Source organism: Manacus vitellinus, unplaced genomic scaffold, assembly GCF_001715985.3.
Source record: "Manacus vitellinus isolate BGI_N305 unplaced genomic scaffold, ASM171598v3 scaffold_16_pilon, whole genome shotgun sequence".
Taxonomy (NCBI): Eukaryota; Metazoa; Chordata; class Aves; order Passeriformes; family Pipridae; genus Manacus; species Manacus vitellinus.
Window position 1 is genome coordinate 12004359 of NW_021939189.1, and position 124564 is coordinate 12128922.

Here is a 124564-nt window from a genome sequence, read left to right on the forward strand (position 1 = left end):
CTCAGTTGCACAGATAATCTGGAGTGATTAAACTTTTTAGAACAGGTGAAAAGGTGGCAGACAGATATGTATTTATCCTGTCAATAAAAAGTGCTGCAGGCTATCATTGTTCTGTAGCTAATTCATAAACATATTAGTTAGGCTATAGTGTGTGTTGCACAACATAAAATATATCCAGAAAAAAACCAAACAAACAAACATAAAAGCCCTGCAATTGGATTCTTATAGAAAAGAATCACTTACTATTCTTACCAAAAAAAAAAAAAAAAGGGTGGGGGCAGAGAGGCACAGCACACACTTCTTTAGGAACTTACATGCAAATTCATTAATAAATGCTCCTGAGTAGTAAACTCTTGTCTGCCTTGCTCTAGAAGGCAACAAGAATTGGAGGGGAGAAATAAAACAACAACTAAAACCTAAACCTAACAGAAAGTATACACAGAGCTCAAGTTCTAGATTAAAGTTAGGGTTTGGGTTTTGATGGGGTTTTTTTACAGTTTCTGTCTGGTGATCCCAGTGGAGGTACAATCTCCTTTGCTACTTTGTTTCTACTTGTTGCTCCTTCTGCGGCTGAATTGATGAGGAACAAACCCACTATACAGTAACAGCTTGTTTTAATGGGGATTTTCACAGCTCTCTGGAAACATCAGTTCCTGTAACAGATATTCAGTTGGTTTTGAAAGTAAATACTTAATTGTATTTCTTTTAAAAAATGTTTCAGGCATATGGCTCTGGTTGTGACATTGTTATTCTGGCAGATGACTTTGAATGTGTGCAAATTATTCCTGGTGCTAAACATGGAAACATCCAGGTCAGTTGTGTGGAGTGCTCCCAACGACAAGGCAGGGTAAGGATCTTAATAAATCTGTAAAGAATTTTTTAAAAATTGAATAAATTAAATAATTAAACAGCAACATAATACATTAATAGAATTAAAGAGTCAATTTTATGGCAAAGATTACGTTTTACTAATCTGTGACTTTCAGAGTGTGTGTTACTCTATGAATTCTTTCAATTTAATAGTGGGTGGGGCAGGGAAAGGGAAGGGGGTAGAGAAAGCAGAAGTCATCTTGTAACAATGATTTTTACTCCTTTCTGGGACCTGCAGTCACAGGTCTGTATTTAAATATTAAAAATAGAATTACATTTCTTGCTGTTTCTTGTAACTATTATTTAGTGATTTAGTGATACAAGATGGGATCTAGGAACACGCAGAGACACAGACACTAATAATTAATGCATTAGTTAGCTGTGAAGTAGACAGAGCATGAGCAGAAGCAGTGAAGGCATCAGCTTTCCCTTATACATGAACAGCAGTTGCCCTAGAAGAATATTCTCTATCTGATTGACAGTGTTTATGCCGCTGAACAAGATGCTTAGAGTTAAAATCTTAAAGGTGGGCTTATTCAGAAGTATGTATTTCTTAACTGCCTTAAGAAAATATACCTATAACAGTTAATTACATTTGTATTAATTTCACTTTTCTTGAGCATGGCACACAGAAGTAGTACTGGAAATTCTTCAGCTATTTTGGAATACTAAGGAACGCTTATTCTGCTTACCTCCTAATCATTCATTTGGAGTCTTCAACTTCTTTTTTTTTTCCCTCCCCCAGATTGCAGCATCATATGGAAATGCTGTTTGCATTTTTGAACCACTTGGTATAAATTCTCATAAAAGAAATTGTGTAAGTATGTATTTCATAATTGTAATTTGGTCTAGACTCTTAGAAGAAGTAGAAGTCTGGCTTTTATTAAATTATGTTGGCACACCAAAGATAAATGGATAAACAATTTTCCACCATTCCTAATAAAATTGGGTGGGCAGAATCTTCCACTGCATGACTTGGACTGTGGGCTGCACTTCTCCTAAGTTCACAACATCTTGTTTTTGAATCTCATACTGGAATGACATGGTGAGAAGTTGGTAAAACTTAACAAAACTGGATTTAGCACCCTACCACTGATTGTTTTTGCAACAGGCTTAATAGCAATTTCTTAGAGAAAGAAGTGTGTTTTGCTGTTGATATGAGAATTAATCCTTTACTGTTTTTAAACTACAGCAACTGAAGTGTCAGTGGCTTAAAACTGGGCAATTCTTCCTCAGTTCTATGACTTACAACCTGGCATGGGATCCTCAAGGTAATGCACAGCTTGTTCAACATTTTTAGTTAGAACAACTTGGACACAAAATATTTTTATTGTAACAAAGTGAGAGCATGAATATGGAAATATTAGATTACCTGTTTTCAGGCAGTGTTGCATAAAATGTGAGGCTACAGTTAAGATTTGTTAAGATACTGTGCCAAGTGTTTTTTTGAGTCTCTTATGCAAGATCCTGGTTTGGGAATCGCAGTGTTAAATTGCTAACTGACTTAAATTACTAATAATAATCATTTAGACAGAATTCTATCATAATTAAAGTCAGCAGTGTGCCCAGACACAGATCTTTATAAGATGTTTGTGTATTTATTTGAGGTGTGAATAGCTATTTAGCATCTGCAATATTCATTAGTAAATATGATTCTGTGATTCAAAGTCACAAAAAACTCCTTGATGTTCTTTCTTAAAAGGTATTATAAGTTAAAAATGTTTTGATAAAACCAACTGTATAATTTGATTGAATACCCTATCATATTTAAAATGGACTTGATAAAATTTAGTTTTCAATCTGTTTTGAATAATTTACAACAAAATGTGATGATAGGCTTCGTCTTTGCATATCCCTTCATCATCTTGTTTGTTAGCTTTGTTATTTCTCACTTTCAGGTAACAGGCTGCTGACAGCAACTGACTATTTGCAATTGTGGGCCCCTCCATCTAATGACATTCTAGAAGAAGATGAAGATGATGATCCCAACAATCAGATCAAAGATGATAAAGTTCTCCCAGTTCTAAATGACTGGAAATGTGTCTGGCAGTGCAAGTGAGATAATTTTTATTCTAAGACAAATTGCAATTCTACCTCACATATCAGCAATATCTTCTCTCCAAAACTGTATTTTTAAATGTGCTGTTAAATATCATAAAATTCAAAGAATATAAGTCACTCCAAATAAGAAATCCTCACTTTTTCAAGTGATCTATCATGAGATGGTTGAATAAAACCTAATCAAAGGCTTATCCAAACTGTACCACTGAAAATGTATCAGAATCATCTGTTTTCTCATCTGTGAGAGTAATGCTGAATATTGGATGAGACTGAGTAGAGGAGCAGTAACAGGCAGATAAGCTACACTGAGAGAGATAAGAGCTGCTTCCTGAATCTTAGGAGAGGGGGTCCTGAAACTTTCTATTTAGTTCTATTGGAGCTTCATGTTACAGAATTGTTTCCTGATCATCCATTTCCAAATATATGCAGACTTGGGAAGTAGCTGCCTCTGAACCTGTTTTCTGTGTAGTTTTCTGAAGCCATTTCAGATTTTACCCACAAAGCACTGCATAGGGAGCTTTCCTCTTAAAGTCATCTGACCATAACCTGTAATCACAAATAGCATCACATTTATGAGAAAGATATTTACTTTCGTTTCTTCCTACTATTCGTCTTGGTTTCACTGGGCGTAGAGGAGCAGGTGGGACAAACTTCACTTCTAGGATCTCATTAGATCTAACCTAGGCTTGCTGTACCCAGGCTTGCTGTACTTAAAACAATTTATTTTATGAGCTGTTTTTCTGTAAAACTGTGAAAATACTATTTTGTTTCATTATAGCAAATATTTTTATGCTTCTGCTATTTGTAAAGTATGCTTAAAGCAACAACTATAAAATACTAATATATTTCATTTAAATAATGAACAGTAACACTTAATCAACTGAAAACCTATGGAATAATACTCTAGAATAAATAGACCTTACCTAATTTGCTCTTGTGTTCTGTAGGACTGCAACATCAGTACATTTGATGTCATGGTCTCCTGATGGTGAATACTTTGCAACAGCTGGGAAGGTAAGGGTCAAAAAGGATAATTAAATAAGTTTTTGCAATGTTTTGCATTTATTTGACAGAAATAAGTAATATGAATAGTCCTGGACCATACACTCTATTATAGTCTAAGCAAAGGTAAATTATGATCTCATGTGTAATGCTGTGTTTTTGTGGAATTGCATGAATTTCAGAGCAAGAAATTGGATTTAGTTATGTAGTCTTACTGAATATAGTGATACAGACTTGTGTGTGTATATATATACACATATATATTTTTGATAAAGTATACTTAGATGTATTTTTAGATATGCATAAACATATTTTTCTAGTTCTGCTGAAAATAATGAGAATAAATATCAGATCATTATGATAGAACACATACACATTTAAACTAGTATAATATGCAGATGTCTGGATAAATTAGATAAGGTTTTCTATTTAGTGAATTCTGGGTTCAATTGTCAATTCTTAACTTCTATTTCAGTTTGCAATGTTTTTTTGTCAAATCCTTTATTCAAGAAAGGTTTTCAATTAATAATTCTCTTCAATACCACCCTCTCATTCAATGATTCCTGTTGGTTTACAAGTCTGGACAGGTAAGCATATGTTGCTTGCACTTAATCTTAGTTAAACAATGAGATGAATTTTAGTTCTGGGCCAAGTTTTCATGAATGCTACCAGAATGGCAGTTTCCTTATTATTTGAGGTTTTCCTTTTGTAACATTTTGAATTATAGCTAGCTAACCCCGTGGTTCTGTTGCTTTTTCTAGGATGACTGCCTCTTAAAGGTTTGGTATCCTATGACTGGTTGGAAATCATCTCTTCTGCCCCAAGAGAATGAAGAAAAGAGAAGATGCTCAGAGGATGTCCAATTCTCATTTGTTTATTTGGCACATCCTCGAGCAGTGACGGGGTTTTCGTGGCGGAACATTAGCAAGTACATGCCCAGGTTTGAAAGCTTTCTTTTTTTTTAAAAAAAACAAGCAACCTTTGATCAAATTTTTTTTTAATACTCTGATTAACGTTTTGCCATCAAGAACATGACATTTCTCTTCTTATTCTGTCAAGAAACAAGCTTCTGTCAAGCTTCCCATAAGCTTTGGTATTACCTCTTACAGCAGTGATAGTCGTGTTAACATTTAGTTGGGGGAGAAGCAGAAATTGAGATGAAACAATAACTACTCAATACATGTAAACTCCCCTAATTTCTGCTGTGTTCACATAGCTAAATTAATTCCACTGGCAGTAATCTGGATGTGTCTGCCTTAGGGGTTTGGTGTGCAATGTGTTACTCACGTCGTGTCTCGATGGCATCTGTCGGCTGTGGGCAGAGACACTGTTACCAGAAGATACTCTTCTGGGGGAGCAGATCTGTGAAACGAGCACTTCCAGCATTAGCAGCACCGTCTCTCAGTCTGGAAAGCAAAAGGACAAAATACAACAAGCACTAGAGGTACAAGTAAATACTGGATTTGTCGAGTTTTAATTTCAGGATTCTTAAAACTTTAAATACTTAAGGATGTAAAACTCTAAGAATGTGTATTACGTAGTCTTTACGTGCATAATAGAATAGGCTGAATTATTTCGTATCAGTTTTTGAAGTCTGTTACTAAACATTGAAAAAATCTGAGACTGCAACTCTACATTCAAGCTCCATGGTTTTAAAACTCAGTTTACTTTTTCTTTAGCTAACTAACAGTGATGGGAAGAGACAATGATTAATATGGAATAGTAGTGATAGTTTCATTCTGATTGGGTCTGAAGGTCTGTAATTATAAAAACAGTGGAAGGAGTAAATAAACTCTTTGAACTTTTAGTTACCTCGTTTCATAATTGCATTTCAAAAAAATGGTATTATGGGGCTCTAAATTTCGTTTCAGTGGCAGTTTTATCAAGACTATTAAGTTTACAGTAAGAGAAAACCTGTGAATATAAAAACAAGAAAAGAAAAGAAAACAGTCACCCCTTATTTGTAACTATTACAGTCAGACCAAGGTTTTACTTCTTACATGTCATGGTCATCAACAAATAGGAAGATTGGAATCAAGTACACTTTGGGCTGCTGAAACAGTTGTGCTCTCCACGTGCTCTCAGAAATTCTCAGTTGTACAAAAATAATTCATTATAAAATTATATTGTAAAAGTTACTGTTTTTAGATTGTTCTAATCTTATTTATTAATGTTATGCAAAATAGTGGGTATTTTTATGTTGTTGTTGGAGCCGATATTAAAGAAATTTCCTGGAGACTGTTAGAAGAGCTTTGCCTTTAGCCAAAAACAATGTACATTAAGTGTTACTAATCTCTGTTGAAATCTATTTAAAATAATCTTTTTGAACTCACTCATCATTTCTTTCGTAGAAGAAACATAAAAAGCTTTAGCTTTACGTAAGTGTGAATTTTTACCTTACTTTTTTTTTCAGTATTTCTCAGTTTATTTTTTATTACTATAACAGACAATTCACCAGTTGAAAAATATGAGAAAAGGACAAAGGAGATCTTCAGTTCTTGTTACCCACACGGATGTGCTGCCAGATCAGCAGGGGACTCACGAAGTTCAGCGTCACATTTCACACCATGCAAATGCACTGGGTCACTTCCACATAGCAGCAAGCATCAACCCTAACACAGGTGAAATACAACCACTTATTAAACTCTAATATATTTGCACAAAATGAAAAAAATAAAGGGAATTGAAATGCACATTCTTTGCTTTGCCTAACTGAATAAAGAGAATTTGTAGGAAGACTCTTATTTCACAAGTCTGTTACTTGGCATAGAGTTTTGTAAGACAAATGAAGCTGAATTTATTCTGAATACCTTCAGCACTTTTACAAGACAATTAAATTCATTTTTGCATGTCAGAAGGAAAAGAAACCTAAATTTCCAATTTGCTTGGTGTTTGATTCTTGGGTTTTGGGAGCCCATGGTATATGATGAATAGAGTAATTGTATTCTACAGAATATATAGTAGGGTTTTATAGAATATTGCATAATATTTTAAAAAATCTGTACATGAATGACAACACTGCGAAATATGAAACTGAGCAATTAGGCCTGTTGAATATCATTTACCATTCACATAAAAATAAATTTTCATGTAAATTTATTGCCATTAAAATACCTTTACTTTTTTTATTACAATTGCATGTAGAAACTTGATCTGTCACCTGCCTATTCTAATCTTATGGGCACAAATGATGTTATACCGAAAATAAGTTAAATGTGTGTATATATATATATGTATAAAAGATAAGCAGTTTAATATATAGCTTTTTTATTTGTTTTAAAATGTCCACAGATATTCCATCAGTCTTGGCTGGAACAGCTTTTAATATAGATGAAGGAAATGGCTTCGTTGTCCACTGGTTGAATAATAAAGAATTTAGTTTCACATCCTCCATTGAAGTATTTATGCAGCATTTAAGAAAAATTTCTGAACAACAACTAGAACAAGATTTTGATGTTGAAGTTGAAGAGGAAGAAGAAGTGGAAGAAAAAGAAAGAGGTTTACATATGAAATTAGACCATGGTTAGTTCTTATCAGATTGTCCTGCTCACAGGTTAAAAATATATTGTGTTTTGGATGGAAAGTGATGGAAAAATCTTTGCAATGGATAAAATGGCACAATTCTTTTCTGTTGCAGACTTGTCTATAGACAGAGAATCAGAGACAGGAACTGGTACAGGCTCCTCAGAACATGAAGATGGAGAAAGAGAGGGAAGCCCCAAAACCTCCCTGCTGGCAGGGCCACGAATGCCTCTTCCAACGGTTTTGTTAGATCGGAAAATTGATTTGCTCCTGACGGAATGGAACAGGAATCCAGACATGCTTTTTACTATCCATCCTGTTGATGGGACCTTTCTGGTGTGGCATGTGAAATATTTAGATGAATACAATCCAGGCATCTTCCGACAAGTTCAGGTATTATATATTTGAGATGGTTTTATTATTTATGATCTTAATCAACAAACAGTGTGTCCTTTCATACATCAATATGAATTTAATTAAGTACTTCCTGAGTTTGTATATTCTAATTTTTTCCTTTTTTATTTCTTTTTTAGGTTTCATTTTCTTCTAGGATTCCTGTTGCATTTCCCTCAGGAGATGCTAGTTCCCTTAGCAAAAATATTATGATGTATGCTTGCCCTATCTTTGTAAAAGATGCCAGTAGTGCTGCACAACAGAAGACAATGGACTTTCCAGATAATACTCTAGCAAGTAAAAGCTTTTCCCGGGACAGTGCAAATGTGAATATAATTTCTCCCATAGTAATGATGATTTCCAAACATATAGATGGCTCTCTAAATCAGTGGGCAGTTACTTTTGCTGATAAATCAGCCTTCACTACTGTACTCACTGTATCCCATAAATTTAGGTACTGTGGACACCGCTTCCATCTCAATGATCTTGCTTGCCATTCTGTGTTACCTTTGCTGCTCACATCTTCTCACCATAATGCTCTGTTAACTCCTGAGTCAGACAGTTCCTGGGACTCTGACAGGATAACCAGAATGATGGATCCCATCAAACATAAGAAAGGTTCTTCTAAGCAGCAACTTAAAAACGCAGCAACCCGTACATTCCATGACCCAAATGCCATCTACAGTGAGCTGATTCTGTGGCGTGTGGACCCCATAGGGCCTTTATCCTACACTGGAGGAGTGTCTGAATTGGCTCGAATTAACTCTCTCCACACCTCTGCTTTCTCTAATGTAGCCTGGCTTCCAACACTCATTCCCAGCTATTGCCTTGGTGAGTATATGTGGCATGTTTCTGTATAGGGTTAACATTGGCAGTGCTAGAATTAATTTGTTAAAATAAATTACTATTTTATTTGGACTATGTTTATATTAACTTTTCAAAAATTTCCTGGTATTGTGCAAATCAAGCATTTTTATTTAATTTGAGGCTAAGATATGGCAAAACACTTCCTGTGGTCTGAGTGTGTCTGCAGTCACTGTGGATCAGTTACTGACATTCAGTAACTCCTCTCTGTGACTAAGCACTCATTACTCTCGCAAAGAACAAGATGATGCCTTTCCTCAGAGCTTTAGGCAGCTTCCCTGAGTGTTCTCTGCATTGACACAGTATTAAAAATGCAGATGTTCTTTCTGATGGCTTAGGTGTCTGGGTTGCTGACCACATGCAGCTGCAGGAGGCACTGGGTTGAACAGAATTTGTAGTTGGACCATTTGAACATCAGAATTATCAAGAAAGATTTTCAGCCAAAATCTGCATTATCAAATTCTTTTATCATGCCAACTAAAAATTCTGCTTAGAAGATCCTGAAACAGCACTGAAATTCTTCAGACCATCAAGGGTTTACAAAAGCCCAGTTAGAACACAGAATATTTTTAAATAAATAGACTACATTAACTTTACAGAACTGCAAGCAATACTTTTTCAGATGTCCGACAGTACATCTGATGTGTAATGCCTAGGACAATTCTTTACTTTTTGGTTTTAATTTTGGGGCTTTCCATTGCAGTTAGGAAAACTATCTCATTACTCTATTCAGCCACTCACATACTTATTAACTATCACAAAGATGTTGTTATAGTAGTTGTCATCTTTGTAGACAGTACTAAATGCCATTTGCGCTGTGGATGTAATATTACATTTTATACTAATGCCAGGTGATTTTGTTATGCTCAGGCCAGACTTGCCTTTGCAATGATTAAATGGGTGTCAAAGATGATTTACAATCCAAAAATCCTAAATATGCTAAATATGCTTAATAAATGCATAACATATCTCTGATTTAAAATAAATATATTTGGTTTTCTCTGCTTACATAGTAACATTCTGTGCTGTCTGAGTCCCACACAGTGTTCTAAACACAAATAACGAGCTGCTTTCTTCTAGAGGAAAACGTATATCAGAATAGACAATCTCGTGTCAAGCCTGTCGTATTTGCTGTAGTGAAGCAAAAAATACACAATTTTTCATATGTTATTCAGAACTACAAATCTATTTCTCCCTCTACTTTTATATCTGCACTTTTAACTGCAGGGCAGAAGGAAATATTCATAGAGGTTAATTTTATGGAAAGTACCTAGAGACAATAAACAAGGAAAAAAGCAGTGGCTGATGTAACATTTCTGAGCACTTTACCTTTAGAGTCATACTCTGAATTGTCTCTGACAGCCCCTTCCTTTAGGTGTATTACAGACTGGGCATTGCATGTGTGAACAGTAACATATGTGAATTCAGCTTAGGTTATTGAACTTTAATGAGGAGTTTCATTTACATAAATGAGAAGAAATGGAGTTATTTCAAAGTTAAATAATGGTGTTTTAATACCACATTTGCTTAGGTTTTTTGCTTCAGTACTTCATGAAAATTATATCTGAATCATACTCAGATATTGTGGATTGTAATAGATTACCTGATGTCACTGACTGGCACTTTTTTCTTTATGCATATATTGTGTTTTCTGTCAGGTACATATTGCAACTCTGCCAGTGCTTGCTTTGTTGCATCAGATGGCAAAAACCTCAGGCTCTATCAAGCTGTTGTAGATGCACGAAAACTTCTGGATGAATTATCTGACCCTGAATCATCTGTAAGTTTGTGGCAGTTTGAGCCACATTAGAAATCTAAAATCCAAAAATAGCGTGATTTGAAAGTATTAAAATAAAACTAAAGTTAACTTATTTCCCCCGCTCCCTTCCAGTGGTTTGTCTTCAGTTAGCTGTGTGTGATTTTTGTGCCATTCCATGTACAAGATCTTACCTTGCATAGTTGCAGGTTTTGCACTGTGGGTAAACATTAGCAAACAGAAAGGCAACTGTTGCTACTAATAGTGTCTGGATCGAAACAAAATTTCCCAGACAAGTTTTCCCAACCTGTGGCAGGTGGGGAAAGGAAAAATAGAATTTCTCTCTTTGACTTCTCAAAAGAGGAGCCTAGAGCAAGGGGGAAGGTGAAGGACAGATGAGCAAGACAAAAGTGTATCCACCTAAGTTACATCTATATATGAGGAAGGACAGAGATGATGGAATATAAAGAAATTGGCAGCTTATTGCTAAGGGTAATATTAGCTGTTATTTTTTTTCTGTAAGAAGCAATTTTTCATCCTTTTTGTCTTTAATTTCTGTGACTTTAAGCAAAGTAAAGCCTGACCTTACACTGCTATTGTATAAACACATCTTTATCCCTTTTCCCCCGTTTCTCTGTTCTTTTATAAGCCATCCTGCAAGACAGAGCCTGTCAGCATTTAGATCAGTCTGAGAAATTTGTTCTAGGAGCAATGACTATGAACATTCCAGCAAAAATCAATACAGCCTTCAGCTTATATATGAGCTGTACTCATTTATTTTTTCATATGTGGCAACAAAACCTGAAGCTTGAAAAAGAAATGAATCAATATATTTGTTTCTCATTGCACAGATATTTTATACCGTGTTATGAAAGGATAAATCTTTAAGTAAATAACACTTAGCTTCCATAAAAACTGATGTATCATCCCCATGAGGAGCTGCCAACTCACAACAGTGCGAATGTCTAAACATATTATTCTTGAGTGATAAAGTGACAACAGGAAGAAGTCTGTTACAGTTTCTGCCAGCAAGGAAAATTGAAGCATCAGTTTATCATAAGTGACTGCAGTTTTCTTCTGTCCAAAGGAAAAATACACTAATTTTTTCACATTTTCCTCTGTTTCAGAAACTTATTGGGGAGGTGTTTAATATTGTGAGCCAACAATCAACTGCTCGTCCAGGATGTATTATTGAACTCGATGCAATAACTAACAAAGTAAATAAATGGTTAACTCTTTAAGAGTATCACATAAAGGTGTTTAATACCTTTGTTAATTAACCTAATCTGTTGGAAAGAGGTAAAAGAGGTGACATTTCTTTATGGTGATAATGACTGTGTTGAATTTCTGTGAATATTGAGATACTTTGAACATTTTGGTAAGCCAACTTCCTGTTAGCTGCTAAGAGCTCAAAGCTCATTTTTAGAGTTTGACAATATTTTCTAAGCATAATTCTTGATGAAAACAAAACTCAACTAAAGACTGTTTTCCAAGCCATCATAATTTAAAGGAAAATAATTACAATCCCCTCAAACCCAAACAAACAACAACAAAAAAATAACAACATTAAAAAGCCCAAACCTAAAAACTAGATCTAACTATTCCAAAATGTAAGAATGTTAGCCAGGTATGACTTAAGTTTTTTTGTTTGTCTTGTAAGACAAATTTGTATCTATTAACTAATACAGCTGTACTTTTCAAACAGTGAGCAGGTGTAATTAAACCTTGTTGCTACTCAGTTATTTTGATCATACATTTCCAGTGCTGTTTCATGTTAGGAAGCAGCCTGTGAAAACAATGAGTTTTACCATTTCTTAATTACACACCTGTGGGGTTTTGACATGTATATTTTTCTATTGTCAATAAATTTCCATGTCTTTTAAGTACTAATAACATAGGATCTTCAATTTTAAGTTCATATTTACAGAATATTTTCCTAGAATTTTTATAAATGAGTACAGAGAATATTGTCTTCCCTTGTTTCTCTGGAAAAAAGAGGATGTTTTGCAACATGAAAACTTCATCATCACTGTTTTTGGGGAGCATATTTTTCCTTGCCAACAGGGAAGGATTTCAGTGTGAGCAACCTTTTTGTAGGGAGCTAGAGTTACTGCAAAGAAATCTGTTGCTGTCAGAAAGGACAGATGTCAAGATATTTGACAGAAAGAAAATCTGCAATTTGTTCCCTTTTTCAGATTTCCCAAGCAATTCACTGCAGACATGTCTTCCTACTGAAGAGGGATAAAAATCTAAGCGTTTTTGCCACTGTCATTTCTTCAAGGCCAAAGAATAAAAACCAAACCAATACTAATTAATCTGTCAATAACTGTGACAAAAGTATTATTACAAAATTCATCTGGCACGGTACATCTGGGTGGATTTGAATATACAAATAATAGGTTCTAGAATATGCGTAGAATATTCTTAATATAAAATGAAAATGTTTAGTTTTTCTGATGCATTAACATAATTTTCAACATTATAAAAGAAAGTGTTCCTCATTATTAGCTGGATTGCACGAAGGAAATAATTGCATGAGTACAAAATGTTTCTGTACTGTTCTGGAAGCATAACTATTGCTCAATGTTTCAGTGTGGCTCAAACACACAATTGCTTCATGTCTTCCAAGAAGACTTCATTTTGGGATACAAGCCACATAAGGAAGATGTGGAAGGGAAGGAAACTGAGATATTTTTCCAGCCATCACAAGGTATAGCATAAACTATAACTAATACGAATTAAGTAGGTACCAAAAATGTTCTTAAAGAATACTGAAATCTAGCTAGCATGTGCTAATTTACTTTTTAATGAGAATCTGTAGAATTCAGTAAAATGGCTGTTTTGTGTTTTTCATATGAATTACTGTTTACATGGAATTAAACAAAAGCATTCTAATTGAAGAATTTTGAGTTCCAAGAACATTTTAACCTGTATGAAAAAGTACATTTTTCGAAGTGCTGTATGTTTTATACAAAAATAGGAAAAAATAGAACAGAAGCATATTTTCTGCATCAATATGTAGTTCCAGGTCATGATGGGAATATATCTGACTTTCGAGTTAATGCAATAGAAAGTCACTGGGTAATTTGGTTATAGACTTAAAACTTTAAAAGAAAAAGGAAGAAAGCAGGTGGGTGAAAGGAGTCTTTACAATCTGACAAAATAATTCAAACTGACTGGGAAGGCAAATATCTAATAAATTAGATTTGTCACTAATACTCAGATTGTCTGTAAGTCAGTATCTATTTTTGTAATTCTTCTGTGGCCATAAGCAAACAAAATGTCAATTAAAGCATATTACTAATGGTACTGTTTGAGTATTTGGTTTTATAATCAAACAATTTCTTTCAAAGATGAAAACAGGGTTTTTTTATTATTAATAGTTAATAGAGAATCTTTTGTTATGGAAAAATTATTTAGGTTGAATGTAAAATTCATGACAGTGATAATATGTTTAAATTACAGGGTATCGTCCACCACCTTTCTCAGAGAAGTTTTACCTTGTAGTAATTGAAAAAGATAGTAATGGCTGTTCTGTTCTTCAGATGTGGCATCTTCATCTCAAGTCTGTGCAAGCTTGTTTAGGTGAGTGAGTGACTGTAACATTTTTAGAGAGACATTTCTTTCATATTATTTCAAGTAAAACTTAAAGATTGGTGGTTTATTTTAAAACCATTAATCAATGCAGTAGAAGCAATGAGATTTCTTACAAACACTGATTGCATTCTATGCCAATGACAATATATAAATTTTTTGATGGAGTGAGTAATGTACTTAAGCACTGAAATCTTTATTTCAGACTATCAGAATTTCAGAATGTTATGGATATCTTAAAATTATTAGTCACAGCATGCAATAAAACTGACACTGCCTGCACACATCATATAATTTTCTGTGTAACTCAAGCACTGATAAAAACAAATAAATTTGATTAAAGGGTATTCATGTCTTGTCCTTATAAACAATTTTTTTAACATTCTTAGCATTTTTTTTTATACAGCAAAACCAACCGAAACATCTTCATCAGATAATAAGCTTAGTGTACCTGAGCAAAAGACTGTGGATTCTTCTCCAGATGTATCACCTGGCATAAGTCCCATTCCACGATCTTCATCCATTGCTAATCTTCAGACTGCTAGTAAACTCATCCTGAGCTCCAGACTCGTGTACAGCCAACCTCTGGATCTTCCTGTTGGTGTAGAAGTAGTGAGAGCAACTCCTTCAGCAGGTAGCTTTAACATTTTTTTCTATCCAGTTGATCCACTGATTTACCTCCTAGTTTATAGGATTGTATCTCCCCAGCCTGTCACATTCTGAGTTACTGATACAGGAAGTTCAGGACTAAAAATGTGCTTTCAAATCATTGTGCCCATGTCATGTTCTTCTTCAATAACGGTTTCAAGACCCCACAGGAGAGCTATTCTTGAAACTTACTGCTCTAATAGTTAGAAATTTAACTTTTAACCTTAATTTGTTAATAAACAATTTATACCTGCTTGTTCATCTGTCAGCATTACTGTGTTTGGTAGGTAGTGCTTTTTATCACCTGATACACTTACAGCTTCTTCTGTTTGTCTGTCTTTCTGTCTCTCCTGTTGTGTTTTTTTCCCTTTCCCTCTTTTGTTTCATTTTGGTAGGCTATATAAGACTAATCTTAATATCCTTAATCTCATCTGATTAAGGCTTTGTATTCCTTTTGTTGTTCAATTCCAATTTATCATATTTGAATAGTGACCAAAAATGCAGACAATAAGTATTGTTCAAGCTGCAAGACTTAATGTTAACCAGCCTTAATGTTACTTGCCCTTACCCAACTCCAAATTAAAAAACTAATACCAGGTTGTAAGATCTCTTGCAGTAGGTAGACAGTGTTATGTCTGCCTTATTCATGAAGGCATCCTACTATATATTACTAAAAGTAAATGTGTTTGTTCCAACTTCAGGTCACTTGAGTTCTTCATCAATATACCCAGTCTGCCTTGCACCTTATTTGATAGTAACGTCGTGTTCAGACAACAAAGTGCGGTTCTGGAGATGCACTGTAGAGACAGACCTGAACAGCAACAATGAAGAAAAGGAAACATATCACTGGAGAAAATGGCCTTTGATGAATGATGAAGGAGAAGACAACAGCAGCACAGTGAGCTTAGTAGGAAGGCCGGTTGCTGTGAGCTGTTCTTACACGGGACGTCTCGCAGTAGCCTACAAACAGCCCATACAGCATAATGGCTTTGTTTCCAAAGAATTTTCCATGCATGTTTGTATACTTGAATGTGAGTCTACAGGAGGATCAGAATGGGTATTGGAACAGACAATTCATCTGGATGATTTAGTTAAGGTTGGAAGTGTACTTGATTCAAGGATCAGTGTAGATAGTAATTTATTTGTTTACAGTAAATCAGATGCATTTTTGAATAAAGACAGATACCTGGTGCCCAGTATCAAGCATTTGGTGCATTTGGACTGGGTTTCAAAAGAAGATGGTTCACATATACTGACAGTTGGAGTTGGTGCCAACATCTTCATGTATGGAAGACTTTCAGGAATTGTAACAGATCAAACGAGCAGCAAAGAGGGAGTAGCTGTTATTACCTTGCCACTAGGTGGGAGCATAAAACAAGGTGTAAAGTCAAAGTGGGTGTTGCTTAGGTCCATTGATTTGGTATCATCTGTGGATGGCACTCCTTCACTGCCTGTTTCCTTGTCCTGGGTGAGAGATGGCATCCTGGTAGTGGGGATGGACTGTGAAATGCACGTTTATGCCCAGTGGAAACACGCTGTCAAGTTTGGTGATGGAGAAAGTGATGTTTTTACTGCTGAAGACTCAACAACACAAGATCCACTTAAAACAAGCTTGATAATGAAGAAGACCAGTGTAATTGATGGGGCAGGTGTTGTGGATGATGTTTTTGGCACTCCAACAGTAATTCAGGATGGAGGCCTCTTTGAAGCTGCTCATGTTCTTTCACCTACTCTACCCCAGTATCATCCAACCCAGTTATTAGAACTTATGGATCTGGGTAAAGTTCGCCGAGCCAAAGCCATTCTATCCCACTTAGTTAAATGTATTGCGGGAGAAGTTGCAATAGTTAAAGACACAGAAGCTGGAGAAGGGACTGGTACTAAACGCCACCTGTCTCGCACCATCAGCGTCAGTGGCAGTACTGCAAAGGACACCATCACTGCTGGCAAAGATGGCACTCGAGACTACACCGAGATAGACTCGATCCCCCCACTGCCACTGTATGCACTGCTGGCTGCAGATCAGGATGCCACCTATGTGTCTGAAGAAACTTCTAAAATACCTCAGGGCTCTGAAGACCAGGCTAAGAGAAAAACAGAGGATCAGTACTCAGATCTGTTCCAGATTCAACCTGTTACAACCGAAGACTTTATAGATTTTGAGCCTGAGAAGAGGGAGAGTAAATCCAAAGTTATTAATCTGTCACAGTACGGTCCAACTTACTTTGGCCGAGAACACGCGAGTGTCCTTTCAAGCCACCTGATGCACTCCAGTCTGCCAGGCCTCACTCGACTGGAGCAGATGTTCCTTGTAGCTTTGGCAGACACTGTGGCCACAACGAGCACTGAACTAGATGAGAACAGAGATAAAAATTACTCAGGTTAGTAACTGACATTATTGAATTAACATTCTTGTTAATTCAATAAACCTCAGCAAAGGTAAACTTAGTCCTTGGGTCTTTGGGGATAACACACCTGAAATCTAGCATCAGTTATTCAGATTAGATACTGTAAGAAAGAAAATAAAATACGAATCTCTACTTATATTTCATGCATAATAAATAACCTGTGGTTCAGGCTCTTGGCAAGCTTAGAAACATACATTCCTCATACACTGTATATGATAACTTGTATATATGTCTCTTGTAGTTCAAAAGTCAGTATTTTGTATTTCACAGGAAGAGATACCTTAGATGAATGTGGCTTACGATACTTGTTGGCGATGCGCTTGCACACTTGCCTTCTGACATCGCTGCCACCGCTGTACCGAGTTCAACTGCTTCACCAAGGTAATCCTCAGAGAAAGTATTGCTTCCATTTGATCCCCTTGAGCTGACAGGCTCTGGTAATGTTTTATTTATAATATATTTCTATTATCTGCATATTAATTTTCTATTTCGTTAAGGCCATTATCTTGCAAAGGCTTAGTACAGACTTCCCTATGTGCACTGTAAATAGCAAAAAAAGGATAACTCTAGAGCAGATTCTGGCCTGTTCAGTTTGAGGCATAAGTTCTCCAAACAGAGAAAATACGTAATTCAGTGTTTGTGCTGGAGGAATGAACACTTCTTTACATTAGCTTGGCTTTATCTTACCTTAAAGATTGTTTTATCATTTTCATCACTGCCTTTTTTTCCCTTGCTCAATACGAGTAAACGCTGTTGTAAAATACAGGAAAGAAAAGTAGTTACCACCTAAAAAGGAGAGACAAGCATTTCTGGCCCAGAATGGGTCTGCTTCTGTGATAACAGAATGCTTTTCCTTCAGTCTTTCAACATGTAAGTTTAGTACATTTATGAGTGGGGTGCTGGAAGGTTACAAAAGAAGCACTGAGGAGAGGTTATCCCTAACAGGCAAAAAAGATATTTCAGCTGTTCCTTTAACAGCTCTACCTCCTGTTGAGGAAAACAGTCTCTCTCAACTCTACCCAACTCTTGGGCTGGAGATCCCATTTTTCCTCTCTGACATATTCCATTTGCTTATTAACAAGTCAGTCTTCTGAATGTTATTGGTTTGTGTTATTGTTTAGGCCTGTCTACTTGCCATTTTGCATGGGCTTTTCACTCTGAGGCCGAGGAGGAGTTGATCAATATGATTCCTGCTATCCAGAAGGGAGACCCACAGTGGTCTGAATTAAGAGCTATGGGTATTGGTTGGTGGGTCAGGAATATCAACACGCTCCGAAGGTGCATTGAGAAGGTACTTTTTATTGCTCACAATTTATCCTTACATGCTGTTAGTTGTGCCTTCACAGGTGTGCATGGTGAGTTGTGTAAGCAGGTTCCTTTGTACTCCAGCCCAGCAGGAGACTGCATAATTAGTTTTTCTATGCCAGCTGATGTTGGCAGTCCTGCCTTACAAATGTCATTATTCAGTAGTAAGATAAAATTCAACTGATCTTGGGAAAAGCCATTTTTGAAACGCCTAAATTCTCTCCCCCACATATTTTATAGTATGTTAAAGATCATATTAGGTACTCTGTTTCAAGAAAAATCTTGCTTTCAGGTATGAGACAGTCTACAGATTTAAACAGGTAATAATGCTTTCAGTTCAGCAGTAGGTTTTCTATGAGAAATGTATCTATCTAAAAATATTAGTCAATAAAAACCTATATAAAGGATTTTTTTGCAAGTGTATTGTTTATAATGAAGTCCTATAGAACATAAAATAACTGAACTGCAAATAAATACAGATTTTACTCTTCTGAAGAGTTACAAAATTACTGGGTTTTGGCAATATATACCTATATTATGTAAAACCAAAATAACACTAAATCTCATTTGTGTGCAGAGTTTTCTTGTGAGAGGTCTAAAATGGATAAAGTGCAATGTATTTTCGAAATAATAGCTAAAACCACTTCCCACAGCTACCAACAAAGTTGAAATCTCATTAAATAATACAAATTTCAGCTTTCTTATAACTTGATGTTTGATGGATTTGTACAGTTACTACATTTGCTTTGAATTACAGCAAGAAATGCAATCTTTAAAATATCTGTGGAACACTACTTACTACTCTATTAAATTTGCAAGTTCATCTAATGAAAAAAATACATTTTTTTAAGTTACAGGAAATCAAAGAATCCAGGAGCAAAACAATTATCCTAGTACTCCAAATCAAATGCAATTACATCTGATTCCTGTATAAAACCCAAACTGTTCTTTAAGCTAATACTGTTATTAGCTTAAGTATTTTTAAATAATGCCTTGCCAGATGAATTTCACCTAATAGTATTAGTTACTGTAACACTTTTGAAGAAAATATTTTTATTTGCACATTCATATCCCACTATTGCTCTCTGCAATAGTGCTGGTTTTCTGACTCTTAAAAGCATTTACAGTAGAGAGCTCTGTTACATGTGAGTAAAACATTCTCACAGAAGTTACTTTGTTGGTTTGTAGAGATAATGCGGTCACTAAACCATCCTCCCTGTTAAACAGCTAAAGAACACGAGTTATGTAGGTAAAGGCAACCTTTTATATTTCCATTAGTAATAGTAGGCTTTGTTTACTACAGGTTGCAAAAGCTTCATTCCAGAGGAACAATGACGCCTTAGATGCTGCACTTTTTTACCTTGCTATGAAGAAAAAGGCAGTGGTGTGGGGTCTGTTCAGGTGAGTTCTGCTAACTGTAAGTTTGGTAAAATCTTAATGGAACCAGGAATGCAAAGCAGAATTCATTCAAGATTAGAGTTTAATTTCAAGTAATGTTGCTCAAGTGATAGTATGCTAAGGTTATGTAATAAATAGCTGTATACATTGCATTTCTCTATGCAGGTCCCAGCATGATGAAAAGATGACTGCCTTTTTCAGCCACAACTTCAATGAAGATCGATGGCGTAAAGCTGCTTTAAAAAATGCTTTTGCTTTGTTGGGAAAACAACGTTTTGAGCAGTCAGCTGCATTTTTCTTGCTGGCAGGTTCACTAAAAGATGCTATAGAGGTATCTGCTTTTGAGAAATTAAGTTTCAGTTTCTAATTTGACCTATGTAGCTACATCCTTGCACGCTGTTCTCTGATGAAGTTTTCACAAATTGCAGCAGCACAAAATGGGATGGTATGTCCACACAGGAGCCCCTTGTGCCCTGCAGACATACCATTTACCTCCACACTACTGTGAAAAGTGTCATGGAAGCTGATCTGAAGGCCAGAATAATTGTTCAGATACATCAGTGCTCAGTGGAAGCACTCTTGGGAATACTAGTAGTGACCTTTCTGGCAAAACTCAGTTTGATCAACACAGTTAAACTGTGGCAGTGTGTTCAGCCTCCAGCTATTCTGCATGACCTACTGATACTACATTGAGTAGAAAAAGAAGTCAAGCAGCCCAGGGATCCCTTTTCAGTGCAGCTGTGATGTTCTTGTCGCGTGGGAGGTGGGAGCTGTAACCAGGATCATAAGCTAAGCAGTACCTCTCAGGAGAGTATGGCAATTAGAGAATCTTTAGTTATCCTGCCTATTTCTATGCAGTATGTTTGTTTTCACTGGAGAATGTATTTTCCTCTGAGATGTAATTCTGCACACAAGACAGTGTGAAAAATATCTTACCAGTGATGTAATAACATTAAAGTTGGAGGGTACAATTATACTAGTAGATAGAATAAAAATAGACATTTTTACTTCTGCCATATTAATTTTTTACATGCTGATGTACCACTACGCCTATCACAATTCCTGAAATAGGGAAAAGTACACCTCTTTGCAAACAGAAGAAAATATCTTACTTGGATATAGAGTACTTGTCACATTTTTGACCCAAAGATTAATTTATACTTTAAAGAACAGATATGATGAGAAAAAAAAAAATCTGTCTTGTAAACATATATTGCTATTCACTTTATTTTATAAAACAACCTTTTCCTCATAAAACAACTTTTTCCCTACTGCTTATCATAGGTGTGCCTTGAGAAAATGGAAGACATCCAGCTGGCTATGGTCATTGCTCGTCTGTATGAATCAGAGTTTGAAACCTCTGTCACATACACCTCCATCCTTTATGAAAAGATTTTGGGTTGCCAGAAGGATGGAACCGGGTTTAGTTGTACTAAACTGCATCCTGATCCGTTTCTGAGAAGCATTGCATACTGGATAATGAAAGATTACACACGAGCACTGGATACATTATTGGAACAAACACCTAAAGATGATGATGAAAACCCAGGTAAGGAATAACATTAGTGTGTTGGGACAAACTTTTTAAGAGGAGAAGGAGAAATACTAAAGAAAAATATAAAAATCTTTTTCCAATTTTTTTCTGAGGATTCTCTCCAACCCTCTAACACCAGACTTGGTTCCTGGTGTCAGCTAAGCTCGGGAGGGCTGTCTTTGTTTCATACTTCCTTACAATACTTCTCTAGTACTGAATGCTGGCTGGTCTTTATTCCAGTGGACTTAAATTCTCGTTCTTGCTTCTAGGAATTAGCAGTATTCTAGCAGGATTTCCTATCTCATGTCTTCAAGATTAATGTTTAAATGATAGGTTTCATATTTTCTTGGGGAAATCTCTATTTGGCTGATAATCTCAGCTGTGTTTAGGCTTAGTGAATGCAATATAACAGTGAGGCAAATGAGAGAATTTAGTATCTTTCTACTCATTCAGCTCATACCCTTAATCTTTTTGTGGGGAGTAAGTAATTCTTTCATTTTGTTTTGGTAACTAGACCCAAAGCTGTCTATGTTCTTGTGTTTTGGCAAATGTCTAATGCAGGAAATACTGCAAAACAGAATAATACCATTTTAAAGCCATTTTCAAAAGGTGTCTTATCTGTTTAATTCCTTAGTTATCGTCAAATCATGCAACCCTATGGTATTCAGTTTTTACAATTATCTTCGGACCCACCCTTTGCTCATCAGAAGATATTTCAGCTCCCCAGAAGGAACCTTGGCCACCTTAGGTCTAACAACTGAGAAAAGCTTTGTGGATAAAATTAATCTTATAGAAAGAAAATTATTCTTCACTACTGCAAATGCTCATTTCAAAGTGGGCTGCCCTGTGCTAGCTCTTGAAGTTCTTTCCAAAATTCCAAAAGTAAGAAAAAAGTCTACTGTAGATGCAGAAAAAGATTCATCCAGTCCTCCTATACAGGATGGTGTTTCAGATTCCAAAGCCCTACAGGATGGTGCTGGAATTGGTGATATAGACTGGTCAAAGCCCATTTCAACTTCCTTTGCTTTGGATAATACTGCTGAATCTTCAGCACAATTTGACTGGAGTCAACCAGCAGTAAAATTTGATGATGAGCCCCTTACTCTTGATTGGGGTGAAGACAAAAATGGGTCAGATGAAGAGGACAAGGATGTTGGTTTAATGATGAAAAAATCCGATTCTAAGAGTGGAGAAGATGAGAGAACCCCAGACACAAGCATGGCACAAACACCACGTGGGGAGGTTTCTGATGCAGGAGACACTGAGGTTGATGTTATTGCTGAACAATTGAAGTTCAGAGCCTGTTTGAAGATCCTTATGACTGAGCTGAGGACTTTGGCTACAGGTTATGAAGTGGACGGAGGAAAGCTCAGGTTTCAGCTGTACAACTGGCTTGAAAAAGAGATTGCTGCTATGCATGAAATATGCAACCATGATGCAGGGGACAAAGACTATTGTAAAACCTATACCAAAGTAAATGGGGATCTACTTGACCACGAAGATATTATGGATAAGCCAGATATTGGTTCCTATGAACGGCACCAGATAGAGAGACGGAGGTTACAGGCAAAGCGAGAACATGCTGAAAGAAGGAAGTGGTGGCTGCAGAAGAACCAAGCTCTGCTGAGAGTTTTTCTAAGTTACTGTAGTCTTCATGGGGCACAAGGTGGAGGCTTAGCATCTGTAAGAATGGAGCTGAAGTTCTTGCTGCAAGAGTCACAGCAGGTAAAACGAATTCAACTAATTTCTATTCATGAATGTGAACAGTTCCAGACTGTCAGTTATGTCAAATGCCTGAGTTTGTGCCTAGATAGATGCTGCTTGTGTTCTGCAAGCCTAATGATCAAGGTCATTTTAATGTTCTCAGAGAAAGAACTTTGTATCTAAGTATGCTGCTGTTCCACATCCTGATTACTTGGTTCTTAAGAACCTGTTACGTGACACTGAGGATCAGGCTACTTATGATCGTGGAATATAAAAGTTGCTGTTTATATTATAGTTGCAGCATTATATGTGTGCTACAATGGCATAATTTTGGTCACAGTATTCTAGGTACCTATCTAATAAATCAAATTCACACTTACTGAAATACAATAAAATCTCATTCCCTACACCTCTGCAAATCATCCAAGGATGCTACAAGAAATGGGGTTTTAGCTGCAAAGTTCAACAAATAATATAAAGTCAGACAGGGTAGTGCTTTCTTTTACTATATTATGGCATTTTCTACATTTTATTTCATACAAAAAGAGATATTTTATAGCAAATGTTAATGACTAACCTGAGCTACAGCAGATAATCTGATACTGGGCAAGTAATTTAACATGCTCTAATCCTAGATTTCTCGTATTTCAAATAGAAGCAAGAGACAGCTGTTTTGGTGGTACTTGGCTTAGCATTTTAGTATTTTTTAGTACATTTTTAGTACTTTTAAGAATAAATAAAAGTTCTGTTCATTTCCCCTTGAGAAACTCAGATGAGTGCAAATTTGACTTTGTTACTAAACTCAGACCAGTGAGTATCATGTCAACTTATGCTAATGCAAGTACAGTTTTAGTTAATATCCCTTAATAGACAATCTCAACACTTCCTAATGAACTACATGAAAGTACTCTTCCTGCACTTAATCAAAAAGCAAACTTGGCTATCAGGTCTGAACCTTGTTATTATAGTAAATAAGAACTTACTTTTGACAGTAAAATTCCGTCTGTACTGAGTGGACAGCAGTGGAAGAGGACAAATAACCTGGGAAATAGATTTAATGTGTAAAATTATGTAAATAAAAATAAATTATGTAAAGAAAATATGTAAAATTATGTCTATTTATAAACTTGTTTTTCTCAAAGCAATAATTTTAAATACAGTCTTTTGTCTTAAACAGGAAACTACTGTGAAACAACTTCAGTCTCCACTTCCACTCCCCACAACACTGCCCCTGCTTTCTGCAAGCATAGCATCCACAAAAACTGTGATAGCTAATCCTGTGCTGTATTTAAACAACCACATTCATGATATTCTTTACACTATCGTGCAGATGAAATCACCACCACATCCTAATGTTGAAGATGTCAAGGTAATGAAAAGCTTTCAGGAGATGCTGAATGAGTTTTTTTATAAAATGGGGAGTGAGCATGTGAAAAATAAAATGTAGTGTTTATTTTTCAGCACTTACCTTTTTACAATACTGACCTTCTCCTTTAAGTCTGGTGAAGTGAACATGCTGGTTAACTAATTGCTTTCTGACATCTTTTTGGGTCTAGTTAGTTCCCTTTCATCCAAATTCTGGTTTTTCTCAGGAAACTATTCCAAATGTGAATGTTCACTGAAACACAAATTCTTGGCTCTTAAAACAGCATGATCATGGAAGTTAACTAATTATTCTCATTCTGATCGAATCCTGTAGGGAGACTAATGAAAGTAGAGATGAGACTGTAAGTTATATTATAGTATTCTATGAATATAGATACTATAAACCTTACTGTAGTGCAGATTTCCCCAACTGTACGAGGGTTTTTTACAGAACTGTGGTGAAATACTTTATCTAACTGTGTACTTAGGGATGAATAAATTCTATTCAAATTCAGTAAATACAGGAGGGGAAAAAGCCAAAGAGCATGAGACTAGGACACAGTTAATTAACAAGAACCTAAATCATTATTTTGTATATTTAATGAACATGAATACCAATCTAAATTAATTTGACTAAATGAAAGTAAGGAAAAACAGGAAAGTAAATGGGATGTCCCACTGCAAGGCAGTTAAGTTCTAAAACTGTAACCCAAGCTCATTTACATCTCATTTTCTCTCTTACATCTTGACTTCTTCTCCATTCTGCATTATGTTACAGCAAGCATCTTTCTTACTCTAAAAACTCATAAATTCTTAAAAGAGAATTCAGAAAGAAGAGCTGACACTTCCTAACTGCAAGACAGCCATTTAAATAATTCATAGTTTTAATCTAAGACCTAATATTTGATTAAATGGAAAGATAGTAGGAAAGATAGGAACAAACAGAGGGTGAGTTTAAAAAAGTTTACTTTTTTAACAGTTTGACAGTACCATTTTCTTCACACTGTGGATTTCATTGAGCTTTCCAAGAAATCCTTGCATTTCTTCTGTTTAAGAACTGGACTGTTTCTGTTGCATTGTGAGGCAAAAATGGAGTTATTCTTGTTACTCCTGGAGACTTACGGAAATTTATAAGCACATAACTGAGGTAAAAAAGAGATTTTAGATAAAATAATTATATAATGACTACACAAATTTTTGTATTTTATGCATATTGAGCAACTATTACTACATTGAACTGCAATGTTATATAGTACAGCTTCCAGGAACCATTCCATCAAATTCATTATCATAAGAGGACATACTTAATCACTCCTTCAGTGTGCTCATTTACTGCGGCTGTTCTGTATTATAATCAAGTTAATTATCTTGACATAATACTGGAAGGTTGTGACTGCCATCAAATTATCTCGAACAAACAGTTGTGATTTTCTTAGCACTACATTGTAAACTTAAAGTAATGTTCAGTTACTATTTCTTGCACTTGGTTTAAAACTAGGACAGCCCTGCAGAACACATTTCCAATGTTCTTTAAAAAGAATTGTAGTTTGATCACATTTTATATAAAACATGTAGCTTATTGGTTCTTTTTATTTTAGGTGTACACACTTCATTCTTTAGCAGCTTCACTTTCTGCATCCATTTATCAAGCACTATGTGACAGCCACAGCTACAGGTAAAGAGGGAAATTTTCTTACAGTCCTACCTTTGGAGTATACTTTATAAATCCTAAATGGAAATTCTTCCTGCATGTGTCTAAAAAAGGGATTAAATGTTTGCCTGTGGATATACTTACACAGTTTACACACTGCTAGCTTTGATACCCTTGATCAGTTTTACACAAATAACACCAACCATTCAGGTTTTGTCAATAAACAATAGGAAAACCTGATGTCACTGTCACTTGGGACACTCACTTTCTCATCAGAAAAAAATGCATTTGTGTTTAGCAGTCAAGCAGAAGCCAATCAGTTTACTGGGATGGTTTACCAAGGACTGCTTTTGAGTGATCGACGCAGGCTGAGGACAGAAAGTATCGAAGAGCATGCAACTCCAAACTCATCTCCTGCTCAGTGGCCTGGTGAGACAAATATAAGGTTATTTTTAGCACCACTGGACCAGCTCCACATTTCGAAATTACTTCACTGTCCTGTAATATGATGTTTCTGATTTAGTTCTCAAATTGATGACAACCTTTAACTTTTTCACGTATCAAAACTAATTAAAATAAACTTTCTATATGGCAGACATCTTGCTTGAAGAAGAAACTGTGATCTTTAGGATAAAATCAATGATCATTTGTCATTCTAAAATGTTTTCCTCCAGCCTGCCTAACCGTCTAGCAAAGCTATTTGTTAGCTGTCTCTGCAGTACTGTCTTAAATATATGCTGTAGTTGGTATAGCTATCAGAATAGCTAATTCCAATGTATGAGCATAAATTTAGTTTTTTAAGGTGAACTGTAGAAACAGTGCAGGAATTTCATAGGTATGCTGAGCTGCCCATAGTATTGGCAGAGAAGTTCAATGCAGAAGTCCCAGACCCAAGAAGACTTTCTGTCATTTTGATCTTTATTATTTAAAAAAAACTATTAGCATATTATATATTAGTATGTGTGTGTATATATATATGTATATACTAAGTATATTTTAGTATGTTTTGTCTGAATAAAAGCATCATGTATTAGTGGATATCTACCATAAAATGTAGAGGTGAAACACTTCCTTTTTTCCCCCATTTGTCCTCCTACTCATTTAACACAGAATTTTTCCTCTTTTTCTCTTTGCAGGCGTGAGTTCGCTTATCAATCTGTTAAGTTCAGCTCAGGATGAAGATCAACCAAAGCTCAACATCCTCCTTTGTGAAGCTGTGGTAGCTGTCTACCTGAGCCTCCTCATCCACGCCCTTGCAACCAATTCCTGCAACGAGTTGTTCCGACTGGCCGCCCACCCTTTGAACAGTCGCATGTGGGCGGCTGTTTTTGGGGGGGGAGTGAAGCTTCTTGTCAAACCTCGAAGGCAGTCAGAAAATATTCCAGGTACATCCTTCTCTGAAGGTCATACTAATGATTTGCATTTTATACCTTTTAGTAGCCTGGTAGGAAAGGTTTCTTTCCTTTTAAAGACCAAAACCAAGCAAGCAGGATTTAAGAATGTACTGGCAAGAAAACTGTTACATTAACTAAAAAGCAGAAAGAAATATTAGCCTTGCAGTTGTCATTTGTAATGGCACCCAGCACATTTTAAATTTGCCATAAAAACTGCACAGTTGTTATATTACTAATATTACTATTAAATGCTTACTTATAACCTTTTCAGGACATTCAGCCATGATTTTTAGTGAAAAACAGACTATATAAATCAGTGTTAATACCTCTGGGGTTTTGTTTGTGAGATGAGTGTTACTGTTTAATGACTGCAGTAAGTTGGAAACAGTATTTCTGAAACCAGTTTCTATAGCAAGGTAGGATTTCACCTAGCACAAACCACAGAGGAGAAATATCAACTTCATCTGTCAGAAAAACAGGTTATGCATATGTAAGCTCCAGCTAACCCCAGGATTTTTACAAAGACAGATGAGCAAGTCTTAATATACTGCTTGAGGAAAAGCAAAAGTGGAGATTGAATTCAGGCTCTGAAGACAAAGAAAAATACAACCATTTGTCATAGGACTTCGCACTGCAGCAATACTGCAAATCATGTCACATAAACTTTCATATCAACAATAGGCTTTAAAGTTATGCAAAAATTAGACATTCCGTATCCAAGATATAAACCCAAATAGTAATAAAGCATTGCACCATTATAAGTGTGCACAACAGGTTTTTGTCATTCATGGAATAACTTGAACTCATTTAGGGCAGTTATTTTCACAAGGTGTTAATATGAATAAGTTATATAAGTTGTGTTTATTTGAGATGTATTCTGTTTTCCTTTAACCTACAAGCTGCTACAGCTTCTGATGTTTCAGAGGATGGTAATGAAGGTTTGTAAAGACTTGCAGTGTAGATGAGTGTTGGTAGTGACTTTTTGGAAAAAAAAAAGTTTTTAAGTATCTAGTTCCCTTGTAATAAAGTAAGTGTGATCTTCAATGTTGCCTGGCCAATAAGACTTCGAAGAACAAATTCCACAGTAAAATTTTGATAAGTGTTATGGCAGTTTAAGTCATAACACTTTAAAACAGACTTCAGGTATCAAAAAGCCTGTCTCTATTCAAATTTTCTTCTCTATCTTAAGACTTCCTTGGCTTACATTTTGATAACTACTGATAATAGTGCAGCTTACTGTTTAGTGATATTTTATATATTGCTTTCTTTCTCAACAAAATTTCTGAGTTTCTTAATTTCTTTCTTGAGAAATTTTTAGATAAAAGATTTTTTCTTAAAAGGTACATCTCCTGAGAACTTAATCCAGTATATAAATGTAAAATAAAATGTACTTCTCATAAAATGTCCAGTGTCTAAATGCCACAGTATTGAATTTATCGTAAGTGAACTTTTTTATGATCACACTTACTTTATTTAGGCTGCCTTTGATTCTGAGTCAGTAGAAATTAGTACCAATAACAGTGGTGTTAGTTGCTTCAGTTACAAAATACAGCCATTTTAAAGATGCAATATTAATATCAGCTTTTTTAATGACCTGAATTTAGCACCTCCTCTTCCATCCGAAGAAATGGATAAACATCGCCGCCGGTTTAATATGAGAATGCTGGTGCCAGGAAGACCAGTGAAAGATAGCAATGTACCACCTCCTGTACCTGCAGAAAGACCCTCTTACAAAGAAAAGTTTATTCCTCCAGAACTCAGCATGTGGGACTATTTTATGGCAAAGGTAATTTAAAATGGAAAACGAAAGTTACAGTTCGTAGCAGGATATTACTTCCATTAAGTTTTAAAGGATAAAAATAATGTGAAAATTCTGAGTGCTCTTTCTTGTAAGATGCAGAATATTATCTTGTTAATAAAAGATGAAGAGCCTACAAGTCTATTACTTCACCTTCAAAATGTGTCTCTTGTCAATAGTACAGATTAACACTTTTCCCTTTGCTATTTGCTTATAGTATAGGGAAATTTATTTATAGGTTAAATTGCTGTCATTTAAACTCAATGACAGTGATAATTGAAATAAGAGTTGAATATTAAGAAATCAGAAAATAGCTTTCATAGCAGACTTTTACTTTGCATTGCAGCCATTTCTTCCTTTATCAGACAGTGGTGTTATATATGATTCTGATGAAAGCATTCACAGTGATGAGGAGGAGGATGACGCTTTCCTCTCTGATGTACAGATCCAGGAACACACAGATGCCAATTCCTACAGGTTAGCAGAAATTGTCAGTGTTTTAGAACAATTATGTCATGTGCTTATCTTTGCTTCCAAAGCTAAAAAAAAAAAATACAGGTCTTCAGCACCATCCAGTTTTAAGTCAAATAACTTTAGTACTGTGGATAGATTTATCTGTGGCAATGGGATTACCGAAGTGACAGGTTCTCATCACAGTTTCCCATTTACTTGCCAAAAAAAGGGATTGGGAAGTCAAAGCTGTGTGGTTTGCAGTTTTTTGGGGAAGGGAAAACAAATAAGAAACCCCTATCTTCATTTTTAAGACACAAAGAGCATAAGGTACCCCAATGCCAGCTCCAAAACAATGTTTTAGGCTACTGATTCAAGCATGTAGGTTTTGAACGAGGTGTAGATTAAATATAACACATCTACACTGTTACTCTAACCCTGATTGAAGAAAAATATTCTGTAGATAGATCTTAATGTTATTTTAACATAACTAAATCTATTCTTTTTATACAGCTGGGCTCTTTTACATCTGACAATGGTAAAATTAGTTCTGCACAACATTAAGAATTTCTTTCCCATTGCTGGTCTGGAATTCACTGGTATGTTAAATCCTGCTTTACATTTTATTTTTCTGTATATGTGGCTCTGTAAGACTTTGCTTTTTAATTTTAATTTTAAAATTTAAATAACTAAATACCTTATATTTTGCAATAGCCAACACATACATTTCCTTTCAGGTTTATTTTTTTGGATGGCTGTATTATTCTGGGGTTTTTATACACACCATAAGTTAGATTATTTTTTGTCTCTTAAGCCTTAATTGAGTAATATTTCTGTTTAGATCTGCCTGTAACATCACCATTGGGCATTGCTGTAATCAAAAATTTGGAACACTGGGAACAGATTCTTCAAGACAGAATGGACCAATTTGAAGGCCCACCACCAAACTACATCAATACTTACCCCAGTGACCTTGGTGTGGGTGCAGGACCAGCTATTCTTCGCAACAAAGCAATGATTGAACCTGAAAACACACCGTTCAAGTAGGTATTCTTTTCTTAGCAAAGACACCTTCTCTGATCACAGAAATTCTAAAGAGTATTTCCTACTAATGTTAAACATGGCAGCCTGGAGGGCCAACTGTGTCCTGGGGGCCATCAGGCACAGCATCACTGGGTGAGAGAGGGGATTGTCCCACTCTGCTCTGCACTGGGGTGGCCTCACCTGGAATATTGGGGCAGTTTTGGGTGTCACAGTATAGAAAGGATATAAAGCTGTTAGAGAGTGTCCAAAGGAGGGCAACGAGGATGCTGAAGGGCCTTGAGGGGAAGCCATATGAGGAGTGGCTGAGGGCACTTGGTCTCCTCATCCTGGAGAAGAGGAGACTGAGGGGAGACCTCATTGCTGTTACAACTTCCTCATGAGGGGAAGAGGAGGGGCAGGCACTGATTTCTTCTCTGTGGTGACCAGAGGCAGGACCCGACAGAACAGCATGAAGCTGAGTCAGGGAAGGCTTAGGTTGGGTATCAGGAAAAGTTTCTTCACCCAGAGGGTGGTTTGGTGCTGGAACAGGTGCCCCGGGGCAGTGGTCACAGCACCAGACCTGTCTGAGTTCAAGAAGTGTTTGGACAATGCTCTCAGGCACACAGTGTGACTCTTGGGGCTGTCCTGTGCAGGGCCAGGAGTTAGACTTCAATGATCCTGATGGGTCCCTTCCAAGTTAGCATATTCTCTGTTTCTTTCCTCCTTCTGTTTTATCCAGATCAAAGGATTACTCAGCTCTTCCAGCAAAAAGGCTCTGGCATTTTCTTGTGAAGCAAGAACTTCTTCAGGAGACTTTCATAAGATATATATTCACAAAGAAAAGAAAGCAGAGTGAGGTAAACAAAGGATGTAACTTTTTTTTAAAAGAAACTTCAATTATAACTGTTCCTCAGTCTCCCCAGTATTAATTTTATTTTTTCTTTCCATTTTTCGTTAACATTTCAGTTTCCCTTCTTTCATTTAAAAGTGTTTGGATTTTTTTTCAAAATCAACATGACTGCCATGTTGTTGATTGGAATATCAACTGAACAGAATATATTTAGACAAGACATAGCTCACCTTTGTGTATCTGAATACTGTCCTAATAAACAGAACATTTGTGATAATGGTAATAAGCAAATGAATTTGAATATTCATGTAATATTTTTTTGGTGTGTCATACAGAAAAAGAAATTTAAATGCACTATTAATTTGTGTATATGTATATATGCATGAGTAATATATACATATAAGAGTAATATTATATAGTAATATATAATATGGGGCTTTACAAATTGTACCAGTTACAGCTGCTGTAAGTTCTAACTGAAAACTTAAACCAACACATAACTATCACGGGAAATAAGTATATGATGTAGTATCTTTAAGAATTCCTGTAAGTATGGAGTTTGTGTGTGTATTACTCCTCCATTTATTTACTATATCATACATCTTGTGTTCATCTAGGAGGCATTACATTTTAAGTGAGTTTGTTTAGATTCCTGTCTTAGTTTCTGTGCCTTTTATAAAAAGTTAAAAATACATTTGTCATCATTTACTGACAGAGTGGCCTTTAAAATCTAGTTTGGAATGTTTCATTCTTTTTTTATATTTGTTTGTGCATGTGTTTTGTGTTTGTGACTGTGTGATGTTATGTAGTCTGTAGAAGATCGTGTGGAGCAGGTCAAACAAAACTGCGTAGCAGAAGATCACAAAAACAAGGTAGTATCCCTTCTCCCAAACCTCTGGCACATTCTTAAAAGTTCTGTGGAACTGGCTTTCTTTCTCTAATGTGACTAACAGAAGCTGTATGTTCTGTGTAGTCTGTGTGGCAGGCTTTTAATCACTGAACTAACTTCAGATGTCCTGATAATTGGGATGAGTGAACACCTCGTAAATAGTGTTGCACACACAACTTCTGTTTCTTACGCTCAAACACAACTTTTGGCTTCTAGAACACCAAAGAGTATGAGAAGTCTAAAGTTTAGCTTCCGAAACAATGCTGAGGCCACTGAACTTTTCTTGCATGAATTTTGTATAGATTTTTGCACTCTGAATGTACCGCTACAAAATGGATTTTCGTACTAACTGAAGTTGTTTATAAATGTTTTGTAGGTTGAAGCAGATCTTGGCTACCCTGGAGGAAAAGCAAAAATCATTCACAAAGAATCAGATATGATAATGGCATTTGCAGTTAACAAGGTAAGCCTCAAGTACTACAAGAAGTGTAATAAAAAGATCCTAATTATAGTTAGTATAAATTTTGTATTTGTGCTGCATAGGCAAACAGCAATGAAATTGTTTTGGCATCTACACATGATGTTCAGGAACTTGATATTTCAGCTCTACTGGCTGCTCAGTCATTTATATGGATTGGGGAAGAATATGACAGAGAATCTAAAAGGTAAGATTGTTTCTTTGTGGTTATATTAATAAGAGTATTGGTTTACTGTGAGGCTGAATATATAATACCTGTGTAGGCACAAATGGAGCCTACCAAAAAAGTTATTTATTCTTCTTCAGTAAGTTTCAGGTTGCTTTACAAATGGGTGAGGGAATGCAAGAGAATAATTAGTGTCTTTAGGCATGTTTGCACTGCACAGTGAAGTCAAATTCCATGGTGCATAAGCTAATAAAGGAATACCTTAGAAACACTGTAGTTCTTTTGCATCATTTCAGTGTGGAGGGTAGTTGTGGTAGTTGATGCTGGCTGTATAATACAACAGCCTGGATTACTGTCTGCTCCATTACTGTGCTGAGATCTGTGAGCACTCCTCTGTACCACATTCCCTTGCACACTGCACACACAGGTCAGGAATAGCACAACAATATTCTTCACAAGAGAGCTTATATCTTTATATTAGGATCATCTCTTGAGATTAAAAATGAATAGCTTTGGAGCATTTGGAAGGAATTTGTACTATATAAGTGGAGGAATTATCAATTTATAGTCTTATTATAATCACTTCCTCTACCCACTGCCCTTAGGCTCTTGACAAATAAGCAAAGAGCATTAGAAGCAAAGAAACATTTGTTTAAAGCAGAGCATTGCTGTTCTTTCACAGTTCTGATGACATTGACTTCCGTGGTTCCACCACAACACTCACTCAGTCAACTGCCCCATCGTTTGGAGTGAGTCAGATACAACCATCTCCATCTATGCCATGGTTGGGCACTGGTCAAACCAGCACTGGAGCTGGTGTGGTAGGTACTTTTCTGTGCATGCAACTCAGGAGAGCATCACTTTTTTTGTGTGCTGTTTAGTAGAGAGACCTAGCGTGTATTAGTCATCTTACTGTTAATTTAACGTTGGCATAAAAGGCCAATGGTGACCAATAACTGGCCAAAAATAAGGCCAAACTAAGCATTTTCTTGTATACTGTGGCACAGAATTATTGTGATACAGAAAACAATGATACATCATTTTTTTTTCTTATGGGAGCTTTGATGTAGGACCACACAAATAACGTTAGTTTAACTTTTTTTAGCTGGGGGACACTCACCATGTAGTAGTATAAACAAAACTGAAGAGTGCATTTGTGTCTTTTTCCAAAATTATTCTGATTTTCCTTTGTTTTATATTAAGCTTATTAAAAGAAATCTGAATAACGTCAAGAGAATGGCTTCACATCCAGTCCACCAGTATTGTAAGTGAATCACGCTTACTAGTATGGAATAAACAACTTTCTACAAAATACTGTAGTATTAATAAACATCTTTCATCTTAGACCTTACAGGAGCACAGGATGGCAGTGTCCGAATGTTCGAATGGACAAGACCACAGCAGCTGGTTTGCTTCCGACAGGCTGGGAATGCCAGGGTTACCAGGATGTATTTCAATTCCCAGGGCAATAAGGTAAGTACAATATTTAGGGGTTTTGGGGGGATGTTGGGTTTTTATTCATAAGGCAACATTTGATTGTGCTGTGACCTCTAAATCAGTTGTAACTGGTGGCATGCAGAACTGTTATGGTGTCCTCCAGTGAGGGCATGAGCAGTATCATTCATTTTGTCTGCATGTGGGAGCTTTGTAACAAACACTGACCCTTGTTCTCCTTTCTCTTCTGTCACTTCACACTGCTATCCCATATCCCATTTGCTGCATTTTCACACTATTTATTCTCTCTGTTCTGAAATCTGTGTTCCCATGTGGTAACCTTTTTAAATTAAATATTTAAAAAAACTATTGGGCATCCTTATTTTCCAGAAGCACACTTGTATCAGTAATAGAATTGTGGAATTGTTAAGGTTGGAAAAGACCTCAAAGATTGTCAAGTTGCATAAAATGTAATTTAAACTGATTTTAAAATTGTGTTTTGAGATATTACAGTCTTACCATCACATGGGAATCAATCTTAAGTCAGAAATTCAGATGTACTAGTTGTCGCCATGCTTCACACAAAGGTCACTCAGGTGGGACTCATGAAATCCAACTAAAAGGAGAAAATATAAAAAATAATTCTAAATATTTCTAAAATTATTGTGTAAAATACAGAATATGCTGTATGGGATATACAGTATTAATATAACTCTGTCATTTTACCATTCATGATAGAGCCCAGTCCTTCCACAATTGTCCTCATCATGCTTTTATGATATGTCATGCATTTTCCTTTTCTAAGCATTTTCAAGTAGAGTCATGGAGTAATGATGCCTCTGTAAACCTTAGCATTTAACATTAGGATTTGAAAGGTAAGCTTCCATGCTTACAAAGCCTCCATTTCCGAAAAAGAGTTGGGTATGCAGGAGAGCATCAATCCTTAAATAATCATTAAACAATCAGCACTGAACTCACTTGGCTTCTACACTATTTTTTTGTACCTGACCATCACTGTTGTTGATGTTCCATTTACAGGTGAAGGTTTGGTGGTTTAGGTGGTTTTTTTCCTGAAGTTGGCAGTTTACTATTATTAATTATTATGAAGTAAACATCCAGTAACCAGTACATTATGATAATAAATGCAGTTCATTCCTTGCAGTGTGGTGTTGCTGATGGTGAAGGTTTTCTAAGTATTTGGCAAGTAAACCAAACCACCTCAAATCCTAAGCCCTATCTGGTAAGTAAACAGAATTAATTTTTTTCTTATTACAGAGGAAAGGGAAGTCTCTGAGACTTCAGACGGGCTCAGAGCATATGACTTTACTGAGACATTTTTTATTTTGCTGCTTTTTACTTGGCATACTTTGTCAAAACAACTGTAGAGTGCCTGTAGTACATCTTTGGAAAACTAATTGCACAATAACTGTAAGCTGCAGTGTAATTACAAATACTACTTCAGCATTACACTTGATTAAATTAAAAATCAGAGCTACAGGTAATGACTTTACAACCCCAAAACTTAGTGGAAATACACTCTTCAATTCTTTTCACTACTTCTTAACCGTCCATGAAAACCATGCTTAATTTGAAATTCAGGCTATTGTCATACACTATATTGTGGATTTGCTAAAGGTCACTAATTTTAGTATCTTTTTATTTTATACTGGATTTTTCATCCATTGTTCCATTCTCTGAGGTTTCAAACTGTCAGTTTTGAGCTTTGTGTAAAAGACTGCTTGTGTTTTGCTATCACTGACATCAGAGTCACAGTAGTAACTTTTGATGCAGACAACAACTGGTAAGATTGTGCCTTTTTTGTTTGTTTTGTTTTTTAACAGAGTTGGCAGTGCCACAGTAAAACCACAAGTGACTTTGCATTTATAACCTCTTCAAGCCTAGTTGCTACATCGGGACAATCCAATGATAACAGGTGTGTTTAAAGAAACAATGAGGAATTTCATCAAAACTACCTGTGCATCTCCATTACCGTGGTAGCTCTTGGGCATTCATGTGACTGATATTCTAAGGCTCAGTGTTCTAAGCTTTGTTACAGCTTGAACTTGCTAGATGATTTCTTTGAACATCATTCTTTCAGTTACTTGCTTCCCAAAATTAATTTTTGTGAGGAGGGGTCAATAGTTAACCAGTTTTTTCAAGTTGTATTCCAAATGCAGTGTGATGTGATGCCGTTGCTGGAGGGAGAAATATATTCAGCAAAGAGGACAATTCTTTTTGTCCAAAAAGAAAAACTTCTGTAATGTCTTGGTACAACCTGGGGTTGGTACACATCTTAAAGGTAGAACATATAGTTCCACTAAAAAGCATAAAAGAGCAGAGAAAGGAATTAAAAGTTCTTAGTTCTTTGCATATGTTCTACAATGACTGCAGAGTGTCAAGAGCTGCTTGTTCAGTTTTACTTTCTAGACTGACATAAAATGTGAACCTTTTCTGAGTCATGTCACTCCACGAATCACTTAGTAACAGGCCATAATGACTTTCTTTTCTCACCCTCAGAAATGTGTGCCTCTGGGACACTTTGGTTTCATCTGGTAACAGTCTTATCCATGGTAAGTACTGCAGTGAAAATTAAACCTCTGCTTCTTACTGACTAAGGAAATACAGTTTGTGAAAGTATTTAGTGCAAAGGAAAAAACCTTTACTGGGGAACAGGTCTAAGTATGTATTGCATAGGGAAGCATGAACCAGAACTGGTACTATACATTCTCTAGCATGATGTTAATCTCCTCTATATAAAAAAGTCGTAGGTCATAGAATCATGCAAAGGTTTGGCTTGGAAAGGACCTTAAAAATCATCCCTTTCCAACCCCCCCTACCATGAGCAGGGACACTTTCCACTAGACCAGGTTACTAAGCACCCAATCCATCCTGGCCTTGAACACTTCCAGAGATGGGAGAGTCCATAAGGTCATCCATAAAACTCCTTTTATGACAGTATTAATAAAGTCTAAAATATCTCGGTACAGTCCTGAAAACAAAACCTAACAGCAGACTAATTAAGGTTACATTATCAAACTCTTATGCTTTCACTTAAACTGGCACTTAATTAATATATCTCAAATTATAAGTTCAGCTGTGTATCTGTATTCTAAAATAAATTAGACTGCATATCATATTTTCTTGTGCATTAGATCTAGATAGCTCTTACATCAGCTGATAAGGCAGTACCTATATGAAGGAATGTATCTGTAAAATTAAAAAATATTCAGATAATAATTTATAGAAGAAATGCTTCTTAAGTGTGAAAGCTACTTACAGTTTCAAGTCTATTAAATTCTGACATCCTTCTTCTTCAGCCTTCACTTGTCATGACCACGGTGCCACAGTACTTCAGTATGCACCCAAGCATCAACTGCTAATTTCTGGAGGTAGGAAGGGATATATCTGCATCTTTGACATCAGGCAGAGGCAAATCCTTTTTACCTTCCAAGCCCACGAGTCAGCTGTTAAGGCCCTTGCCCTGGATCCTTCTGAGGACTATTTTGTCACAGGCTCAGCAGAAGGCAACATGAAGGTAAGGGATTGGAGAAGCTGGGTTCTATAGGAGAGGGTTGAGCTGAAGTAGTGTATATGTTGATCAGCATGTTGCAAATAGCCAGATAAATGCAGTAACAGAACAAAAACAAACCCAAAAAACCCAAAGCTACACTTGATATACAGGATGCTTACCTTACATTTATAATATAAACTTAAATATACTAGTAGCCTTCTAAAGCAAGTAGCTTTTGTCCTCCTCTAAATATTAGTCTTTTTAAAGTTGTGAGACTTTAATTTTAAGTGGATAAACAAAGTGCATGGTTCTGAAATCTTAGGTTTGTTTTTCCCTCTCTCTTAAAAATGTTCTGGTTTTGCCTTTGGACAATTCTTTGTAACACAGGGGGCGCTCAGCAGCTTCAACATTGTGTAAAGTTTTTGTAACACCAAGTTGTATTTTTTCTCTTGATGCCCCAGACAACTACTAAGATGTCAGAGTAGTAAGAAACAAACATCAACATCAAAACAAAAAAACCAAACCAGAAATACAGTCCCTGTTTTAAAGGGCTCTTTTCATGAATACTAAAGGAAGGAAATACAAGAACATGATAAAGAGAAGGAGAAAAAGATTTCTTTCCTTTTAGCTGGGCTGCAAAGTGTTTAGTAGGTGCTTTCTGTGCCTCTGCACAGATTGTGGCCTGGCCTTGATGAGGGCTCCTGCTGCTTAGGATACAACACACAGCCATGCTTCCTATGACTCTGCATGCTTAATAATTGTGAAGCTTACTCCCTGCAGCATTCCTTAGCAGGAAAGCACTTCCAGCAGCTGGAAAGCTGTCCATAGACATCTTGGATGAAAATGCAACCTTATTTCTGCAGCTTTCATGGGGGGAAGCTGGGAGTAGGACTCTGATCAGGTGCCACAGGGCAGCTTCACCCTGCCCAGTGACCAGCTGGTCCATGCTAAGGTAGCCTTACACTGCATCAAGAGCCTCCCAAGAGTCTTGGACGTGTAGTGATTGTTGCTACTAGACAACAATAAATATCCTTTATCTTTGCTGAATAGCATTTAGAACAACCAGGAATCTGAAACATTAGGGGGGAAAAATACAAATCCTTGAATTTTCATCTCCTTTTGTCATTCTTTTGATACAGGTGTGGAGACTGACTGGCTACAATTTAATTCACTCATTTAAAAATGAACACGCAAAGCAGTCCCTTTTCAGAAACATTGGTGCTGGTGTCACCCAGATTGAAACTGTGCAAGGCAACCGAATCTTCTCCTGTGGAGCAGATGGCACTCTGAAAATGAGGGTTCTTCCCAATGCTTTCAATGTACCTTCAGGCATTTTTGACATTCTGTAGCGTTATGTGAGCTAATCCTGGTTTTATATAATGTCCCTTTAAGTAGCTAAAAACACAGTGATATGCACTGTGGAAAGAAAACGTGTTTCCTTTCAAAGCAGTTACTGCAGCATTAAGTATTGTGGGGGAAAAGATATTTAAAAAAAACCCCAAACAACAAAAAAACCCAAGAAAACCAACGCTTTTACAATGGGTATATTTTGAATATGCCCATAAGGATCTGTGGGGTGGAAATGCATGTACTATATTGTGAAAGCAAAGAATTCAACTCAGTGCAGTTGGACAGAGAGGGGTTATACTTCAGTAACCCACAAGCTGCATTTAGTAAGTGTCTTGCAAAGATTCTGACAGTTGTCAGTCACTTAACAAGCACTGTGGCTCTACAAGTCAGTGAGCATTTCTGACATGATTCTGATTACTTTTATTCCAGTTTTTCTCACTAATTGAAGCATGTGTACAACTTCTCATTGTAAAATAGTTTAGTTTTAATTAAGGGTACTCAGTGTATTTGATTTTCGCCAGAAAGTGTAATGGATGCAAATGCCGTGGAACATGTGCAATCAAGGACGTACTGTGAGAGATGTATCATTTTATGCTGAGATTTTTTTTTTCCAGTTAGTATTATTGCACAGTTGATACTGTAACTTGCACATCAGCATATTTTTAAGTGCGATGGTTTTTAATTTTGCACACTATTTTCCTTTCTTTCTGAGAGCTATGTTTTCTATTGGACACCTGCCTTTACTTTAGGAATGTATTGTAAGCACTAAATGTTTGTAGTGAAGACATCCATCATTCTAGTCAGCTTTTAGTTTTTGAAGTCATTTGTCCAGAAAATACTTCATTAAATGAAGCTGTTAAGAGAATACCAATGGAACATATAATGCCACATTTCAGATGAATGTCAGGCTTTACGTGGCCAGCTAGTAAATAGTGGATAAAACTGGTAATTAAATTATTACCAGAGTATATTGTATAAACTATGCAGAGTTCAATATTGTTTGCTTGTAATATAACTAGCTACTGTTGTCAGATGTATTTTTCTGTTGTAAACAAAACCCATGTTCTTCAATGACTGGAACGGATGTCTGCGTATTTAAATGTTAACAAACTGTCTTATTCCTCCAATGAAAATTTTGATGTCTGTGCTGTATTGTAAGATATTCTAGAATAAAAAGCACCTTTCTCCAAAGGTGATTTTAAATTGCAGCCTATGAAGTATGAGAATTATGAGAAGAAAGAAGAGTAAGTGTCATTGTTTAGTTTTGCCTTTGTAAGTTAAATAAATTACTTTTATTTCATGGAACAGCCCATTCCAGAACTCTTGCTTATATTTAAACAGATTTATCTAAATCTCCAGTAGATTGACTGGATGCTGCCTAAGCTAGCTTTACCTTGACCTCAAACTGTACTGAGCTAAAAACTATTTTATTTTCAGCTGTTCTAGAAAAGCATAAGGTTAACGGGATTTAGTTCCATAGCTGCAAGAAGCACAGGCTGGTCCTGTCACTGAGAAAAGAGGCAGAATTTTCTGGCCTTCCTCCTCCAAGAGGTTGATCAACAACGTCATGCAGAAGTTCACCATGTTTTAAGATAGGCACACTATCTAGAACTGTGTTTGCCCAAGTATATTGCTGACTTTTAGAGGAGGGGTTAGCCAAAAAAGCTTACTTTATTAGTACCACAACTCAGTTTTTAAAACAACACCACGAACAAACATAAACATGAAAAAACTACCAAAAAAACCCACACCCCACAGAAGTCAAAAGCAGCCCATAGAACTGTAGCTCTGGAGTGTGAAGTGTCACATTCTTTATACAGGTATAAACAGAACTGTTAATCTATGAGTTTTTGTGCATATACTAGTTTAAAGTATTAATTATGATTTTTTGTTTTGTCTGCATCTCTCTCTTCTTTGTCTGCAAGGCCTTAGTGAAAACAGCAGGTATGCTGAGAAGAGACCCAACCATCACCGTATCACACACTGAAGTTTAGCTACAACAGAGGAATTTTTTCAGCTAGACAAGGTTCTGCAGGCACAGACATTCCCAAATTCATTAATCCCTTTGACAGTGCCTGGATGTCACACAGGTATTAAACACTTCAGTGCAGTTCAGGATTTAAATGACACTTTGCTTCTAAATATTTGGATGAGCTCCATGAACTTCAGCAATATGCACAGACAGCTTAGAAATTCAAGTAGGGGTTTTCCCAAGAGCACGATTTTGAATATAGATACACAAAACAACAGTAGAGATTTATGTCCCAATGTTGAATTTAGAAACCTGAAATACCAGAACAAAATTAAAAAGTTCCTATTATTTCTCAGCTCTAGCTCTCAAAAATTTCAGTGTGAATATGTAGTCTCTGACTTAAGATTAACAACAAATTAAGCCATTAAGCAGTATGATGAATACATGTATTCCTGCTTAAGCTACTTTATTTTTCTAAGAATAGCAGCAAAAACATATACCCTTCATTTTATGATTTCATTTGTATGGATGAATATGGGGACATTTTATTTTAGAAATATACCTTACTATAATTAAATACAATTATAAACAAGTTATAATGGTATAGTTTACATGACAGTGAGGGGCAAGGAAGAGGCTGCAGCAACATTCAAAATGCAAACACTGTTAAAAATGAAAATTTAATCATAAATGTTACACCTTCTCTTCAATTTTAAACCTTGGTACTTTTCTGCCAATTCTTCATTAATGAAACAAAATGTATATTCAGTACTTCATGTCATTATTCCTATTTTCCTTGTACTTTGGCTGGATTTTGCTTTTGATTATTAACAGTTGATTGAGCTCATCAAAGGGGAAGCTTTTCAGCTTTTTTTCTATTTAAATAACTCTTTCCATCCCCCTCATTTTTAACAGCTGTAAGCCTCTGTTCAGAAAAAAATCTTCACTGAGAATCCATGGAAATTAAATGAAAGTGACAAAGGTATTTGTACACAAAAGTTCATTATTTAGATATTTATACTAGACCATAATCACTGACTAGAAAATGATTGCAGAGAAGATGATCACAACTGAAAGTTATAAATAGTCTCTGCTGAGCACATGACCATGGAATAATCGATGTACATTAGATACAATTATCAGCTGAATAACAGGGAGAAACAAAAGCAAGTCTGTGCTAACTCTTTGCCAGCTGCAATAGTGAACAGCTATTTTTTAAAAAGATGAGGATGGCCTGTGTAACTGAAGTGTGTTTTATACAAAGGCACCTGATCTCACTTTTAGACACACTCACAAACCACCATCAGTAAACAGAAAATGATGCCAAGTGAAGAGACCCACATGTGTATGTCACAGAGCTTTAAATAGATTATTTAGACAAGCATGGCTCCCATACATGGCATGTTAAAATATTTTCATCTCCCAAAATGTACAGGGTACACCATTAAGCTCCCGTTCTCCCACGTGTACAAATTCTTGTCTCGTAGGCTGTACGAAAGCATAGCAAGAACAGACTGTGAAGACCGTAATTCAAACCTTGCATCAACCTGCTTCCCTTGCAGTAAATCAAAAGCAAAACTTACTGTCATGTCCTTAGTGTCAGTAACATAAATAATGCCACATGCTATGAATGCATTACCAGCCTTGGACTTTGGATACGTGGTGTTGATGTGCTGAATGACTGAAAACGTTTCTTCATCAATATGTGCTACCATTATGTTTTCATCAGTGCTCGAGGCATAGATAATCCAGAGCCCCTTCTCATCCACTGCTATGTTGAAATACGTCTTGGAGTTCGAGAAGAGGTAGTTGCGCCCGTGGTGTAGGGCATTCTCAATGAGCAGAGTGCCCAGCGATGCTCTGTCGAGCCCAAATCTGCAATGAGATACAGTGAGGACTCAGTGCACTGGGTTAAAGTTCATTGCCATGCACACGGGTTGGCTGAAGCAATTCCAAGTGCGTTACTACTGATAGAAGCGTTGTTGAAAGCACTTGAGTTCAAGGACCATTCTGATGTCTTTTAAGATCAAGTTCTCAAAGAACCTTCCAAAACACTAGGAGAAAATTCCAAAGTTATAACCAATCTGAGAGGTGCATAAGAGCATGGACTTGCTTTGGTAGGTTTCACTTTATTTAGTCTGTGAGCTGTATTATCACTTGGATGAAAGAAGCAACTAAAAGGAACGGATATGAAAAAGAATTGGACACCAAGTGAAGGCCCAGACTTGTGAAATGGAATCTGTATTTAAGTTTGCTTTTGACTAGAACTAAGGGGAGAAAATGTGAGTGATGAAAGCAGCTTAAATTCTGGGCAGGTTCACCTGGTCTTAGAGTTCTTCTTCTGAAAACAGTTCAGATAACACAGTGATTTGGTCAAATAGACATCAAAGGAATAAAAATTCTACTTTTGCAGAGCCAAAATTCTGACCTCATGCTGGCCTCAACAGGACAGCCTGAATGCTTCATCTCTATAAAGTTGTTTTCATTCCTTGAAATTCCTTAGGATGATGATAATCTGAGGGCAGCAGCAGTGAGCAACTAAATTGTGTTCCTCTACTAGAGGCTAATCAGCTTCTATTGAGACACATCTGCAGTTAGCATTTAACCACCAAATAACACCATGCTTTAGCAAAGGCAGGGGGAGAACGTTTAATCTGTTTAAATAGTGCCCTCTATAAAGAAGCACATTTCATGTCTGACTTCCATCTAACTGTATAGCTCCATTCTTCCAATAGAGGAAGAAAAAACGTTATTCAATACAGGAATCTGCTACACTTACAAGTTTTCTGAAAAGACAGGCTTAATTGCAGGAACATTTCAGATCCAGGAACTTATAATAGAAGGAAGAATACTGGAAGGATAATTTTTCAGTCTAAAGGGCATTGATAGCATATACTGGAAACATCATCATAAGAAAAATAAAGAATGACCAACTTAGATACTTTCCCTCAGCTTTGGAAAACTCACATCTGCAGCAACTCCATATTCCAGAAGCATTTATGTGCAATAAAAGAACTCTTCAAGGCTGGAGAAGATTTGAGAAATGTGTGTCAACCCAGTTAATCTTGTTAGTTGCTTCATGTTTGTAAATAACCTCATGCAAGGACTAGAAGGACAGCCCTTGACTGGAATAGTCACTCAGAAATGCAGTTTTTCTTCAGGATTTTTTTCTATAAAGAGCCAACAAGGAAAAAACCACCTCAAGATTCATTAGAAAAGTGCAAGATCTGCAACACACAACTGTCTTTTCCTGTTATATGTGAAAATCCTGAAAGGAGCAGAAAAGTGAAGTTTCATTCCTGTGAAGTTTCATTCCTGGGATTCTCTTGGGCTCCCCAGTCAAGGACAGTCTGCAAAATTCTTTAATCATCTGACACCTTGGGGTCAATGACAACATACAGTGTAACACTTTCATCAACTGCAGAGAACTCAAGCTGCAAACACTTTTCTGATCACTAATAGCAGTGAAGTCAACCAAAAATACCAGAGGTGAGAAAGCATGTTATGAAACAATGTCAGGGATCTGACCATCATGAGAAAATCTGCCAAAGGTCAGACAAACCTAGTTTTGCCAGCTTCTAAATATGACAAGAAACTCCTTTTAAATATTTTTTTTCAACATTTGCAAGATGAGCCAACCCAATCCTCACCCATTCCTTCCATTAAATCAATACAAAGAAAGCTTTTACGTAGCCCAAATTCAAGGAGTTCACTGTCATAAAATTCACTGTCATAGAATTCATAGTGCCTCATTCAATCTGTGCTGAAGACAAATAATCTCAGAGTGAATAACTGAACAGAAAGGCCATTTCTCAACAGCTCCTTAGAGAGGTTTTAAAAATTCCACAAATAGTTCGTGTTCTTCTGTACATGAAAGCATTTCTCAATTAATGGTACCCAAGCAAAGCTGAGGAATCTCTACCCTATCACTATGTATTGCTTGGGCTGTGATGATCTTTTACAGAAAAAAAGCCTAAAGGTATTTAAAGGAGGTTGCCAGAAAGTGAGCTTGTCTTTGCAGAATAAATATTATAGAATCCACAGAGCTTGCTCACATTCCTTGGCATCCACATGAATATAGAAAGGCAGCACTCACACCTGCTTGGGAAAAGACATCAAAGTATAGTAAATGTTCTTGGCTTAAACATCAGGGTCGTGTAAGAACTTGAAAGCACACGCAATCTTTCACTTGCCCTTGGACTGTCTGTCTTTGGCTCTTCCCACAAGGTGAGATTTTGGTTTTGATTTGTATTGTCTGTCTCTGTCCTCAGGAGAAACTGAAACAGAGACGTAATTCCCAGTTCCAGTTCAGGGACACACATCGGGAGAGTTGTAGGAACTTCTTATTACAAGGAAATCAAACATTGGAGCCACTCCTCCCCAGTGGAATGTACAATTCACCAGGTCACCACGTCCTCAGCTGGTGCCTCAGTGCATTCCTCTGCTCCAGCATCCAGCAGCATCCACTCCTGGGCCAGCTGAAAGCAGAGCACGCGGCAGCCCGGAGAGCAGCTCTGCAGAGCCACCCCCTGTGCCTCCCAGACTGCAGCTGAACCAGTTCTTACTCAGGTGCAGGTAGATGCACAAGTTATTTTTCTAAATCAAATGCCTTTTTCTGATATCCAAATTCCTTAGTCAGTTCTCATTTCTTTCTTGCAATTATGAACACAGGAAAGAATCCAAGTTGAAGAACACCCACAGCAATGTAATGTACAATAGAAACCTGTTGGACCCCAGGATAACCAAGAGAAAAATCTGTTGTCATCTTGAGGCCCAGTTGCCCTACCACATAGTAACTGCAGAGGTGAACCCCTTAGACACAGTTCAGCTCTGATGCCCAAAGAACTGTCACAGCAGAGTAGTGGACCTGGGCTACCCTCCCAGTTTCCCTCCTTTTGCTGCATCTGCACACACAAATGGAAGGCTGGTGGCCCACACTGTAGTTACAGATTGTAAAGAATGAGTTTTTCTATTCTGGAAAGAGTTCTGAGCCATTCCACCATTCTTCCTATTCTAGTTAGGATCAAAAAGAAACACAAAACAGTACAAGGAAAGTTGTCTGCTTTTCTGAGGTTCACCTCTGTCACTTTAACCCACTGCTCCTCCTTCCACACCATCACTTGCTTTAAGACAACTATGCTTGACTTACTTCAGAATGACATTGGTTCCTCCCTTCTGATAGTACAGATGATTGTTTTGTACTGCATGACCACATCCATAAAAGAATCCCGTGATGTTAATGATCCTGTAGCTGTCATTCAGCAAGGCATTGGAATTCTCATATTCTTTTATAGAGTTTCCTAAACAAAAGGGAAAACATGAGAAAAATAAAGGACTATCATCTGGTTCATCTAATTTTGAAATCTCTATTCTAAAATTCAGTCTTCAGTAAAAGTCAGTCTCAATCAATCTGACAGGTAACAATTGTATGTGTGTTTTCAATAATGATTCATCTTGCTGAAATGTGAAGAAGTAATCCAGAGACACAAACAAAAAAAAATTTATAGGAGATGAGCAAGAGCCTGTTTCCCACAGACTTAATGGGTCTTCATTCCAAACACAGTTGATATATATGCAGAAATATTTCCTTTTTCCACTTAGGTCCTGGGCATTTTCGTGCTCTTAATGTAGCTAATGCAGAAACTGATTCATTTTCATGCCTGGCTAAATGAAAGAGCAAAACTCCTAGCTACAATTTAGGGAAGTAAAGCCATAGAAAAGAGAAACTCTTGAAAGAAAAGAATAAAACACCATGATCAACAGGCATTTCTATTTGGATTTGTTAAAAAAAAATAAATAAACTGAAAACTTCAAACTATTTTTAAAATCTGACGTTGGCTCTCAAGATGTCTGACACTACAAATGCCTACAACCATATTTATAGACAAGTTTTATACAGGTAATATGGAAAATACTCTGAAAAAGATATGGGTAAAACCCCATTACACTTATTACTTTAGTTTGAAGGGATTAAGGAAGCAGTGTCAGTATAACAATGGATTTTTGCTTATGACTACTACTAAAAATACCTAAGAAATGCATGGTAAGCCAAATCCTTTCATCACTTATATTTGCAGGCTCCCGCATCCAAGTTCCAAATGTTTGCTGAACGCTGACAAAGTGAACAGGACTTCCCACAGATGTTATGACGCATTCTAGTAGAAAAAAAAGCACATGTCCATGATCTGTGACACTAAAACAGCAAGTAGCACTTAGTCATGCTCTGCAGCAGCTTACCAGGTTTTTTTGAAGGACCAGGGGTTCTGTCTTCAGCTTTTCCAGCCAGGGTGTCATCATTTGGTACAGCACACTCACCTGGAGTTGAGGGAGAAATGGTAAAATATGTCATTTTTCTCTATTTGACATGACAGACAATAGACATTTCTCTATTTGACATGCTCATGACAGATGTGCACATCAGTGACTCCACTAAAATAAAGGGATGACAACTGGGATTTTGTTTCACCTGAGAAAAAAGTCTGCTTAGGTTGGTCTGGTCAAAAAATGAGATTAGGAAAGATTTGCTCTCACTCCTCTCATGGAAATGAAATGTTTGGGTTGGTTTGTTTCCTTGAGGTTGTCAGGCTGACAGTGAACTTTGAGGAGTAACTAATTAAATCAACAGATTTAATTCCTTAGCTATGAATTCCTGAGAAGCTGCTTAGAAAGACAGTTGCCCTCTTTTCCTTAGATAACTTTGCACAACTGAGGTAGCTGGAAAACGGCTGTTTTCGCAGTAATACCAAAAACATTTTCCTGGAATGAGTGATTGTTAAACTCAAAAGCATCATTCCCAGATAGCCACACTCCAACCCAAGACAGCAATAAAGCACTAACACATACACTGAGCACAAAGATGCATAAGATTGCAGCTCAGCCACCCATGCCACAGAAGCAGCAGTGTGAAAGACTGAGGGAAATGGTGCATTATGATACTTACAGGCATAGAAATGTTTCACATTAGAAACAAAGACCTGAAAACATTTTTGCCCACCCCTCAACAGCATGAGGAGCATTGGTTGGATTTTCCCTTTGAGTTTACCATTAAAACAAGGTCTGAATTAAATTATTTATGGACCTTTTTCTGCAAAACCAGGTACGTCTTCTGCCCTTGAAACAACGCTACACTTTTCAGTTTGCTTAGCAGGAATAACCACAGAGAACAGGTCTCAGCTTTTTGCTGAAGATATCCTTATTTCATTGTAGCCTTGTTTTCTAATTCCATTCTTAACTTTTATCTCCTTACATATTGCACACTGCTTGATATACAAGCTGCAAATTCTTTTTAGACACATATTCTTCTTGTTTCTTTGCCACACGTTTCTGGGACTTACAGATCTGTGCTGAAATTTAAGTGAGAAAGATAGTAAAAATATGAAATAAAGTAATGCTGAAAGGGCACCATGACATTGAGGAAAGAAAGGACAGATTATACTGAATTGTTGTTTTTTCCTTTAGGTTGTGTCCTCTCTTTGCTCATGCGGAAGAAAACTACTCCAACATGAAGCAAGAACAAGATGTATTTCTCCCGTCCTTTTATCTAAGGCATTTGGTGAAATGACATTGAAAGTTTGCAAGCGATCACAGTGTATCTCCAAAAAAGGCCTAAACAGTCAACCCAACCATGGTAAGCTCAGCGCCCTATAGCTGGAATCTACCAATCTCTCTGGATCCTTTCCAGCTTCTGGTCACAAAATATTGTCAGAACATCTCAAAAAAGGAACCCACTCAGCAGAAATCATAAATTGCAAGGTACAAGTTAATTTTCTTGGGCTGAGTCTGATAGATGCAGTTGACTGGATGAGCAGTTCCCTGTACAGTAGTTTATCTAAGGCTGCAGAGCAGTCAGGGAGCAGGTCAGTGCAGCAAAGCTGAGTGCACTGTTTGTGTTTGAGAATAGCTGCAGTACTCTGAGGGCCTTTCAGCTGCATCAATCAGACAGCAACTCAAATTAAAAAGACAGTTTTCAATCAGAGACTCCTATGGGAAATTTTCATTACTTTCTTTCCATCAAAAAAACAAGACAAATGTCCTACTGATTCCTATCATAAAATGTTCTGGTTGAGAGTTAGTGGAGTTTACAAGACATTAAAACTATTGATTTGGTCTGTTGGAGGAGGGATGGAGCAAGGCAGTTTGGAGTAGAGATGTTTTGTTTCTTTTAGAATTCACTAACAGTACCATTGAGAAAAAATACACCCGAGCTTTCAACTAATTATTCTCTTTTTTGAAGAAAAAAAAGTTTTACCCAATTCAAAATTTAATTTGAAGAAACCAGTCTTGTATTCTTATGTAATAAGTTAATTACAGTTGTAAATCAGTATGTGTATTCTCTTTCCTTGAAAAGGATATGAATATTTAATTATAAAAACTGGATTATTCTTTGAATTTTGGTAATAAGATCTCATGGCTTACTAAGTCATAAAACATAAAAGCTCTGAGAAAGATCTCATCTTTGCAGAGGTATTTGACTGTAACTCCCATTTGCACACTGAGATTTCAAATCCATCAGAAATCCATCAGAAGGCTTATCCTGCAAAGCACTTCAGGCTGCTTCAACACTTGAGAAGAGGCCACATAAGCAAATGGCCCAATTATCTCCTATAGTACTTCATGCCTTTCTGAACTTCAAATAGGATGAGATTTCTGCTCCAGCTCTCTGCTTTCTGTTGTAGGGAGTCCCTCTGGGCTCTGTTCAGATACTTCAATATCCAGAATCAGGGTGATGTATTTACATGTAAAATTAAAGAGTCAGCACTTAAAAGCCAAAAATTTTGACTGCATTTCTCATACTTTCCATATGTATCCCATCTAACAGAAAAACAGTATTTTTAAACACTTTGCCTGACCATTAGCATAGCACAATGAAAAGACTAATATTGTACAGGTGGTAACTTGCTGCCTTATTCAAGCCATATTTCAGTAAAACACCTAAACGCATATTCAGCTTTCAGTTTGCAGTTTTACTGATGCCAAGCAAAATTAAACCTGTGTTTACTGTTTTGTGACACTTGAAGCAATGTTTTAATCTTGAACTAGTTCATAATACAAAAAAGAACACTGGGGAGAACTAACCTGTGCATGTGCTGCTGCATGTGTTCTCCTGAAGCTCTGCTTTAGCTTTACCTTTACGTTTACCTGGAGGCCCGGGGGGTCCAGGTGGTCCAGGGGGCCCTGGTGGTCCAGGCTCACCTTTTGCACCTGTGTACAAAACAGAGTCCTGTCACAGGCCTTGCACAGACAACAGGCAACCTGCAGAGAACCATGTGGCAGACTTGGAGACATCTCTAAAACAGCTTCTCTCTTTCTTAAGAGGTTTCTGAGTACAGAAATACGGTGCAATACACACTGGAATGCTGGTTGTTGGAAGCTGAACCATAAAGAATTTCACAAGGTGTAGGTCATCAGTGCATTTTATCTGTCTGGATTACAGGCACATTAGAGAGCTGTAAAGCACTGCTGCCTTTTACTCACTGTATTCTAAGACCTCAACTTCAGATGCTACATTGCTATAATTTTACACAGTTTATATTTGGCTGCTTCATGTATTCCTGAGTGGATATCTGACCCTCATTTTCTAATAGAGAAATAAAACCACACTGAAAGAAAGAGCAGGAGAAGGTCAGCTGTCTGGAAGTGTATTGGAAAGGGTGGAGTTCACAAACACCTCAGCCTAAAGCCCAAGCAGAAAAGTTTTTGTGAAGACTTGCATTACAAAGAGAACAATCTCCTGGGCACAGCAGTACTCAAACTTCACTGTGTGTGTATACCATATTTACACTGTTTGGCCCTGCTCTTGCACATCACATTCACACTGCAGAAGTGGAAGGTATCTTTTTCTGTCAAGCACACTGTTGCAAGAGAACTCCCAAGAGCACTTCTTCATACCTTCTAATATCACATCATTGCTTGCATCCCCCTTTTCCCCCTTGGCTCCTCTTGCACCTTTTACTCCTGGCATACCATCCTTGCCAGGTAAACCCATTTCTCCAGGTTCTCCTTTCTGTCCTTGATCACCTTTTGGTCCTGGCAGACCTAGAAATAAAAAACATTTTAGTACCAAGAACTCTACTCCAGCATTAAGCACCAATTAATACATATTTTTACTGTAAACCATTATTTTTTTTCACCTGTATTTAGTTGGGTAGCTGTAATTTGTCTGGATTTCAAAGAAATGTTGTAACCTAATATGAAGGGAAACTGTGCAATTTGTCTGGTGCAAATAATATATTCTCTACCTTGTGATCTCTGAGTTTTGAACACGGATCACACAGGCCTGGGCCTCATTAACACTGGCAGGAGAATTTCTGGATAAGTAGAAATACTGTGGAAAGATGTGAGGTCATACCTTTATTTCACATATGTAAGACATTGAAGAAAGGCATTGTCATAGCTCATCTAGGGTTTTTTTTCAAAGTAATTAGGCACAAACTTTACAACACACATTGCACTTTTAACTTTTCCCACTGTCCCAACAGAGCATAGATACAGCTGCCTAGCAATGCTTTCCGTGGCTGTTATAACTCTACACTTGCTAAAAGCATGATTAGCCCACATACTTTTTGCACTTGATCATGTAGTAAATTCATATATTTAACAAGATATTCCTTTGTCCCTTGTGATTTAGTTCTGCAATAGGAAAAAACATGTGTTTGTACAACTGACACATCCAAACCCTCCACCCTCTACTTTTGTGTCAGTTACTATTTTCTCACTTTAGGAGAGAGAAAAATAACAGTTTACAAATAGAAATGTCAGTGTTCTTGTGGGCATAGATTTCAAATAAATTACATTCGTTAATACTTGAGAAGAAAATGTTTGTTTTTCTACTATGGTTTTACTACTGAAATTGATTTTGCGTAATCAGAAGCAGAACTGCAGTTTGTGGTTGAAATCCAAAATGTGCCTGGCACAATTGCCACGTGGCTCTCTGAAGACTGGTTCTCGCTTTCATTTCCAATTTTAAAAATTCATTGAGGATACTGAAGAGACAGAACACATGTTGTCTCAAGGTACAGTAGGCAATTGTTCCACTTATACCTGCCAGCGAGTCCACACAGCTCCATGTGAAAAGCCCGAATAATAGATGGGTCACTACAAACACCAGCCTGCACACCGGCCTGTCTGCTCATCAACACACCCTTCCTCTTCTCCCTGCTCTCTCAATTCCACCATTCTGATGCTCTTCTGTCCCTTCCCCTCCTGCTGCTTTCTCCCTCTGCCTTGGAGGCACCAGTTATCCATCAGCACTTTCACACAGCTTGTGTGCCCCAGGTAAATCAGTGGAGAAACCAAGTACTGCTTTAAGACCTCACAGCAGTGAATCTGGAATCAAATCTGTGGTAACATATATAACAACTTTCACCCCCAAACTCCGGCTTTCTTTTTAAAAAGTCTGAAGTCAAGGGCTGTGATGTTGGCAGGTTGAGGGAGTAGATATAATCTTACAATAACAACAATTACTAGTGAGTTCAGAATACAGATATTCAATTAAGTGAGTTCAGTAATTTTAGTGTGCAATATTCTATGGTGTATATATATATCATCGTCCTCACTGTAGAGTAAGTCTGAACAATCTGCCAAAGCTTAGTATGAGACAATGAATGTTACAGAATTCTGTAACATGCACCTTCTTTGTAAACTTTGAAACCCTTCTCCCTGTACAAAGGTCTACAAGAAAGAACATCTGAATATAGCAGTAAAAAAAAAAAGATTGTTTTTTTAAATTAACCATTTAAAAAATACCTATTTTTCCTCTTTTTCCATTTAGTCCTGGTTCTCCCTTTTGTCCTGGTATGCCTGGGACTCCATCTGATCCATTGTAGCCAGGCAGTCCATCAAGTCCAGGAGGCCCTGATGAAACCAAAGAGCACAACTGAATTTTCACTGCTAAATGCAATTTATCCCTAAATCTACTATATTTACATGCAGTATGTTTTTATATATATACTTGAAACCTGGAAAAACATAACTCATACTTTTCTGATACAGAGAACTACTCTAAGCAGACTCACAGGTAAAGCAGCACACAAAGAAAGCAAGTACACATTCATACAGCAACACTTGAGTGAGAACAGGGAGAGAGAATTAAATAAGAAAGGAGGAAAAGCCATGGGGGAAGTGTGTAGTCAGTAATCAATATTTTTAAAGAGATGTTAAATTACAATATCTGTTTATTCTGAGTTTTTTTAATATATAGCCTCCTCTCTTCAGCTAAATGCTACTTAAGCACCCTTAATTCCATTTGGTTTTGATTAAATATTCTACTCCCTTCACTAGAAAATTATAATTTCTAAAACCTCCCCTGCCTCAGAAGGGGCACGAGCTGACCTATATACAAAAACTATAAAGGCAGGCGTTCAACCTTCCCTCATGCTAAATAGAAAAGGAAAAGTATTTTGTGAAAGATGCATTTCTACATTTCAACATTTTGTAGCAGCAACTGTTTTTATTACCTCAAAATGTTACTGAAATTATCCAAGTATCTTACCTGGGGGACCTGGAGGGCCTGCAGTAAGAAAAAAAAAAAAAGGAAGAAATGGTGAATTTAACCCACCAAGAAAACAAAGTAATTCCAAATTGAACTGATTACCATTAGATCAGAACAGTAAAAGGGGATGAAAACTCCTCAAATTTCAAAATTAACATCTAGCTATTTAACTGCTTTGTATTATAAATAACTATCTGAGCATTAGCAGTAGCTCAGACAGTGAAAGAGAATCCTTCAACACAATTACATATACACATTTTGCTTTTTTCAGATTTCAGTTGATAAAGGTTTGACAAAAAACCTCTACAGTGAAATCTCACTGTCAGGGGCTTCAGTGCCTGCACAAAGCCATGGATGCAAGGCACTTAACAGTTATTACATTTCCTTCACTTAAGTGTTCTCCAACAACCTGTTATAGCAGAAGATTAGTAGCTTTGCAATACTGCTGAATGGGACAATTAAAAAATCTTGTTAAAAATACACCACATGCCACACTGCTCTGTGTTTTACAGATATTTCATTGCCACTCAGGCTATTTAAATTTTAAAAAAAGGCAGGGGGAAGGGAATGTTTGGGGAGGGGAGATTGTATCATTCCTATTAACTACATCTAAATCCCAATCAGGCTTTTCACATGTGATTGTTCTCCAGCCTGGATTGAGCTTCCCACAGAAACTGCTTGGTGCATTAGAACTGGAACTCACTTCAGGTATTCAACAACACTGAAACCTTAATGTCTTAATGTCTCTGACACAGCTCAGATAAAGGGCCCTAATGAGAAGCAAGCATAGCAGGCAAAAGTAAAGCAAGACTAAAAGAGAAAATGTTTCTGATGTTTCTGTAACAAGATTTATCTTCTATGATACCCAGTACACATTAAAAAAAAAATCTTTAGGAGAATACAAAGAAAGGTGGAAGTTGCAATTAAAGAACCAAATTAGTTCTATGAACATTGTTATCCAGCCAAAGTACTCTTGCTTCAGCAAAACTCTCTACAACAGAAAATAACAGTAATTATTAGATTTCCCTAAAGATGACCATTTTCAGCATTAATTACAAAGTAAAGTGAAAACCATCTTACAATACCATTATAACAATTATCCCTTTTAATCAGTACAAGCAGTAACATCAGTTAACATCGTTACCATTTCTCTAGCAAATGGCCATTTTTTCCACACTACAGTGTTACATCCTATTAGTGCATTCACTTACTTCCTCATCCACAAAACTGAGGCTCTTTGTATAAGCAAAAAATAGATAAGAAAGGTGCTTGAAAAGCAGCAAATGACACTAGGGCCTATAGCAGAGAAAGCCAAGCATTTAATGGTGTTCAGAGACAAGAAGGTACAGAAGGCACTCAGTAATGTGAATTTACAAGTCCTAAGCCCAAAGAAGCAAACTTTTAGACTGTTTGGGTTTCGGTCTGTTACAATCAGAACTGACCTACAGCTTCAGAAGTAGTATTTGATATCTGTGTGTACTATGTAGTTCTCATTTGTGTTGAATCAGTGGAGTCAAATGGACCTTATAGCCATTTGAAAACTCAAATCAGACAGCAAATGAAGCATCTTTAACTCATAAAAAATTGACTTCTTCCTAATCTACTTTTCAAAAATAACATGACTGATTCTGTGATAGACTTCAAAGCTGGACAGTTGCTCTTAAATTGGCTGCTCCCTGAGCTCCTCACCAAATCACATCAAAACTTCTCACACCTTTTCTTGTCCCAACCATGAGCTGCTCCACTCCTCCCTGGTAAGATGTGAAACATCCTGTAGCCGTGGGTCCAATGCAGCTGAGACAAGGTGTTCATCCAAGTCCCACTGCTCCACTGCAGTTGCAACAACAGGAGTGGGTTTCTATACCATCTATGTTCATCCCATGTTAGGTTTCAAGTGTGGCATGCACAAAAATACCATGATTAAACCTCAATTAGTATTTTAAACACCCAAGTCTGAGAGATTTGTTTATGAAAATTACATGGAAAAGAAATAGTTCCAAGTAACATCAGCAGAGCTCCTTAAATTCCAGCATTTGTATTAAATGGGTACAGATAAGTCCCAAAGTGTCACCTAGTACCTTTTTTTTAAAATTCTGATAGAGTAAATAGCATAGTTCTTTGACACAGTTATTGACCTCAGGTTCTTTGAAAACACTGTATTTCTGTGTTCCTGAAGGTCACAGAGGTGCAATGCTTAAGGCAATAAACATACCTGTTAAGCATATCCCTTTTGTGCTGTTACATAAATCCACCATCACTCGGACCTAATATTGCAAAGAAAGTAAAGTTGAAAACAATGTACTTCATAAAAGTGTCTGGTTCACTTTACCTACAGAAACAATTTCAAAAACAAAGATACAACTGGCCACTTTGTTAATAAGAATAAACTTTTCAGAATTACCTTAACACTGTGACACCATCCACCTCATCAGACTGTTTCTCTCATAGGCATCTGTTCAATACACCTCATATTAATCCTTACTGAAAATATGAATAAAATATTGGCCAGACAACTCCATACATCATCTAGTCATCAAATTTCACACATTACTGTAAAACATGTATTAAAACATGTATTAAAAGCCAACATCAGCCAATAAAAATTGCATTAATTTTATTTTATATTTTCATCAAATGATGGAAACTTTTTCAACATGGCACATTAAGGCAGAAAGGTGTCCTATGTTCCAAATAAGTGATTTCCTATCTTTGAATAACCAAGATCTGCAAATTTGAAATGGACCTTCATCCACTCAAAATAATTCATCACAACCATGACAGACTTTATAAAACCAAGCTGGAAGACACATTCATAAAGATGTTCTTAATCTAGAGTGGAATAAAATGTATCAATTAAAAAGTCATCATTACAAAATACACGGCTCTTGGCTGGGCAAATATTCACTTTACATGTCCTGCATGCTGAGAGTCAACACTCTAAAATATTTTGCAACTCATCAAAACAACCAGCAGAAATAAGGATATCGTGAACATGTGCACTGACAGTGCCTCAGCTCTTTTGTGGGAAAGTCTAATGTTTACAACCAGGAAATAAAAAGGTCATTACTTCAGGGTTGTGCAATATATAATAATTTATGAACCATTTACCAAGAGTTTCACATTTATTCATCTTTGTACAATTACTCTATTTACAAATAATGGAATACACTAGTCCCAAAGGACAGAACAAATAAGTGCAAGGCAATCTGAAAGGCAGATTGAAGTTTAATCCTAGAAAGGTTATTTGCCACTGTCAATCATAATTTTTAAAATTAACGCATCATTAGTTTCAGCTGACAAATCTAACAGACTCAAAGAAAGGACAATTATTTTGATGGCAAGGATTCTTTTCCTGAAAAACCAAACCATACTTGAGAATGGGTTCCTGTTCTGCCTGACACATACTGTGAAGGTACTGGATTCCAGACTGGACTGGAAAAGCTCTTACATTTAGAAATTTAGATTCAATTTAAATTAGCTGAAAAGTGCTAACTGGTTTTGAATATCAGGCTTGTTCTCTTTCCCCTCACACTCCTCAAAAATACTTGTCTCCTACCTTCTAATTTGTAAAATATACATTGTCCATGTGTACTCTAATTCTAACTGCATTTTAATTAAAATAGTTCTGTTGAGGTTGATGAAGTGATCACAACTTGCTTTGGGGCCCTCCAATTACCTCAGCAGCACTACTTTTACCATTCAGTGCAACTCAGGTGACAATTAAAAGGACATGGCACTCAGGAAGTGCAAATAGACTATATCAGAACCTCCAGCTTAGCAATGACAGATGAGTAGACTGTTCAATCAGCCAGCATCATCACTAAGAAAAGCTACAAATGAAAGTAGCTTATTCAAATGCTAGAAATTAAGTTTTCTCACAAAGAAACTGAAAAAAATTAAAAAGAAAGAAGACTAAACTATGCAACAACTACTCAGATAATTGGTAGCCCCCATAAGCCACCACTTCTTGCACTGTCTTAAATCACACTTTGAAACCTACTGGACTGTTACCTTTGTGTCAGTCTTTCTGCACCAACAGATTTGCCAGTTTCCTATTTTCTTACAAAATAAGTATATGTAAACACAAATACAGAAACAATAGGCCCAGAACGAAAAATATACTCATGTTATCAAAGCTAAAATATGGGGCTTGATGCCTAAGGTTATTTTAAAGATCCTTGAGCAGTGGCCACAGCAGATCTCCATGAGCAGTGGGACACTGACACCTGCAGAAATTGGTGCTTCCACCACAAGACAGAACCCGCTCAGGCAAAACCTCCATTCGGGGCCCACATTCAGCAGGGGCTGGAACGTTGTTCCAAGACCCACCAGTGTAACAGGGGTCATCTCACCAACTCTGAGGAACTTTGTCTCACAGTACAAAAGTAGTCAAGCCTTGAAATTAACTTAGTGGGAGTTATATTCAACACACAGAAATGCAGGAGTGGGAGGAGGGGGTGCTTGAAAATTTTTCTAAGGGCACCTTTTTTCTCCTTGAGCAAGTGAGTCTGCACACAGTCACACACTCCTCTGAGCAGCAGCCAGAAAAATGTTTGATGGGAGCTTTGTAAGAACAAAAAGGCATGACCACCACCCCCCAACAACTCCCTGCAGGATACATTTAAATGAAGCACATGCACACAGCAGTAGTCACAGTGGACATTTAAAGGCACAAGTGCATATTCTGGTCACATGCTGTTAAAATACACAGCACGTGCTTGGTTCTATTTGGAGAGGGTAATAAAATTAATGTAATCTGTGTGTGGTACCTAATGACAGTGAAATAGCACATTTAATGGCCACTGTCAAATTTTCCAGGCATCCAAGTGCCACTAAAAATCCAAAAAAGTCACTATCAAAACTCTCTACTCTACAGTCTCGTAAGCTCTAATATTAAAGGAGTAGTTATCACTATGAACTGATGATTACAATAATTTATTAACAAAACACGCCAACAAAACATTACTGAAGAGGTATTTTCTGCACATAATTTTTAAAACCAGTAATATTAATGACACGAGTAAGAGCCTGAGTTAACCTCTCTTGCTTTTTTTTGTGGACCTATGCCTGCAGCCCTTACTGGGACAGAATTTCCATTAAGGTTCTCTCAATAGCAATATTTTTCTTGCATTTCTTCTAACTCAGAACGTAAAAGCTTTTCAATCTATTTAAAATTTTTCAGCTATGTGACCTGTTTCCTACTGAGAAAAGATAATCTTTTCACTGACGTGCAAAAAACTATGCCAGTTTTGCCAGAGAGAAAGGACATACAGTTCTCCTGACCCATCAAATACCACCCTAAATTTAACCCTTACTGAAAGAGCACTATCAATTTCAAAGAAATCAAAATCAAATCAAATGAAATTTCACTGATAAAGTGATGTCCAGTACCTTGCAGTGAGATGTTGAACAGCAGAAAACACAGAGGGGTTCTGCTTGTGGTGTTAGTTTTAACCTGAAACCTTGGAAAGTGGTAACTTAGAAACTCACTTATTGCAACTAAGTTTTTGAAGTTACACGAAATCCAAAAGTTCCCTCCATTTGTCTGTGTAACTTCGACTTGTAAAGTTTAACGGCAACCTCAGCTCTGTGGCCCATCAGCTCTGTCGTCTCAGCATTTACAGACAACAGTAGGAACCTCTGGCGCGAGATTCCAAGCATCAGGTGGGTGTGTTGGCTCCAGGTAAACCCCACCGCGGCCGGAGCGGGACGGCCCCGGCAGGGCAAACCGCGGGGCTGGCGGGATCCTCCGGCTACAGCCGGGACCAGCGACTGTCCCAAATCCCCCATCCCTCGGTGGCACCCCAATCCCGGCGGGGCCGTACCGGCACCATGGAGTAGGTCAGCATCATCAGCATCTCGTCGCTCTCGGCTCGCACGGTGCCCCGGCCGCGCTCCCCGCGGCGGCTCCGCTTGGTGCGGGCGGCGGGGGCGGCGGGGCCGGGCTCGCCGGCAGCCCCCGCACGCGAACCGTTCCCCCGCCCCACCGCCTCCAGCTCCGCAGCGCCGCGCCCGAGCTCCCGCCACCTGCAGCCAGCAGGAACAAAGGCGTGCCCGCCGCGCCTCACGCCGACAGCAGCCCCACGGCCGCCAGCCAGGGAGGGGAGCCCAGCCCGCCGCCGCCTCCATCGCACGGGCACGGCGCGGACGCCGCCGGAGAGCATTTATCCCCAGGGGTGCTGCGGAAGGGGGCCCAGGGCAGGGGAAGGGGGCACGGGGCCACCAAGCCCGGCCGCCACCGTCCCCTCCCACACCAGGGCTTGGCATCCATCCCGCAAAGCCGGGCAGGACCGGGAAGCCGCTCTCGGTCACAGCCCGTGGTCAGGCGTGACTTTTACATTGCACATGGCCTTTTCCAGCTATCAGGATTCTCCTTGACTTCATCCCCCAAAGTGGTGGTGCGAGCAGTGACAGTCACTGGTAAAAGCCCCTCCGTTACACAGATCCTGTCACCCTGTAGCTCATACCAACACTTTGCTATATTAAGATCATATTGACTCATTAGGTAAGAATATCACTTGTATTTCACTAATAACACTTTACCTGTTGCTTTAGTTGTTCAAGCACAGGCTTTTGCCCATTTACTCCTTCTAACCCTTCTGTGACATGGGATATCTCTAAGACAACAAATTTTGCTACAGAATAATTCATAGCCAAGATTAATCATCCAGAATTTCACTGTTATAAGGAATAGCAGAATTAGACCAAATATAAAGACTTCATGAACAATATAGAAGTTTCTGAAATCAGAAACTTTCTTCTAAAAAGTTATTTTAAAAGCTGACATTTAAATTTCAAACCAAAGCTGAGTGTTTTCTTACATCGATACCACTTCAAATCGACCTCAAGAAATTCACAGCTTTTGAATACCAGCTTTCCTACAAGAGGGTTCTTGATCCTCAACATGACAGTTCTCTGCAACTGATCAAGTACAATGTTTTGTCTCCATTCTAACTAAGCTATTGGCCTGTAATTCACACTAATCCCACAGTGCACTGATGGATGAACTATTAGGTCAAATCAAACACGAATTTCATACACACAGTTCTGCTGCAGTTGGTAAAACACAGTAGAGAAGCCAAGAAAACAATTCCATCATAATAAAGTTCTCATCTCTCTAAAATAAAAAATTATGCAAAAAGTGTTGGTGCCCTCAGGCATTGATTGCATTGGAGACTCCTTCTGAAACTGTCACGGGAGGTGTGAGTGGAGCAGGGTGAAAGTAGAGGGAACAAACATCATTCCACCCCATCCCATGAGATAGAATCTCATCCAAAGGTGTAAGGCTCACCAGCATAGAAGCAAAGAATAGTCTGGGTTAAAAGGTACCTTTAAAGGTCACCCAGTCCAACACCCTGCAATGGGCACGAACACCTTCAGCTACACCAGGATGTCAGAGCCCTGTCCAACCCGGCCTTGAATGTTTCCACAGACAGAACATCTACCACCTGTGTCAGTGTTTCACCACTCTCATCATAAAAACTTTCTTCCTTATATCTAGTCTAAATCTACTTTAAGATATTCTAAAGAATAATAACAAAACCAAATATGTAATATGTAAAACCTCCTGAAAAATCATTTGATGCCTTGGCAGACTACCCTGACGCTATCACAAAGTTCTACCTATACATAAACAGCCTTTCTGATGTCAATGAAGGTTATAAGAGTAATTGTTTGCTATGTATTGTGGTTTAACCACAGCTGGAAACTAAGTAACACACAGCTGCTCAGTCACTTCCCCCAATATCTACAACGAGCAGGATGTTCCATGCTATGGAAAATCCCTCTGGCCAGTTCGGGTCAGCTGTTCCGGCTCTCAGCTTCTTGTGCACCTGCTCACTGGCAGAACATGAGAATCTGACAAGTCCTGGACTTCAGGTAAGCACTGCCCAGCACCAACCAAGATGTGTCTGTGTTATCAACATTATTTTCATACTAAATCCAAAACACAGCACTGCACCAGCCACCAGGAAGAAAATCAACTTTATCCCAGCCAAAACCAGGAGACTCCTGTTGATGTCCTAGCTTAACATAGAAGTGCATAATTAAGTTTTGCTTATAATATTAATCTTGTGAAGGAAAAAGAAGAAAAAGAAGTAAGACCTTGCAGAAGACAGTATATCTTAAGCAAGCTTAGTTTATAATTCAGAGATATAACAAAACTAGTAAGAATCTATCATATTAGCAAACTAAAACTTTCTTTACAAAAACAAATAGAACTGCACTCTGGAGACCATACAGCATAACAAACAGTAATTCTTCATCTTTATTGTCCATTTCAGAGCATAATGATTGAGTAAAATAGAGTATAATAATAATGAGCTACAATTTAGAGAATAACAAAAGCAACACAGCACTCTTGCTTCCCCTTCTGTCTAATCTTGCAAGGTTTTCTCTGCATTGCAATCAAAAAACAACTGACCATTTTTCATTAAAAAACCCAGGCCATTGGATCATGAGCATCCTATCCAAGGCTGCAGTAGGGAACCTGCTTAGATGGCAGAGTAGCAGGATTCTTTCCCAGGCTGTTAATGGCTCCAGAGCCGCTCCCTGCAGCACAGGTTCAATGGAGGTGTGTGCAGTGCCGTGCTTGGTTTGCTAGGATGCACTTACACCTCTGGCAAGAAATTGCCCAGTTCTCGAAATTCAGGCACCAGTTAACAGCAGGATTTTGTGGTGAAGGCATTCCCACGACTTCTTAGGAAGTTCTACTGCTGTTCCAGTGGCAGAAGCAGCTGTCCTACTGGACTGTGGACATACCTGTCCCAGCTTTCTACTGAGTCTTCCCCCATTCCATAGAAACAGCACTTCATTCAAATATCTCATCCTCTGCTACCACCAAAAATCTTATGTCACCTTCTGGATCTCTTGTCCCCCGAAATTTTGGCTCGTCCATATAACACTTGTCATCAGCTGCAAATCAGCTTCACATTCAATGGCTCTGTTCCTTCTTCATGATGAAAATCAAAGGTCCCAATGGTAGAGTGATGAGCAGCAAAGTAGAATTGAGGCTTGGGAATGTTGTTGATAAATCCTATTTCCTTACCAAAAGGACAGAAAAAATATACTCATTAGCAATTTAAACCTATGTGAGAAAACTGTTATCCCCTATGTCCATCAGGTTTTTTTTCAGGTAGGCACAATGCCAGCAAGTAGCACTTCAATTATTTCCTGGCATTTCCAGAATCTGTATCTCTAAAGGATGCCCTAACACAAGTGTCCCTCACAACTGACATGCAGTGAAGCGGGGCATACAAAGATGATGCAAATCTGTCCAAGTAACATGGGAACTAGAAAGGAACTATCAATATTCAAACTGCAGATACAACACCATGTTTATGCTTTTCACAATTTCAGCTTTCTGCAGTTGAAATGAATTTTTAGGAAATACAACAGAACTTTACCACAAGAGATATTTTTGTATCTAAATTGCTCACTATGTGTATAATAAAGAATATCACTTGATTGTTCTGAAGCTCAGAATGTATTCAGATGGTGTCACACTTAACTAATGTTCCCACTGATGTTTTACTTTGTAGAAATTGTTATTACTGAAATCTCATCTATTTTGGCAGTGATAAAGCACACTGGAGATTGGCACCTTATTTTGAGTTGGTAACTAATGCTGAACAATGGACTAAGTTGCTGAGGATGATGCTTTTATAAGACAGTTAACCAAACTGTCTCTGATCATGGCATGACAAGATTATACAGATTATACTCTTTATGGATGCTATTAGAAAGAAGGTAATTTTTTTTCCTGAACTAGTTGAAGTGGAAACAAGGTCTTTTAAAACTCTCACAACCTCCCATGGTAATTGACAGATTTTGTCTAATACCCTTTCTTCTCAGAAAATATAATAAAGGTTTAATACGTTCATTTTACAATTGCAAACCTACTCTACTCTCCAAACCCACAAAGTAGAAGGGGAAGATCATTCGTTACACTGTCAAACTGATGAACAGTTAATGTTTCTCAGTAAATTTCTTGTGCTTTCCTTTGCAACAGCTGATACTGGTAACTGCTGCAATGTTTTGTTCAGGGTGGGTGTACTAAGGAAGACAAGTCATAGTAAGAGCTGCAAATGCCCTTTCTCCACATCCCTGTTATCACTGCTCAAACCATGTGATGCACCAGCAGCTGAGCAGCTGCAGAGCTGCTCCATCCAAATCCCAGTTGCAATTCAATATTGGCACTGAAATCAACTGTGTTTCTGCAGCAAAGACTTAGCTTTAAAGCGTTAAGAGGCTCCTGACCACGTGCAAAAAAGAGAGGCTTGATTTTGAAATTCATATTAGGTCACAGTATATTCATGTTTGGGAAAAAATGGAACACGTAGGTTTGAAATGCCTTTGCAGCAGCTGTAGGTCAGACAGAAGAGCAGACTTGGTGATTCAGAGCACACTAAGCTGTGTGATCAACATCACCCCCCAGAATTACTGCAGGCTGGTGGCAGTGACACACACCAGAATGCAACCCACGCCATTTCTGCACGTACATTCCACACGGATTCTGGCATATTGGATACAGGCTTGCTTTTCAAGGGAAAAAAAATAACTATTAATAATAACTAGAAGAAAATAAAAACATACAGAAAATAGTAAAACTCATAATTTTATACCAGAGGAGATGTGGTTTTTTCATGGAAGAAGCCTTGGATACTCCTATGGAATACTGCAGAAAGGTTAAGAAAATTAGTTTTGTATGTCAACATGAGGTGAAAGGTATTAATGAGAAGAAAGGTGTGTGTGGAATTATTTTTTTATTACTATACTTTGGCAGGAAGGCTTAAACATTAATTCAATTCCAGCAAATGGATGGGCCCTAAACAATTGCGTATTATTACCAAAACAGCAGGCAATTAAAACAGTTACAAATTCAAAAATAAGTAAAATTAATGATTGGAATATTTAATTAGATAAGGCAACAGCCTTTCAAGCAGTACTTCACAGCCAAATAAAGATTCTGCTTGAAAAGAGTTGGAATTGCTAGATAATGCTTGACTACTACTATCTGGAAAAACTGGAGTTATGCCCCAACTCCTTAACATGTTTCCAGTGGTACAAGAACATAAAGCTCCTCAAGGAATCAACAAAAGACAGCTTAAGAACTACCTCTGATTTCAGGAAATTCCTACTTAATACAGAGTTGCAAGAGTAAACAAGTTTATGCAGAGCAAAAGATATACCAGCTGTTATTTTGGAATATCCAGTCTTAAGATAAATCATAAATTAAGACCCAATGAAAAAATGTTTCTTAGTAGGTAAGCCAAGTTGGTGTTTAAAGTTCAAAATAAACCCCATAAATATCTGCTTATGGTGCAGCACAAAGAGCACTATTCAATGGCATGAGCAGAATGTTCCATTGTCTTTGAATGACCATTCAATAACATTGGAGGAAGATGCCTTAAAGATGCATCATTAGGGCACTGGCAACTAAAGAATATTTTCCCAGAAAACTGCTCAGAATTCCTCCAACACACATTAGGAAAAAAGTCAAAGCTGTACCACAGACAAAGATGACTTGAGGAGCAAAGAAACCTATGAAAACACCATGGCTGCAACCACCCATTCATAATTTAAAGTATGAGAATAAAAGCAACTGATCAAAACACAGCACAAATGGTAAGTGGCTCAACAGATCTATCAGATCTTTGTACCATCACTGAAATCTGAAAACAATGAGTAGAACTGGATAAATCCACAGACAGCTACCCTTGAAAAACAGTCTTTGCTTTTTGCCAAGGATCCTGCAGTTCAGTAAGGAACTGAAACCCAGCCAGGAACTAAATACTAAATATTCATTTTCAAACAAACCATCAAACTCAAATTTTTCTTCATATTGAGATGCAAAACAACAAAGAATATTTTTTGGTAAAGTTATTCCAACAACAGAGAAAACAAATTGGAGTTTGTATACTATGGAAACTCTCTTACATCATCCACTGCTCAGAATTCTCTCCAAGGAGAAAGAGTGGATGTCTCTGTGGCCCCAGTATACAAGACTGGAAGAAGAAAGATAATTGTATATAGAGTAGAGCAACAGTAAGATTGCCTCTCTACTTCAGAAACTTCCCTCTCCATTATGTCATATGTGCATTGCATCCATTCCCCTTACTATTGCACAGAGCTTTAGTCAGCACTTTGTTAGATTGCACTGGCTGTGGCTCTTGGTAATTTTCAATCAGGAAGCATCAAATACAAAGAGTATTCCAGCTTGTTTCCCCTCAACTTTTTGTCATTCATATTTACTATTGTGATTCACAGAGAATTAAACCTCTTCGAGCACTTTTAACATACTTATTTGATATGTAACTGTACGCACCATAAATATACATTGTACGATTATAAAGCCAAGAGGAAGAAATAGCACTACATAATCTGTTTAATACATCATACAGAAGAAATGTCAAATAATGAATTTACTACTGGTAGCTATGACTTTCAGAAAACTGAACACAGTAATAGCCACAAACACAGCTGAAAAAGAAACTAACCAGCTGCACTGGGATAATTTATAAATGGAGAGGATGGCATGTGATCCCAGAACATTCACAAGAGAACTGCTGCCTATATTAGGTAGGTTATTGCAGTTGACTATATGTCAACTCATATCAAAACCACAGACCATATTCTTTGAGGTCCTGATTGAAAAATCCATTGTAATTTTAAAGACATAGTGAGATAACTGAAAGGTAATTGAAAGATGATTAAAGAGAACAGTAAAATCATGCATTAGAATGACATTTAAAAAACTTTATTAAAACAATTTAATTAATCTTCTGTTTTCATCTTTAAAGTCTACCAATAATCTAGATTTGGATCTTCTTGAGCTAGAAGAGTTATAGTTTCCGTGAGTAACCAAATAATTATCACCTATTTATCCATAATTAGGATAAAAATCACATACACTAGATTAACTAAAAAGGGACCTTCAACAAGCTTATGCATGACACCTCAGTGCCTCTAACAGACAGACATGAGAGCCAGGTGAGCACACAGACTTCTACCTGAGAACATCCTAGAAATGGCTGCTTTTCCTCTACTGCTAACAAAGCAAGTCCAGAAGGAAGGTTTAGACCTATAGGTCAAGAGTTAAGGAAACTAAATTATATTCATAGAACTGTTACCACTCAGGGAAAACATGATACTAAACCAGACCTTATTCAGATGCATTTTGTAAATGACTGTCTCATCTCAAGCCATAACACAACAGAAATAGGAATCAAGACAAGAAGCAAGAGATAATACATATTAGATTTTTATTATTACTCTTTAACTTCAGGTAGGGTTTTTAAACTAGAAATTATCTAGAAGCACAGTTTTCAGAAAAGCTGCACAAGTAACAATAACAGAATGTACAAACTATATTTTCCATATTTTGCCTTATTTAGGGAGAAAGTGTGGAAGGCACTCAGGTTTTCCCATGTGAAGGAAGGGGCATGTTCCCTTCCCCCAGGCAGCCTTGTTTCAGAGCTGTGCATGTCTTAATTTTCAGAGCAGAAAATGTGCAAGTCTATGCAGATCTCGAAATGGCACGTGGCTATGACACACCATTCAAATTGTTCTGGGAATACAGGATGGAGGGGGCACTGGCAGAATACTCAGTTCCTTTACAGGCATTGTAGCTGCAGCCCACGCCAACAAGTAAGCAATTTGGCACATTCCATGTCTGGGAAGAAGCGTCTCAGATTGTGCTGTCTGAATATACGTTCCTTGTCTCCACAGTGAAAGATCTGAAGATACCACAAAAGGATAAGAAATGCCACTACTTGTGACTCAAAAAAGAAAACCCCACTAATTTTCTAAACAAGTCAAGAGTCTCAAGAAAAGGGTAATTTTTATGAGACTTTTGAATGTGAATGACAGACTGGATGCTACAGGACTGCATTCTCAAAGGTGCTGAGCATCTGCACTTTCTGCAGGTGCAGAGGCCCTCTTATATGAGGAATAAGTTGGATGTAATAATCAGATCTAGCAATATCCTTGATAGCAGTAAGAAGTTGTACTGGCAGGTACATTTTACATTAGAGACAACAGCAAAATCTGGGCAGCTGAGCTCAAACTTTTCTGCTCTACAGCCTTTTGGGCTACGTGGTCTTTTAGACTTAAGGTAACATTTTTTGCTCTGTAACCTCTGCTGTGCTATTCAGTGTTTCCATAAAAGAACCAGTAGAGACATAATTATAGTTGCCAGTCTTAGTTCAGCATCTCAATAACCAAGATGCAAAATGGATGTACTTAGAGTTTAACAAAAAATTATTAACTAAGGACTTAATTACAGGACAAAGGCAACTGACACAGCAACACAATTCCTGTTGATTTCCACCTAAGTACTGTAATTATATTTTCTAATGTAACAGCCAATTAGTAGATCATTCAGGAATTACTTTGGTGGAAATCACTGCAAAGTGAGTATATGATCCTCAGAAACATATTGGTAATTTGAATTCCCTTCTTTGATAGTTTATATCCCTATGGTATATAGTTGCATGCTCTTTCTGCTTTTGTTCTTACTCCTAAATCAAGATTTGGATCCTTATGTAAAAAATAACAAATAGATCTAAAAAAAGTATTCTCCTCTCAGAAACACTTCCCAAGCTCTTTTTTATTGCTTGCCTTTAATCAGGGTTGTTGCTGTTGGTTAGTTTTTTTCTTGAAGAAAAAAAAAGGAGCTGCCTCGCAAACAAGAAGTGCCCTGGATATTTATCCCTTCTATTTGTTTCCTCTGTTCCCGCAGTTTGATTATTGTGTGGTTATTTTTGCACTGTAGCTTTGAAAATTTTGCATTGCTCCTGCATAAACTGGCATATGCACATACTGCAATAAACCCTCTTTAGCACAAGCATGTCCCACTCTGGTTTTGGTTGGTTTTTCCTGTTTGTTTAAACAAAGCAGGTGTATGGGATGCAATACTGTTTCTCTGTATGGATAAATATGATGCAAAAAGTAAAATGGGTGTTAAACTACTACCAGATAGTGATTTCTATTTTCATGTAACAGATTTGATTATGTTTTCCTTTACTGTTTTCCACTCAGTTTTGGATTATGTCCTGCTTGTCACCTGTTACACCCACAAACTACAGTTGAAGGGAAAAAAAAAGATCACCACATCTCCTTAAAAAAGGTTTTAGCCTGTTCTCCATAACATAAATGAGCACAAAATTTAGTGTATTTGAATGTAGAGTTTACAACTAATGTTAGGACAGGTTTAATCTCAATGCAATTATGCATGATTCTCCAGCTCCTTCAGGTGGGAAGGCTGGATATCAGTGCTTAAGTTACTAAAGGAAGTGTAGTAGTCAGGTAGAACTGTAGCATTTCCCCGGCCAAATCAGCTACTAAGAAAAAATAATGAAAAATTGACAATTCTACAGTGATTCACCACACTCCATTGCTCTTGCAGCTGAGATGAGATGCAGTCTGATTGTGGGTTAACCCTAGGATTTATTTTTTTTTTTTATCTTCCATTTTTGATATTATTTGCAGGTTGTTGAGTGTTTTTGCACAGCTAACTGCTGAAAAAGATTTAGCATGCAAAGCTGCCCAGTTTGCCTATTTAGACACTAATTTTCAAGTTCATGCTCATATGCATTATGATTTACGTGCTACAGATTTAGATCAGTGGTTATTACATGTCTGACAAGTAGAGATGAGGATTATTTAATATATAAATATTTATGTGAAACAAAGCCACAATGACTGGTTTGGTTATCCATTAAAAAAAGAACATTCATAGTCTAGAACACTCTAACCTGATTTTTACTGCTTATCACTCAAGCCTTTGATCAACTATTTTTCTAGTTTTTATGGAAGATCTGCTGGACCTGGAATCTCCTGAGCCTGAGATTATAATTTAAGTCATTAAGAAAAGTACAGACCAGCAGGCAGAGCACTAAACTAACACAGTTACTCTGCTGCCAAGCTGCCAGCCCTGCCAGCCTTAGCTTAGCTATTACTGTGGACTACTGCACTGGGCAGTGATGTTGTGAGACTATTTACAAAAGCTTAATTCAGAACTGCTAGTAATTCTGAGCATTTCAGGTAATAAAATAACTGAATTTTGCACCATTTCCATTATGCTGCTGTCTTAGACATAATCTTCTGCAAACATGTGTCTTCAGGTGAATAAATTTCAGTACTGCTTCAGTTTGAGTTTAGCTTGGTATAAGTAGGTTTCTAGAAAACACATGGTCTTTTACTTGTGTACACACACCCATAATTGTAAGCAATTTTGTAATGGACAACTTAACATTTCATTGTAGGTGATAAAGATAATTACAGGTGATTCAGAAGTCTTTCCTGAGCAGGCTGTGATACATCCTGCTTGGTTTGCATTTCAGAGTTTATCAGAAAGGCCCTGGATTAAACACACTTTCCCCATGTAACTTTAAAGTAAAAAATAACTTTTTTTACAGATCACAATATTTGTGATATATTCTGCATTGTGAATTCTGAGCTCAACAACCAAAGTCAATTTTGGTTGTTTTGCTATATAATCACAAGTAACTATTTTGGTTTTGACAGCAGTTTCTTCATCAGATGATTACAATTATCACACTGTGTTGTATAGCATGAAGATATTATATTCCATCACTTACATGAGAGGGCCTAAACATATAATGTGTGTTTCTACAAAACTGACTTTCAACCTGTACAAGGTGAAGCCTTAATAACACAGGAGGTTATAACAATACATTTCAACACAGAGAGAATTCTTTTAAAGGAACATTTTCATCTTTAAGTTGGATTCATTAATGCTTATGGTATTTTTTTCTCCACAGACCATCTCAAAACATTTGCTTCTTGTATTTGCCCAAACAGCACAAATGGAAAAAACCACAGCATTTTATGAGAAGCTGATAAGCCACAAAATACTTCATAACTTGGTCTGATATACAGACAGAATTATTTAGCATTACAAAAACACTCACTGAAAAACCCTTTTGTATAAACCACGAGTCCTGTGCACAGAAAATAGTTTTGGAAACCTGTTGCACCACGAGCCTACAAGAAGTAGTTTTTGGATGATTCAAAAGCAGGTGCAAAGAGGTTGCTCTGAAGCATCTTCACTTCAGAGTTTGAGCAGCACTTGAAAAAGCAGATTAGAGGATTCAGAACAACTAGAAGTAGTTAGCAGTATTTTCATTTGATTGCCACATACCTTTTTTCCAAGCAAAACTTTAATATTGTATTTAGTGCTTTAATTCTACTGAGGAAATGCCTACAGCACCTTCAGCACTAAATATGGTCTGTTCTGCACTCTTGCAGTGGCTGTTTTGACTGGCTGGGATTACATACACTAGAGGTTTGGCTATACTTTCCTTTTAGCAGAAGTTTAACGTATTTGTTTTGAACTTTTCATGCAAAACACTTGTTAAAAAAAAAAAAAAAGCCTTAAACATCCCACAATATATCCAACTGACCATTAGAAAAAATTCTATGTGAAACAACAAAAGTCCAGTGGACTCATGTTCCTGCTATAATAGCCAAATAACAGAAATATGCTTGGGAAAATTAAGTGGATACTGAAGCATTTTTCTAAAAGTGGTACCAATATACAGCAGGTGTATTTGAGCTGCTGAAATCCCCACAAGAGCACAAAAGTATAGTGACCTTAGTGGAGCCATTGCCTCCTTCTGCATCTGGAATGATCCCAGGCAGTAGGGGGGTAGTGACAGCACCTGACCAACTACTTCAAATAAATTAAAATGAAAAAAATGGGAGAAGTAGTTTAGAAGTGTAAAAGTTTGATATCCTCTTTATTGCAGACATTGAGTAAAAGAACACTGCATGAGACTTTCAGAGACACAGCTGTGGCAGCAGAGCTTACTCAAAAAAAAAAAAAAAAAGAGAGAAAAACAAAGTACTTAACTGACAAAGAATCCTGTAACAACCTGAAGACTCATCCTAAACCACTCTGAATAGCTCACACATTTTTCCAGGACAAGAGAACAGGTTGTCTCTCAAAGCACAGTTCTCCACATCCTATCCCAATGAGTTGCTCTCAAATTAGTCTTATGTCCATGGAAAACGACAGAAAATCTGAGGTGTCCTCACTAGTTCCTGCACATCAAGGACAAAAACCTTTATACATCTCTTTTTCTCACCAGCTGAAATGCCAGTTCAGAAGGAAAATTGTAGACAAGTTGACCAGCTAACAAGCGAAAAGTGTAGATGCTCAGGCACTTAATAAATCCAGAGTTAGTTTTAGATGGCACATCCGTGACCTGTTCCTATAATGCTGCATTAGAGCTGCTTCTGCCTAGGACAAGAACACACTGTCCTCATCTTCAAAATTGGTAGTACTTCTTGAACTAACAAGTGTAGTCTACCATAGTCTGAAGATTTGAACTCGTGTAGGCAGACTAATATGAGAAAAATATCTATATTGTTAACTCTTTCCATTTTGACTTTGATTAATTTTTTTTTTAATGCTATTCTATCAATCTGATATGGACAAAATGAGAAGAGTGATTTTGGGGGAAATGGGACAGATGCACTTGACCCCTTAAGAGGCAGTTTGGTTACCAACACTGAAGGAGGTAAAGACCTGAACCAAAGCTGGACCCAGATCTCCTCCAGCAAACCCACAAAGGAGGGGAGTGACCCAGGGAGCACCAATGCACATTTACACATAAATGGCAGGTGGCTTTTCCAAGGCTCATTATCAAGAAACAAAGCAAGCTGTGGGTATAAGGAGTCTCATGCACACCTTTCTGCTGTGAGCAATTTGACTATGAGCCAAACACTTTATTCCATGAATATAGGCCTGGCTGAATGGCAGGGATCTCCCCTTGAGCTGGGACACTTCTCAAGGCTGCTCCTCAAGACAGAGAGACCTTCTGCTAAGGACAGATCTTTGGATGAGCCCAATTCAAGCTTTCTCTAATTCAGACTACACTCCAAGTGAGTCTCCCCTTGAGCAGGGACACGTCTCAAGATTAGAATTTCCTTACCTAAGACTAGGAGATCCTTCCTTACAGGTTTGGTGTGACAATTACCCTCAAAAGCCAAGCTGAAGTAGCCCACTGACTCCTGTGCACCTACACACAAATGTGTGATTAAGGGAAAGAATGGTTGTAATGAAGCACAGAGAACACCAACATCATATGAGACCTGATTTTAAGAAAATAAAAACACATGTACGTTAATGAAGAGGCTGCATTTGGTCATACCTCTTACAGTTTTGCCTGCATTTGTTCCAGAAAAAAGAAGTTACAGCAGAGATCTTTTTGATTGTTCAAGCCCACACAGAATATCTTTTATAAGGCACCTTCCATCAACAACAAATGCAACCAAAGAAACCCAACAAAAACATAAACACCAAACCCCAAGTCCCCAAAAGTGACACTAGCTGAAGAATTGTACCTATCTCCAGGTAGTATAGGCAGAAAGACTTTCAAGAGGCACTTATTGACTGGTTTGTACCTGGCAGTATGAGGAGCTTCTCCTGAAGTTTTTCTTTCTTTTAACACCCAGAATAACAGCTGAAGTTATAACTGCACTTTACTGAAACTTCGATGAGCACGACATTCCAGATGTTGAGCATCCACACATTCCAACACCCTCTAAAGTTTGGGGGTTTGGACAATAAGCTAGAAAGCAAATTGTGAAGATCTGTTAAACAGTTGCCAAATCAGGCCAGTGTTAGAAGTGCAAACAGTACGGATCCCCTGAAGGTGGGCATAAAAGATAAAATGTGGGCAGTATAAATGGATTCAACCAACTACATTGATGTAAGAGTACCTAGGGGACTTTTTTTAAAATGACATTATCTAGAGAAGCCAAACTCTAGTTTGCATTAATAAAATTTTGCTGGGGAGTCAAAAAAAAGATTGTCTCTGCATCGAGTGTAATGTTAGAAAAGCCAAACAGGCCAGCTCCTTACAAGACACTGCAAAAGAAAAATGCGAGCACAAAATGTGAAATGAGTGATTTCCAGTACTGTGTGCTACTAAATCCCTCCAAATACACCTGCCTATGTACACACTGTTCTTTGAACGGGTGAATTTATGGCAATGAATAGATATATTCTTGTAAATGGATGAAAGAGTAACTCACAGAAACCCTGATGGAGGAGATATGAACAGACTTCAGAGGGCACTGGATGCTGGCCAAGTGAAGGAGCTGCTTAGAAGCAGCACTCAGGCATCCACCAAGGCACTGCTGCAAGTCATGAAGACAATGGCTAAAAGCAGATTGCCAGCAAACATTCTGCTGTACTTTACTAGTTTTTACTACTTTAACAGAGGGCTGAAACAGACTCAAAATAAGCAAAAATTGCAAGCAGTTCACTGATACAATTTCAAGGGATTCATAAGCTTTTACATATATAGTGTATGTTTTGTTGGAGAATTTTGCTCACCAGTTCAAGACCCTGACAGTTTGAACATTAGCTGTTCCCATGGCTGATACACACTTCCAAATTATAAAGTAGCACAGGAATTATCTGAAGACAGATACTTGCAGTAGTCTCAGCTCTCTTAGTACTTGACAACTGACTTGTTAAGAGGAACAGAAAACAGCACATATGGGAGGTTAAAAGAAACAGTAGGAGTAAAATGGTTGGTTAAATTACTACAATGCCTTTCTTGAAAAGACAGGTGGCCATCATTGCAAACACAGGGATGGCTGAGAGTGTCACTTCAAATTCCTGTAGCTTTATGTAGGGAAGGGAAGGCACAGAGAGGACAGCATACACATTTGTCCAGTTTAAACTCCCCACCTGGCATCTGGTTTTGGCCAATATCCAAGATGGATCACCAAGCTAAATGGATCTTTAGCATGACCTTGTTCTGGCAGTCTGTGTTCATACAGATGTCTTTGTTTCCTTTAATCCTAAAACAACATGGAGTATATTAGGGACAGATTTACCAGTGGCTATCCATCCTTGGAGAAAGGCAGGCATTTCTCTCATACCCTCAAGACTGCAGTGAAACCACCAGGACATAAAAAGAATTAAAATCTGAGCCTGATCCCATCCTACTAGCTTCACAATACTGATTCTTACACTGATTTAATTTCTACTGATTTAATTGAGTTTATTTTCTTTCAACCTAGTTAATAGGTGAGATCCAAGTCCTTATTACTAAAACAGAACTCTAATCAATTTTATCATATAAGCCACAGGGTTCCTACAGAGTACCCTTCAGCTTAACTATGAAGAGCAAAAAAATCCTGCTCTATTTTTTTTAATGGTATAAAAAACAACTTTGTTAATTCAGTGAATGCCTACTCAGGCTCTGAAGAATTTGTAGCATTCACCCATAGACCTTTGTAGTGAACAACAAGTCCAATCATTCTGGTTGCATTATGCAAAGTTCCAGGAATTCTTTGACATGAAAGAACTTAGATACATTTTCTCTGTTATACGGAAAGAGTATTTGATTTAAAGATATATCCCACAGAAGTCAGTCTTGGCAAACGTAGTTTAACTATAAACAAGCATTTTCACATTATTAAACCCATTTGTGACTATTTCATGACCAACTCAATTGGTTTCTTACCTCTGAATCACAAATTCTTTACATCAGTAAGTAGATAAACAACACTGTCAGAAGAAGGAGCTCCAACAAAAACTGTACCAGATTCTTCATTTCAGAAATGTAGTTTTGATTAGATAAATTATGATAGAGCAAGGAATAAAAATGAGTTTGTGTGAGAAACTGGCTATTCTTGGTCTCCCTAAACCTCAAGCAACACTTGCTGACAAAGAAAGAAATTGGTTTCACATTCCTTATATTAACTTATTTTATGAAACTTATCATTGTGAGGCTTTTAAAACTAACATGAGTACCTAAGTAATTTAGTGTTATCAAGTGTAATAATATATACAGTAATAAGAAATATCTAAGGATAATAAAGAATATCTAAGGATATAGGTGCTTCCAAATAAAGCTATTATTTGTTTTAATTGCAGTTTAGCAATAAGGAAAGTAATGCCTCAGAGAGCTCTTTTACCAATAGCCATGTTACTTTCTAATGCTACAGCCTGAATCAACACCTATAAAACAACACACTATCTCGAAAGTCACTGAGGGATGGCTGCACACACAAGAATTTGAAGCATCTTAACTTCCTTTATATCCTTCCTAGAGAGAACATAAACACAACGATGTGTTTGGCTTTTGATAAAAATATGTGGGGAACACAAAGGAAAAACACGACAAGAAAACCATCACAGAAAGTTCAACACAAGCTGTTATTCCTCTCACCAGCTCAAACCACAGCAACACTAAATGCCATAGAACAGTTTCAAACCATGGGAAAGAGCTGGAAACTTTCTATGGTGGCTTTCTTATCCTGCTGTACAAAGCTTTCTTAGTTTGGTATCTGTGAAACAATTACCCATCTGCTTCAGAACTGATCCTTCATAGTTGGTCCAGACTAACAACTGAAAAGAAACATCCTGAGAAATGGACCTAAACCAGCCTCAACACTGAGCTCCTGCAGAATGTAAATATCCCCAGTCTACAAGCAGAAAAAAACATACATTTGTGACTTGTAAAAACAAAAAAATATTAATGAGTGACTTCACCCTAAACATTTAGGTAGGCTTAAAAATTAAAACCAACTATCCTCTCTTTTTGAAATAAAGTAATTTTAACACTTTCAGAATATCAGATACTATGCAACAGGTTTCAGCTATTACTGTGCCTAGCTCTAAATACAGGACACAATAGAATTGAAGTTCTGCCCATTTTTCTTGTACTGTAAACAAATCCCTGCATGATAAATAGATATGGAAGAGTGTGTGCACATGGAATAAGAACAAGAGTTCAATTGTCAAATTGAAATTACGTTGGCTTGTGGTTGTGTAAGCTGTGTCTCTTCAGCAGGGTTGCAGTAATGCCACAAGAATTTCTGCATGAATTCAGTCCTTTTTCTCCCCAAACTTATTTAATTAATTTATTTTATTAATTAAAGAAAGGCTTCTCAAAAGAGATTTCACATTCAATAAAATTCTAGGGCTCTTCCATCCTTCCCCAAGTTAAAAATATTCCATCACTAGAACTATTGTACATAACCTTAAATACCTTCTGCTCCAAGTGAGATCATAGTTCCCTAAATGTAAGACCCTTTTCCCCATTAGATGGTTTTTCCTATTAACACTGTTCTAATTTATTTCATTCATTCTTTTTACATGCTAATGCTAAAGCCTTGAGTGAATTCAGAAAAAGAAGAATGAAAACATTTTACAGAAATCTTTTACATTTGTGTCCTGACAGTGAGAGACAAGGAAGTCCCGTGTCTTGCTGCCAGAGGATGTAACACAGCCTTGCTGAAAACAGAATTGAGGGACTCAATTTTCTAAACTTGAGAGTACTAAGCAAAAAAAAGATGATTTTGACCTATTTCACAAAACAGTCTGTTTGGACTCATAGGAGTAAATTTATAAAGAGGCATCTGAGCCAGCTAAGGATTTCCCATAACAGACATTGAAATAATTTAGACTTCTCTTGGTGCTTCAAACCAGTAAGTAACAGGCACAAGTACCTTATTCATGCTTCTGTGTTAGTCTCCTCTTTTAATAACATCAACACCTTTTCCTATAGGTCTTTGATCATTACTTTAATATTTCCTGTAATCATTTAGTGCAGTTCTTAAAAACAATTGGATTTTCGTAAGTTAAGTTTGTTAGTTGTCCAAAGCTAGAGAAAAAGAAAAATAAAAATGAAGCATCACAAAGCAGAGAAAACAGCCTTTAGTTTAGTTATTAGTCACTCTGAATGACTACAGTTTAGTCATTATTAGTTTAGTATAGTCATTCTGAATGACTATATTATCAAATCAACTGGGAACACAAAGGAAACAGCACAAAAGGATAGTCAATTAGTCCTTTCCTGTGTCAGTGCAGGATTGTATCTTACAACGTTATTGACAACTTTATGCATCCCAATTTTAGAATAAAACTTTTGGACTTCCTTGCTGTTGGAAATTAAAAATACATTTAAATATGCTAAGCAAAGAATTAATATAATTTCTGCTAGTTGCACCTCCAGTTAAATGACAGATCTCTTTCCTTGTTCCGAGGCAACAAACATAATTATAAACTTTGTTTACTTTTCTGTTTTACTCTCCAGTCACAGTTCTCATCAGCATTAGGCATGTGTGTCTCTATCATTGGCTATTTTGCAGCAGACACATTGAGATGTAGAGGTAAAATTACAACATTTTCTTTTCAAAGCAACAGCCCCTGATCTATTACAATAAACAAACTTCCATCTCCAAGCAACTGATCTCTTAGCAACAAGAAGCACCTGCATAAAAGATGCTACAGAGAGTGATCACCGGAAAACCTATTCAGATCTTTAAAAGGAGCACATCAGTAACAAGGATAGCACTCTCCACCGGTTAAAATCCAGAAGTAACAAGAAGACACAGGTAAATTTTCAATTCATATTATAGCATTTTTCTTCAAACAGTAGGGACAGTGGGACAGTACATAAATGGTTTTTATTTTGCTTCTGAGTGGGAAGTGCACCTTCTGGAGCTGCTTTAATCTGAGTTACTGTAATTATCTTTGTGTAAATTACATGCTGTCACTATTTAAAGAGAGATTTATTTTTTTTTAGTAGAAAATCTGCAGGTCTTCAGCCAAATTCTTGGTATTAAAACAACAGTAATATGTTACATATTTTGTAAGTATTCTACAAAGTTTTATTTTAAGAAAAAATAGCACAATGTTCTTGCAGAATAGTCATCCTTAGAAAGTGTCCACTTCATTCAACCTTTCAAACTGTTTATCTTACATTAAGAAATACTAAATCACTTTAGTTTTTATAGATACAAGCTCCCCTGATTAAAACCCCAAACTTATTCGTTGTTTCTGTGGTCTCTGATTTAATTCTTTTGACTCTCAAAATTTTGTTGGTGTGTATCACAACAAACTTAGGGTAGAATACATATCATGGGATGGACACTGCCAGCTGCTGCTGTATAGCAATGTAGAACTGGTTGGAAAGTGAGTGAATTTGGACAAGCCAACATTTCCAAGCATCATTATCACAGCAGGGAAAAAATGGATTGTAAGTGAGGTCAAAAAAAGGTCATCATGTAAAACAAGTCTGGAACTGACTTAGAGAAGTTTTTTATTCTATCATAACTTGAACTCTCTCGGTGCTTGCTGTAGAAAAGTGTTGTCTTTCTTTTAGCTACTGTATATTAGTTAACATTTATTTCTGGTTAATGAAGTCATTTGGAGGGAGAATGGTTAGAGAGTAGTCATGCATTCCTCCTTAGTCTTGTTTTTTCAAATACCCAGATGCATTTTTCTTAAGAATCAATTGACATACTTTGATAGAATAATTGATATTAAATATCTTACATAATACTTGAAAAAAATTAATTTATATTTCTTAGAGAGTCATCCCTTCTGTGTCAACTAAATTGTTGCTTCAATTGATCAAGGTATTTGCTAGCAATAAAAGTACAATAGCAGAGACATAATCATGGTAGAGAGAGCTGCCTTTTACTTGATAAATCAGCAACAAAACCCCCTACCCAATAGCAATAGAAACTGATAGCAGCCACATACAGAAAACCCTCCTCATACAGGTCTGCTTTGCCATGGTCACAACAAGGGTGTCTGATAAAAAGCAGATTAGAGAGAAATTTCTTCCCACAACTGGTTAGTTTAGTTTTGAGTTAATTAGATCTTATGGTGTTCTAAGGAAACTTTGAGGTAGACAGGCAGTAAAATCCAGTCTTACCAATACTGCAGAAGTTTGCTCATCTCCACAGCTCTTTCTGAGGCTCACAAGCACTGACACACCTGTGCTGCTTCAGGAGATGAAATGTTTCAGATGAAACTCCTTTACCATCTAACGTAGATAATACTTTTCATGGACATTATGGTAGTTTCTAAGCAGCAATGAGACTTCTTGTAAAAGGCACTAAAACTGGCAAGTGATTTTTCCAAATCACACATCAACCACTATGTAAACCACAAAAAAAGAGGCACTGCCTTTACTACAGTTATCCAAACAAATAGTAATATTCAAATGGAGTCTTACACTTATCAAAGGTATTTTTGATGTATTTGTTTCCCTGGCAGAGAGTTTATTCTGCATTGACCAGCGAAGTCCCACTCACATGATAGTAGAAGTGGTGCTAAGAAAACTAGTTGACCAAACTGACTCCAGACAACAGGAGTGTCAATGTTTACAAAAGTTCTGCAACTCCAAATTTCTCTGCACCTTGAAACTCACTGTACACTTGGAGGGGTGACAAGAAATCAAGTGTTTTGGACACTAAAGCAGATACAGTTGTAGCCACCACCAACACGTAACAATGCAGCAGCACTTTGTAAGTGCTACGAAAGGCAGCTGACAGAATTTAAAAACTCAGAGAAGCGTCCTCTAGGGGTAGATCCTGATCAGCTGAGAGACAAAGTAAAACTGTCACAAGAAGGCTCACTAAAATGAAGAAAGCCACAATTCCAAATTAGCAAAGGTATAAAACGTAACAATCTTTCTTATCTCATGGTACAGACATTTTTTCAACACCACAAACAATGGTATGTTCTGTATTTTTGTTTCACTTGCCCTCTGACACAATATTAGGCTCCCACCTCCTCCTTCACTTGTCAAGAACCCCTTTAGATTGCCAGGAGAATTGTTACTAAATGCCCACTTCCAAGCTTCTGCTGAAAGCTGTCACCTCTTCCTTCCCTCCTCCTCCTCCTCTTCTAACCTAAACAACTGATAAATTTGTAAGTACTATTTAGATTAGATTTCACAGTAATCAAGTGGTACAGGATTATTCCTCAAGGCTATAATAACCATTCAACACTGCTAGAATACATTTCCATAGTAATTAGATGTGATAGAGCTCTACAACTACACAAATTCCAACCCACTGACTCCAACTCTAAAAATGGTTGAAAAAGAGATTTATTCCCTAATTTTCACATTTTACCATATTTATCTTTCCTTTGAGTTGCAGAAGATTGAGTTGAAAGTAGAAAATAGACCTAAACTATAAGCCAGAGTGCTTTCAGAAACAGAGTAATATAAACACCTAACTTTCAAAAGGCTGCTCTGCACACTGTGATTGCAAATGAACCCATATATAATGTGACAGATGCCACCTGGAGCAAAGGATAAGGTCACTAAAACACAGATTCAAAGCAAGTGAAAAATAATTAAGAAAAAATTATTACAAATCCAAGAAAAAAAAAACATCACAAGCATAATGCAATATAAGATAAGCAATAAATTGTGATGGAAAGCTCTCTGTGACATCCCCATTGCATGCTGAGAGAATTACAGCATTAGAAGAGACCACAGAATACCAGGTAGCAAAAAAAACATGCAATCTGATGCTTACAGAGTAATTTTACTGCTCAGTTTATAAGGAATGGTAAGCACTCTTAAGTTTAGAAAAGGTTTCTGAGGTGTTCTCAACTTAAAACCCCACAGACTTTCAAGGCAAGACAATCATTCTATCAAGGATGTGATGTATGTTTTACACCTGATGATAATTATCCACTTCAAATTAATTCTTTGAAAGGAATGTAACCACACAAAAAAACCCCCCATATATTACTTGACTTTTTAAAATTGTTCTTATAATAGATTCAGTGCAAATGCAACCAATTTTGCAGTAGTTCCACATATTCGACAGGTGGGAAAAGAATTTCTGACTTAGCAATAAAATCCACAATTTAAAGGCAACTTAAAAGTAATTGTATGAAACTCCTTCAACATGAGCTCTATGGAAGAGCTCTGATGCAGCTAAGGATCAGACAGTTCTCATCCTGTGATAAATGTTATAATCCCAATACAGCAAGATACTTATATGCCTAGAACTAATTAAACTCAACTCATTTTTCAGAGGTACTGTTTTCCTGTTAGTCTATATCAGCATTGGCAAACACAGTGGTACAAGGGGAGCAGATCTGTAAAACGAAACTGTTGGTGATGATCCACTTTCTCCATGGTACATATTTCATGGGAGTTCAATACAGATCTAAACAGGTTTTGTCATTTGAATCTCCATTAAAAGCTGGTGTGTATGAGCCCATCATCACACCATGAGCTACTTCCACCCAAAAATCCCCCAGTTTGTGTGCTCTGAAATTGCTCTGGGACACCTACTGAAGTGTGGGAGTGGGGATAATCTGCAGGTTTGCTGTCAGAGCACACTACTGGTGCAAACAGAAACACCAGTGCAGACACCACGAGCCACTGCCCTCCTGGATTATTACACCTTCAGGCAGCACCCACAGAACAAATACAAGAAAACCACTATTTTTTGCCTGACCAGGCCTTCTAGTTGTGAAACCCACAACAAAATCCCTCTGCATACTTAGATGTAGAAGGTTGAACTTTCACAGTCTGCATGAAATCATCAACCTTAAACGAGTGAAAGCAGGTAATATATAGAATCATCTTCTAGAAAGAGAGGAAAGGCTACAACATTTGATTGGGAAAAAAAAGAATTACTGGGCTTATATAAGCCAACATTTATTATCATTATTATTATTATTATTATTATTGTGTGAAATAAGTCAATTTATTTTCCAAACTGTTTAAACCTAGATCAGTTGCTCCAGATGCTGCTAACAGTGGTCACTGATATCTGGGAATTTATAAAAAGGAGCAGATTTTTTTTTCTCCGTGTCTCTCCTGACAGATGAACCACTACAGAGGAAAGAACTCCAGGACACAAGAATGGCTCTTCAACAGTTGTATGATCTCCTCCTTCTCAAAATTATCAGAGATTTTCAGCTCCAATTCTATAATATGATTTTATGAATTTGTTCTTTTACTGACAGAGTCATTAACTACAAAGCTCTAACTGGACTAAGAGGAGTCAATACATCTGTCCCCTAGATATATGGGCTTTTCTCTTTACTGTGGACCTTGTCATCATTCCTCATATCACCTTTAGCAATAACAGAACCTACATTCTTCTAGGATTTTATAGTCAAGACTTAAAAATCAGTAATCCAAAGGGCCCTCTGCTGGCAGATGGTTTCCCAACTGTTAAGGTCCACAAGTACTATCAGGGCAGACAGGCAATCATCTATTTTGTCACTAAAGAACTTTCTTATTATAAATCTCTTTTCCCACACTCAATAGTGGGATTTTAAAAGCTTTTCTTTTTGCCCCATCCTTCTTCTACCATATAAGCAACAGTCTGAATCAATAAATCCTTCTGATCTGACACACATCTCCACCCGCTGCAAGGAAAGGAAATGACCTATAGAGATTTCAACACAAAATTAGCAAGAGTAGTGAAAACTTCTTTCCTGCACAATGGGCACTCTACCTTTGCTCTGTTTCTAAACTTTTTCAGTCTACTCAGTGACTACTTATTATGAAAATTCATTTAGCTGAGTTTTTATTAGGAGTGACTTACCTCATGGACAATTCCTAAAAAATACAACGGGTACAAGTAGGACAAGCAGTTCAGTTGAAATGTATTTAAATGAATTTTTTCTGATCCAACTTACTTCTGAAATAAAAAAAAAAAAAAAAAAGGCAGTCCAAATACAAACCCAGAAATTCTGCTTGGATCATACAAAAATGAAGCAAAGAAATTCTCAGTAGAGGAAGTGTAAACTGTTTGTTTTAAGACCTTGAGAAGCAACTTTGACTAAAAATAAGATTGTGTCAGACCATTTCAAGAGTATAAAAAGGAATCAAATTTAATTCATTGCCTTTAATTCTTTTATCTACATGAGAGCACAGCCCAGGGTATAAAACTTATAAATATAACAGAAAGGTGTACACTGATGTATTGGATATACCACAGAAAAAAACAAAAATTCTTTTACTAAAATGATGAAGTTGGGACAATCTAGAACCTAAAACTCAATCCATTCCTATCAGTATGTTTTGAAAAGACAGAAACCTGCCTCCATGTCTCTGTCAAAACAAAGATAAGCTTCAGCTGTGAATAACTAAAAACTGAGCAAGATCAAAACTCAGGGTTGATTTTCAGAAAATAAAAGGGGGAGTCTCGTGCTTGCAAAGTACACCATGCAAACATATCAGGGCCTTGACCTCTGGCAGGGCTCCACCTACGGATATAATATTGACAGATTCACATTTGGAGGAATGAAATTGGTTTATTTCATAGCACCCAAATGCACAACCAACTACATACTTCTCTTCATAGGGAATAGGAGGCAGAGAAACTACTGTACACACAACAGACTCTTGGAGATGAAAAAAAAAACAAAACAAAAAAAACAGTGCACATCAGAGCCTGTCTGTGTCAGTGGAGTACAAAGATGAAGGTGATCCAGAGAAAAAGCAAGAAAAAAAGTGAAACTGTACTCTAAATGTAGTTATTTCCTTCTATAACGCTGTAAGCTCATAATAGGGAAAGAGACTGAAGCTGATAAAAGTATTTACATACACATGCAGGCATGCTTTTTTTGTGATAACAAATAGCATTCAAGGAAATCTAAACTAATAAACACTGCTACATGGTAAAAAATACTTTTGATTACAAAACCTTTTTTTCACAACATGCAAGACAGTATAACAGCTGGATATGTACAAGATGTACGTGAACACTCCCAGAAGAGAAGTAGTGCTCTGTATTGGAATAGCATGATGTTTCTAAAAGGTCATCTGGTAGATTGGTAACTCTGGATCACAGCTATCCCAGGAACCTGGCACAGCAATCATCCCAAGCACTGGAGCATGGCATTCACCTGCAGGTTTCAAGCCACTGCTTGCTCCCCTCCCCAGAGTTTTGCCTGTACTCAGTACATTGTCTGCTTTGACCATAAACAGTCTCCTTACTGTCTAGAAAACATCTCTTCCATTCTTGGCTTAGTTTAATGCAATTATAACAGGGATGGTCACTGCAAAGCAAGTGTGATCTTTTCTGCAACGTGAGACCAAAGCACAAGACAAACAAGAAAGCACTTGCTGAAAGTAAACTGTATCAAAAAGCTTCCTGTTAAGTAAATATAATCCTTCAATTTTGAAATGTAGTTGCAGAAAGAAACAAAACAAATCTGTTCTTGGCAGGGTAAACTTAAGAAGCTGTTTTATTAATAAAATACTAGGCATATGCAAGCAGTATCTTCATGTTGTTACGAGTTCTCACTCACAGAATAACATCTTCCTTATCAGGTACAATCACCTCTTATATTTTTTGATTTAAGTCAAAAAGTTGCAAAATAACTTTGAATGAATCCTTCTACTCCCTCTATGCATAAAAGACCTGTCCATTTTCTTGGATTTTCTTTCCTGTGCCAAGTGCTGGTTCCTGCTTGAGGAAAAATATAGTAACAGACAATCTATGATCCTGTTTGTAATGGCATATACTATATTTTTCAAAGTACTTAGCAGATGAACCATGAAGAAATGCAATACATTACAATCAAAGATTGACCAAAAAACCCCAACAAACAAAAAAACGAACAAAAAAACCCCAAACCAAACAACACTTCCCCCAACATGTATTACATGTTTCAAACAAAAACCTGGGGTTTATCTGCATCATTAAAAACTACCATAGTTATTCTCTAAATTCAAGAACTCTTGCACTACAGGCCTACAAGAATGGAAACAGCTAAGTAACAGACAAAAACTTGCAAGTGAACTCATTCAGTGCTTCCACATGTGCTGAAAGTTTAATTTCTTGTGTTTTGGTTAGAAATTTGAGAGGAGTGAACCTCAGCATTGGCCAGCCAAGTCAACATCAGAGATAAAAGGTCTGTCAGCCAAAGTATCCAAAACTATGCTTCAACATCAAGGTCAGAAAATCTTTGTTATTCCCAAGCAAAAAGAGTGTCTGCTGCATGACTGCTTCGGCTGGTGATGAAGCCTGTCCTGGCAAGCAGTCCCAGCAGTCACTCTCATTATAAAATAAAGCCACGTCAAGAGCTAATTTGCTCATTTATAAGAACTACAAAGGGGTTGAGAGGTACCTACTAAAACTGAATACATCTGAGTGTTGACAACCTCTGCCTCTTTCCCCTCTCTCTCTGAAGCAAAGCAGAATCTCTTGGAAAAGATGGTCCTGGAAACTCTGAATCCAATGCACTACAACATCACCAGCCTTGTACAAGATACGGTGCCAGTGGCCACAGTGCCCATACTCCTTCTCATGTGCTTTCTGTTTCTCATATGGAATCATGAAGAAACTTCATCAATACCAGGTAAATTAATTTTAGCTGTAGTGCCACCTAAAAGCTGCCAGAGTAATTTTTGTTTGTTTCTCAAGTTTAAGTGGGAAAGTAACAGTGAATAATGATTGTATGACAACAAAATTTATTACATGCCAGTTTAAATAAAACAAATTTTTAAAATAACTGATAAAAGAAATCAGGCTCATTCTAACCTCAGAGCCTCCATAATAACCCTGGCTTGGCCATATAAGTATATGACATTTAGTTTTCATCTTTATTGTGTGTATGCTAGAAAGATATAATAACATTTACAAACTGTAGTTGTTCATATTTCATGTGCACTATAAATGACTTTTTACATGTTTTAAAGTTTAAATCTTTCTAAATTGTTTTTACTATAAAAACTATTATCTAGGAAATTATTTAGATTTTAGTAGATTATCAATTTTTTTCTCCATGTTTAGCACTGAAGACCCTCCAGAACAGAACAACATCAAATGGCTTCCCTTTCCCTTCTGTAATGTTTTGGGGGCTCGTGGTAGAAATCACTGAATCAACTTATTTTTTATCAGATGTAATGCAATCACCTTTTGCATGAATGAGAACAGTGCACACATATCCTGAAGGTGTTTGGCAGGAATAACCCTAAACAGGATCAGTGACTCCTGAACCAAATTCTGAGAAAAGACCCTTAACAAAGACCCTTCAAGGAGAAAGTATTCACAGAAGGTTGTACATTCTATTTGAATGTTTGATTGCACCTACAAGAAGATAGAACTAAGTAAATATGCTCTAAGTTTTCAGGTATTTAAATAATCTGGGGTCTTGTAATTCCTATTAGTAAAAGTTGAAACCATAAGCAACTTTTAAAATTTTTAAACAGTGTACAAACTTCTGTAAGTACTTGAGGTTTTTTATGGAGTCAGATTCATATTTTACAGACTAAAGGGGTAAATATAGCTTTCCCTGAAGAAGGAAACTTCCTTTTAATGGTAATTAGGGGCAAATTTTCTCTTGATGTCTCCACTTTGTCCTTTTTGTTGTAAGAGAGAAATTTGTTGCTGAATTACCGTGGAATGATTTAGTTGAGAACTTTGTTGATTAAATGCTTATTAGTCCCTTCTTAGCTCCTATTCAGCATGTTTTCATAAGTTCACAACAGTAAAGTACTCTTTCCTTTAAATATCTCTTTTCTCACTTTAGTTTGTGACTTTAAAAGAAATATAACAACTGCATTTAATTACACCAAAAAGACACTGACTTTTGTAGATGTTACTGTGACACTTCCAGACAAAATTCAGTCAAGATCACACAAGGGATTCGTTAAAATCACAAATCAATATATCACATGCATCTTTTCGAGATCATTTCTTCTTTCTAACTGTTGTCCCTCCAAAAGTATCTTTAAAAAGAGCAGCTAGAAGTTGTACAAGGAACGAATGCCTGTCATTTGTGGTGCACTGAAAGCACTCCAGACTTCCACGGGTATTAAGGGAGGCTTCACCAATGTAGGTGCAAAGTTCCCCGGGCAGTTTCAGGACAGGATTGTTTGGGTGAACTGCCCGCTGCAGGCTGGGACTGCCACGTTAAAAAGCTCCTTTCAAAAGGGTGATGCTCAGGGATATTTTCTTGCCAGCTGAGACCAAACCTTTCTTACCGTGTTCCTTAGGGCCAGGATACTGCATGGGAATCGGCCCCCTCATTTCTCATGGGAGATTTCTCTGGATGGGAGTAGGTAATGCCTGCAACTACTACAATAAGACATATGGAGACTTTGTGAGAGTTTGGATCAGCGGTGAAGAAACATTTATAATTAGCAAGTAAATCCTCTACTTTCTATTCTTAATAACTTGAAAAGCTTTTCTCATATTTTTGCAACCTCTTCGCTACTTTTTTCTAGAGTTGAACTGATGTTATTATTTTCAAAATTTATCCTAACATAAACCTTTTACTTCCTGCTATTCACAGACGCTTTCCTAATCTTTTGTTTCTTTAACAACTCTGCTATTGAAGTTTTGGTGAGTTCTCCTAAATTTTTTGTGGAAAGGAAGATTAAGCACTGTGGCTCAATCCTAAAAATCATTTACTATTTTACTGTTCAATTTAATCTGAGGATTACATTCTGTTCAGGAACCTGGACTGACTGCAATGAGGGATTAAGTCAAATTTTAGTTTCCTGTGTTCCTATTTCTCCTTAAAGTGGAAGTAATACTTGAAGGTTATGGCTCCAATTCAACCATTTAATTAAGCAAATGCAGCTTTATGGGATTATGAGTAATTCAACTCCAATTAATGGATTATTCATAGGCTTCAATTATACACAATATTAAACATAATGCTAAACTGTAGCCTATCATTTTATTAGCTCCAGTGGATGTTTGCTTTCTTCTTGGATCTTCTGGATGCATATGAGTTATACCATGAAAAAGGAAAAAAAGAGTGGTAAAATGTTTACCATGTGTGATCAATAAAGAATCACAATGTTTTTATCAGCAATATCAATCAACCCTTACTCAGCTTCCACTGTGTAAAAGCTTTTGAAAGACCATCCAGCAAAGAGAACTATCACAGAATTTACCATGTGATGCAAGTCAGCTTTATCTGTATTTTAACCTCTGCAGAAAAAGTTAATCATGACAGGAAAACTATTTACATTCCTATCCTACATTAGATATTGCAAATTGCAGTGAAATATGTTGACAATGCTATGAATGCTTTGAAAATACTACAAATCCGTATTCCTGCCTTTCACTGTCTGTGCTACCAATTCATCAGAAACAAAACAGGAGGGCTGACAAACAATGCCAGAGCTGCATCAGACTTTACAGTCAATACATCACTTTTCTACAGATATTTTTTGCTTAAAATCATTGACTGTACATAGAAAACAAGTATTTAACTTTTTTTTAAAGAATATAGAATAAAAGTTTTCAGCGGATCATAAATTCACTGCAAAACTAAATATAACCTGAATTCTGTAAAAGTATACTCTTTTCACTAATGGCATCTGAATTTTTTAGCATCAGTTCTAATACTGAGATGTTAGTGCAGAGAGGGAAGGACTTGTAGTGTTGGTCAAAACACATAATGCCTTTTGGGGGACTTCATTAAATAGTTTCCTGAGGAAAATCTGCTTATACAAGGCCACTTGATGAAACCCTCCCTTTAAACATTGTGATCCATCTCCTACGTAGAGACGTGTGGGATGGAAGGAAGCAAAATGAGCCTGCTGCACCTTTTCCTTCCTGGAGACAGCTGTTATAATTCAATAACATCTTCTCATGTTCAGGAAATTACATATGATATCCCTTGACATGCAAAAAATCTTTAAGGTTAACTTTGCCTCTGGGTCAGACTAAACTGTAGTGAAAACCCAGCACTGCTGCAGTCAATAGCAAAAGTCACATTTACTTTTCCCAATGGAAAAAATATACCAAACCCATATAAGAAGTCTGGAATTTGGTCCATAGAGTATGATACCTGACAAAGAAAGTAGCACATCATTTCATGTCAATCTCTCTTCTGATTTTCTTTTTTTTTTGTTGGATTTCGTTTTGTTGGGTTTTCATCACATCCCCATTTCTGAAATGCTGGCTCCCTCTAAAGGAAATTGTGTCTTAAAGCAACAATGCTGGTCACAACCTGTCTGCCAGCACCTGCAAATCAACCTTGCCAGCTGTAAAAAGAATTATACATATCATGGATTTCTCTCACATATCTATTTAAGAATATTTATCTCACACGTATCTGCATATTATGATGCTGCATATTTAAGTGAACTGTGTATATTTATGCTTTCAGTATGTGTCTGTAAATGACCCAATAGCCACAAAAGTAAATACATTATTTAGTACACATCAAATATTTTACCTTCTCCTCTGACATGTCTGACTTTGGTCACTGCCTGAGTGTATCTTACATACTTACATATTTCTATGTATACACCCTATTCAGTTTAAAATCTTGGTATTTTAACTAAAAAATAGTTTTAAATCTGAACACAATACATTATTGCTCTAATATAAATTCTGAAGGTATTTATCATCAAGATTTTTAACTACGTAAAAAGATATTTCATGTTAAGCATTATACTTTCTGCTAAATTAAAAATGCAAGTCCACATTTCAGAGAAACTGTAAAATGTCAGAATAAAAATGCTGTGTACCATCTATGAAATGGTGGTTTTGTTTTGGGCTTTTTTCTCATTCTCTCCCAGATCCTCAAGTGTATTCCATGTGATGAAACACTGGCATTATGTGTCTCGATTTGGAAGCAAGCTTGGATTGCAGTGCATTGGCATGTATGAAAATGGGATCATATTTAATAACAACCCAGCACACTGGAAGGAAATTCGACCCTTTTTCACCAAAGGTAAATCAGTGTGTGCTGACACACTGCACCACTCTAGCACATTCAATCTTCTCTGAGATGCTGTTTCTCCCCGGGTTCAGTATGTCCCAGTGACATTACAGGGTGCCAGCAGGTTGCTGCACAGGCACAAGGCTGTTTGAGAGCACCCAGGAGTTACAATTTGAGAAATCTCCATCATCCTCCCCACAAATCCCCAAGTTCTCTTCCCTGCTCAGTGTCATTGCAAGCAAACGAGATGGGACATCCACAGAGCCTGTGGTGCAGCTGAGGCTGTGGATACCCTCCCCGTCAGAAAGGCTGCCTAAATTATGCCAAATATCTTTGCATGATGCGGCACAAACCTGCCATAAAATGTGTGAGGTACAAAGTGGATGGATATAAGTAAAATTCTGGCTTTGGGTTCATAGTCATCTTAACTCAAAATGCCTTCATTTTTCTTTCAGAGGATGATAAACCAGTTAAGTTTCAGACTGATTTTATACCAGTCACTGACATGATAACATTTGCCATTTTATTGACAGCACTGTCACCAACTGAGAAGTTATAAATAAGGTATTTTGAATTAACAATCATTTTGCACGTGTGTTTCAGCTCTGTCCGGTCCTGGTCTGGTTCGTATGATAGCGATTTGTGTGGAGTCAACAGTGGATCACCTGGACAAACTGGGGGAAGTGACAACTGAACTAGGAAACATCAACGTGTTGAACCTCATGAGACGGATCATGCTTGACACATCTAACAAGCTTTTTCTTGGGATCCCTTTGGATGGTACTAAAAGCTTTATTTTTATGCCTTACGATGAATCTAAAGTACTTGCCCAGGGAAAACTCACTGACATCACTCAGAAGTATTGTTTCAAAAAACAGAGCAAGAACGGGCTCTTATATCACCATATAATTAACTGAGAATGATTTAATATCGTTTTAGTTAGAAAAGAGAATTTTATATGACCAAAACTATACATTAGGTTGTCACATACACCTTAATGAATAGTACCATTTAAAGAGATTTTTATGCACTGAGTTGGTATAATCCCAGTATTATCTGCATTAAAGAATCTGAAACCTTTCCACCAAACTAAATTATTGCCTTTAAAAGTTCACCTAAAGATTTATGTCTTCTGCTATTTCTTCAGCCTCAAAGCCATATGAGAGAAATAATATTATCAGGATGTCTAAGTTACCCCATTTCAATATTCTGCAAGCATTCTGCTCCTGCTCTCCTGTGGGAGATTATTTGGCTCTGGTTGACACACCAATATGTCCTTTTAGCTAGTTAGCAAGTGTTTTCACAATGATCTATTATACCTTTTCTACAGTGTGCTACAAATATTACCTACCAGTTTTTTATCAAATTCCCATGAACTTAGAGTAGGGAACAGGACCTTATTATTAATTTTTCTGAATTATTTGTGTTCCCTGACTATTGACTTTTTTTTGTTAATGTTCATTTTCAGAAAATGCCATTGTACTGAAGATTCAGAATTACTTTGATGCTTGGCAAGCACTTTTATTAAAACCTGACATATTTTTTAAGATTTCTTGGCTGTGCAAGAAATATGAAGATGCAGCGTAAGTATCAAAGTTTTACAAATCATTTACATAAGACTCTTTCTTTCTTATGAAGGAGATATTCCTTGGAGCTTTCCTCTGCCTTTTAGAAACTACAAGATTGTTGCTGAAGTCCCCTGTCCACAGAGCCAAGATAGAACAAGATTTGTCACTGATGCTACAAGCAGATGATCTCAGGGGACAATTTCAAGTGTTTGTCAATTCAGTCCCAATTTATTCACCAAAATATTAGTTAATGCCAACTCAAATGTGAAACTCAGTTAAGATTACTGGTTCAGTTCAGACAAAGAAAGTCCATCATATGGGGTGAAGTTCCATTTGCTGCCTAGTTGAGGACAGTCCAATAGTAGGTTACAGCTCATCAAAACAAGAAAATCCATCCACACTCAGGGCACAGTCCCAGAAAGGCATTTATTGGTTCCCTCAACGTGTATATTTGAGTCAACAACTCCCTTCTGAATTAAACCTCAGTGCTCAGCGTGATAAACCTTTTCAAGGGGTTTTTCCTTAATAAGGAAAAAGTACATTTTGTCATCTTGTTCTTGGCAAAAATACAAAATGCCTCTTTTATTTTTATGGTCTTGTTTGCTGTCTTTTGCCAAAAGAAGCCTGGCTCTAAAAAGAACTGGCCATCATTTTTTTTTCATTTTGGATTTGTATTCCACCTAACGAAAGAAATTGCTACTTAGGAAGTATGTGTAATAAATTGTTTCAATAGTGCTATATAACATAAAGGTTTTAATGGAAAGATGGAGGTTCCTCTAAAGTAATTGACAGTTCTTGTGAACTAGACACAACATTTGCCTTCTCTAACATTTGCTTGCAAGGTTTATTATGGCACTGATTGCTGCTTTATCATGTAATGCAAATAATAGCCAAATATTATGGCCCAGTTATTACTAGAAAGCCCCTACAAGCAAATATTGATATTTCAAAAGCTATCCCATTAAAATGGATTTATTCATAAATTTCTACTGCAAAGAAAAAAGATAAAGATTGCTGGACTTAAAGTAATGCAAAGAACCACCACAGGATATGAAGACTTCTAATATTCTTCTGATAAATTTTGCAAAAGGACCATTTGCTTTTCCTAATGCATAAAAGATGTTATAAATACTGAGAACTTTACAGAGACTGAAGTTTTAAATGCATTTACCCCTACAGACCCAGTCAAATTTTTGTAACAAATGCAAATTAAAGACTTTATTCAAAACCTTTCCACAATACTTTTTTAAAAAGAATTGCCTTTAAATCTATATATCAAATATATATTATTATTACTACTTTGCAGAGAACCATGTAACCATTCCTAGGAATACTTAATTTCTGCCATTCTTAGATGTTTTTCCTGGTATAATCTCTATGTTCCCGGTCATACCTTAGTGTTTACTAGAAGCCTGCAGATATTTGTCAATATGATTGATTTCATCTGTTTTCAGCAAGGACCTTAAAGGAGCAATGGAAACCTTAATAGAGCAGAAACGGCAAAAGCTTTCCACTGTTGAAAAGTTGGATGAACACATGGATTTTGCATCCCAGTTGATTTTTGCACAGGTATTGGAAATGTACTCAAAATATCTCTGAAAATAAACTGATTTTTCTGACATTCTCCTGAACACAGGTTTTGCAACTTAAACTTCATGTACCTCTCTGAAGGTCAGGTCATCATAAAAGGATACCAATTAGTTGGTGCTGTGGAGTCCCTAACAATGATTTAAATATGAATACTTGTATTTTGGTATCAAGTGCTTGTTATATTTATTTCATGGCTTGAATAAGATCGTTAAAACTCTTACATCTATCCCTGAATGTCCTTCAGTCTTTCTCTAACCTCAGTATTTTATCTTGATGTATTGCCTTTTGTTTGAAAAGGTTTCAAATACTATACAAATCCTGTCTTGTATAATCTCTACCAGCTCACAAACTCTGTGAAGAAAGGCAATAAACTAAGAAGAATCTGAGCTAAGAACAAACTCCTGCTTTTCTGTAAGATAACACACACCCATCAAAACATGAGTTTTCTATTTTTCTCTGAAAGACGAAAAACAAATGTTATTTAGCAGAAGATAGACTGTCAAGAATTTGTACAGTCTGCGGGACCTTCGTTGGCATCAGAGGTCAGCAATCAACATTTTCTCCAAAACTTCCATTTTTTTTCAGAACAGAGGGGATCTGACTGCTGAGAATGTGAACCAGTGTGTGCTGGAGATGATGATTGCTGCTCCTGATACTCTGTCTGTGACTCTCTTCTTTATGCTAATACTGATTGCAGAGCACCCCACAGTGGAAGAGGAGATGATGAGAGAAATTGAAACTGTTGTGGGTAAGCAAGAGCTGCAAAGTCAGTGATGTAGGACTATAATTTTGCTTCTGCAGTGATCTAATTTCAATAATTCAAAGGCTGAAAATTTTAAGTGTTTTCTTCTAAGAGAAGCTGTAAAACACATGAACTACCATTATATGTAAAAGATTTTGTTCAAGATCAAATGAAAGAAGATGTGTAATTTGTAAAATAAATTAAAGTAGCAATCACCAGAATTGATAATCTGTTAGAAAGAATGTTCTGTATTCTCTCCTCAGCAACAGCAGTGGAAATCAGCATTCACCTCATAACTTTCATGGAATTTGCTTTCCATTTACCTTGAAATAGCAAAAGGGGACACTCAGTTCAAATACTTCTAATCACCAACATTTTTCTGTGATAAAATACAGAACTTCTCTAAATTTCACTATGACTGTAGAAGGAAAAGACTAGAGAAAATTAAAATTATATTCTGCTGTCACCCATTTTGATCTCAAATTGGTCTTCTCAAAGTACTAATTACTAACTATTCAAAACACAATCAAGATATTCCAAATTTGTATTCTTTCCTTTCTCTAGACTTCATTCAAAGCCTGACACTGAACTAATATAGAAACTAATTTCATCCACTCTTATTAGAGATTTACTTCTGGTCTGTTAAACACTGGAAAATGTATAACAAGTCCTTTACTCTTTTTCAAAGGTACTTTTAATAAACCTTATTTTATTGTCCTCATGAGAGCTGAATACTCAGCTTACTCACTTTCCCTATTTCTTTCTGATAGCCTAAGGCAGTAGAATGTTGTTGCCTTTTCCTTCAGCAGATGACCAACTGTGGGTAGCAAACTTTTATCTTGCAAGCCGACTGAGCTGTACATCCAGCCAAACCCAATCACAGGGTGAAAATTTAAGGTCCCCACAAAGTTATCTCCCATCTCCAGACTGTTCCCAGGTTCTGTTTGCTGTCAGCTGTTGGAAGATTTGTTTGTGTCTTGTTGCTCCCTCATACAAAACCCAGGGAAGGACTTTCAGAGTTCTGTTCTCCTTTCTTGTCAGCAACAAAGAGTCAGTGTATTAACAAGAAGGTGAGAGATCATAAAATAAACTAGGGTTTGTGCTGATGAACATTATTCAGATTTCCTGAATAACTAAGGCTACATAAAACTCCTTAAAAGCTGTTGGATCTTTCCTACCATTTCAGAACTTGAGAACCTTCCAAAAATGTTTTGATATTCCTATAATGAAGCTATTACATTCATAACCAACTAACATCTTCACCATCTGCTTTATTCCTTAAGGTGACAGAGACATACAAAGTGAGGACATGCCAAACTTAAAAATCGTGGAGAACTTTATTTATGAGAGCATGAGATACCAGCCAGTTGTGGACTTGATCATGAGGAAAGCTTTACAAGATGATGTAATTGATGGATACCCTGTGAAAAAGGGGACAAATATTATCCTCAATATCGGCCGCATGCATAAGCTTGAATTCTTTCCAAAGCCAAATGAGTTTTCTCTTGAAAATTTTGAGAAAAATGTAAGTTTTCTACCTCATTTCTTATGGAACATTGGGTGTTGTTTACTGTTAGTGTCTCTTCCTATTACTTTCATCAAGAACTTTGTGACCATAAGGCTGTTTTCCCTTTGTCTAAGTGTCTAGTTACCTATATATCCTGCTTACTATTATCATTATTATTATTATCAGACCTAGGCAGGTATTTTTCTATCAAAATGCCTTTTAAATAAAAAGTAATTATAACATAGAAAGCAGTTTTTTCCAGACACAATAATTTTGAATAAAAGTTTCTAATTAAATTTGCCAGGCACACATAGTTGCCTGACACTGGACAAAACAAAGAGACACAGACAGCAACTTCAGTTTCAAAGAAATAAGTAAATGACCCACTTTGATACACCAAAAATGGACTTTTTAGTAAAAAAAGCTGAAGAAATAGTTAAGAAAACAAAGAAACAAGCCAGAAAAAGACCTGTAAGTTTTACATATTTCCTATCAAAAATCCAAGTGTACCATGTATGCCACACAAAAATGAGCACCAATCAACCTGGTTAGCATTTCTAAACTGCTATTTTATTACCCATAAAAAACTCTACTCAGTATTAAAAACAACAGCTCAAGAAAAAAAGTCTGTAGAAAATTCAAGAAGGGAGCAAGTGATGAAGTTTACTGAAATTATTATTCACTGTGAACGGATTCCATTTTGTCCCCCATTATTTTCATTCTAAGTATTTCTATCAAAATGGATGTCTTGCTTATTTTATGAGTACATTTTGCTACTAAAAATATTTCCCCTTGACCAAATATTTAACCACACATTTTCTATCTGACTTGATGCATTCTCTTTGCCACATAATTATTCTGGCAGGCTCAATTTTCCCACAGTTCTCTAAGTGAATAGCAATCCACAGCATTATTTATGATAAGATGCCATTGTTAGAATCTAAACATTTTTCCATTTTCCCAGGCTGTGCATTTGCCATTGTGCTGTACTGCCAGCTGCTGTACTTGCTCTGTATGATAAACACTTGTATTTACGTATCATTTTTCAAAAAGCACAGCTCGGTTTATTCGAAAAAAATTTAAACAGAAAACATTTTTCTCAGTCTGAGAATAAGGAGAAAAGGACACTTTTTTCCAGATGATTTAATATAAGCTAACCTTTCCTACTCTATTCTTAGGTTAAATAGGAAATCAGAACACAGCTTATATCTTACTTTCTTAAAAGGAAGTTACACAGATGAAGAAAAATAAGTTATTTATAGCCAGACTTTCTTTTTAATGCATCTATTCAGTGTCAATAAAAGTAACAGAAACTGGCTGTGCATTCTTCAGTAGTTCTGTGAATCCTGCATTTCATATTTCAATTGATAGGACAGAAGACAATTTTATAAGTATTATCTCTGTATTAGATTTCAAATAAAATTTTTAACATTACATTTTATGAGAAATTAGTTCTTGGGAACATTACATTTATAATGACAAATATAGTGGGTGTATGGCTTTATGATTATCTTATGATTTTCTTTAGATAAGGCATCAGCCTGTATTTCAGATATTTATGAGTTTTATAATGAACATTCTCTGATAAACTTTTTAATGAATTTTAATGCATTTGAAGAGCAGAAGCTTCACTCCATTTCACAGCTTGGGCTTAAATCCCTGTAGTTCACAGGACAAACAGGCTGCAATACACAGGTAGACTTAAATTGTTTAACTGTGTAAACCCTGCTACCTGAGCATTTCAAACATTCCATACCCCTGTTGGTGTCTGTAGTTTGGCCTGACTGGGGTGGGAGGGCTGTCCAGTGTGAAACAAGTGATTGCTCCTAAAAAATTATTTCCACAAGTTTTTTCAGAATATACCTACTACCAACCTCCATCATAATTTTGGCTACTTTTACGAAGAAAAACTTGTCTTAAATTCTATTCCTCTTGTTATTCTGTGCAGGTCCCTTCACGCTATTTCCAACCCTTTGGATTCGGCCCCCGGAGCTGTGTAGGGAAGTTTATTGCCATGGTAATGATGAAAGCAATTCTGGTGACTCTTCTAAGGAGGTGCAGAGTGCAGACAATGAAAGGAAGAGGCCTTAACAACATCCAGAAAAACAATGACTTATCCATGCACCCCATAGAAAGGCAGCCTCTGCTGGAGATGGTTTTCACACCAAGAAGAAACACAAATGAGAATCAGGGTGACTAAAATGGATCAGCATTAGTTACAGGGCTTTCTCAGCCACTGCCACTAAGAAATACTCATCATTCCTAGTTAAATACTTAGAGTAAAACGTTTTGTTGCCCCTAAATGACTACAACACGAGATGACAACTTGTTCTGCCTGTACAGCAGAACCACAGGCCACAGTTCAAAAGATATGCATAATTCCTGACTACTTTTTAAAACCAAGTTCAAAGTTATGCCTTCCCTTTCAAACACTGCAAGTTCAGAGATTTGGGGTCAACAGAAGAACATGCCTGATGTATGTTTAATTCTGGCACTACATGTGTCCTTTTCCCCCCCACCTCCCCAAAGCTTAGCGGTATTTGACTACTCCAAAAATTCCAATCATCTGTTTTTGAAAACAGCTGAATGAGTAAAATTAAAGTTAATTTTAAGACTAAGAAACACTTGAAAATATTTAGGACATACGTAAGTTACAAAAAAAATGTTTGAAGAAGTCATTCAAACATTTTCTTTTTACCCTGTTTTCCTGTCATACCAAAGACTTACAGTGTCAGACAGATTTTACCAAAAGAAGTAATTTTCAGAGTACTGGGTAATAAGGGTAGCTGGGATAACTGCTCTATGTTTTTAAAACCCAGTGTCCTGCTGCAGAACACCTGAAACATCCTAGCAGGACCAGCTGAGAATGAGGTAATGAATATGAAACATTAACATGAGAGTTACATGGAGGGGTAACGCTCACCCTCACCTCACCTGGTTAATTGCAGAAATTTCCCACCTCACTTCAGTTCAGTAAAGAAGTTTAAATTCTCTCCAAGCTAAGTTGTATCAAATCCTTTCTGACTAGATTTTAATTGCTCAATTCTACTTCAGACAGTAAGATTTGGAGTTGTTGCCCATGTTCCCACACCACAGTAAGAGAGTGTGTCCCTCCCTAATTATCCAAATAGCCCCTGTTTCTTCTCCTGTAAGAGCATGGGTTGTATCCTGCTCTCAAGAATCTGACTTTATGCCCACTGACATAGAGAGACTCAGCAGCATAAGAAGAAAAAAAACTGTCTGAAGAGGCAAATTTTGCTGGATAAACGCTCGCAGTTTTTTAGTGGCAAAGGAGAAAATTTCTGAAATAACAAGCAGATTTCTAGAGAACATTTTTAAAGGTGTTTTGCATACACAGGTTTTTGTTTTAATTATAAACTAGGCTTATGTTTATACTTAGTCCTTAACAGGAAAAAGCTAAAAAACTATCAAAATTGACCTATCTTGCAATCTGTACAACCTGGGCATTGATATCTCTACTTGCCTAATGGTGAGTTGGTAGTTTGGTCAAGAAGAAAGATCTTCCTGGCTTAACAACAACACTCCTTGACAGAGACTTTGCATTTTCATTAAGCCTGAGTTTTCGTACTGTGTAACACAAAGAAAGGGATTTTCTGGATAAAGTGCCTTGATAAAGACAACCAACCAATGTACAATAGGATCTATATTAATCTTTTCCTTCCAAATCATTTAAACTATAAAAAGAAGAAAAAAAAAAAGGAGAAAAAAAGGAGAAAAATTGTTCACGTCTTTTACTTTGAAAATATAATTACAATTAATTACATTAATTAATCTATTCCTTCAGACCACTGATCTCAGATGCAGGTCCAGCAGAGGAAGATCTATCCAGTAGCGTATAAAAACTGCATAAACCCAACAAATACTCATTTGTTCCAGCCCAGGGTAATGAATTAGGCTGAAGGCCTAGGATGAGGAGAGGCTGCATGTTTAGATCAATTCTCAAAACAGTATGCAAATTTGCTAGAGTAATTTAAAAAAATCAGACTTGAAAGCAGAATAATTTATTGTGGCCAGGTTACTTTTAAAGCTTCCTCCATAACATTTGCATTGTACTCAAAAGTGACAACTATGAAGTGAAATCCCACACCACCTGTACATACAGATGAAATTTGGCATTTGAAGACACATAGAAATAGGATTTAATGTCTAAACTCAATGGTCTTTTCCAGCCTAAGGGATTCTACAATTCTAGGATTACTATTTTTTAAGGCGTGAAGTGACACCGTGGTATGAATCTTTGGAATATCTAATGTAACCCCTATTTTTACATTCTCTGTATCCTTTAAACTAGGATACTGTTAGAGTAGCTGGGAGAAGAAAAAAACCGACAAAAAAAACGACAAAAAACCCCAATCATGGTTAAATCCCATTCTTACTCGTTCTGTATTATAAAACACTCCAGGGTACTTCAGTGGACAAACATTTCTCATTTATATGAGAACTCCAAAACCAAATCCACTCAAGGGAGTTTTTTTCCTTAGGATTAACTACTATTTTATACACAGGATGCATCTTTGCTTATTTCACACACAAAAGCATTTTTGTAGTGATGATTTACTCTCTGATATTCCCATCTCATAATTATAGGTCTCTCCCAAGTAAAACTTTTCTCAAGGTTGGAATTAATAAATTCTCATTCAAATTTTGAAATAATTACATGAAATCAAATAGATAGAAAGTGCATGCTGTTCTGATTTCTTGAATGTATTACATTTTGTTGAATTTGTAGGCTGGAATTTCAGAAATGTGATTACCATAATTACTCTATGAAAGAAATGAAGCAGTATAATTTTTTACTTTTTTGTAAGCAAGCCTAAAAAATTATTTCCCATTGTATTTTAAGTATATTCCTCTGATATGCTTTGCACATAGTCTTTCTGGTCTTCAGATTTCTACAGTACTTAGTTTTGTCCGCATTTGGACAGCAGACCTGTTAATGAATCTGAGCTGTTAACTAATCTGAGCCATTAGCTCATCTGAGTTCCATTCTCCCTGACTTGATTATGGCTGTTCCACAGTGGTCTATTTGCATGAATATTTGCACTAAAAGGTCCTTTTCCCCTTCCCATACACCGACATCTGCTTGAGAACTGCAGTTGGTGAAGCAGCATTTCAAAGCTTGCCATGTGGATATAAACAGTTTCCATCTTTTCAATGTACATATACCACTGTACAGAACAGAGCTCTGATTTTAAATGGTGTTTTATTACCAGGTACTGTAAAAATGTGACTTTTTAACCACACAAAGTCTACTGCCATCCAGTGACTATTCCATGAATGTTCAATACATTGACACAGAACAAACTTGACGATTTTGTTTTATACATCACTGTGATTATGAGCTGCTCACAGGGCATAAATGTAGATGTTGTTAGAAAATAAAATAATGATCAAATAAAAGTTGTATGCACAAAACCAAGTTTAAAGTCATGTTTCATCATGTTTTCCCAACCTGAGAATCACAAAATAGTAATAAAGCATATGAGTGTGTCTTCATGCATGAACTGATTACTGAAGTATTAGATACAAGGATGAAATCTGGGATGTTTTGAAATAAAATTTTGTCGTTGATTTTAGAGAATATATGATTGCAAAGATATTTTTCATAATAGTAAGAAAACATAGAGTAATTTAAGTTCATACAAGATTCCTTTCCTAGGAAGGTACTTTATCAAAGCCTTAAAAGAGGGGAGAAGAGGTAGTTTTTGGTGATTCTTAAGATAATAGGGATTAGTGAATGTAACAAAAACCTTGGTTTGGTAATATAAAGGGCTCAGCTATCTGTGAGAAAAGTGTCTAAAGTAATAAAAAAATGAAACAATAATTAAACTGACTACACAGTTCAAAGTAAATTTCATCTCTTTTTCTATTCATAACAAAACGTATGACAAATTCAGTTTGCATTCAAAACCTACTTTATTTCACTGTCAAATAAAAGCTTTCAGAGTGATAATTCTTACACCTGGCTAAGTGACAGAACTGGAAGGTAGTAAAAGGCACATTAAAGGAGAAAAAATAAATCACAAGAACTCAATATCGCTGTAAATAGGCAGATTTTTCAGACAATAACCTGATCTTGAGACACTCTCAGTGAAAACACTTATCCTGTAATTTTATGAGCTTTATTAGTAATTTTTAAACATTAATAAAGAATTTTGTTTTATAGATTTTTCACTTTCTGTATTCTCCACTACAATCCAGTGTTATAGCCTCAGTTAATATCCCATCAAATTCAGTTCTAACTTAAATAGAAAGTTGCAATTGACAGTTTATAGGAGGAAAGGAATATATTACTACTTGATACAGGAAAACAGCTAAAACGTTGGACCAAATCTGCTCAGATCTGTGGCGAAATAAGTCCTTCTGTAATTTAAAACTGGAACTTGCTATTAATTAGCAAATTGCACATTTTAAACAGGTAGTTATCCGGGACTTAAGTGGTTAAGACTGTTAGGGCTCAAAACAACTTTACCTATCTACTATTATTGCAAGCCTTAAATTTTATGGTATCTATTTATAAAAGCACTAGGTTTGCATACTGTTATAACTAACATTTTCAAACTCAGACCTCTAACTTTAAAACACAGACGAAATCTACCGTAGCACTCGTTCCATTCAAATGCATCAAGGCATTAAGAAGAAAATCATGTGAACTACGGCCACTCCAAAAAACCTACTGCTTTCACAAACCAAGATGCCGTTATGCTGCCCATGTTCTTGCTGTCGCATCTCTGATTGCGGGTGACTTTATTTAGGTACCAGTTGCAAGTATTTGAGCGGGGCCCAGCAGATGGCGCGCACACAAAATCTATCCCTTCACAAGCCCAGCTCAGGTTTGCCCAAGTCCCTGATGACGGACCAGAGCTAAAAGCCAAGAGACCCCTGCTCTCATTCAGTTGTTGAACACTGGTTTAGGAAGACGTGGAGCCGTTCTAGAGCCGTCCAAAGTGTAAGTGCGGAGAGAAAACTACCCACCAACAGTGCAGACAGAACTCAACAGCATTATTCCAGTTGGTACTGGCATTAGGACATTTTCAAATATCACCTTTTGTTTAAAGTGTTCTCCCAGTCTAGTCAAGTGGAACCTGTATGTATCATTTAGCATCAAGATCGATAGAACCCTACCTAGTAGGGCCTGAGAATGATTTCTGAGAAACCGTAGGGCTTTGCTGGTATTTTAAGTATAATTCAGCCTAACAATTAATTTGATGTATTGATACTAACACATTTCTCTTAATATGATATTTTAATATCACATTTTCCCTGTTGCTTGCTTAATTTAATTTAGAGTCTCTATGGCATTATTCCACAGTCCACAGTAGACAGCAGTCTCTAAGGAAACATTAGGGTCTTTGAAGCAAAGTCGATTTTGTAATTGATCCTTCAATGACTAATGCAGGTCCCAACAGTTCATGCAGCCTCACCACACTTCTACAGTAGGTACAAACTTACTGGGCCAAGAATTGAGCAGATCTTCATAATAACTCTTTATTCTTTAAATAATTGCTGGTCAAATTCAAGCCAGATGCAAAAAAAAGGATACATTTGGCACAATGTGCACAACTCCATTAAACCACCTGATTAGAGCTGAAAATACCTCCCATTGGATTTCAATCACTTAATTCCTCTTTCATTTTAGAAGGGCTGATTAGCATTTCACTCAATGCTTTATAAACTTATCTTTACCTTGTAATGATATGTAGATGGAGTTGAATTTCATTCTCCATTTAGCAGACATTGAAAGATTCTTGGCTAGTAATTATAGATCAAAATAGCTATATTCAGAAACTGCACCTTCTAACACCTATACGCATATTTTTATTTATATTCATCTTTTTTCATTCCAACAAATGTTAGAGGATATTTTCCAGTGTTAAACAATAGTTCAAGAGAGACATGAGAAGAGTATAAACCAGTATTATTATAATATTAAATATGGTGCTAAATGCATTAAGAAAATTGCCACTTACTTCCATTTCAGAAAGCACAGATTTTGCAAAAGAATTAGATCAAGCTACTGAATGAATACTAAAGCAGCTGCAAATGGATCTTTTTCTGTTTGATGTGAAAGGTTTTCAAATGGAATTTCACCAGCTCAGATGTATAAATACAAATGAAACTGTATTCACTGGTCTTGTCTTCCTTCTTATATGGACAAGGCAAAGAAGATAAATTCATTCCACAGAAAAGTTATTATCCATTATTTTACTTCACCTGAGGATCTCAAAGCATGTTGTGGGTATCGATTAAGTCTTTGAAATGGAGCTGACTTGCTAAACTCCTGCCCCAGGGAAAGGTTACAGTAAAAAAACCAGTAACTATGTAGCTCTGAAACTTATGGTTTGTGGGCCCCTTCACTCAGAGCACCTTTGGTCAAATCCCCAACACACTGGGGCCATAACCCAGGTGAAATGTCTTTGCTTAGATGCCAGGATATATTTCAGAGTCTGCATCTATGAGGATATATCCTTAGTGTGAGGAAATGAGATACAGCAAATATTCCTCTAACACAACATAAACTGTATGATCTAACAGTTCCACCAAAGGGTAGTAGAGCAGGAACTATGTAAGTGACAACACTGTGGTTCCGACCCAGAGCAAAACTCAGGGACAGCAGAAAGTTTCCCACTAAACCAAAATGAGAAGTGAAGCCAGTTGTTACTGCCAATGTGCTCAAGCCTCTACAGGGAACCTGCGAGGGAAGAAGATGACACCATCAGCAGGAAGAACGCTTCCTCTTCAGAGCTGGGGACAGGGTGTCTCGTTGTGACGCTCCACTCAGAAAAGAACAGCCGTCAACACTGGGACTCTACACACAACCAAAATATGAGAAGAACACTTCAAAAGGGATCTATAACAGCCTGTTAAAATGTGCCAGTAGTGGTTTATTATTGCTTGCTTATTGTTATTAACCACTTACCAGTAAATTACTGACTCTGTATTATGTGTTTCTCTTTGTTGCAGGCAAATATCCCATTTAAAATAACAAGTGCAAGAACCTCAAAGTTTGGTCGGCTTTTTTTTTAACAGTTACTTAAAATTACATCAAGGAATGACAGCTCCCTATTTTTGGTTCCAGCTACACACTATAGCTCTTTGTCATAATAGAATGTCACCTGGCAAATACAAAGGTCTGTTGAAATTCTCTGAAATTTGAGTCTTTTATCACTACCCATTTCTAAAAGCGCCATGGAAACTGTAATATGACTCAACAAAGGATAAATTGTTTTGGAGAACTGCATCTCACAGGGTTAAAAAGTTTTCCTACAGCATGCTAGTACAAAGCATTGCCATGGGATAGTGTGGTTTGTGATTCACGGGACAAGGAGGTTCTTGCAGACCACACAAGAAAGTTATACTCCCTAGTGAGCATTCTCTCCTGGGCTCTCATTGTATTCTTTGGATACTGTGCTCAAAAAACCCTAGAAGAGCTCGGATTTCAGAAGCTCAAGGCTCTGCAATGTAGCTAATACTGCTGACAGTAGAGTCAGAGTACATGTTGTTGTAAACATTTGTAAAACAAAACAAAACCCACCAGCATACCAATCCACAAACCAACATATTTTCTGCTAGAGGGGACAGTGATCCAGTATGCAATGCTGATGTGAAGGAACGCTCTCCAAACTTTAGAAACTATAGAAAGCCCAATTTTGTCATGTTCTTTAAACTTGTCAAGTTATGGATCATCAATTTCTGAGCAGGTTCAAGCATAATAATGGACCTACTTAAATTCCAATATTTATGAAATTTTCTGTTTAAATCTGCTAACATGAATCTGTTTCCACATTAATTTATTATTAAATGAGTAAATTCCCAAATCTCCTCTGAGAATTCAAGGAGTTCTCCATAGTACAGAGCATAGGAATGGAGCACAAACAGAAAAATCCAATCCAATTCAAAATGTTGCTTCAGTATTCGGCTTCTGAAGAGGCTGATTAATTAGCACAGTGTTTCTGTGACACCACAGTCTTTCAAACAAAATACCACAGACTGGACTTGGATCAGAGTAAAAACCCTTAATGAATATTACTGCAGTGGAGCCTTTGAGAATCCATATATTGGTTTGCAGTTTGAAAAGTTAAAAAAACTGAAATGTGACATTTATTCACCAAGCCTTTTTAGAACTTACAGTGTGTGGTTTACAGTGGTTCATTTCAGTATTCTGAGCAAGTCTAATGAAACATCATGTAAAACTCAGTGGGACTGAGAATTTTAAGTGCTACAATTGCTCCTGAGAGCAAGGGAAAATTAATTCTAAACATATTTTAAAATTAATAGCAAAGACACCATGTTCTTCTAATTGATTAGCAATAAACAGCAGTACCTATCTACAATGTAAATCCTAGATAAAAATCTTCCTTTGGCCAGTTGTATGAGATACTGTACAGTTTACTTCATCTGCAAAGCATTGCCATGATTATTTTTCATAGTATTTTAATTCTGAAATATTTTTGCCACAATCTGTTTTTAGGCATGTAAAACGCATTCAGACTCTGAACTTCCTTGGAGAAAAAAAAGGCACTCATATGTGATATTGTGTTAAAGTCCATTTCCAGTGGATAAAAAAAAAAATAATGAAACCTTTTCAACTCTTGAAGATTTAACTTCAGGTTACATTCAGTGATGCATTTTCACAGGCTCCTGTAGTAGCCAGACATATATATTAATCTCTGTTAAAAGTATCTAGGAAAACTAAGGATTTAATTAACACCTCTTAACAGCCATTTCTGAAATTACCATCTGACCACAGGTATTTCCTAACCCTGCAGTATAATTTTGGGCTTTGGTGTTACAGAAAATGCAGAAATGGATATGAATTAACTATGCAAGACTACAAAGCATATGGTTTCTTGATTACTTTAAATAAGCACTGAGAAGTTTAATGAAGAGAAATAATTGCCCTCCCGTTGCTAATGATGATTCTACCAGGTTATTAAAAAGCTGTGATGCGTTGCATCTTTTGTATGTAACCTAGTAGAATATCAAAATGGAGAAACAAGGACTGCTTTAACTACTGCATACACAGATACGTGTGGAAATTGAAGAGTAACACATACACTGCTAATCCCATTCACTCCAAATGTTTTTGCTTTTCTCTTTCTGTGCAGCAGAAGTTCAACTTAGCCTACGGACAAGGAAGATTTACTGTTGTAAAAGCAGCTACACAAACTCGAGTCCATAAATCTAACCACCAGTAGAACATACTTTGAGTTGTGTGTTGAGATGGATTTTTAAGAAAAAAAAAAGGCACATTCATTTCAAAAGAAAAAAGTAACATGAGACAACAATAATTTAACAGAGACACAGCGCACAGCCTGTAAGGATGGATTCCATCCAATAGGGATGGAATGTTAGATGAATCTGCATTTCTTTTTTGGTACATAGTGTCTAGTATGGTTGGCTATGTTAAGTTCAATGATTTCATCCTAAATCACAGTTCTTAGCAGTTACAACAAAAAAATCCACATGACTATCAAACCCTGCTCATAAAGATCTGAGTGAAAGGCCAAGATTTGCTTGAGATCAAGACTTGGGGGTGAGGGGGGGAAAGAAAGGAAATCACAACAGAGGTTTCACACACAGCCCACTGAAGGCACAAGAAGCTTTTCCTTTTGCACACTTTAGCTCAAGCTCTGTATGTTTTATAAAAATAAGAAGAGTGATGAATGACAGGGTGAAGGAAGAGTGGAAAAACATTATCTCAGATTGCAGACATTTGCTACACTGCCAAATGCTGTTTATAAAACCCGAACAAGGTTTCCCTATGACTACCATGCTGCTTGCAGGAGCAGATAATTCCAGTTCATTCCAGGAATGGGTTGCTCTCCTGTTGCTCATCTGTTAGTTTTGACAACCAGCAGTTTAGTTTTCATTTCCTCTCTAGTTGTTGACTTGTCTAACATAGCCCTTACTAAGAGTTATAACATGGTCAAGGGTTGCTCTCTGGATCTCTAGGGGACACAGGCCCTCCTCACAAGCCATCCCATTGTCAGACCAATGGAAGGAGTACGAGTTTATTCTAAAATTTTAGCAGTTTTACCAGGCTTGTCAATCATAAAAAACAAAACAGAAATACCATCTTGATCTAATGATATTGGTTCCATCTCAGTGGACAGCTGAAGAATCAATCAGTAACAGCTTACATTTTTTTGCTATCAAAAAGTCTTATAAGAATGTCCCTGCTTTTCTGTACAAAAGGGTGAGTCTCTCTGACTTCCCTGCCTACAGTCTCAGAAATCAAGACCTTTTCCTATTTAACAGACTCACAGAAACCTGAGGGTCTCTCGCTGGGACATAATGTGTTATTTTCCTTTGTTCAGGTCAGCTATCAGCCAGCAGACAAAGGCTGTCTTTCAGCAGTACTAGGAAATCTTGTGGAGTGTTCTCCTTCTCCTCTCTTATCAAAGTACTCCCTTATGCTACTTAGACATTTCAGACACCGTAGTTCTTAACACTAGGTATTATATAGGACATATTGCACAGATCTCGAAGACAGGTGGCACTCAGAGACATTGTATCACCACAGCAAGTTGTGAAAGGTTATTTTATCAAAATTATTAAAAACATCCCTTATAAGTCCTATTGAAATAATGCCACAAAAAGCACCATCCCTTCTGACTGCCTGGTTCTACTCTGTCTCCTGATGAGTTTTCACAGAAAGTCTCTGGACAAAGAAAGATCAAATAATCCAAAAACTCAACAAGTCATACTTTCTAAAAATTTTTTGTTTTTTCCAGGCAGATGTTCAAAAGTGCTGAAAGGGTAAAATTTGAAACTTCTTTGTGACGAGGTAAAACATACAAAATGATGCTGACATAGCTCCACCATCTCTGCTTGACTGTAATGAATTAACAAACTGAAAGCACTTAAGTGCTCAGAATGATTGTATCCAGGAGAAAGTCTAATTAATGCAAATTCTATAAAAGGAGTATTGGATCTTTTGATAATCAAGTTTCATTAGAAATGGAGAAGCAGAGGCATAGAATTAAATTGATTGACTAAATTGATCTATTGTTTTCTGGATAAGAAAGAACAATAGCTAATGTTTGGCACTCACAAAAGAAATCAATTTTTGAGAGACAGAAGGATAAGACTAACAAACCTTGTTAAAAGAATGAAATCTAAAATACATTTTTTTAAAAAAAGGAAAAAAACGTTTTATATTCCATTCTGAATAACTAGAATGCTTTGCTGGTCAATCACCATGATACAGCGACCACAGTACCTTCCCATCTACCAAATGTAGTAGAAATGCCAATTTCTCAGACTAACCATAGTTAGACAGTCCACAAAGTGTGAATCAAGGTACAAAATTCTGATATCCTGAATGTCAAAGGTAAATATGTTTATTAATCACCCTTCCTTGGCTCTGTACATCTTAGAAAGGACTGATATTCAACAATCATTTTGATAAAGAAATCAAAAATGATTATTCCACTCTCAGGGCAGCAAAACAATTGCTCAGTTGGGAATAATTTAGCAGTATATATTTGGGTTTATTCACATGAAAAAATAAAATCTGTGTAAGAAAGTTTTCTTGCGTTTCAAAGGCAACCCTCACCTGTGAGTGCTCATTGGCTTATTGTCTCTTTAGAGAAATATATAGTGTAAAAAAAAAAAATAAATCCTCAACAAACCAGCAAAGATCTGCACCATCCACACATAAAAAACGACTTCTCATGGCATCTTCTCTTCAGCATTGTCCTGTGACACTGCTGACTAAAGAGTTTAATATCAAATAAAAGAGATTTGGATATTAAATATATATGTAAATTCATTTCTGAACTGTGAGGAAGGCAAAAACCTCTAAGTTTACAAAGCTACTATCTATAAATTTCACATACTCCCAATTTTTCAGAAACTGGATACTGAGGGCTTTATTCAACCCAATACTGATTTTTCTTCTCTACATGAAACAGGACAAGTCAAACCTGAAATCATTTATCTGAACATCCTAATTTTCCAAGTTTGTTGAGTTCAAACAATAAAACCAAAATTTTATGAGATAATGGCTCAGAAATAGATCAAAGTCACAGCGTTCTGGAATAGGGATTATGCTGCAGGCCTTTATAGATTGTGTGGATGCAATTAAGAGTTGCACTTCAGAGATTAAAGGTGAGCTCAATTCATTGGCAATTATGCAAAGAAAATGAAGTTCTTCTACAAGATAAAAATGGACACATTGATCGAGCTTTTTTTAATCAGTTTCTATTTTTATTTTGTTCCTGTTTTCCTCTTTGTTCAATAATGAAGGGGAGGGGATGCAGGCACCCAAGCCTGAGACCCCATATGCAGAACAAAGTTTCCATTGCTGCACATTTTCAAACTGGGTGTTAATTTCTTCCAATTTTATCTCAACTTTGCCATGGGACATCTGTTCTTGTTATGTGTTATATTTTTAACACTTTCTACACACTGTTACAGGAACAGAACGTGGACAATAAATTTGATAGAACGTCCCTGCTTTAACTGAAGAATTCTAGAATGTGCTTTTTAAAAATTAAAATGCCAGCGCAGCTCTCTCATTATGGGAACAGCTGAACATCTATTTCTAAGTTGAGGGAGTAAGAAGAAACCAGATGCAGTGCAATATGCACTGCATGACAAACTTAGTTACTTAATAGTCTGTGTTATACAGTACAAATAGGAGATACTTTGCCCTGCTGAGTGCTTGCAATTTTTGAACAATGCAGCTCAAAATCACTCCAGGTTCTTTTTAAGAGCAAAAACCCAACTACAGTACACCTTCCATCAGCAAAATCAGCCCCATTTTTCTCAAAAAGGAGATTCCCTAAAGATGGAATCAATCCCCCAGATTCCTTTTCCATTTAAATCCAAATGAACTTCATTTTTTATAATTAAGGGTAAGCCCAAATTTTTCTGAAGCTTCAAAATTAACACTGCAAAGACAACCTTATGGTTTAATCCATCATACAGCATTAAGTTAGACCTGGATGTCAATTTGTAGCAAAGATTTGCCTAAACTGAGCATTCTCAGAACAGCAGCATTATTTGAGAAAAGGGTAACAGTACTCCCAAAAGACTGGTTTATATAAAGCTATTTCTCTCTCTTGGTCAAAGGTTAAAGTCTTTATCCTAATGAGTATTTTCATGTATGTTTCATAGCTAAAAAGAGGTGTTAAAAGGTTTGCAGAGTAACGTGGGCTGTGCTAAAACTTAAGTCAGGGAAAACAATGACAAAATATTTTGACCAGATTCCCAAATGTCAGTGTAAGATTTCAAATAGTTTTCACTGGTGATATCTAGAATAATTGCATTGGTAGCTGAAACCCAAGGCTGTGTGGCTTGAAATGGGTTCTGGGTTTATTACTAATGCATCACTAGTGCCATCAGGTCAATGGACTCGGGCAGGAAAGAAAATAAAGGTCCTTGCTTTCAAAACATCTTCCTTTGGATTCCTGAGATACCTGGCTTCAGTGTTAACTCGCTTGTGCCGTGAAAGAAAGAACATATGGGCAAAAACATACATATGCCTACACTGAAATCAGTCTCTGGATTATTGTGTTGGTCTAATAATGAGGTCATGAATACAAATGTGATTCCATGGTTTAGAACTGAAACAAAGCAACAAACTCTATACTGAAACCGTGAACTGTGCCATGCTGTAGAGAACCCACTTTCCATCCTGCCTTCCTCAGCCTCTTTCTAGCTCCAAACCCAATCCACTTCTCTTCACCACACCACCACACACACTCCCAGTCACCCTTGGTGAGTCTTTTGTGCTGTGTTACTCATGCTATAGCTCAATCCTGTTTACTCTTCATACACCCCTGGTACAGTGCCCTGATCCTTAGTGCCACATGTAGCTGGTCACCCTACTTCTGTCATCTGCTGGATGCCAGGGACCCTTGCAGAGGGCCAGGTAGAGCACAGCACATGCTGCCCACGTCAAGTGATTTGCTACATCACAGGGTCACCCCTCAACAAGTCTTCTGACAGGAGCACTCTTAAGACTCCAGTTAAAGTTGTCCCACCACTCCACTCATCCCTTACTTGAACCACTGTCCTACAGCTTTACTTCTCCCATAGAATTTCAAGTTGTTTACAAGTTGTTCTTCGGCTCTGAGCTGCAACAGTGGCTAGTGAGAGGGTTAGGAGACTCTTAACTGACTGCTTTTTGGACCTACAGTAGTTCACAATCTTCCCACCTTAGTGGCAGACCTGTATTTCAAACAATTTTAGGAGCAGCTCCAGTAGAAGCTCCTGCTGCTGTCTTTACCAGAATAGCCATTGCTGTTTCTAAAGGGAATTTGATAAACACTTCAAGTGATTGCACCAAACTATTGTTGTTTATTTCAACTCAGGCACCGGCAGAACTTTGGGCTGGCAAAAAAACCAATGAATAACAGGGCTTGTTAAAACAATTCTGATACTAAGTAACAAACACTGACCATCTCAAAGTGTTATTGTGAGAAATAAGGCAAGAAATACCATGTCAGATTTCACTGTCTGATAAAGCTTTTTCTTATATTCAGGCCAAAAGAGTAACTGCAGGAGAAAACACATCTTTACATTTAAAAGCTTGGTTGTCTGTTTTAGATTGAGTGCGGAGTTGGTCAACATTCCACTGAATTAGGTTGCCAGCTCTTTGGCAGAGAAGTCAGGCCTTGTTTTGTGTCTTCTAAAGCCTCAAGTCACTATGGGCAGCAAACCTCCAAATGGTAAAACCATACTTTTATACTATTATGTCAGATATGATAAAAATGTGGTAGCAAGACCAATGCAGTATTAGGCTTAAAGTGAGTATGACTTTAAAGTACAACACCTATTACTAATGAACACATTCTGTGGACGTTTACTTTTATGTAAGAGAGATTCACCCAAAATTAGATATGACTGAAAGAAAACATAGAAAGTTACTTTAAAATGTCAGGAGCAAAAGAAGTTTAAAGCTTTTATTAAATTCAAATAAATTTTTAACAAGTATAAAACTGAGGAATATATTCTAGGCCCTGCAAGTTCACTGGAGCTGAAGTAAGAGGAGGACAAAATAGAGAACTTTGGACCATGTATGTACAGAATGAGTGCTGATTCTCTCCACCACAGACATCCCTGCATTGATCAGTCCAGTTGTATCAAGGATATAGGAAAAGATGTACAGCACCTGACATGTGAACCAACACTTATAACATAGTCTACTCCGACTGACTTAAAGTTGATGAGTGAAATTCAATGCAATTTATTTTAATCAGGGAACACTTCCATATCGCTTCTTACTGTTTTATTTCAGTGACTGTCACTTAAAAGTGTGAGAAGTTCTGAAAGAGTTCTCACGTGCCACAAAACCCCAAAACCCTGGTACAAGACAAATGCACAGTGCAAAGAGCTAACATTTCCACTCAGAGACCCTCATCCGGACAAGAAACAAACCACTAAGATAGATATACCTTTAATCTTGCTAGCCTGCCAATAATCCAGCTGTGTTATAGTGGCAGACACAATGGTAGGGGAGTGACATCCCCATCATAATAAACAGCTAAAACAGAGACAATTTCATTACAAACCAAAATGAACATTTTGTCAGCTGTTACTATAATACACAACTGCTGAAAATAGGGTCTCACAAATAATGATAAATATTCATTAGGACATCATTACAAGGCTGTGAAAAACATGGCTCAAACAGAGCTACCATTGCTGGCATGTCCTTTTTACAAGTCACTATACCTTCTCCCTCGATGCTGACTCTCTTAACTTATTTTGAGCAATCATTTTTCCTAAACGCCAGTAGGAAACATGAATGTTTAGGATTTCATGACAGACCCTCAGTGCCTCACAGGAGTGAGCTTTTAAAGAGAAACAAAAGGAGAAGAGAGTCTACAGGCAGATGGTAGGCAGCCAGGGGAAAGTCATGCTGTGTTGGCTGACCAGCTAAAAAGAAGCAGAGGGAGATGGTCCAGCAGACCCATTGTGGAGGAGACAAGGGGGAAACCTGGGGGAGATCACAAACAGCTTGCTTCTGTTGCTGGTGCTCCTATTCCCTGAAGTGCAAGGGATCAGGACACACTGGAAATTGGCCCAGAAAATGCCACACCATCCCAACAGCACTTGGCACAACTGCCTCTTTCCTCTCACTCACTGTAACTGCTTAGGTTATCAGAGTTTTGTACTGAAGCTACTTTAGCCATTCAAAGGGTAAGCAGGTAACAAAATTAAGATATAAGAGAAAGTCTCAGGTTGAACATGCCTGAAATGGAGGGATTACTGTATCAACAAGTACTGTATCCATTTGACTAGGTGCAAAGTGGTTCATGAGAACTTCCAGAACAATGTCTGCAGTAAACATTTATAGAAGTGCAACTGCTGTGCATATTTATGTACTTATACTGCTCCTGCAACCTCATAATTCATCATTAACATACCACTGCAATATATTGAGACTGGCAGGTATATTTCTATTATGGATCTTTGAGTTTTCATGATGTTAAAAAGAAATCCTGCATATATTATTTATGTCCTGGCTTTGCAATGATCACCAGGTTTCTAACTACCATCGCCACCCACAAAGGTTTAAATGTCACAAATGGAGCAATACATCATTGTGAAGAAGAGATAGTCCAAATAACTGTAATAGGGTCCACCTTTTAAAACAGATTCTTGTTTTGAAAGAGAAATATGAAGCATCAGAACAGCAACAGCTTTCCGACAGTCAGTGGTGTGTCTGCCAGGGACAGGCAGCCAAGAACGATTTCAAGCAGCTGGTACAGCCCTCCATCTGCCGGCTGCACTGAGTGTGTGCGGCTCCCAGGGCACCAACACAGAACTCAAGTGGGAACTCTGCCTGGCTTAGTCCTGTTACAAGACCAGTCACTCTTCTCGTAATTTATTCAAGGAGATTCTATCATCTGATAGATTACACAAATTACGGAATCTAAAATTTATAACTACACAAATTCTCATTACAAATAAAAAGCAAAATACCACGCTGCAAAGTTGAACAGACTGTTTCACCTCTTTTCCAAACAAGACCTAAATCACTCTAAAAACTATTTGTTCTTTTCTTCTAATTTTTGCATTCTCATTGTATTATAATTTAATTGTATTCTAATTGGTCTCTGGCTTTTCAAATAGCCTGGCAAGCTAACAAAATGGGAATGCTTACTTTGAGAATGTGAAATGCATAAAAGGCATATTTCTCTTGAAAATCCTTACCTATAAAAGCACTTTAACAATAGCATATAAAATCCAACAAGAGAAGAGTGTAGGTAAAATTTCTCCATTAACTTGAGTGGTTTACAGAGAAAGGGAGTGATGAAATTAGAGTCAAAAATTCAGATCACTGCCTGGGACAGCAGGCTGTATTTTTAATAGTCAAATACCCTAGACATAAAAATCTCAGGATTGTTCCAGGAAATGAATATCCTACATTCCTCACTGAGCCCTGGAACTTCACCCATCTAAATGCACAGGAAAGAAAAGCACTTCTTCATAAACCAGAAATAAGAGAAACAGTGAATAAAGGCTGAGTCATCACAACTAAAACTTCAGCTTCCACCTACACCTCTTACACATGCACATACACAGAAGATGAACAGCATTGTTTATGAACGCTGACATATCTTAATATCAGATGAGTCATAATGCAAGGTACTTCAGGATTCACTTTTATCATAGCATGTTAGAGGGATATAACAAATGGACTGCTTAAATCCAACCCACATATGCTTTGGCCAATGCTGTGCAAGGTTGCCTTTTCATACAATATTTTTCAATATCAAGAACATCTCACTTTAAACAAAAGTCCATTTCTGAGCCTGAGCCAGTTATCTCAAAACAGGTTTGCCTAGTGGTCAGTGTGATACTGTGTGTTCTGTAGTGGTAATTGTAGATATCCTTTTACCTCTTATATTTATTTTAATTTCTACTTCTTAAATCTACCCCTAGCTTGAAAAGCATTTTACAAGTTACATAATCATTTAACTAAGGATCTCCTCTCCTAACAGTTCCAGTAGTTCATATCAAAATTTAGTTGCAATTGTACCCCAACTGTGAATATTTGACTCAGTCCTCATCCCCACTGTATGATGCTGTGAGGAGGCATCAGCAACACCACAGGCTCCTTCTCTCCTCCAGTGTTAAACATTGCTTATTAGACCTCTTAAACTCCTAGAACTCATTAGAACAAAGACCTTCAGGAAAAGCATGAGTAGCCAGGCCCAGTTTTACCCCAGATAAGATATTTTTATCTCCAGAATGACATCAGCTACTACTTTAGATCCTTCTCTTTGAATTCTCAGTACACTTATAGCTTCATGGCACCTGGTTGACTTCAACTAGGCTCAGAAAGCTCTGCTTAGAGACATGTGGTCTCATTAATAAGACTGGTGTTTGCTGGGCATAATTTCTTGTCAATTATGGGGTACAGTCAGAGTTCATTGTCCTTCCAAATAGTGGAAAACTTATTTCTTTAGCCTAAAGAAATAGCATGCTTGCTTTAGCACCCTGCAGTTGTTCTCCTGCAGCATTTCAGTTCACAGACGCTGAGATGGCTTTCTATCATTCTTCGGATTCTTTTATTACAACACCTGCAGCCACTGATCTGCCCTTGGGCTTGTGCTGCCCATAATGAACCTCTGCAGTGACTCAGCTTTCTGCTCACTGTAACTGCTGGTACAGAGCTGAGAGTGGTGTTATACAACCAACCCCACGGATATTATCTGAAATCTGTTCATTTACTTTTGTTATCAGTAATGAACTGGACTTCTTAGCCATGCACAGAGAAAGAGACCTTGGATTCTCACACCCCAAAACACATAGTGCTGTCCTCTCTTCAGGTCTTGCACCACATGCTGCTGATCTAATCCTACTCTAGCACCCTTCACATCAGCCCTCAGTTCCCCTGTCAGTCTCCAATCCCTCTGTGGATCTTAGTGCTCCCTGTGAGATGCTGAGCCTCCACTTCTACCTGCTTGTCTGAAAATGGGAAATATTCAGCCTCCCCTGTGACTCAAGTTTTACTTGGCATTCCTTTCAAATCCACTAGACATTGCAATTTTAATATGACAAAAGCCTCGGTAGAAACAGTTGTTATAGTAATGGCTGGGTTATCATCTTTGGCTCTAAATTGCCTTCACATAATGGATCTGATTCTCTCCTGCCTACGATTTCTGTTCTAATTCTTTAATTTTTATTTATGTGTTTTACAGGTGCATAACAAACCAAGACAGAATGTGCTCTGCTGACAAGTGTTGTATTCTCTTTCTTTATCACAGACAAACCTTTGGCAGAGTTTTGCTTTGACTGATTAACCTCCTGAGATGCCTTTCAACCTGAACTATCCTAGTACTTTTTCTATTACAGCCTGTTCAGACTGATTGGCAGCCATAACCACTACCCAAGTTAAATGCAGCACCCTGTATTATATATTGTAAAATCTTGGTTTTTCCTGGTCTTTTTGTCTGCACATACTTCACAAATAAAGCATTAGAAGAGCAAAGGGAGTCCATCATGCAATGAAAGCAATTTAAGCATTTCAGTGTTAAGTTTCCCCACAGCACCTCTATCCTAAACTCTCACTTTTTAGTCAGGGTCTTTGGCAGGGAGCAATGAAGAAAGCCAGAAAATCAGGGTATTTTTCTTTTCCTTCAAGAAGCAGATTATTATTTCTTTTTCTTGAAGTAGCAGAAACAATAATCATGATCTCTTCATTTCCCTCATACAAACGCTTTTAGAGCAAAGAAAGAACTGGCCATGGCACTCTGTGCTTTGGGTTTGGTAATAAGGTGGTGTTTGCTCAAAGGTTGGACTTGATCTTGAAGGTCTTTTCCAAACTTAATGATTCTATGCTGGAAATAGGTAGAAATCACATAAAATCATTGAGTAGACATCGACAGACACATCCCACAGTGCTGACCTCAGCAATGTTTAAAGAAAAGATGGTCTTCAATCTCAGCTGCAAAAAGGACCCAAGATCTACAAGCCAAAAATTTAATTACACAAAAGTAAAGCCTCTAGGTCTACTTGTTTAAAGATAAATTTGCATTGTCCAAGTTGAATTCAATATTCATTCATATATTGTATTATTTATGGCTACTCTGAGTCCCTCAGTGTGTGCAAGAGAAATAATTCACCTGAAAGTCACCTGGACAGCAAGTTACTAAGTAATTTCATTCTTTTTACTGGGACTGTTATAGGACTACATGTAATCCAATTGCCTATGTTGCACGTTCCCAAGACTACCTATAAAATGCAATTTTATGCCTGGGTTGATGATATTCAGTTATTTATAGATAGGTGGGCAGCAGAGGGCCTTTTGCCATGCTCTTGGAAATGGCCATGAAGTAATGCCCACGCACTGTCAGAGGAAGATGATGTTTCCATGCTGTTCTAAAAATCACATCAAGCTCTACAGAAACCACAAATGAGTGTATTAATATTCTGCCATTTGAGCTAAGTCTGTTGATGTTAGTGAATTGCTCCACAAAAAATTGATTTCTGTCTCTATGATTGCTTCTCAGAGACTATGATTCCCTTTGGTCCAAAGAATGATGCACTTCTTAGCAGAAAGTCTACACCAAGACCTATCTCAGCTGTTGCATCACTATTTCACTCACAGGTGAACCATACCTGGCCTGAAATCTGTCATTTTTCCAATGTGCAAATACATCCTATGGCTGTAAAATGGGAGTCACAGCATTAAATGTGAAGAAGCACCCAGACCTAGTCAGCTGCAAAACACTGTGTGCTTTAAGACTTTTCCTGATAACAATTTATCAACTAAATTAAATAAATATTTATAATATTTAATAAATAACAATCCCAATTTATTAAATTTCTACACAGGATATGCAACTCTGGATCTCTTGTCTTTTGGGGGAGAGTGGAATCTACCATATCCTAATAACTGAGGATGTCCAGGCAATATTATCATGTGAATAAACAGTAGCCTTCCAAATGCAACATAATCTGAAATGTTTGGTAGATTGGTTTTCATGTGTTGAAGAATAAAGCTATACAAAAACAACCACAGAAAGAATGTATTTCCTAGGATACAGAAGCATGTAACAAACAGTATGACTATAGGGAAAAGATATGGATGTTTGCATAAAGAACAGGATTATAGAAGTTAATTAAATAACTGATGCTACCTATAAACATTCTGGAAAGACTCTACAGTATAGGTCCTCCAGAGTTTCCTAGCAACAAAATTTTCTCTGCTTTCTCGGAGTATTGTGAAGTTGTTGAATCCTCCTACACACAATTTGAAACCAGGGATGAAACCAAGGATGACCCATCTTCCAGACTAAAAGCAGAAAACTGTTTCAAAGCTTACAGAAACAGCTCAGTAGCAAGCATTGCTGGTTTAACTGTATTTTATTTGCATCTTAGAAATGGACTTAAATGTAGCCATCGGGTAATCAACCTTTGTAATGAAGAGCATAACTCAACAACACAAGGAAAGTAAGGCATGAGGTATATTTTAAAATAACTTCAGTGAGCACCACAAGAATTAAAAACAATTCCCAAACATAGTGGCAGATTTTGACTGGCAGCTGTCTCCTTGCTTTCTCTAGACAGTATCAGAATGGGAACAAAAGACAATCCTGTTTTATCCTGTATTTCACAGTGATTCCCTTGACAAAAACTCTTTAAAGTTTATTTTCTCAATCCCAGAACAGAGAAAGCAAAAATTTGTTTCAGCTAATCAGTCTTAGTCTGTAATATTATTAAATATTATTTCTGTAATGAAATTTAAAATTGCAATAAAATTGTTTTAAAGTCCTGATAGTTACTTATAGTGCCTAAATCCCTGCCCATAGAAACAAGTGAGGGTCATGGCCTAAACAATAAAATTTTCATACAAAATTTCTTCAAAAGAAAGTTCCCACCAACAGAATTAACAGGTACTTTGTGAAGGCAGCTTTCATTTCTTTAATCAGTTAGAAAACAAGGTTATGAATTCGAGCATTTGCCAAACTAAAGAAAATTGCATCTATAACTTGCAAGACTGATATCTTTCTAAGCACAGGACAAATCACCATCTTACAAAAGGATGGTGAAGTATTTTTAGTAAAATAAAAGCCAATATCAGTAAAGTAGTAGAAAATGATGAAATGCCCAGGCAATTCAAATTACAGCTTAATACAGAAAACCTTATTCTACAAGCAAAATCCTACTACAGGTGAACAGAAGAGTAACAACATCCTCATGGCCAAAAAATGGACATGAATATTTTTGCTGTTCTGTTCTCTTAAGAGTCCTGTTTCTGTAAGCTAAGAGGAAGTGGGACAAGCTACTACTTTATTTTTTTGCTTTGTTTCTTTTGGAATTAAAATCTTGTAAGAGCACCTTACAGAGCATTGAGGTGATTGAAGCTAAATTTCAGTCCTATCTTTAAACTGGATATTCCAAACACCACAGCATAATTTTGCACCATTACCAGGCTGCAGTCTCAGTCTGTGACTGCTTCCTCAGCCCTTCTTTAAGAGGAGTGAACACCAGACAAAGGCAGAACATAATTCAGCAAGCCCAATGGCTAAAAATATGTCCATACTATGGTAGGTATTCAGAACTGATGCCCTACATCTCCTACTGCTACTTCAAAAAAAGGGCAGGGGAGGCAAGAAATACTTCACTCTTCCATATTTATCCTCCCCAACAGAATGTACAAGTACTGCCTACATCACGTGTTACAAAAATCAAGATCTTTGAATATCTACTGGCACATGGGTAAGAATTTAAGTAATGCAGACATCTTGTTCATTATTTGAATACTAAATCAAATAAGGAGAGTGTTTGCAGACCACCAATAGATGCATTATTGCAACTAAAATCTCCTAACAATGCATGCAAAATGTACACCTGTACACACATGCTGACTGGCTTTCAGACATCAGCAAGAATCTAACTTGCCAGCATGACAAAATTGTTGACAGAAAATCTACTGATCCTTGATGCCAGTTATTCATGTTTTGGTGCAGGATGGTTTTCTTCATTAAATATATACACACACAACCCAAAGAAATTGGGAAAAAAAAAATCTAAAATCTGCTACAGTACATTTCATGAGTATATCAGCCTGTGGAGATGCTTCTCTGTTTAATACATTCAGTAGCAATAACACCTGGATATGAAAGATATATTATCATAAATAGTGAAAAAATATTAGGCAACAAGCTTAGAAACAAGGTAGACTTATTTAAATAGTGTTAAGAAATAATTTGTGAGAAAAAAATATGATCTTTCCATTTGCAACTCAGAAGACACAATCCTATCCTCATGTCTGGACAGTGTAAAACAGGCAAATTAAACATAAAGAGGTAGTGCAGCTCTGTTAGATATACCAGTGGAAAGAAAAGAGAGACTGCTTCATATGATAGGTTTTAAGGCTCAATTTGAAGGAGGAAAGCTTGAGTAGCAAACCACATAGGCAGCTCACTAATCTTTTATTTAGGGGAAATGGATAACCAAACAGTTAACCACAGCCCATGAGATTCAGGTGAAAATCTGTGCTCCACATGTGACTTTAAATCACAGCTTCTCAGTACCTTGTTTCCCTCTCTCTGAAAAAGGAAAATACTAATATCCTTTCCTATCTCACAGCAGGCCTGTAAGGATAAATGCATTAGACATAGATGCTATGGTAGCTGGTTGACTTCAGCATTTAGAATACGATGAAATTATACTTGTGTGAACATGCAAGTGAGATTTGCCAATAGAACAGCGAAGCATGAATCCTAAAAGCTGTCACTAGCAGATCCCCAGCACTCATACTAGGAGTGGGCAGAGGAGAGTTTCAGCTAAGTTCCATATGGAATGAAGATCAAGACCAGATGCAGCTGAAATGTGAATGGAGGAGCCACAGAGTACAGCTACAGAGCTGTGGCTGCTACAGGACAGCACCATGTAACTGGGAATACATGGGACATGTGGGGCAGCTCCAACCATCTGTGTTACCCCTGGTAAGTCATATCTGTAGATTTACAGACAAAAATATTAGCTGAGCCTCAAGAAAAAAAACATTCCAGGTTCTAAATAGCCCAATCCTTGTAATAAAGGAAACAGTCACAGAGCTACAGTCACAGGGCTTTAGCTTATAACCATGAATATGTAATTGCACTGTTTGTACTAAATACAAAAAAATAAGTCATGAAATGCCAACTTTCTCCATGCGGAGTTTCATTTAACATGCATCCAGTTAGTACATATATTGCTGTTAATAAGCCTTTTGTGCTTTTCTCTGCACCAGTATTATGATGAGTGGAAACTATGAAGTTCAGAGCTCTAAGCATATGGAATTTTCCAGGTCACATGTTAAACCAAGTGCTGGACTGTGCTGGGCAGAGAACATTGAGAAGGAAAAAAATCTGAATTCTAACCATATGTTTTGAAATGAAACAATATGCTCATTCTGTTACAGCTGAAAACTTCTATAAATGCTTTACAGTTAGGAGCAATAAAAAGGGAAAGTAATCTTGAAACAGCATTTACTGTCAAATAGCAAGTAATTACAGCATAGTAATGAGAATGCCTGATGTAAATATCACAAGCATGACGCAATACAATATTTATTAAATTATACCATTTCCATCATAATATTTATTAATGTGGTTATACAAGGATTAAGAAACTGAGAAGAATTAAAATAAGTGGGACTTAGTTTTCCTTTTAACAATTCCATCTTCAGGCTATTTTTCATGATCCTCTGAAAGATGAAAATCTCTCCTTCAACTAACTATGATCAGTAGCAGAAAAGTGTGACTATTCAAGAGTTTAAAATTTAATTGCAATTACAGAAAAGGCAATGGAAACCCCCCCCCAAAAAAAAAATCCCACACATAAAATAGGGTAAAGGCCAGTGCCTAGGACATCTTGGAGAGGCATCCACAGCTGCAGTCTATGACTCAAAATACACTGTATAAGACAGCCCCCTTTGCCAGTGGGGGAGCTGGAAGTGTTCTGCTGTGCACACATCCCCACTAAAAAACACTGTGCTTTTTTGCTTATCTAATCACAGTTATTGTCATTAAAAAGTCAGAATTTGTCCAGGTTAGAAATTACCATTAGTGTTTCAAGCAATTAAAGACAGTCCAGAAAATTAGTTAGTTGCACTCAAATACAAACATGCTCTTCCTATTAGACTTAAACTGCTCTTATCAGGGAGTTTTTAGGTTGCATTTATGTTGGTAAAAAGCAAACAACAAGAACAAAAAGAGAGAGAGACACTAAACTCTTTCCAGTTCTCAGATTCTATACTTGGTGTGGTATCTGGGATTATTTCTGTGACTTAATATTGGGATTTTTCTGTTGCTATGTTATTTCTGTTGCTACGTTGTTTATATTATGCTTGTAGATTCTCCATATATTTTGCAGTCAGATTTTGCATTGGCTTTTCACAACAGAATCCTAGAATCACTTAAATTTAGATGGTTTTCCTTATAATGTACTCATTTATGATGTTACAATCAGCGGTATTTGGAATGTCATTTTAAATTTAATGAAAACAATTACAAACAGAAGTCAGAATTTGTTTTCATATAATAAAATCCATAAGTGTCTTAACAGTACAGGCTCAAGTTACAACAGCAAGGTTCCAAACTACTTAACAACTAACTTTTCACTCCAGAGGCTGAAGATTTTCATGACTAAATTGAACATAGCAGCCTGTATATTCCAGGACCAGAAAGCTTGAGGTCTTCTATCTCATCAGACTCAACCTGATTTGAAGGCAGGGGAGCATGTTAAGATCCACTTTAGAACATAAGACAAACTCTGGTTTTGTTTTTAATATTGTAGTTCTAGTTCTCACAGTTAGCATTGCACAGAATAAGCCACCACTGAAAAGAATTTGACAGGGCCCTTTCAGTTTAAAGAGAAACCTTTTTTTTTAATGTCATGCTATAAGCTAACAAAGTCTTCACATTTGTCAAGAGTGTCAGGCTTAGTCTGATGTGATAGATATTTGCTGTATGCAGCCTCAAAGCAGCATCCAGACATTGCTTTCTCCAGCAACAAGGATCTATATGGTTTTGGGGGAGAAAGTTACAGAATAAAGATATCTGTAGTCTACAGCTACAGGCATAAAACTCTGGCTGGAGTTTGAGTATGCTGCAGGCATTGGCTGGCTTTTAGGATGTAACATATCTATAGATATGCCTAATGGATCTTCAAGATCTGTTTCAGTACAGCAGCTGGTTCCCAGTTAGAAAAGTACTCTTGCTACTACTGACTAGGGACTTTTGTGCTAGAATTAAAACTGATTTTGGTCTATAACAGGAAGACAAACTAGAAAATAAAGCAAAGGGGAAGAAAGATCTGCCTAACCTCAGAGCTGAAAAAGTGGCCTCAGTCATCTGAATTAAGGGATGGCTCATGACTGTAGTAGCTTGTAGGGCAGAAGCAAAGCCTGCAGAGTTCAACTTATAAATTTTTCAGACTCAGGAGTTCAAAACAATCTTATGACATGGCTTTCATCTACCACATATTGCACTGTCTGCCTCAGTAAAATGTACAAACAGGCAGCAGCAGAACTGAGTCCTTCAATATACTTCTGGGTACTAATACCCAACAAGACCTGTCACTTTCCCATCGGCCTCCACTGTTCTAATCACTAATTTTTGAGGACACATCATTAAGGAGACCAAGCCAGCAAAAAGAGACAAGGTGGAAGGTCAGGGGAGATGCCCACAAGAAGAGTCATGGAAAAATCAGACGGGAGATGCGATGGCAGTGTAAAGAACTGTCATTTCAGCCACTTCTGCGCCCAGAAGTGGCTTCCCCTGGAGCGACCTGCGGGGCGGGATAGCCCCAGTTATCCCCCATCCCCGCAGGGC

General features: G+C 37.0%; 3 protein-coding genes across 4 annotated transcripts; 2 read left to right on the forward strand and 1 right to left on the reverse strand.

The window, feature by feature from the left end:
- Nucleotides 1–722: 722 nt before the first annotated feature.
- Nucleotides 723–39564, forward strand: DMXL2 (Dmx like 2). The gene is made up of 42 exons (XM_018069753.2): nucleotides 723–847; nucleotides 1616–1687; nucleotides 2063–2141; nucleotides 2769–2925; nucleotides 3879–3945; nucleotides 4695–4873; nucleotides 5194–5377; nucleotides 6380–6554; nucleotides 7225–7455; nucleotides 7571–7848; nucleotides 7989–8679; nucleotides 10371–10492; nucleotides 11596–11685; nucleotides 13061–13178; nucleotides 13934–14053; nucleotides 14469–14696; nucleotides 15412–17091; nucleotides 17389–17499; nucleotides 18240–18409; nucleotides 19727–19824; nucleotides 19987–20152; nucleotides 21106–21370; nucleotides 21990–23080; nucleotides 24237–24428; nucleotides 26023–26099; nucleotides 26374–26504; nucleotides 27212–27460; nucleotides 29074–29255; nucleotides 29614–29744; nucleotides 30231–30316; nucleotides 30559–30760; nucleotides 31480–31597; nucleotides 32856–32942; nucleotides 33023–33144; nucleotides 33806–33944; nucleotides 34327–34387; nucleotides 34469–34596; nucleotides 35720–35797; nucleotides 36399–36490; nucleotides 37075–37127; nucleotides 37875–38092; nucleotides 39208–39564. The coding sequence occupies exons 3-42, from the start codon at nucleotides 2111–2113 to the stop codon at nucleotides 39415–39417; spliced, it is 8808 nt and encodes a 2935-aa protein (XP_017925242.1). The 5' UTR covers nucleotides 723–847; nucleotides 1616–1687; nucleotides 2063–2110; the 3' UTR covers nucleotides 39418–39564.
- Nucleotides 39565–42655: 3091 nt separating this feature from the next.
- GLDN (gliomedin) lies at nucleotides 42656–59805 on the reverse strand. 2 transcript variants are annotated; one of them, XM_029958749.1, is made up of 10 exons: nucleotides 59706–59805; nucleotides 56093–56144; nucleotides 53881–53898; nucleotides 53136–53243; nucleotides 51279–51425; nucleotides 50466–50591; nucleotides 47646–47705; nucleotides 47420–47575; nucleotides 46540–46690; nucleotides 42656–43265 (listed from the first exon to the last, which is right to left on the reverse strand). In XM_029958749.1, the coding sequence occupies exons 1-10, from the start codon at nucleotides 59736–59738 to the stop codon at nucleotides 42806–42808; spliced, it is 1311 nt and encodes a 436-aa protein (XP_029814609.1). In that variant the 5' UTR covers nucleotides 59739–59805; the 3' UTR covers nucleotides 42656–42805. The 2 variants fall into 2 exon arrangements, with proteins under 2 accessions (XP_029814609.1, XP_017925042.1); XM_018069553.2 differs by having other exon boundaries at nucleotides 47420–47545; nucleotides 47628–47705; nucleotides 59706–59804.
- An 18380-nt stretch (nucleotides 59806–78185) lies between these two features.
- On the forward strand, nucleotides 78186–98268 carry LOC103760652 (aromatase). Its single transcript, XM_018069549.1, has 10 exons — nucleotides 78186–78267; nucleotides 85847–86014; nucleotides 87654–87804; nucleotides 90201–90355; nucleotides 90947–91123; nucleotides 91812–91926; nucleotides 93366–93480; nucleotides 94087–94249; nucleotides 95527–95768; nucleotides 97699–98268. Exons 2-10 carry the CDS (start codon nucleotides 85870–85872, stop codon nucleotides 97948–97950), a joined length of 1515 nt encoding a protein of 504 aa, XP_017925038.1. The 5' UTR covers nucleotides 78186–78267; nucleotides 85847–85869; the 3' UTR covers nucleotides 97951–98268.
- Nucleotides 98269–124564: the final 26296 nt, after the last annotated feature.

What these genes read in the sequence shown, in the direction of transcription:
- DMXL2 (XM_018069753.2), top strand. Translation starts at nt 2,111, where the DNA reads ATGACTTACAACCTGGCATGGGATCCTCAAG. An exon ending in CATTCCCAGCTATTGCCTTG is followed by an intron (nt 8,680 to 10,370) that starts GTGAGTATATGT and finishes GTTTTCTGTCAG; the next exon opens with GTACATATTGCAACTCTGCC. An exon ending in CTAATGTTGAAGATGTCAAG is followed by an intron (nt 24,429 to 26,022) that starts GTAATGAAAAGC and finishes TTTTTATTTTAG; the next exon opens with GTGTACACACTTCATTCTTT.
- GLDN (XM_029958749.1), bottom strand. Translation starts at nt 59,738, where the DNA reads ATGCTGATGATGCTGACCTACTCCATGGTGCCG. An exon ending in ATGCAGCAGCACATGCACAG is followed by an intron (nt 47,706 to 50,465) that starts GTTAGTTCTCCC and finishes CCTCAACTCCAG; the next exon opens with GTGAGTGTGCTGTACCAAAT. An exon ending in AGCTGAAGACAGAACCCCTG is followed by an intron (nt 47,576 to 47,645) that starts GTCCTTCAAAAA and finishes TTAGTGTCACAG; the next exon opens with ATCATGGACATGTGCTTTTT.
- LOC103760652 (XM_018069549.1), top strand. Translation starts at nt 85,870, where the DNA reads ATGGTCCTGGAAACTCTGAATCCAATGCACTACAACATCACCAGCCTT. An exon ending in AGAAACTTCATCAATACCAG is followed by an intron (nt 86,015 to 87,653) that starts GTAAATTAATTT and finishes CGTGTTCCTTAG; the next exon opens with GGCCAGGATACTGCATGGGA. An exon ending in AAGAAATATGAAGATGCAGC is followed by an intron (nt 91,927 to 93,365) that starts GTAAGTATCAAA and finishes ATCTGTTTTCAG; the next exon opens with CAAGGACCTTAAAGGAGCAA.